Source organism: Lytechinus variegatus, chromosome 3 (assembly GCF_018143015.1).
Source record: "Lytechinus variegatus isolate NC3 chromosome 3, Lvar_3.0, whole genome shotgun sequence".
Classification (NCBI taxonomy): domain Eukaryota; kingdom Metazoa; phylum Echinodermata; class Echinoidea; order Temnopleuroida; family Toxopneustidae; genus Lytechinus; species Lytechinus variegatus.
The window spans coordinates 34,604,131-34,748,309 of record NC_054742.1 but is presented as its reverse complement, the minus strand read 5'-3'; the positions used below and the strand labels follow the sequence as shown (position 1 = coordinate 34,748,309).

The 144,179-nt window shown below is 35.5% G+C and overlaps 4 protein-coding genes and 3 non-coding genes across 9 annotated transcripts; 5 read left to right on the top strand and 2 right to left on the bottom strand.

Annotated features, from left to right (window-relative positions):
• Nucleotides 1-2,492: 2,492 nt before the first annotated feature.
• Nucleotides 2,493-12,811, top strand: LOC121410855 (60S ribosomal protein L4-B-like). The gene is made up of 8 exons (XM_041603201.1): nucleotides 2,493-2,597; nucleotides 5,639-5,816; nucleotides 6,795-7,040; nucleotides 7,432-7,556; nucleotides 8,896-9,025; nucleotides 10,190-10,346; nucleotides 11,092-11,338; nucleotides 12,592-12,811. The coding sequence occupies exons 1-8, from the start codon at nucleotides 2,595-2,597 to the stop codon at nucleotides 12,655-12,657; spliced, it is 1,152 nt and encodes a 383-aa protein (XP_041459135.1). The 5' UTR covers nucleotides 2,493-2,594; the 3' UTR covers nucleotides 12,658-12,811.
• Nucleotides 5,914-5,984, top strand: LOC121412307. Its single transcript, XR_005969602.1, has one exon. It is a non-coding gene; the product is annotated as a small nucleolar RNA SNORD18 (small nucleolar RNA).
• On the top strand, nucleotides 8,485-8,560 carry LOC121412302. The gene has a single exon (XR_005969598.1). It is a non-coding gene; the product is annotated as a small nucleolar RNA SNORD57 (small nucleolar RNA).
• Nucleotides 9,900-9,972, top strand: LOC121412308. The gene has a single exon (XR_005969603.1). It is a non-coding gene; the product is annotated as a small nucleolar RNA SNORD57 (small nucleolar RNA).
• Nucleotides 12,734-19,497, bottom strand: LOC121410856 (periostin-like). 2 transcript variants are annotated; one of them, XM_041603202.1, is made up of 5 exons: nucleotides 19,159-19,497; nucleotides 18,431-18,702; nucleotides 16,514-16,700; nucleotides 15,542-15,751; nucleotides 12,734-14,283 (listed from the first exon to the last, which is right to left on the bottom strand). In XM_041603202.1, the coding sequence occupies exons 1-5, from the start codon at nucleotides 19,364-19,366 to the stop codon at nucleotides 14,156-14,158; spliced, it is 1,005 nt and encodes a 334-aa protein (XP_041459136.1). In that variant the 5' UTR covers nucleotides 19,367-19,497; the 3' UTR covers nucleotides 12,734-14,155. The 2 variants fall into 2 exon arrangements, with proteins under 2 accessions (XP_041459136.1, XP_041459137.1); XM_041603203.1 differs by having other exon boundaries at nucleotides 18,476-18,702; nucleotides 19,159-19,496.
• Nucleotides 19,498-21,745: 2,248 nt separating this feature from the next.
• LOC121410854 (phe13-bombesin receptor-like) lies at nucleotides 21,746-24,831 on the top strand. The gene has a single exon (XM_041603200.1). The coding sequence runs from the start codon at nucleotides 22,260-22,262 to the stop codon at nucleotides 23,424-23,426; it is 1,167 nt and encodes a 388-aa protein (XP_041459134.1). The 5' UTR covers nucleotides 21,746-22,259; the 3' UTR covers nucleotides 23,427-24,831.
• Nucleotides 24,832-60,414: 35,583 nt separating this feature from the next.
• LOC121410853 lies at nucleotides 60,415-137,228 on the bottom strand. 2 transcript variants are annotated; one of them, XM_041603198.1, is made up of 19 exons: nucleotides 137,084-137,228; nucleotides 131,461-131,762; nucleotides 130,164-130,718; nucleotides 129,067-129,561; nucleotides 128,557-128,682; nucleotides 127,166-127,302; nucleotides 126,537-126,678; nucleotides 125,876-126,004; nucleotides 124,504-124,618; nucleotides 120,323-120,535; nucleotides 119,013-119,264; nucleotides 117,835-118,052; nucleotides 117,114-117,339; nucleotides 116,069-116,305; nucleotides 101,079-101,158; nucleotides 94,672-94,797; nucleotides 87,159-87,254; nucleotides 75,700-75,791; nucleotides 60,415-60,748 (listed from the first exon to the last, which is right to left on the bottom strand). In XM_041603198.1, exons 2-19 carry the CDS (start codon nucleotides 131,749-131,751, stop codon nucleotides 60,604-60,606), a joined length of 3,675 nt encoding a protein of 1,224 aa, XP_041459132.1. In that variant the 5' UTR covers nucleotides 131,752-131,762; nucleotides 137,084-137,228; the 3' UTR covers nucleotides 60,415-60,603. The 2 variants fall into 2 exon arrangements, with proteins under 2 accessions (XP_041459132.1, XP_041459133.1); XM_041603199.1 differs by having other exon boundaries at nucleotides 129,067-129,558.
• Nucleotides 137,229-144,179: the final 6,951 nt, after the last annotated feature.

The following is a 144,179-nucleotide window of genomic DNA, read 5'->3' as shown; positions in this document are numbered from 1 at the left end:
TACAACTTTTCTCTTAAATCTATAACCCGACTGGCAATATCTTTTTTCTTCTTAATGCATGATGATAAAAATGCAGATTCGGACCAATTAAGACTAGCACAAATTACAAACTGTGTGGCTTCATCGGGCTTACCGTCATTCCTTAGAATCTTGTCACCCTTTTACTTCCGTTTACCTTTCCACCCTTTCGAATTTATTGATTTATTAAAATCAATTTATTCACCACTGGTGGGATGGAACGCTCTATTAACAAAAGTTGTTTTTCGTTGGGGTCCCTTTATGTTATGTGTTAAAAAATATCATATGCATTTCATTCTTTTTTATCTTGAACCTCCACCCATCTGTTTAATAGTCCAGAAAAAAATTGTTTTTATTTAATAAAACAATATACACAAATTGCAAGGGAAACAAACTGATAGATGGCATACTATAATCATCATGATCAAACTTTTCATTTTTTCATCATCATTATTATAATTTTTCTACCCTAAATTATTGGAGGGATGATAATACAGTCCATCCCCCTCTTGAAATACTGGGGGGATATATCCCCCCATCCCCCCCCCCCGTGATCGACACCCATGGATCTGTAACAGTTTACCCATGAAGACGGGCATATATATTTCAATAATGCGAGCGCGAAGTGCGAGCAAATTTTTTTGACATTCCGCCCAGAAAAATGTCTTTCTATATAAGCACTTTTGTATTAATAAATGGGATAGGCATGTAACTAAAGAAATTATTGATGCGATCGTGAACGGTGAGCAGACATACTCTGATGTGAAGCTGCATGGATACACTTTTAAATAAAGAGCATACAGGCTATCGCGCATGTTTTAGATTTAGACCTAGAATCTGGGCATTCAGAATACATTTGTTTAATGGAACATTGTGGAATACACGTAGACAATAGGAACTTGGCAAATCAAACAATATATAATTATGACCACACAGCGTGAGCTTATGTAGATCATAAAACGGACATTTCACAGAGCACTTAAATTTGTAAATGAAAAAAATAATGAAAGCTCGATTTTCGAGCTAAAATATGTTTTGTATATTGATTTCAAAACTTGCTCCATATCAGCCTATTGAGCAAGATATGACTCTCATCGAACGGGCAATTCTGGCGCGAAGCGCAAGCAAAAACATGAAAGATTTTTTTTCAAGTTTTCCCCTCACATTATTTCGTTCACTCGTCTTCCTCCTCTTATTTTCCTCTTCTTTTTTTTCTTCTTTTTTCTTCTTCTTTCTCCTTTTTTTTTGCTCTGACAATTTTTTCGGGGGTGCACCTGCGGGGGGCACACCAAATCTCAGGGGGGCACGTGCCCCCAGCCCCCCCCCCCCGTAGCTACGCCACTGGGCTTCAGCCCCCCTCTTTTTTTTCCAAAACCATGTACAAAAACGTAACAAAGACCATTATTATGATTGTGACTTTTTGCATGGTCACGGGAACACTCCTTTCAATAATGATGTCAATTAATGATTATAGACTTGTTTGTTTGTTTGCTTGAAATTTATTTCTGCGTTCCACATGTTCAACATAATACAACATAATCAATTATTACATAGATTTTACATATATATACATTTTAGACACACGTATCATTTACGATCTCTTTCTGAATATAAAAAAGTATATGAAAAATATTATTTAACTAAATTTCAGAACGCAAGAGACCGTCGCCATGAGCGACCTGCTTGATGTTGACGCCGGCCTCAAGGTAAACTTCCACTTCCTCCTCACGGCGCCCAACGGAACTTTCTGCTCTAGAAATTATTTCATATTTCTGTTGTTTTATAAGAATAAAGCTAAGAAGTGACTGATCGGGGAAATAGGTGAAGATAGTTTCGGGCTCCTATTGGCGAAAGTCGGATCCGCCCTTGTGACACATGACAAAGAAAAAAAATGTTGCCCCCCTGAAAAAGCAAGGACCCCCAGTGCCCCCCCCCCAAAGAAAAAATCTTGGCTACGCCCCTGTGTATTTGCAATGCATTATAAATTTGTAAATTTTTCAAAATTATCGGGGGGGGGGGACACTAAATCAATAGGCGTATACTGTCCCCGACTGTTATGGGCGATTTAATATACCGGCCCCGTGGCGGTCCCCCGGATCGGACATTGATGTGTGTATGAGGGTGTGTAGGGGGCAGATGAAGGTTTGTGCATTTTTAGATGTGTATCAATATATAAGATTTGATTATTTGGGAACGAAAATAAAACTTCGTCATCACATGCAACTTTCCCCCATTTAACGCCAGTTAGGGCTCGAAACTTTAGGCCGCATTAGGTTGTAAAACACAAGGACGAACCGTCAAGTGAACTTCCGGCCGCGCATTAAATTAATTCGGCTATAAATTGATGAAAATCGAACATATCTCTTATTTGTCAAAATATTCGTAGAAATATTATTAGACAAATCAATTGTGTAAACTTTATAAGGCACGAAAATAGTAAAAAAAAATCGTATTCAGCTTTATCAAATAGTTCCGCCACTTCGCTCGATCACATGTGATCAATAGGAAGATCTTTTCGCCTGTGGTGGCTCTCGTGTTCTCACTTACATCGAAAGCTGCCGGCATATACAGTCAAAATGGTACACAATCGTCTCATTTTATCACGGAAAAGTGATTTTTAATGGAGATTATGAAATACTGCATGTTTTATAATAATAACTCAGGATTTAACATTTCATTAGTGAGAAATTTAGGCTCAGATTTATTGGTCATGTTGGAACGTTCTATTCTGCCACGCACGTCATGCACGTACCGTACGGTAGACGGTGGGTAGATCTGAGTGACGTTACCCACGTTATCATTGCCATTGCATTGGCCCATTTCCATGCATGTGGTCCGGGGCCGGGTGTCCAGACACTTTATATTTTTGAAGCCGTCTTTTTTGTCTTTGGATTACACTAAATACATAGGAATTCAATAGTTGTAATCATTTTCTATTTTGTTCTCTATATTTCCTAACATTTTGTTCTAAAAATAAAATATAGAGGCGCATGGCCAATAATATGCAGAGCTACCGTCCAACTAATAAAAGTTAAAGATCAGTGACAGTAGGCCTAGGCTATGCTATGCGTGAAACTCGAGCATTTTGGACTCTTGTTCATCCCCTCAAATCTCTGTCTCATGCAACTATCACAGCCTATCCCCAGATCCCCACATACATTGTACACAATGTCAGTGATCTCACTCCCAGATTCACAGAAAATCCCACGCATAGATCTAGCTGGTCTTTGCCTTGGTTTGAACTTGGCATCTCTGAATATGGGGGACTCCAGTCCAATTAGGGAGACAGTCTCGTGGGGGGGGGGGCACTTGGTATGTAGGCCCTAAATGCATAGTGGGTATGTGCTGCGGAGGGGACCCCATTATTACATTCAAATTTCGTTTGAAGGCATAGCATTTTTGTCTAATTGAAAAAAAGAACAAAGAAAGCCGCTCCAAGCCAGGCCTTGCAGGCATAGCATTTTCTTCTTATCGAGAAAAAGAATTCCGCTCCAAAGCTTCGCATATTTTTCGTTACGCTGTTCCGATCACATTAATCTGCTACAATAAGCAGCAATTTTGGTGAAAAGGGGTCGCAGAGCTCACCCGGCGGAGGCCGCGCTAGCTGCATCATGCACGCATGACCGTTCCATACGCACTCACACGCTGGCGATCTGTTCCAAGGACCCCCGTTTTCACAAACACTTGGAGTTCCGAAGCCCGTTCCGAGGATCCTCCTTTTTACAATAAGCCTGCTCCAAGGCCCTCGTTTTTTGTCTCGCCCGCGGCACACCCCCACCATTTTTTGGGTCGAGTGCGCCTCTCCTGAAAAAGTGATCAAACTTCGCTTGTAAATTTTCCAAATTAGGCCTACTTTCTAATCTAAGAGTCTTAAGAGTCCTACACACAACTATCCAGGAGGCCCCTAGAGAGTAAAATGATTTACTAACGACTTAACGTATGCTTAATCTCCACAGAGCCAGGGATCCATCCCATGATTCACCTGCGTGTATGGTACCTCCAAAAAACCTTACTTTCGCCCCCAAGATTTCTACTTCTAAAAAGAATCTAGGCCTAAATGGGATACTTCATTTCTGACAGTTCTATGGTATTGATTTAATTTTTAAACAAGAATTCATTTTAGAAAATGATAAATAATCATCTTGTTCCTCATTTTTCTTCGCCAACGTAGGCAAGGAATGATAAACAAGATGGCTGTGTAAACATCAAGCAATTTTCCCCCGTCTTTTCATAATATTTTTCTCATTTTTAAAAAATAATTCTTGTTTATAAATGAAGTCAATAGTGTAGAAATGAAGTTTTATCCCATTTACATGATTTAGGGCAAGGCCAGATCTAGATCTTTTAGAAGGAAAGTAGAATTCTCAGGGGCCGAAGTTTGAGGTTTTATCGCGGGACATGCAGATGAATGGGATGGAATCCCTGGCTCTGTGGAGAGTAAGCATACATTAGTAAATGATTTTTACTCTCCAGGAGCCTCCTGGCTACACACAACAAATGGGTATAGTGGTATACCTAGTCAGTGTACTGTAGTGTAGTGTACTATGTACCGTATTACCGAACACTTGTCATGAATTCAGTCGTATACCAAACACATTATTCTCATAAAATTCACCAAACTTTGACCATAAATAGGTCTACACAAGAACCTACATAATTAATAGAAATAGACCCTATGTCAAAATTTTGCCGTATTCTTTGTTTACGATATTTGCTTCCAATCTGACCCCTCTTCTCGAACTTGCATGTGCAATATTTTGGTCAATTGAAAAAGGTAGGATGGGGGGGGGTCGGGTTTCCGGGTACATTTTTGAAGGCTTCTTTTTTGTTTTCAGATTAGTATCAAGACCTAGACTACACTAAACATACTTTGTATTTAGATCTAGACCTAGTTGTAAATTTTTCCGAATGACTTTCTAAAATTGATCGTCCGGGCACACAACTTGGTACTGGTATATGGTATTACCAAAGTGTGTTTAGACTATGGGAAAAGTTGAGAAAACGGGGAAATCACTGACAAGCTATTTTGACCATATTTTATTAGTTTTAGAATATTAATACTTTGAAAATGTGTTTCAACCATTTTTCATCATCTTTCTATTCAAGTTCCCTTCGCTTTGGAAGGATGTTAAATTTTGAGTGTATGAAATTATTTTCTGATGCGTACGATGCGCACGTTCAATAATACAAGGCCAGTTGGTAATACAATCAAGTGTGGTCTTTTACTGAATTTTGGTGGCCTTTTACTGAATTTTGGTGGCCTGACTCATTTTTGGTTGCCCCGGGCTACTGCTAATGTTGAGCTCTGATTCAGGATTGGGGGTAGGGTGACTTTTGCAAAAGGAACTCTTTCCTTGACTACTCCATTGCAAATTGTTTTTCCATCATGATAGGCCACCACCCAAGATGCTATCTGAGATGTATAGTCTTTAATTTGATGAGATGAAAAGAAATGAGGCAAGTAAACTGATAAAAAGCGCAAAATACTTTTGAAATTCATGGAAGTGTTCTGTACAGTTTATAATCTCATATTGCTCATTATGATCATGCTCTCATTCTCAAGAATTTTCATTGAAATAAATGCTGATCTAAGACACCATGTTTCTTATGTTTTCTACAGGCTGTTGCAGCTGCAAGACCACTTGTTACAGTGTACAATGAGAAGAATGAAGTTACTGGAACCAATGTGACCCTACCAGCTGTCTTCAAGGCACCAATCAGGCCAGATGTGGTTAACTATGCCCACACCAACATGAGGAAGAACAGCCGTCAGCCCTACGCTGTCAAGAAAATTGCTGGTAAGTTATTTCAGTTACAGTTAGAGTGCTCTGTCAAGATTTTTGGGTGATTTATGGAGCTGTATCACCTACTTCTGTATCGTCCTTGCATCACCTATTGGTATGATGATTCTTCAACTTCAGGTCCGTGTTTTTGAATGACCTTGATAATATTGAAGTTCTGAACTAATCATTCTGTACTAAAGGTAATGTTCCCAAGAAAAGAACTGATTTTGCTCTGAGATCAGATATATTTAGAGAACTTTATTTTCCAGGAATCATCATCAGTGTGATGTATATTGGGGCCTGTCAAGGAGTCACTGTATCCTTGTCTCTCCCAAAAGCTTTGAGTGTGGAGTGCAAAAAAATTACATGCTCGCTACCTCAAAGTTTAAAGAGACAAGAATGAAACACTTGTGATTCTATTTGATATATAGCCTTCTTATATTACACCAAGGAAATTGAATCAGCTGTTGGATTGGGACATTGTTATTCTTCCTTTTCTTGTCTGGGTTCATTGCTATCTTCCATGTGTTCCGTGAACGTTGCCCTAGTCTGTGCTTTTTTAGCGATATCATTCAGCGGATAATTGTGTGACTTCATCCAATTCTGATTCGATGGATGACATGTCCATTTCAGGGTTTTCAAGGCTTCTTTTGCACAAGGCATAGGTGTCACTTCTGGATAGTAATGTGAGGAGTGCTGAAACTGTAACACTAAAGAATGGACCTTTAAGGAGAGCAGAACCAGAGACAATTTCCTGCTTGCAATGAGTTATTTGACAGAAGTCCATGTTAATCCTATATTATATTGATGAAGTTTTGATTCCTAGGGCTGAAATACTTGTAATCATCAGATCTTATGAATATTGAATTAAATCTGTCTTTGTATTTGGAAATTCGGATATGCTAAAAAAAAGTTTATTTTAGATTTTGTTAACAAGTTGATAAAAATATTAGATAAAGATTAATAAATGCTTGTTTGGCATCTATTCTGTAGGTCACCAGACCAGTGCTGAATCCTGGGGTACAGGACGTGCTGTTGCCCGTATCCCCCGTGTCCGAGGAGGTGGTACCCACCGCTCTGGTCAGGGAGCATTCGGCAACATGTGCCGTGGTGGACGCATGTTTGCCCCTACCAAGATCTGGCGACGCTGGCACACACGCACCAACATCAGCCAGAAGCGCTTTGCAATGTGCTCTGCACTCGCTGCCTCGGCAGTCCCAGCTCTCGTCATGTCCAAAGGTAATATTTCACTTCTTAGTGATGGCATGTAAAATGAAATTGTATACAAGTGTTAAGATTAGTGTAAGTGCAAAATAAGGTCCCTTTAAAAGACAAAGATTTGTCTTTATTCTATGAAGTAATTATTTGGGCATAAGAGAACCCAAATGTCAAATTCTAATATTTCTTGAAGAAAAATTAGATGATATGCAAAATAAAACAATTTTGGGCACTTAATTTGGTTAATTAGTAAACAGAACACCCATATGGACATTTATAGAAAATAAAACAAAACTTTTCAGACTTAATGATAAGTGAGACACAGAACCCCCCCCCCCCCCATAATTTTGTCTTGTTTGGGGGAAAGTAATGATCTTTTATTCTTAATGTGTGATTATATTGTCAATCACAGGTCACATGATCATGGGCACGCCAGAAGTACCCCTTGTAGTCAGCGACAAAGTCCAAGACTTCAAGAAGACCAAGGAAGCTGTCTACTTCCTCAAGCGTTTCAAGGCATGGGAAGACATCAAGAAGGTAAATTCAAAGAACTATGAAAGTAAACTACTGTAAAAGTGGAAATATTCGTGGTGTGAAAATTTTCGCGGTGTGAAAATTTTCGCGCATTTCGCGGCAAGATCGGCGAGCGCGAATTTAAAAACACGCAAATTTATGAGCATCTATTTTAATGCAAGTTTTGAACTGCGGTTCAATTGCGTGTATCGTTTTGGCAAAGAGATTGCACAATTTGATCTAAAGAGGGCGGCATTTACGCAAGCAAGCTTGAGCTCCAATATCATGTGCATCGCGAGAATTTGTTCTAAAAGCAATGCGATAATTTTTTAACAGTCGCAGATCGGTATTTAGATAATGATTTTGGTTGAAATATAAATTGGTTTTGCTGTTTGATTGGTGAGTGTTTAGATCTGTTTAGTTTTTGAAAAGACGTTGGGTCGATCGCCCGTGTTTGATTGATCCCATGCACTTCGAATAGCCGTAGTCCCCCCGATCCTTACCCGGTGCTCGGCCGTCTATACCAGGCCAGCAGCTAGCAGCGCCTCCGTTTTGCCTTTCCCAATGTCCGCCCCGCAAAGAAAAATTGCGCTAAATGTCTTAAAGCTCATGATTAGATCAAAACAATGTTGAATTATGCCGCCCTAGAGCTAAAATTATGATCAGAAAATACAATTTCGTTGCTGAAATTTTAATTAAAACCATTCTCAAATGGCAAGAAGGAAGTGACTTTGTGATTATGGAGTGTGCAGCGCGAATTTAAAAACCCGCGAATATGTTTGAAGCCGCCCAAGCGCGAAAAATTAATCCCGCGAAAATAACAGCGTTTACAGTAATAAATTTGCCATACCAGTGAAACGGTTTCCTTTGTATGCCTCGTGAATGGTAATTTAATCATCTCTTTTGATTATTCAGTCATTAAGTAAAAAAAAAAAACAACTTTATATCCCATCCCAGATGATGCTTACTTGAACCTGAATTCATTTGATATGGAGGATAAATAGAAACTGATTTAATGAGACTGATGGGACTGTTGGGAGTATCTTTCTCTAATACTATTTATTTCTGGGTGAACACAATGTGTGATTTCAGTTGTTTTCTTCTCCAAGAACAGTTGATTGAGGAGTACCTGAAACATTAACTATTTTGCTATATTTTATCCAAATTCATAATTCCTAATATATTTTACAAAACATAGCAAGATGCAACTAGATCACAGCCATTTATTGTGAATTTTTGGTTTTGGAGGAAAATCACAAAATATGAAGGTGATATAAGGGGCGGATTTTATAATCAGTATACAGTCTGTAAGGTAGCCTGCACTCTGCCGTCATTGAATATTGTATTGTACTTTGAACTGCAGGTGTACAAGTCTCGTCGCATGAGGGCAGGCAAGGGAAAGATGAGGAACAGGAGGTTTGTCAGACGTCTTGGTCCACTGGTTGTCTATGATCAAGACAACGGCATCACAAGGGCCTTCAGGAACATCCCAGGTCAGTGCAAAAGTGAAAGATCTTCCTAACTGATATAATTTCTCAACCTTTTTAAAAGATTAAAGGTATTTTTTAACTTTGTGAGTAGCCGATTTAAAAAAATTCTCAAACCATGATGAAACATGTGTACAAGTGCATGTATTAGAACCAATAAACCCTGAAAACAACCATTATTGAGAATGAAAAGCTAAAACTACAAGGCAAACCCCGATTTTGTAAATAGGCGTCTTATAGACACCTAAATAGTACACATAAGTGTATGGGATGAAATTAAGATGGTGTATCCGGTCACTTTATATTTCAATTTTTGAAGCACTAAATAATTATTTTCGAACGCAATTTTTTCTGGGCTTCATTTTTGTAACATATCACAGACACAGGTGACAAGTGTGACCTAGCTCAGATTTTTTAAAAGTTAAACCAATGTTAATCACTTTAAATAAAATGAAATAAAAGATGTCAGAGTACAGTTGTAATATGCGTGCCTGTGGAAAAGAGATATGTAATTAATCTTACAATCAATTGCAACCCTTTGGTGCCTGGGAAAATGTAGGTATGTTATCAATCTTACAATCACTTATAACCCTTAAGTATATGAATTACCTAAGATTTGTTGAAGATGAATTGTTTCACTTTACAAGGGACTGTCAGACATTTCTTTTACCTTGATTTACTCTGATGTTGGGCGTGAAGTTTACAAGTCATATTTGTATCTTAGAACTTGTCTTTGGCTGTTAGCAATGATTTTTTTCCCCCAATGCCTTTTGTGGGTTTGGATGTGTTGTAAGAATTCTGTGTCCAGGTGGAATCAGTTTTATGTGGTTAAACAGGCCTTATCTAGATATGATTTGAATGTTTTCAAAGTTCTCGGTATCCCAGATGATGTTGCATTCAACCTGAATTCATTGAATATGGAGGTTTCAAAACTGATTTAATGAGACTGATGGGATATTGTGAATGAAACTTGATGTTGTTCACCAGGTTCCAAAGCAGCCAAAGTTAATCACAAAATTAGGCCCTTTTTTCTAAGGGGAGGGACAAACCTATCAAGTGTAAATTCCATGTTTTCATATTTAGAAATGGAAAAAATATGAATTGTTTATTCAAGGCTAGAGAAAGAATATGACATAGTTTTCATTATTGTAATCTTCTCTGTGTTGTCAGGTGTGACCCTCCTCCAAGTCTCAAGACTGAACCTCTTGAGGCTAGCTCCTGGTGGACATGTTGGTAGGTTCTGCATCTGGACAGAGTCTGCATTCAACAAACTTGATGGCCTCTACGGAACGTGGAAGAAGCCTTCCTCAGAGAAGTCCAACTGGAAGTAAGTTCAATTATAGTTGGTATAGTGAGCATGAATCACAAATTTGTAACCTGATTGACATACCATGTTATGCAATACTGTTGAGAAAGCCTCATAATGCTTTCTACATTTTTGCTAATGTATGAGAATATTTGATCCATCTATCCTATTGGTATACAAGTAGTACACATCACCGAGATCATTAATAAGAAAAGCATGCCATACTGTACCTTTGGAGCTGTTTTAATTCCCCCGAGGTATAACTCAGAGCATTATGACTTCTAAGGTAACAAGTGTTCGATATTTGATAAACAAACTATATATCAAACAAAGACTGGTCTGTACAACATTTCATTATTACCAGTCAGCAGCAAGTTTTCCTGTTACCTGAAATAAATGATGGTGATGTGAAAAATTATAGATTTTTACCAATTATTTGATTAGGATCTAGATCACCATTTTGTAATACCATATATTATACTCGACTTCTATAAAAAGAAAAATTGCAGCAAACTTATTTGTATGAACATGGGTGATATGAATGATCTTAAAGTGAACATTGCGTGCATAAAATTGGTAATTTGTACCAAATGCTTACTTCAAGTAAGGAAAGTGTCCCTTGACATAAGAAATGGAGTCAGTTTACTAATTGATGTAAATGGTCAGTTTAAAGGTAGACGATAGTCAAGATGAGCATTGTGTTAAATTTATATCGTCTAATGCAGTTAACAAAAAACTTGATATCACCCTCTCTGCTTTTCCATAGCCTTCCCATGCCCAAGATGACCAACACTGACCTACGAAGGTTGCTTAGGAGTCAAGAGATCCGTCGCTCCCTCAGACCAGTCAACACAACGTCCACCAAGCGCAAGGTCCTCAAGAAGAATCCTCTGAAGAATGTTAGGGTCATGTTCAAGCTCAACCCCTATGCCAAGACACAGAAGCGCAACGCGAAGCTTGATGAGGAGAGGGCAAAGGCAAAGAGACAAGAGATCCTTGACAAGAAGAGGGGGGTATGTATTAATTCATATTGTACTTCATATACAACAATTTTGCATTCTCGAACTTGTTCAGTAGTAGTCAAATGACAAATTCAGATCAAATGGTACCAAAGAACTTTGCTTTAAGAAGTTTGCCTTATCAGAGTCACTGAAGGTGATAATGAAAGATAGCATCTGCAGTATTGAGGTGGCATTTCCACTTCTGCAAAGTTGACATAAAGGGGAATCCTACCTTCGTAAAGGAATAATTTGAGAGAAAGGGTGAAAACCCCAGAATGCTTCCAAGAAATAAGACAAGGAATGTACAGTTGTGTGCAAATCCCACCACAGAATACTCTCCTTTATGCTGAGTGTTGAATGTAGACAACACCACTACGATGTTCGGTGAGCATAGAGAAACGAACCTTATTGAATGTTGTATTTTAACATGGCAGAGCTTGAACATTGCAGAGCTACTTTAAAATACATTAAATTTTTGTTTTCCTCACTGGTGGGGTTCACTAACTTTTGAGCACTTGGAAAACTAAGATGACTTTTATATAAATCTTGAGTTTAAAATTTGATGAATAGATGGTGACCAATGTAGGGAATACACTTCCAAAGCTGCCAACTAATATGTTTTAATGATATTAGTATGTTTTTTTCATAATCAAAAGTGACAAAATATAATTTTTTTTTATTGCAAAATGTGTTTCTTGTTAAATTTGATTGGCATGCTTCATATTTGTAATTCATCAGGATGTTCCAAAATATGTGTTTTTCCTTCAAAATATGATTTTAATTATGGATCAGTATGTTTTCTGGTCAAACTACTTTCTATTTGTTTGGATCTCCTTAACTTAGGTTTGCCTGTATTTTTTAACTTTGATATTTGTATGATAGAGTATATGTACAGTAATTGATTACAAAACAGTATCTGTGGATTAAATATTAAAAGTCCATTAGATTGCATTCAACGTGTAAGACAATTGGAAGGCTGCTTGTAGAAACAAGTGTACTTTATCACAATTAGGAATGACAGGTAAATGATGATTTATGAATTCTTAGTTCTTATAGTGGATTCTAAGTATTATGAATCAAATTTAAAAGTGCCTTTTATTAGCCATTATTAACTTGTGATTACCATTATAAGGAAGTACATATTTTATAAAATATTCTTTTTTATGGTTTGTAATAAATACCTCCAAACATGATTGGTGATGTTGTTAAAATGTCTACTTACTTCCTGTTTTTTTTCTTATATCCATTGATTTGATTACCTACAGGTTACCAAGGAGGCACCAGCCAAGGGCAAAGGCAAAGCCAAGGCCAAAGGAAAAGGAAAGAAGTAGAACAACCAACCATCTATGATGATGGACATAGTGACTTTTATTATCCTCACTCTACACTGTGTCATGTGAGGCCTTGAATTAAGAAAATCCCAACACCACCAGGACTGTGATATGAGATCAGCAAATTCAATAAACAAGGCTTACAAAATGCAAACGTATGGTCAAGCATGTGTCTCATTTAGTGTGTATTACAGTTAAAATCAATGGTCTTTATGTGTGGGCTGTATATTAAAGGTGAGTTTTCTCAGGAATGAGAGTTCATTGTGAAAATTGAGAGTGAAAGAATATGTCAAAATCAGTCATTTGCATTTTATACTCCACAGTTTGTCAATTTTGTGTTGGGATTTGCAAGTGAAGCAAGTGTTTTTGTTTTGCGTATTAAAATTTAAAGAGTAAAATTAAATTTCTTGAAAGCATATGATTTTCCAAACAACCTAGGCACAAATTTTGCATGCACAATAATAATTGAATTGTTCGAACTAAATATTCCATGATTATTGAAATCATGAATTTGGTATCTTTCTAGACCTTTCAACACCATAGATGCAAATTGTGATTTTGCCATTTGTGACATAAGTATCCTATGCAAAACCATGTGCCTGTGAATATGCCCATTGGATCCGCATCTAATCTTATTTTGACTACAAGAAAACAATCATTCCAAGAAAAGAACTTAATTGGAAAAGCATTTAGTATATATATATATATATATATATATATATATAATGTATATATAAAACTTTTAATTCTGTAATGAATTGAAAAACATAATTGCCTGTAACAAAGTGATAGTGAAAACTATCTCTGTCTATCCTAATGCACTTTTATGGTGCTATCTAGGATGATTTGCCTATTGATTTTGACAATTTACTGTTCACATTTTTTCAGTTTTTTTTACTGTATCACTATATACTGTGCTGAGATATCAAAGTGTCACACAAATTTTAAATAAAAATGAGAGAGAATAAGAAGAGATAAGTTCACCAATAAAATTAAATGAAAAAAAGGGTATTTTTTAATCTAAAACTTTTGGGAAATCATTCAGTTTCAACCAGTTATCTTTCATATTCCATGTTTTGTTTTTTATTGAAACATTTACCCAACATGGTATTTACACCTCATGCTCAGTCTAAAACAATGTTTTTGAATAGGAACTGGAGAGATATTAGTATTCCCAAAAAAATCTTCCAAATTAACCTTTATGTGATTTTTGATAAAAATACAGGAGAGTACACAAGTCAACCTTTGGTGTAAGTCAAATATTTGATTAAGTGAGTTGCAGGATATTTTTGGGACTGAAGTAGGGGAATATTCAACGTGTTATTTACATCTTCACAGTCAAATTTTGTGCAAGAGGTAGTCTGGAGATTTCTGTGTTCCCAGGAGATTTTAAATGCTGATTCTGCTTTGAGTTGGGAGATACAATATACAAACTTGGATCCTATTCTAGTGAGATATCTAATATGAACGAATCTTTCATCTATCTCATAACAGTTTCTCAGGTGTACTTCCTCCAAATGATAGGTGGGATGAGCACCTTGTCAATGATATGCAATACACCATTGTAGATGTTGTAGTCCTGATAGACCACTCTGGCGTTGGTGTGTCCATTTACCCAAAGAGTATCTGATGAAAGAAAGAAAGAAGGAAGTGTGCAGTAATTTTAGAATAATTATTGGCAGGAATGTAACTAGAGAAAATCAGAAATGTGAGTGAATGTGATCAATGAATGGTTCAATAGTGATGAGAAGTGAACAAGAGTTGATGGCAAGACAATTTGCTTTAAATTGAATACATTGAATAAAATGGCATGGTGAACTGCTAATGCCACTCTAAGAACTTCCAAGAATAACTTGGACAATGTGTGCCCACCCCTGACATACGTGCAGAGATGCCAAGTAGTACTTAGTACTAGTAAAATAGAATACTGATGGTGTCACACAAATAACTGATATGTGAAAGATTCAGTTTAATTGTGTTGTCCTATGGTATTTCTGTGAAAATACTGATTTCCTCATCAAACTACTGATTTTCAATATTTGAAATATTCTTGTTCAGGTTGACAGCTTTTTAAAGAAGTTTGAGAGATTCAGAGAGGAGTATACCACTGTATTTAAATTAAAACCAACCAAAAACCGGTCTATGAAAAAGATTAGCAAAGGGAATTGTGGAGATGAATTGCAGATAATTTTGGAGAGCAGGTTTTGAACAAGAGAGAGAAGTATGGAGAGCAATAAAATTTACCGTATGAAGGGCAATCCCATAAAATCCTTGATCTTATTGTACATCAGACACAAATTTAAAAAAAATTTCTTCACTTAATAAAACTGCTCAAGCTGTGTTACTTTGAGAGCATTACAACTTTTTTCATGATTTCAGAAATTTTAACATAAAGGGGTCGGATTGCATACATGTACATATATTTTATGAAATTACCCCAAAGTCAATGGTTCATCCTGTAAGTAAGCTTTGGAAACCTGGAGCTCTGGTTCAGCTTCACTTTAGAAAATGTCTGGTGTTTCTTCCCCCTTTTTTGGTGGTGGGGATTGTTTGCAAGCTTCCTACTCAAATTGGGAGAAGTGCACAGCACTGTTTCATGTTTATTTTTTATTTTGTGTTGTGAGAGATTATCAGTATCTCCACCCCACTCTGATTGTTGTACTCTAACAATATAGACCCTTAATTCTTGGTATCATGATGGTAAGCACTTGGCTAAACCTCACAGCGTGTCTGTATGAACTACTTAAAGTTCATTTATATATATTTATAGGCTATAATGCTGAATTCTACAAAATCTACAATTTAATATTGTATTACATTTGACTGTAAAATCAATTCTTAATATGGGCCATACTATTGATCTCGATGCATTAATTCAACGTACCATACCATACAGTTAGATTGATTGATTCTCCCTGTATGGTGGCAAACACTTCTCCATCATAGCTCCCAGATGCATAGAGAGTCCAATCTAAGAGGTGGTAGAGTAATACTTCACGTAGTAATGTTGTGTTGTGCTCAAGTTTCTTCAACTCGTCACGTGACAGCTTGTCGATGCCATCGTTATTTGGAATGAAAAACGTGAATGGACCCTCTGCCAAAGAAGAAGCAGAGAAAATGATAATATAACGGAGGAATAAAGAAGAGGAAGGTGAGATTTAAAAAAAAGGAGAGGTAAGAACAACAATTTCTAACTAATGGGAAAGTACAAATACAACAGACACTCTTACAGTAGCATCTTGGTCATTTCTGGGAAGCGTTTTAAGAAGGGACTTGTGACGTTTTATACTACAACTACAATATCAGCCAGTCAGAACAAAAGAACGTTGACAGATCTAACAGCTTGTCAGACAACAAAATTGAAATGCTCCCCTGATTTTTGTTACATACGATGCCTAGTGGAAAGGGCATGGGGGGGGGGGCAATTACCCCCGCTACAAAAACTTGTGCGGGGTCACAATCAGTCCTTACACAGCGTTCAAATGGGAAAGGGGTAGTTGCTAGCCCCCACCACCCATAACATGAAATAATGAAAACTTTTCTGCTGAAAATGTTATGATGATTCATCAAATCCTTTGATTTCACTCATGAACATTAAAATGTTCCCTCGTCATAGCCTTGGTCGATTCACTCTCTTGTTTTCAAATTTCGTTTGAAAAGTATTACACTTCTCCCACAATGCTTGAACAAAAATGGATAGTGGCCTAGCAACCGACGAAAATTTGTGAAACGGGTCCCCTTCCACTAGAAGATAGCCCACTGCAATGTTTGCCCCCACCCTCTCAGGAAAAGCAAAAGTGTGTATCAGTATGGGGGGGGGGGAGGCAGCTCGTGTAACATTCGATATCACCCTTACCTTTCAGGTAATCTTGTAGTTTTGCCAGATAAATCAATTTCTTAAGCTTGGTGAATTGCTTATCATTGTTAACGACTTCCATTATATCACCTGGTGGAACTGGATGCATCACATTAGAAATTATGCGAACCTCACCATTGGTTGCGTTTCCACCGTCTATCACGGGTCCACCACACGCTGTTATCCTCTAGAAATGAATAAAAGTCAAATAATTACAGAGATATTAACAACCAGGTTATACTGATCATGACGTCATGATGCTGCTAAGACAATATTTTGCCCATCTTATTAACCCTAAACTTTGGCGAGCCGGGTTAAACCCCTCTCACATCCGGGGGGGGGGGTGGCTTCCACCCCCCCCCCCCCCTTCCCTCTGGGATCTCTGCGTTCGATCTCGCGAGCGCCACAAAAATTTGCACAGTAGTCGTGTGCGATAAAATCTACAAGGCTATATGGTTGATTTTTTTAATAAGAATATTTTATTTAATGAATTAATTATGTCAATTCATGCATGAAATAAAGCTCTAATCAACTATTCTACTGCCTCAATACTACCATTTTTTTTATTCACAGACTCTTTGTATGATCCCGATCAAATGTACTTCAACAAAAAATTGGTGTCGCAATTTTTTCTTATGAATTTTATTGTTTTTTTTTCGATGGAAATTGTTGCAGACATATTCTGATCATTAACAAGTCAAAAAGAATTAAGTTTAATCAGTAAAAATCAGAATTAATAATACATAAATTTTGGTTTAATACACAATTTGCTTTGGATCTGTACATGAATTCACGTTTTGGGGCAGTTTTAGATCTGACATGCACTTACATAATGTTGCGTAATTTCGTAGCTGCGTACCCGGACATCGCAAATTTGGTCTCTAAAGACAGGGGCAGCGGACCAGTTTTCAAAGTGGGGGGCTGAGCCAAGAGTGGGGGAGCTGACCATGCAAAAAATCACAATCATATGGTCATTTTTACGTGTTTGTACACGGTTTTGGAAAAAAGTGGGGGCTGAAGCCCCAGCCCCCGCTTCCGAGGCCCCTAAAAGATGTGCGAGATTTGAAAGTAAAAAGTCAGCGAGAGGCGGTTGAAAAAATTCGCGCGGCGGATTTATTGTGAAAAATTTACAGGGGGCGGAATCCGCCCTGCTGAGCCTTTTAAAGTTAAATGCTTAAACTTTTCCTCTACTCTGATCTTAAATCGACAAACGCAATTTGCATAAGCGGACAGGATTAGTCACCAAGGTCTACTTGAACAGCATGCCTTTTTCTTTCTTTCATTCTTTCTTTCTTTCTTTCTTCATTCCTTCTTTCTTTCTCTCTTTCTTTCTTTCTTTCTTTCTCTCCCTCTCTGGCCATGGCATTCTCTTTTCCCTTCTATGGGACCGTGTTCTCATTATAATCATATCTTTCTCCCCTTCTCTTTCTTCCTCTCGAACACTCTCTTAACCTTTTATTTTCTATTCCTATTTTGCATTTGGGTCCTTCCTTTTCTCCTTCATTAATAATCTCTTTATATCCATATTTTCTCACTTTCTTTTCTCTTGGCTGTGCCCGATGGGGGAGGGGGCCGGGCGGTCCCTGGTGCCAATAAGTAGTGAAAAAAATAAAAGAGAAGGACCCCCCTCCTGTGATGACTATATTGAACATAATTATTTTGTGTATTTTTTTCTCTCTTTTTTTTTGTTGTTGGGGGGGGGGCTTTACCGAATAATGTAATTTTCGCTAACGCTCTCACCCTTTATCCCGTACTTTCCTCTTTTATCAATGCCCTATTAATCTCTTCTCATCCACTCTGCCCCATCCTACTCCCTCATGCATCTATGATATCCCATTCATCCGAGACAAGAAGTGATAACGCATCTGTCTACCAATGGACCAACGGCATCCCACCACCAGATTGCCACCAACTCACACCGATTACCCCCTTCGCTTGCTCAGCTGCGCCACGCCCACCAACCATCATCTTGCCAATCTGGTAGATATTGAGTCGGATGTTCTTGTCGGGAAGCATTGTCTCGATGAGTTCGTCGTTGTATACGTCGTCGATGCTTCCAACGAGACGGGGTACGGTGTGGAAGAGGAGGAGCTCGCGGAGATAAGTGTTATTGGACATGAGCTTGTTCCAGATGTCATCAGGCAGGAAGCCGAATGCAAGGTCGTAAGGCGCGAAGAGGGTGAAAGGGCCTGGTAAAATAAAAGGTCGTTGTATTTCAATTAAATAAATGCGAAAGACTTATCTACAACTGGACGGATCTATAAACAGCAATTCGTCTTCTATTTAGGTGGTTTTCCCATTATAAGATCGACTGTATCTCACAAACCATACATAGTGCAGATAAGGATTTCGACAAGATGGGTTCCATTCTATAGAATGATGCGCATGTATACAAATTCCAGTCCCTCCTTCTCCGGGAATTCATAATTTACCAATTTTTGTTCCTCGTTCTTATTCAGCTAGTTATAGTCATACGAAGACTATCAAAATACGTAATTGCTCCTCTGTACATGTACATTGTTATTTGAGTCAAAGTAAAGTTCTCAAAATTGTCAATATGTGTATGGATATTCGTCACTTAAATAAGAGGCAGATGTCATCAATCTTCAGTAAAAAAAAAAAAAGAAAAGTAACTATTCTAGCACCTTTTTCACGGAACATGGGTCCAAGTCCAGCACGATCTATCATCTTGATCATAGTACAGGCATAGAGCTCTCGGGCTAGATCTACCACGGTAAAGTTGTCCTTTTGTCCACTGTCTGTAACTAAGGGGACTTCACATGGATCTGGCTGGCCAAGACAAGTAAAAATCATGGCAGCCACCAATGACCCCTTGAAGATAGAAAGCAGCATCCTCGCTTTCCTTCTACACTGGCAACCTTAGGCGAGCAATGTAAATCAGCAAAACGAATGCTAGCAAAGAATACTCTATGGGGTATTATGTTTTCGAGCTACACTAAAGCGGTGTAAATGGAGGGTGGAATTATTATTTATACAACAGATTATTAACGTGATCTGTTTATATCATACTCAAACAATTAAGGAGACTTTGCCCGAGTATGCAAAGACAATATCATAAAGGGTGTGAACGGTATCCTTCCTCATAAAACGTGTTAAGTAAAAAAAAAAAAAATACATAGAAATGACTTGTGGACTTGTGTTTCAACAAAGGGAAATTCAATAGAATATGTACGTCCGACGCAGTATTAATGGGACCTTCATAAAATTTTCCGTCTCTGATTTCTTAATCTTTTGACAGTCTGTAATTTCTCAAAGGAGCATGATTTCGTCAGTTTATGAAGTGAAGTAGAACTTGAAAAAAATGGGGGTCATTGTCAGACGTACGAAAAGGTTGATCATAAATTGCTCCAAATGTAAATGATTTAGAAAAAAATACAATAAAATGCATGCAATGCATATGTAACTATGAAAGTCTCATAATTGATACCCGGGGTTATAAATCTTATTCGTGAGTCCATTCCATTTTGATTAGAACTTTACCTTTAAAACAAGCTTTTAGCCCAATATGGGGTAACAAAAATATACCCAGCAAACATGCAAGTTACCCTCATATCCCATATTCGGTAAAAATTTTACTCTTTGATTTCCGATGGTATGTTCATTGACCCAAAATGACCTTCGACCTTGATCATGTGACCTAAGACTTGTGCAAAACAATTGATACTTGACTATGCTTCATGAAACAGCTCCATAAATGTTCAAAGTCATGATGGCAATTCAACAATACACCCAACATGCTGGCCAAATGTCTTTGACCCTAAATTACCTTTGACCGTGGTCGTGTGACCTGATACTTAGTGACACACCATTATACCTTTATGTCCAAAACTAGATCCATAAACTTTCAAATGTATTATGACGTTTGAAAAACTTAATCTTTGTCAAGATTTCGATATGGATTCCCCTACATGGTTTAAGTTCATTGCCCCTAAATGACCTTTGACCTTGGTCATGTGACCGGAAACTCGGACAAGATGTTCAGTAATACCTGTTTATACCCTAACGATCCAAGTTTCATGAACCATGCAGGTCCATACTTTCTAAGTTGTGATGAAATTTCAAACAAACACAATGTGTAAAGTCGATTCTCCCCGAAATAGTAAATAAAATATCAGAATCGATTAAAAAGGGCCGTCTGTCATTTTTGACAATTTAATTCTCGATCCGAAACACACTTGAGAGAAGCCCTTTTGAGGATTGCTCTTTTTATCGATATCACACCATTAATGTAATGGACCGTTCTATCTCACAGCAATGGCAAGTAGTTTCCGCCCTTGTCAAGACAACTCCAACTAGGAGTTGAATTTTAACTGACTTGGGGCACATCGGGTCATCAAATTTGCGTTGGTGAAGGATAAAGATAGAGGGAGATTGCGCATTGGAAAAACTATTTTTTACAACGATATAACAGGTCTTTTCTTTTGTCATTATTTTTCACCGTTAATTCTAAAAACACACGTCACATGATATATACGCATAATAATCCCGATCACTCTTTTATTTGGAGATGGTCAACTTCTAGTATTCAAAATCTTCGTTCTTCGAGAGCAATACCTGTTTTTTATTTGAATGAAAGAAAAAAGTGGGACAAATCTCTTTTGAAGTAAAGTCCTGTTGAAAGACACACCACTCACCCCCTCCCCCACACACATAGGCCTACACAAGATAGATATCAAGATGTGAGGATGAGGGCTTTAAATAATTAGATCTGCAAGAGCAATCACATTATTTATATGATTTTTTAAAATAAGATTATTGAAACACAGTTGTTTTCAATCACGATTCCAATGTCATATATATATATATATATATATATATATATATATATATATATATATATATATATATATATGTATGTATATGTATATAATTCCAAGAAATTTTTCAAGCATGATAATCCAAAATCGTGGAGAATTAAATAACTTGAGGTATCTTCTATACATTTGTATATCCCAAATCCGAAATAATCTTCAAGTAAATCAACGAATTAAAATACATGGATGCAATATCGTAAACATACAAACAAAGCAAATACCGCATGAACTTCAGAATATAAACAAGATATATGGTATTAGACATGGAAGAGGCGGAGCTTATCAAGAGTGAAATAATCTCATGTGAATGATGGCAGGCAGCCAATCAGACGACTCCCTTTCTCTTTTCGACGCCGAAAGCGGTAAACTCGCCGGGCGCAAGAGCAGCACTCACTAACGCAATCCACTTTGGTTATGGACATGCCTTTCGCAATCCACCGGTACCAGCGAAAGAGGATTTTGACCATCTCAATAATATTCATCAGTCTACATCACTAAGTATCACAGTGGAGATGAAGGGTGCATGAACACGAAGAACATTTGGCTGACTTCAAAGTTGAATTGTATTTCTGTTTTCAACAAAACTTTTGCAAAACATCAACAAGAATATATTTTTTTCGAATATTGATGGTTTTGGCAACCGATTTGGCTTAGTATATATACTACGTGTGTTGAACTTGAAATTATATTCGTAAATTTTGAGAGGACCGCTTTCTTAGATGAACGTTATTAATGATATCATCATCATTAGCATCATCATTTGAAACCGTTAAATGACTTAAGGCAGATCTGTTGTGCATCTTTCATTCTTCAACGAACACTATTTTCAATGCATCCAATGGTGTGAAGTAATCAGTTTACCAGAAGGATAACAAAACGATTTCCCACGATATACAAATGGACAAGAATACATGAAATCTATATCAACGATGGATACCACTTTGCCAACGACACAATCGGTAGGTCTGAATGATCAAGCTGACTATAATGACTCTTATTCTTTTTCTGGACTAATGTACGATTACAGCACATTCGACCCCGATGGAAGCTTCTGTCATTCTAAAGGGCCGAAATTCGCGCGGGATGCCACACTCCTGGGCATTTTCTTCCTGGTTGGTTTCCTAGGAAACTGTTGTCTGATGATGGTGATCTTGAGCAACCCGCGCTTACGAACATCAGCCAATATACTTCTGACGAACCTTGCAATGGGTGATTTGCTTTACGTGATGGTATCTGGACCTTTCTTTCTGGAACATGAACTACATTCATGTTGGCAGTATGGACTAGCCGGATGTAAACTGGTCAACTTCACCCAAGTAATGGTGCAAGGAGTTTGCGTCTACACCCTTACTGCTCTTAGTATTGAACGTTACTCGGTATTGGTCCGAGGTGGGACCATCAGACACGGCGGTCGTATGCGAAGAGGGATTCTCTCTGCCGTCACCGTTTGGTTCATTGCAGCAGTCGTGGCGTCACCGATCTTGGTCTACGCCTACGTATCTGGTGATGGTTCACCAGTATGTCATTACATACAGAACTTCACCCGAACGGCAAAGGTTTATGAGGTCGCCAGAGCAATGGTTATGTACCTCTTACCGTTGGTTATCATCACCTTCCTCTACACAGTTATTGCACAAACTCTCTTGAAAAGTGCAGGAGCGTTTGCCGGTGAAACCCAACCAGGAGCCAGACACTTCTCGGCGCGAAGACGACTAGCACTCACTGTCCTCATCCTAGCATTGTTCTTCGGTATTTTTTGGCTCCCGTACTACATCTTCATCGTTTGGTTCCAGCTTGATCACTCTTCGCTCGTCCACATGACCGGTGTTGCTGAATTTCGGAATATCTACTACTTTTCGGCTCTGGCTAACTCTTGCCTCAATCCGATTATTATATTTTCGATGAGCACGAGTCACAGGAAGGCTTTGTTGACATGTGTGAGGTGCAGGAAAGCAGAGGACACGACAACTACTGTGGCCCACACGCGGTCCTTGGCCAATGGAATTCCTGGAGAGAAAGTCAAGCAGCCTATCGATAGCAGATCGGGTTCCAGAAATACCAGGTGTACAGAACTATAGCTTCAAACACAGATAAGTTTATCAAAAAAAGAGAGCAGGACATTATACATTTAAAGTATCATTTACTTATATTTCAAAATTAATTTCATTCAAATGTGTACAATTTTCGTTTTCATTAATGCGTTCATGTTATTCGTATTGAATATCTGTCTGTTATTTTTCTGTCATCATCAATAGCTTTAACATTATTTTGGATATGAGCACAAAATACATTTTCTTTTCTTCGAGCTGATAAGAATTTACCTTTAAGAAAGAACTCGAGTCAAATTAGAAGAGCAGCATTCCTATTAGTTCAGTGACATAACTATAAATTTCATTCGTGAATTAGAAATAAGTCTAAATTTACTATTTCTGAATTATCTTCCTAAAGCGCGAATGTTTTTGTCCAAGATTTCTATTAACATTTTTTATTATGAATATTCTGTTGAGATCTAGAAGTTCAAATGAATATAATCATCAATGCATTTGCAGACAAATCGTTTTATTAACGCGTCATCATCGTCTACTTCAACTTCTTTTTTATTTTATCCATTCTCATTAAAGTGTATATACCCTGAATTTTTGAGGTAATAACAGATGCCAAGTATCAACAGTAAGTGAAATTTCATTCAGTCAGTTATATGAACATTTTTGCTTAATATAATTTGCAGGTCTACTCTTTGCCATTGGTTTTCCACTTAAACGAAAGATGTTATTGATTTTATTGTTTCAAGCTGACCGTATTTCTCGTTTACCAGGTGCTATCTGCGAAAATTGAACACTGATTATTATAGAGGATTTCTAATGTTACTTCACAATGATTCCACCCAATTGAGGATTGAAAATTTACAATCACATTGATTACTATTATATCAAACTTTCAACAGCAATGTTAATTTTTTTAATATATCTATTGTTTAATAGTTGAACATCTCTGTTCGAATAGAAAATTTAACAAAATTTTGAATGTCCTCGTGTATCAATCAGTTTTCGAGGGATCATGACGCAGATTGCGTTTTCGAAACCACCTTTATAGGTTGGAAGTTAACTCCGTTTCCACGGAACAAGATAACAGAATCACTTCCCCTAAAATCTGATGGAAAATATCGTTTTAATTTGAATAAAAAAGTAGACTAAGTGCTAATTGGTATAGCTCTTTTTGCAGCATTTTTTAAAAATCAAATGATTCAGAATAATCGTACGTCTGAATGCATAGACAGTCTATACTAAATCATCAAATGAACAATATCTTGTTGAATGTAAAGAAATTTTACATTGTGAAATGTGTAAATCGTGTTTTAAATATTCTCTTTCATTCGGAAATTGTTTGCATTATGAAATATTATTGTTAATATTTTATATTAAAGGGGAAACGTGCTACATTAACATAACCGATATTTTGGAATACAATTTTGAATGAAGAAGTGACAACAAGAATATAAAGAACTAAATAAATTTTCCCTCTTTACAATAATAATAATATTGGCAATGAGAAATGGGGGTGGAATGCGTCCTATTTTTATGCAGTTCCTTTTAAATTTTAAGTCATAATCAAAATGGGCCTACTAAAATAATATAATACTAAAAACCTGTAAGGTATTGACTGAACGGCTAAACGTGAACTAAATCGTGTTTTAGATTAGATTTGTTAGAAATTCATCTTTACGGTAATCAATACTGGTCAATATTGACCGATTACAAAAAATAATCTTCATATGTGGATATCTATTTCGTGTGTTCCCTTATTTTTTTAAAATTACGTTAAAGTGTATCACAAAAAAGTAATATTTCATTATTTCAGTAAATCACAACGATGCATAGGTCAATTTACCACAACGAACAGTATTTTCACATCAAAGAGCGATAAATATTCAAAATGTTGGAGAAAGAATAAGATCAGCCTGGGATATTGCATAAATATTTACAAGATGTTGCAATATAAATACCAATTTGACCAGATTCACGTTGCGAGGAAGTGGTCAACTTCAGGCGGTGAATCTGGAAATATATAGGCCTACTCACAAACAAAACCCCCCGAAAATTTGCATTTGTTGTTGCCTTTACGTTATTTTGTAATGCAAATTGTTAAAACCATAAAATCTAATATTTAAAGAAAATATTTATAAAAAAATCTATACATTAAACTTCTTTATTTCACACTACTGGACAAAATTAAAGATGCGAAAAAGTATTTCTGTATAATATACCCAACGCACATTAAAGGAGCGCATATAATCTTTAATATATTATTACCTAACTATAAATATGTTCGAAATCTATATCCGACTAGAGCTTATCGAGGAAAAATACAGGAATTATAAGATTTGATTGGATTATTTAATGAATCATTGACTGCTGATGGCTATTTCAAATTTCCATACTCTTGAGAAGACATCAAAATATTCTTTTAATGTCTTTCACACTCAAAATATAATCATCTCTACAAAAATGACTATTCTAGATTTTGAAAAAAAATCCAAATCTAATGAATGATTTAAAAAAATCTATGATGATGTAGACGTGTTTTAGAATTCTATTCTTCTGCGTATTTTACAGAAGGCAAAATTGATGTTGTGATTTTCATGGCATGCAAAATGAACTAATGTTAATTATTAGCATTTAATGAAGGTCTATCTTTTAATATCATTTTGGGGAAAACAAGTGAATAATCGATTGGTCCTGTTTCGCATAGAAACATCGTACAAGATCAGTTTACATAGTATTGTAGATTTAAATTAATTCCCCGTATTGCGCTCAAAAGATATACATTAAATTGAAAGGACAATATCAGGGAAAATCGTGGCTGGAATAAATGCATCAGAGGAATTGTAAAATCAAATTCAAATAGTAGAGACATTGGCCGCACGAACGTATTTTTTGAGGGGCATATAATTATTATTCAACCCTGCACCTTTCTTGTTGGGTATGTTTTGGGGTTGTCAGGCGAACAATGTAACCAATAAAATTTAGCCTTTTTGATGTAACACATTAATTTTTTCATGATGCTTTTATTGTTTTCGATGCTAAGCATCAAAGGAAAACGATTAAGGTGAAGTTACTTTGAGATTACTACCAACCTTTTTAAGGACGGTGGATCATGTAGAATTGGATTCATTGCTAAGATTTTATTATATGGAAAAGCATTACCGTGCTCATATGTCTGCCTCTTAAGTGAGTCTGCCAGTCTCTTTCATTATTTTGATCTATTTTGTACGTCAGTAAAGTACTGAATAATTTCGTTTGAGGCTCGAAAAACATCTTCTGGTTTTGTCCTAGCCTCAATAATGATAACGCTAATCAATTTGAGCATTTTATTAATCAGAACCGGATACTTTTTCCAAGACAACACTATATCGAGAAATTAATTCAAGAATTTCCTTTGATTATTAATTGATAGATATCTATTTTTTTAAGTTAAATAGTAAAATCCATCCTCAAATTGTAATTTGTTTTATTATATTTTGCTGTTCAGTGTTATTCGACAATGATTTAGATGCAATTTTTAAGAGTAACTATATAGATAGGGTTCCATGGTCGAATGGCATAAGCGCCATGACTAAATGAAAGTTCTGGGTTAAATCCCGGCACTTATACCTGAGAGCAAGACAGTTGTATTGAATTGAATGAATGAAAGTGCGTTCGCTAGTATACCATCAAGCAGAACAGGAAATACCATATATAAATCCAGTTTATATTGTCGTTATGATTATTGTATAGGATTAATAATCAAAACGTTATTCACTGTAAAAACCAGCGGTGTTAAGACTGACACCAATTGGTGTTAATAGAGGACCATACCCTGAGGTGTTAAAATTACACCCCAGAGATTAAACATAACACCAAAGAGTGTAAATGTAACAACAAAAGGTGTTGCAATAACACCTATAGGTGTAAAAATAACACCAGCAATTTAACACCGGTGTAAAATAACTGGTGTGGTCCTCTATGTACACCGGTTAACACCACAGTTTTTGCTGTGTAATATCGAGCTTAATATGGGTACGTATCACTACATTGTGTAATTATTTAACAAAAAGAGTTGCTTACCAATGTTCTGGTAAATTCACATTTCAATTTGTTATAATCTCTGAATATCCATCTAAATTTTGATTTACGTTCCTGTGGTATAGATTGTATGTGTGTGTGTGAGTTTAGATAACGAAATCATTTTATTATGCAATTTGATAAGGTATGTGAGTTAATCAGAGAGTTCAAATGATTTATCATCAATTCATTGAAACCAGATACTCCATACATGACTTGGTGAAAACTTTTCTTTGATTGCATTATACTGTAGCAAAATTCCGCCGAGATACGGATTACGGTTAGCATTATTGTTCAATAATATCTGTGTTTTTTTCTTCACATTTCCGAATAAAGTCTGACACTGCAATACTCACTGTGACAGTTCTCATGGTTTATAGTTTCCAATTAACCGCCCAAGTCTGTCTAAAACTTTGGTGAAGTGTCAATGAAGTGAGTAATATTTGATTATCACCTAATATCATACAAATGTGCAATTGCTTTATAATCTATTTTGGGCAGTTTATTCTGTATTAAATTTGCATTTTTATTTTTATTTTTTTCATATCACGCCCCTTTTCCTGTATTTTTCATGACCATTTGAACATTGATTTTTTTTTCAAAACAAATGAAATAAAACATGAGATCAGGTTTCATTTAAAAATTAGATAAAACAAATGGATATATTTTGATTTTGTTCATGCAGGTACGCGAGCAAAATAATTGTTCGTGTAAATACATCCACTATAACATGTTTTTATGGTATTTCATAATCATGATCCAAATACGCGTACAGATAATGTAAAGTGAAATATCATTCTTAATATGCTTTTAGGCTCTTTATCTGATTTTTCTAAATCATGATAAGTCCTAAACCTTTCTTTGACTAGGTTCAAGCAGATTTAATTGGATGCATCAGGTTCATTATCAATGAAAGCTGTATAATTTGTCTGTTTCCGATTATGAAGGTGTATACAGTAACTTTTATGACATAGCCGTTTAATTAGTGTACATAATGCCAAATATACATAGAGTGATATTTTTATTATATTCTTCTTCATGTAATATCCATTGAAGAGTAGAAATGTTGCACATGAATGTAAATACAGTGCGCTGAATTATGATGTATATTTATCAACTTCTCATATACAAAGCGAAGCGTATTCGGTGATATTATGTATCAAAATGTTATATAACTTACTAAGTGTGTGTTCATGCATAAGTTAAAATATTTTGGAAGAAAAAAATAATGATAAAAGTCTGTGATATTCCGTCATGCCAGCGCTATATTGGGTTTGATGTTAATGAGAAATGATGTATCATAGTCTAATCTCTAATGTATATATGATGATTAATTAATGACTTACACTCCGTCTAGTTTGATCAATTTAGCCTCAAAATCCAGATTTGGGCCCTATTAATGATAACTGAGTTATGAATAATTAATTGTGTATTTTTCCTTTGTATATGAACATGTTGTCATTAGGCGTAATGTGCAGTGATTATACACATTTATCCACTTTCGCTATGAATTTGATGAAAAGTTTTTGCAGACTAAAACCTATTCTTTTATTAATCGATCGTATGTAAACAAAATGGATATAATATGATTGCAGGACTCAATTGGCCTACGCTATTTCTTTGGCGCTCTTTTGTGCCATTAAATTGCAGTCTGTATAGAGACATTATTCTATGCTCAATTCGGAGGCCGTGTATAGCAACGCAATTTCAGACAGATTCCATGTGGATATACATAATGTAGCATTAATTGTGTAGACAGGAATAATTCATGACTGTGATTCACATAAAATTCCATGTTTACGGCAGAAATGTACTAAAATAAATTTGAGGTTCAATCATTTCGTTATCTAGGTGGTATTACTTTTGACATCATGGATTCAGAGAAGAGCCAACGAGAGAGGAAATATAAAACTGGGAAGTGAAAGGAAGAAGAAGGAAAGTGAGTTGGATGGAGAGGGGAGAGAGCGAGGAATGAGGGTAAAGAGAGTAGAAGAGATAGAGAGAAAAAAGAGAAAGGAGGAAGTGGAAAGGGGAGAGATGGGGAAGGGGAGTAAGATGGAAAGAGGATAGGAGGGAGGGAGAGGAAGGAAGGGAAAAGCAGTAGGAGGGAGAGAGTGAGAGAGAGAAAGGGGGGGGGCATGACCCTGGGAAGCGGGGGTGCTGCGTGTATTACTTTACATAGGCAGCACTCCCTGGAATTTTGGAAGATGTGAAAAAGTGGATACATGTAACAAAAATGACATTTATTTTGTACAGAAGATCCGCCCTTTTTGGTCAAATTTCTCGGGACCCAAATGACCTTGGGGGGTATTCTGAAAAGTCTCGTAAGTTTCCACTTAAATATCCTTTTAAGTTACCCATTTAATGGAGCGCTAATGTACCTCCAAATTCGTATTCTGAAAACTCTATTAGCGCTCAATTAAGTCCCTTTAGGCCACTCCCCTACTGAGCCGAATTAGCCAATCAAATGCGCTCTTACAACGTAAATTTTTCTCCTAGCGCGCAGTGTCTCTTCACTTTGCTGCCTTGCAGCGCAGCGCCCGGCTGCTGCAGGTGCACTGCACCACGATCTTGATACAAAGAATTTTTGCTGAAAAATAATGCTTAAGCATATTTGCATCGGAGATTAGAGGTTCGTTATGTTGTTAAAATCAACTGTTGTCTTTTCCCCTTCTCTCTCATTAATTGTACCTTTGTGCTTTTCTCTTTTTTCCAACGCGTTCTGATTTTCACAACCCGCTATCCGTTCTTTTTCTTTTTTTTTTTTACAATATTTTATTTGCCTCTGTCTCGGGGCCATGATAGGGGGGGGGTTCTTCTTTAACTTAATTCCTACTTATTCAAAAAAAAACTACATACTTTTCATTTGTATGAGAAATCTTCTCCAACAAAATTTGAATAAACATATTTTAAAAATCAAACAAGCATAATTTTAAAAAAGCCGAAATTTTATTGAAATTTGAAGTACAAACGTTATGACACAGGTTTTTATAGGTGGGGTAAACGATGGCATCACTATTTTTTTCTTTTGTATTTTATTCTATATTCGTTTAAATACTAAAGGGGTCTATGCTTACTTTTTTCATTGTCAGAAACAAGGTTTAATTCACCCCTGCACATTGCTGCATCTACCGTGATTTGGCAATTTCATTATTGTAAAAAAAAGTGTGCGAAAACAAAATAGTTTATGATGCTAATAATAAAAGAAAATATAGAAAATAATAGTCATGTTTTCCCTATACGTACACAAATATTTCTGTCTCCTTTTCCCCCCTTTTCTAATTTATACCAAATATAATCCCTAGGCCATTCCTTATTTTACTTGTTTATACACCACCTTTTCTCTCTTTAAGTTCTATTCCCTTTTTAGCTCTCTCCTTTATTCTCTTCCTTCCTCCTACTATTAAACCGATTTGATGATATTTATACGAAATGAAAGCCACATTTAGCAAGATATGATGAGACTTAATGGACCTCTTATCACCATTATCTTTCTCCACTGGAAAGTCCGTTAATTGAGCGCTATGAGACTTTTCAGAATACCAAAAGTCTCGTAACTACTCAATTAAGTCTTCGCGCGGTCATAACGCGTACTATTGCAAGTGCGCGCAACGCAACCCTGCCAAATAAGGAAAGGGGCACTTAAGTGACTTTTCAGAATACCAAAATGCTATTGAGCGCTAATTGACCGCTAATTGAGCTTTCAGAATACCGCCCCTTAATTTTGTAGTAAATTTTTTTTTTCGGTTGTCAAATTTCTCTGTCTGGACCAAAATAACTTTCATTTTGTAGTGAAACACTTTTTTTTTCTTGTAAAATTTACATCAGCACCCCCAGTCAAAAACAAAAATTGTTCCCAGTGCCCGGGTGGGGGGGGGTCGAGGGATGGCAAGAGAGAGAGGGAGATAGAAGAGATTGGAAAGTAATATTTGTTGAATTTACAATCCAAGACACTGAGAGGATGACCGAACATAAAAAAAATACAATGGAAGAGTAACCCCTTAAATATAAAGGAATTGCTAATAGAAAGAACAGAATAAATTAATGCAAAGGGCGTTAGTGGTACCCCAACCAATAGTCAACGATTCCCCGATGATATTGTTTTAATGTTGTAAATTGACCGACTTTGTAGGCCTATAGGCTTAAACTACGTCTTTTTGTCGGTCGGACACATATTCCCTTACAGATTGGTTACTTTGACCAATCCTTTTAAGAGTGTAGCCAGTCTTTAACGGGTACATTGGTAGACGCTAAACAAACTTTGGCGCATGAATATAAGCGTTGGATTTTTTCCCTATTCTGGGTAAAATATTGGAGATAGAATTTGACCTGGACATGATATGAAAAGAAATAACTCTGAATAAGGCAAACGAAGTATCTAAAGATGAATCAAAACGATGGCAGTCTGTTAAGGCAAATACCATCCGTTATCATCCGTTATCATACCATCTCGTTTGTACCCACTTCTCTTCGTCTCTTAAACTCAATGGCTTGAGTATACCTTTCCGCCTCCCCTTTCTTTTTCTTTCTTTCTTTCTTTCTTTCTTTTCCACCTTTTATCGTTCCATCTTTCTTTCCATTTTTGTCTTTCGTTCTTTCTTTCTTTCCCTCTCTCTCTTTCATTCATTCTTTCTTTGTTTCTTTCTTTCTTCTCTCCCTTTCCTTCCCTTTTCATTTCTCTCCCTCTCTTTCCTTTTCTGCCTCCCTCTTCCGATTTGATTATGGTCCATGTTAGCAAGTATACTTGAATACATTTCCCAACTACCTAAATAGTACTCACCTGAAATGTCAATTACATCTAACCAAGTTTTCCAAACTTTATTACAATTAAATCAATCCAATAATTGTCTTTTCATGATATTTCCCAATTGCAAATTTCAGTTAACTCTATAATGTATTTCATGTTATTTAAATACTCTGTTATGAATTATTATGTAAGATATATTATATTTATTGGCATGTTCAAAATGTAGATTCCATTGTTCATATTAGATTTATACAATTTGTTGTCTATCATTTTGCACGGCATGTAAACAGGAAGAATTTCCAATTATGGACAATAAATAAATACTAATACTTTTACTTATTCCACTTGTGCATTTTTGGCAATCAGCCAGCAACTTCTTCTCGCAGAAGACTACTTAAATGTATATATTTGTTTCAACTCTCCACAATATTGAAGTGGTGATGATACAAACGTTCGCTGGCCTCTTTAGTTGTAAAAAATATATATATACTCTTCTTGATGACGTATTAATTATTAGTGGCGCAACGGTGAACGAAAAATAGAGAAACCTGAGTTCTGATGGGTTGTAATATTTCGGATTATTAGGGATCAAATCGCCTAGACCCAAATTTCGAGAATTTTCAACATTTTGCCATAGTTTACGTGTAGGCATATATTGTTCATACCGTGATTATTTATTTAAAATACAATGTTTCTTTAGGTGTCCCCCTAGACCTCCTTCCCAGCACCACTACCCACAACCACCCCCCTCCCCTCCCCCCCAAAAAAAAATATGACCTACCAGTAAGCCAGTATTATTACGCCATGTGAGTAAACCAGTATGGGAGTGTGGATCCTGTCTATCCTTTATAGCATGCATAGTAACCTATACTAGTAGTTATTATTCTGTCGACTTTTTACTTAAATAAAACTTATATCGGCATCAATTTTTTAAAAACCGAAATAGGCATACTTTGGTCATATTGTCCATCGTTCTATTTCTGGTTATTCACCTTGTTTTAAAACGGTAGCAAGAGCTCACCGTAATTATTTACTAAGGTTTATTACATGGGAAAAACATCAAATCTGATGGGAAAACAGTCAGGAGTGTCGTGCAAATAAGTTCTAATATTTTGTCAATATTATCTTTTGCGTCCCTTGCACAAAGTACTAAATTCTTGTCGGAGATCGATATTAACAAAGAGCCAGCGTACTTTGTTTACACATTGATTGCCAGTCCTTGATGAATCGATATCCATGAGTTCGAAATGAAATATGATGGTCGATGTACTGCCATCTTTATAAATACATGAATGTATAAGAAAAGCCAGCTCACACCTGTTCTGCTAAGAGACATGAGATAACTCTGAGTGGGCCCTGCATTTACAAATTAGCATTCCATGCGTGACGCACGATTTACAATATAGAAATATCATTGAGAATGAAAAAGAAAAACACTGAAAATTATCATTCAGCGATTCCATTGTAATCAGCTGTTACTTGATACATTCGCAGTATCAAAATTCATTTTCACATCACTCAAGTTGACATTGCGAGGAGTGAACATGTAACAGGTTTTTATATCAAGGCAGGGATGTCGAAAACGAAGAGAGGGAGAAAGAAAAACTAATGATAAACGAAAGAAACGAACAAAATGAAACAAAGAAATCAAGAAAGGAAGGAAAAAGTGAAAGGTAGAAAAAGAAAGAAGGAACCTGAAGAAAAAAAGAAAGCAATTAAAGAAAGGGAAGGGAAGGCAGGTAGGCCTATTTACTGAGAGAGAAGCGATGTAAATCATGTATCTGTAGGCATATTGTGTAAACCAAATAATGATGTATATCAAATTGAATGAGAGATTGGGGGAGAAAGGAGAGCTAAGGTGGGTGGGTACATGAGCTGTTGCGACCCAGCATCAAACATGGCAGCCACTGGGTGGCAGCATGCATAAGATTAAGAAGTTCTCAATGTTCTAAATGCATTCTATGATTTGGTTTTCATCTGAAATATTGCAATCATTTCTTTCTATTCACACTCTCTGAACGAAACGCATATAAATGCACAATTTACAGACACCCCTCCTTGTTCTGAAAACGCTTCAATTATCTGAGGTGCATTATGTAACTTATCTTGATACCGTTGTTAATGCCGCGTTGATTCTTCATGACTACATGTGACTTCTAAAGGTGTTTTACGTGAAAGCAGAGACGGTCAAGTGATATCGTGATTATGGTCATTATCTTGCACCTTGGCTGAGATGAGTGGTGAAAGATGATAAGGCTCAGAGACGCTTCTCGGCTGCCGTCACCCCACCGCACCAGAGCCGAGGGAATCGGCAGCAACCACCGGACATCATCTCTGAAGGAGGACGAAGTTGCAGTAACAGAACAGTGGATCAAAGTGGGGAGGGATGTTGAGGAAGTTATTCCTACATGAAAATATTGCATCATTACTTTTTTAATTAAAGAATTATATTCTGCTTAAGCCCCTAAGATAAAAAAAATCCTCGAACCAACGAGTCAGTAGAAAGAATCTCTTGATACTTGTTACTCTAGTTAGGGTTTTTCTGTATCTGTAGTCATCCATTTGGAACTCTGCTCTTCGTGTAGAAGATTGGTTGACTAACATAATGTTTTGGACATACTTTGAAGTAGTGAGCAACAACGACAGTTTTTTTTAAGAACGAAAGTAAAACAATACCACGTTTTAAAGCAAACTTTCATTATCCAAGGTTGATATTTGAGTTCAATTGTCCTTCGGACATAATTTATAGTCGCTATCCATTTAACATGTTTTACCGTATGAATGAACCAGTCTTTATGCAGAAGGACGGTCCTTACAAACTAATTATTAATTTCTATCATTGTTACTTTTTCTAAATGGGGTGGTAGAACGAAGCAGTGATTTTCTATATAATATCTTACTCAGCGGCGTACCGTGGGTCACGGCATTGGGGGGGCACCAGCAAAAATTTTGAGTCACTTAGTGAGCGCGCGAAGCGCGCTCAGTTATCAGGTATACTGACCTAATAAAGACATTTTAAGGAAGCACTTGTAGTCATTGTAATCATAAATAAAATACACATCTCAGCAATCAAATAATGCGAGCGCGAAGCGCGAGCTGAAAATTTTTGATATTCAGACTTAAAAAGGGACATTATAATCGATTTTGTAATCATGATACGTACCTGTCTCACTAAACAATGCGAGCGCGAAGCGCGAGCCGAAATTTTTGTATATATTGACCCAAAACAGGGAGATCTTAAGGACTATATTTTAGGAATCCCTTAATAGTATACATATCTCACCATAGTCATCTAATGCGAGTGCCAAGCGCTTGCTGATTTTGTTAGAATTACATCTGAACACATGAAGCACTTTGTGTAGTCATTGTAATCATGATTACCATACGCATCTCACTAATCAAATATTGCGAGCGCGAAGCGCGAGCTGAAAATTTAGATAATTCAGACCTGAAGCGGGGCATTCTAAGGCTTGCTTGTAGGAATTCACTAAGACCATACGTATTTCACTAACCAAATTATGCGAGCGCGAAGCGCGAGCTGAAAATTTTTGATATTCAGATCAGAAAAAGGGACATTTTAAGGACTGATTTTAGGAATTCACGGAGAGCAGACAGGAAATGTTTTATATTAAGACTTTAACATGGGGCATTCATTTTAAGTAGTCATGTCACTGGTATATATTGACTTGAAACGGGAGTTTTTCGTACAACAGGTTTATATATCTCTCTAAACAGACAATGCGAGCACCAGGAACAATGACAACATAGGCCCTGAGCAAATTATGTTTCATAAAGTTATGATAAAAATGTTTCCTATGTAATATAACATGATCATAATGTAATATACCATTATAATGAATACTAATTTCTCCTTTCCTACTACGTTCCTCTTCCTTTCTCCCTCTTTTTCTCTTTTTCCCCGGTTTTTTTTTTTTTTTTTGGTCAGCCGATTGGGGGGGCACGTGCCCCCCCATGCCCCCCCGTAGTTACGCCACTGAATTCTTACTTCCATAAGAATCAAAGAGATTATAAGCGATCTCTGATACGTATTTATTCGTATACTTCTGCTTTCCCTCTTTGATGATTCGTTCAATGCACGTATTCTCAATCAGATTTGTTGTCAGACCCGCCAGGAATTCACTTGTTGGAAAAAGTTTCTCAAGTATATTCACACTTAAAGATATTTTGATACTTCAGATTACTGCTATATATTTTTGACTTCTCACTGGTCATAGATCAATCTACTTATTGCAAGCATCCATGACATGTGGGGACTTGAAATGAATCTCAATCAAGACAATTGTGTAAATGCAATGCGCTAGTAATGTCTTTCAAGATCGCAATTTTCATTCAAGTCATATAAAAAATTGAAATACATCAAATTTATTTCTAGCGACTAAAGGACCCTAAAAAGAAACAAAATTTCAAGTTTATTTTCCGATGTGCTTTTTACTGCATGCACCTCGTAGTTTGTATTTCAAACATGACAGAATTTCATTGATCTGTTTACATAATATAGTTTGAGTTTTCTAAAAACGTCTTAAACTTCATGAGCCCATTGGAAAATAAAGTCTTCCATGCATATCAGTGAAACGTATATTTTTTTTCTACACCACTGTTTACTCTAATTATGAGTTTCGCAGTATTTGTTAAACAACTTAACATCTGAAAGTGTTCGAAATCTCAACAAACAAAGTTTAAGTTTTAATATTTAAGCACGTTATTTTCTAAACTGTTAAACAACTATACTGTATCATGAACCTGGGAATCAGGGGTGCTGAAGTATCCCCATGATTTTTTATCAAGGGGGGTGCTGCGTGTGTTATTTGCCATAGGCAGCACCCCTTGGAAATCTGTATATGGTAGAGAGCTGTGAAAACCTTTATTTCATGTCTTTTTTTCAAATTTCTCTTAACCCAAATTCTTTTTTATTAATGAAAACCCTTTTTGTGGCTTTTCAAATTTCTCGTGACGAAAATTACCTTCAATTTTTCGTGAAACTTTTTTCCTGCTTATCAAATCTAGCCAGCACCCCTTGTTCAAAATTTGTTTCCAGTGCCCTATACTGTATGAAGTTCATATAGTAAACAGTGTTATGTAAAATCTTAACAGAGTTTATAAGAGACCGAAAGCAAATGCACGGGAGGGTAGTTGAACAGATAAGGGCACGGGGGGGGGATATTGGAGTTGGTCCTTGGTGATTCAAAATGCGTGTCATCTGGTGATGAATCTGAGGATAATATTCCTCTGATCGATTAGGTCAAGTTAATATTTGACATTCGACGGGAGCTGCGAATTTCGTCATGTTTGCTTTTAAGGTTCAAAGTAGGTGCCCCTCTCTACCATTCCCTGAGACTGCATAAAATTGTATCATATAATGTTGACCAGTTTACTTGTATATTCAATATTTATGAATATCTTCAAAGCAAAATTATTCTCGGGAACCTGCAGAGCCTACCAGAGGATGACTAGACATACTAACAAGTAACACATAAAAGGTGTATTGGAAGTACTTGAATCGATTTGAATCATGTACAGTTAATAACATAAGTGCATGTAAATTCACGTTTACTAGTCAGGTATCAAGAGGTAGCATCTACGAAAGTTAATCCAGAACATTATATTTCTAGCAGAGTAGATTGGATAAATATTTGTTAGCAACTCTTGACAGTGACTGCACAAATCAGATCAGACGTAACACATAGCAAAACATTTGCACGTATGTGTTCCTATTTCACATCATTATTGTTATCTATTATTGATATAATCTCTTTATTCATTTATTTCTATTCATTGTGTTTCTATAATATCCTATCTTTTTTATATTTTTATTTATTTATATGATTCATTTAATTTTTTTTATTTATTTGATTTCATTATGCTTATTTATGTTTTATTGTTTTTGGGAGTAGGCTATATACGGTGTGCATCCACGCTGTTTTATGGGCAATCCAATTACTACTTTCATCAACCTCTTTTCTTCGAGTATTTGTACTTATTAATCGAAACGTTATTATATATATATATTTTTTCAAGTATATTACAATCTTCCTTGTATTATTTCAATATTTTGCAATTTCTTTGATAATCTGACAACTTTTCTTTACCCGGTATTCTACCCCTACATTGAGAATGTTGCGACCTTTTCGATACAATAAAAATCAACTGATAGTTTAAGAAACTGCTGTGTTATCAGGACGGCAATGACAATTTTCATTATTTATTGAAGCTTTAGCACCTTCTTGCGATTAACATACTCGTTATGAATGCTTTGCTTGGACATAGCAGAATATCATCGGTTCATTCTATGTTGCCACGCTAATAAGGTTAAGAGGGATAAAGGGGTGATTAATTCAACTTTCCCTCCGGCTGCTTTGACCATACCATCCTCTGATGTCATAGAATGGTAAACTCACCATTCATCTTTGGATCTTCGCTTGAAGCGTCATTTTCTCTTGCTTCATGATAGCTTCATGTAATAATTCGGCGTATCATCTATGACATTCAAGTTACGGTATCAAAAAGAAAAGTGCTATCTTATCATTCATGATTTCGGGTATCAGAAAAGGTAAGAGCGGCGGGGCGTTTTTCGGAGTGGGGGCTCCTGCATTAAAGGGCAGATTGTGTAAAATGGGTATCAATATAGGAGTGAAATCAATATGAAGTCAATAATATAGCTTGCCAAGTAATAATTGTCGCACGTCAAGGTTAGACATTACTGAACTTAAAGAGGTTCCCGCGAAACAGTCCAAGCATTGAAGATATCTCTAGCTATATAAGGGATATAACTTGTAGACATGAACTTAGACCATGTTGGGAAAGTCAATATCGAAATCTTAACCTAAGCCTAAGGTTAAGTTTTTGAAATGTCATCATAGCTTAGAAAGTATAGTGACCTAGTTCATGAAACGTAAACATAAATTTATAAAGCAAAAGATTTGGTTTTTGCTTTATTACTTTATGTTTAAGTTTGTGGGGGTATCTAAATAATAATCATACTATTTGATGACCAATCTTCGTGGGATGCGTAGAAATATTGTTCTTCGGCTCGTACAATATTTCTACGCAACCCATTCAAGGCCTTTCAATTTGAAGAAAATATCCTGCCTCAGTTTCAAGTCACATGACCAAGGTCCCCCGAGATCACTTAGGGTCAATGAACTTTGGCTAAGTTGGGGGTCTTTTTTGAATTATCATGAAAACTTTGAAAGTTTATAGATCTGATTCATAAAACTTGGACTTAGGAGTAATCATGTCACTGAACATCCTGTGCGAGTTTCAGGTCACAGTACCCAGGCCAAAGGTCATCAAGGGTCAATTAACGTGGTATTGTATAATGAATGGTGTTTTTTGTGAATAATTATTTCATAGTAGTTTTCAAAGTCAGCACTGCTGCTTTATTGAATCGCGTATTACTACAGGTGAGACTGACAGAGGCTCTCCACTTGTTATTATTCATTTTTATTTTCTCTTACGTCTCTAACAGTGAGTTTTTAGATTTTTAAGGGTGATTTATGATACCTAAGAGAGATGAGTATACTTTCATTGATATAAGCCATTAATCTATATAAGATCCAATATAGGTAATTCGGCAAATTTTAAACAAACATTAAATTAAAAAACCTCTGAGATATTTTAGCTACGATATTGTCTGTGCATTGCCATTATGGTATATGTCATATAACAATCAAATAAATATTTATTGGATTGACATCACATGATACGTTTAGAATTTACAATCGTATATAGGACTTCCCAATCGTGAACATCTTCTGGCCAGCACACGATAGTTAAGTCCTAAAACCACTCTTGTTTCCACAGTGAAACACATTACGACAGTTTTCTATGTTAGAAGGCATGATGGCGCAAAGTGCAAACATGGGGTGTCCTATCCCCCGCCCCTGATGGGCCGGCTCCTTCTGTCCGCCCCCCTTCTGTATCCATTATACATTCACATATAAAACACAAACGCTTTCCATCTCACACTCATATAACATTAGAATCTCCCGCAATCAACAGTAATTGATATATCATGAATATTTCCTCCTAATTATTAGGAAACAGTCATGTTATCACTGTTCATGATAATCATTACTGTTGCTATCGTCCGATTTCGGACGAGAGAAGAAGACCCCAAACAGTATGACTAATATCTGAGGACGGTTGTTACTTTCTCTTTATGGTCCCACATATAATACAATACCCAGAAACACACCCACACCCACGCAATGCCACACACACGAACATGCAAATAAAATAAATCCACACCCACACAGTCATCATGAATACTCGGACTGCTGTGAATTGAGGGACGGGTAAAATGTATACAAATTGATTTTATGACATGCAAAATTCGAAAACTTTTGAAATTTGAACGAAATCGCTGGGAGGGATAATCCAACAAATTACAGAATTACTTTAATAATAAAGATTTATTACGATTTATTAATGATTAAAAGGGCAGATTCTCAATCAAATCTTAAAAATGGAAAGCATTGGTGAGTCATGCATTGGCATGAACAGGGAGAGCATTCCAAAACCTAGGAGCGTTACAGTTGAAATATTTAAACTTGTATCTTTAGTTACCTTACCATATTTCCTTGAGATTGACATTGATATAAATTAGGTTATTATCAATTTAATAGATAACATCCGAAGACATGATGCCCGCCCCCTAGACAGCATCCTATCTTTTCTCCGTGCCCCCATAGCATACTTGGAACACGTATATATCCATGTCCTCAACCAAACTACCATTATTCTTCATCGAGCAAAGATAATAAATCATCAATGTCTTCGTTTGGGATGTTTATAGGTGATTGGTTGTTCAGTATAAGACTATGATACATGACAGACCAGTGCATCAGTCAAAGAGTACGTCCATTTACCTGTGAATTTTCAAGTCAGAAAGTTCAATTCATAATCATCAATGTCAAAGTTCATAAAATGGACAGATTATATTTGATCATTTTGAATAGGCCCCAGAAAATGGATATATAAATATTGACTACAATTCGTTTTCAAAAGTATTTTGTATTTCAAATCTTTTTGTTTTGGAGGGAAATTCTGTTGAAATTAATTCACAAAATTATACAAATCTACAACGAATGAAATACATTCGTCTATCATTCTATTGGCGAACAAGTTTGCCGTTACCCGACCTGAATAAAGAATTTGCCGAGAAACTTAAATGTTAAATGTTAAAAGCGCTTCAGGATAAGTCAAAGAAATTAGGCATCTTTTTTATATATAATTTCAATGAATCACATGCAGAAGTTTCAACTTTTGCGCACTATTTTCCTTGTAATGAAGTTCAATAATGTTAGAAAATCAATTGAATTATAGCCGATGGGGTATTAGAGATATCTGCATTTGATGAAACTTCCGCCCTTTAAAGTTTCATTGCGCTGCGCGAGGAGGAATATCTTCCTCCTGGCACAAACACTTCTTCTCTGTTTTGCAAGTTAAAGATATGCACTGTGTCGCTAAATTGTTTGTAATCAAATCTGATCTTTGCAAGGGAAGTATTCAATATATCTTAGATAACAAAATAATTGATAAAACGCTTTAGCTTTCGCGCTTCGCGCGGGGTTATTACTATTTTGATTTCCTCCATTGTATTTCTTTTTTGTGCGTTCACAATCACTTTTGAAAACAAGGTTCAAAATCACAATATATTCAACTGAATTGGAGCTAATATAGGTACTAGAGACAAAGGAGACGGTTCCCTTTCATTTCAATTTATGAAACACCAAAAGCTTCGCGCTTCGTGCGGGAGGGGGAAACTCCCCCTCCCTGCACCCACCCCCTAGGGAGCGCGCTTCGCGCGCTCTGTAAGTGTTGGCACCAAAGGTTGGCACCTTTGGTTGGCACGCTTCGCGTGCATTTACCGCCCCCTCCAAAATAAAATCCTGGCTACGCGGTTGCCGACCCTTGATGTTAATTTTGCGCGTGCTGTCCCCACGCGAAGCTTTATGATAATGCAAGGGCACAAAGGCCTACATGAAAAAAAAGATGATAAAGAGACTTTGAGATTTACCATGAATTACCTCTGATGCGCTTATGTTGCGATGCTTTGCTTTTCTTCCAGTATTTACCTCCTGCGATTTTGTTAGGTTTGAGGTCTTACCAGGGTCTTGCCTTGGATGTGTTCATTTCAGACGTTATTACTCCGTGGTTTTACCTAGAGACTAACTGTAACCATGGTAGCTCGAATACCTTAAACTCAAATTGTCAAAGAGTCCATCAAAGTCGGTGTAATCTGATGTTGTTTTGGGTGTATCATTTTCTCGATGAGAGTAATGGTATGCCGAGGGTATTACAACGTTTCATTTTGGGAGCATCATTATTTCGCCCCGATGAATAGGGAGGCGTAAGAAATAACTAGTCCAAAGGGACTACACGTCAAATAGCGTAGCGATTCTGAGCACGAACTGACTGTTTGCCTTTCAATCAAAATATGTGCTCATACTCACCTTCAACATAAGGAGGGTTAATCGTCGAGGAAGGTAAAAGGGGTCACGGATATTGTATCATTCTTCTCTTTCCGACTATGTCAAAGAAACCATTCCCATTTTTTATTCTGAAACATTTTCAACCAAATTATTCGCAGGAAGTGATATCGGCCTACGATTCGATTTTTTCACCAAAAACCTATATGGCCCGACGCCCGAATGTTTTGTAGAGCAAGAATCACTGAGATATAGCTTTAGACCTAGGTTCTTACGCTCTCTGAACCCCTCTCCTAATCGTTTCCAAAGTATTTCATTTTAGACCAAGGATATTGTGTATGGATAAAGAAAATGTTTCATATGGTAGAAGCATTCATTACATTAAATAACATAATTATTGTAAAACACTGTGGAATGGTCAAGTAAATATTATCCCAACCTTATCTCATACGACAAATGATCTTTCTGGTCAAGGGAATGCGAATTTAATATTTTATTACTTTTGTAACATTTTAGGGGGCACCGTGCAAAATAATAGGGCCTATGAATTGGCACAGGACAATTTTGCAAGCGATTCTAGACCATCGTAGTTGACTACGGAATATACTTTCACACTTTGTACGAACATCGAGATTGAATTCGTACAAAGGTTTCATGGAATTTATACAACTGTCTAATCTCGATATAAATTTTGCGAGTAAGAGTACCGTAGTACAAGGTCTCAAAACATTAACCTCGTGTATGAACATTTACCGCGTGATTAGCGGGCGCGCGACCCCGACCCCAAAACGGTATCTTCATGGGATTTGCATTTACCGTACGATTAGCGCATGACCTCCATACGGTGTCCTTGTGGGGAACTAGCGCGCGACATCCATACGATCTCAGTTACAGATCTACGGGGGGAGGATTAGGAGGTTACCTCCCCCCTTGTGCTGCCAAGTAAAAAACAAAAGATAACAATGACCTTCATTTGGTAGTAAAACCTTTTTCTTTTTCGTTTGCTTGTCGAACTTTTTCTGTCAAACCTCGTCCTTGGATAAAAAGCTAGATCCGCCCTTGGATGTCCATGTGGAGAGGTGAATTTACCGTACGATTAGGGCACGACCTTTATGTCATACCCTCGTGGGGGAATATGCAATATTTTGCATGACAAGATGACATAATCGCAGAGGCTACAGTGCCCTACATGGCTTTACAAAGTCCTGACTGACGTCTGACGAAAAAACGAAACGTCGAATAAATGTCGCCCGAAAATCGTAAACCTGCCCCGTGTTTCTCCACGATGGTCGTTTTACGAGTCCCTGCAGGACCTAAAATAGATTATGACATGGATAAGAAAAAGTGGTTTTGCAAACAAATCGAGTACATATTGAGTGAGGAAAAACTTACTGAATGAAGGCTTATATATAGATCATTACAGTCCATCGAATCGATATTGCATTTAATGTGGATTATTGGTGGATCACTGGCAATTGATTTCATTGGTCAGATCAACCTCTCCAGCCGAACATTTCGCATGCGTTGATGTACACAGCATATGCAATACGTTTGAACTCGCGGGTTTCTTTTGTTTCTTTTGTTTACTCCTTCTACACAAACGATATGCCTCTAGCACACGATGTAATGAGCATTATGTTTTACTTTCCCCAGAAATGGGGGATTAGATTAAAATTCCGGGGACCACTTCCATTGATGAGTGGATACCAGACACGACCATGGGGTTTCGAAAAGTACCCTAAACAAGGGCAGCAATTCTTTTCCAGATTATGAAAATGCATCTCTTAACAAGTATTTGGCTTGTGAAACCCTAGAAGTATTGGATATAATATCCATTTTTCAGCATTTTAAACATCGTTTTGACACCCTTATAACGTTACATAGGCCTATATACATGACGAACTTGCCCACTCTGTCCCCTTTTACGCGTGGTCGCTCCTGGTATCCACTAATCAATGGAAGTGCCCCCCCCCCCCGGGCGGCCATTCGAGCTCTAGGAGGAGTCAAATATGGCTTTGGAAAGTCGTCCCCAATCGGATATATCGCTGTTACCATAGTAGCAACCAGAATTTAGCACACGAAACGCATATTGAATGTTTCCATCGCAGATGCGAAACGAAAAAAAATCTCATGTCACACAATTTGCATTGCAGGACAGAGTTTTACGACCATGATGACGGGCCCAAAAAGTCTCTTCCAAAATCAACTACCGTCGTAAATAAGCGTCCGCGTTCTCCAACGAAAGGTCGGGAATGAGTGCTTAGTCGAACGCAGCGGGGGGGGGGGGGGATTTGAAGACGTACAGAATTCACCAAAAGTTATATGCACAAAATCCTTTACAAAATGCAAAAGGGTTAATATGGCATGCTCGGTCTCTTCGCTCCCTCGCTTTCGATTTTCCCCTAAAAAGTCCTGCCCCCAGCAAAAAAATCTGGTACAGCCATGGAGGAGTATAAACAAGAACTGTTCTGTGTACGGAAAATACTCGATAATACTTTTTTTCGACTAAATTAAACATGGGTTTTAATTTGATTGAGATTATCATTGTTTAGGTGATGGGTAAACGAATTCGACAAGGTCCTTGAAAAAAGATATCCTTTAAAAAGACTATCCTTTAAAAAAGATAATCATAATTTCTCATAATTTTCTGGCCTTCTTTCAGATAAGTATGATTTTTGCAGTTTCCACACTATTATTTACAACAGTCGTGTTTGAATACTAAATTAAGTGAGAGATCTCCTTCAAACATAATGGGTGATTTTCTCTTTGAACGATGAGAACGCAATTCAATTCCCTCAGTAGGAGATCACCAATCTCATCTAGCGTGCTTAAATGATGTAGGGAGCAGCAAATCTGATTGCTCACAAATCATAAGTAGACCTGTTGGGAGGACTTTATAGGCTTCATAGCCGATGGTGTCTGGCATCTATGTTTGAGGCTTTAGGGTATGATTAGACGGAGGAGCGAAGTCTTGTCTTTCCTGTCCCTCAGGGTTAGCGCTTGATTCGCTCTCATTTCTCATTTTCCGCTTTTAAATCCGCGGAAATGCGATCACTTTCTTCTCCGACCAATAAACTTAACCGTATTTCAAAATGCTTCAACAATCGGATGGAGCTCCATTGTGATTTCTTGATTAACCATGAACTCTCTTTAGGCTTAAACACTCCTGTAAGATTGTTAGGATCAATTTCAGGACATGGTTTATAAAACTCGAGAGTTTATTGCTCAATTGTCGCTCGGTCAGGCACAAGAGATCTATAAGGTGCAAAAAGTTTCAGGATTAGATTGTTGATTATTTCATGGCTTTGAAAAAAAATATGTTCTGTTTTCTTCTTCTAGTTTTGTTATTTTTGTTTTACTTTTGTTATTTTTATATATCTATGTTTGTTAATACCTATGTTACTCAATTTTGTTTTACTATTTACTCTGCCATACTGAACAATAATGTTTCACTTCGTCAACCGGCAAGATTGGAAGTGAAAAAACAATCAACCAAACGAAATTACAGAATCAAAACATTAGGTAAAGTAAAAAAAATGTTTTAGCTAAAAAGTGTTTTCAGCAAAGTATGAGCAAAAAGCATTCAGATGCATAATGGAGAACATTTTTTTTCAAAGTATTTATAGTCATCTTAACCATGGACCTATATAATGTTTAGTGATTGATCAACTGATTTTAATGATTTATACGTGTAACCAATCGCTAAACTTTGTTTGAACTCCGCCATCTAGTCAATTTACCTCAACGCCTTGACATTTCTCATACACATCACGATAAGACGTGTCAACCTTTGTCATTGGTGGGTCCCAAGTGACCACGTGACCACGTTGCGACGCCTCATTCATACTGTACTAGAATTACAATAGGCATACCAGTGTACATAGATAACATTTAAAATAGTACTTACTTAAAACATGAGTTTGATGCTTATTATTCGTTAAGAAGAAACCGGTTGCTGCACTCTAAAAAATGAAGTGCTAATTCAGCTCTTAAAGAGCGTGTATAGTGACTGCACTTCGGAGTGCTGATTTTTCTCGTTCAAATTTGAACTAGACAAATCAGCACTCCGAAGTGCAGTCACTATACACGCTCTTTAAGAGCTCAATTAGCACTTCATTTTTTAGAGTGTGGCTTTGATGTCGAGAACATTATGTTAAGATTTTTTCCTCCTAATAATCCTTTATGGCGTAGGTTTTAAACAAATATTAAACACTTAAGTTTTAATCCGTACTTAATTTCACTTTAAATTGAAACGATTTCGGGAAATGATAAATTATTTATGGAAATTATGAAACATTTTACCTCGAACGAATCAGTCGCCCGATAACTCTCAATTACAAATGTTTTAATGTGCAACAGGCACTAGCGTACCTAAAGGGGGGGGGGGGGGGCAGGGTACGAAATCCTTTATTTGCGGTTGGTTGAAGACCTTTTTGTTTGCTTGTCAAATTTTTTCGCGAACGAAATATCCTCCAAAAAATTAGCACCCCTTTTAGAAAATCCTGAGTACGCCGCTGGCAACAGGGCATGGTATGCATATTTATAATGATATGATACATGACAATACATTATTCTAGAACGATTATGAACAAAATATGCTCCCGGTTCGCAAAGTGGTACTACCACACGCCTTGAATGACGGGAAACAGTCTTTTTTCAGTTCCGGTGAATTAGCTGGTTCCAGCGCTTTTGTCATCATCAAATTACCGGTAACAAAGAGCACGGTATTTTTTGATGCATTATTCGAAGGCTATAATTTGTCATTAACATGGTAATTGAGACATTTACATCAATGGTATTTGCTCATATACCACACCACTTTTCACGTTTACACAAAATAATATGTTTGGTTTCGATGGTGAATTTTGCGGTTATTATACTTTTGTGGTTTGTAAAAGTGTATGAAAATGTAATAAAGGCAATTAAAACGGAATATGACTCTATTAACAGTTTATTTATTTTATTTTTTTATTTTTTCTTTTACTTATCAGGCGTTTCCTGTATACTTATATTTCATTTTTCTTAAACTTTTAAATATTTCTTAAAAAGTTAAAGAATTAATAATCTTAAAACGGAGCGCAGATTAAATCATCATATCGACGTTTGAAGAATGAGGCAGTTAAAATACTTAGCCATCAGTCTCCTCAATTTGGATTTTAATCACGGCTTAACGCCTCAGAATCCTGGATATTCTAGAGAACAAGCCAAGTCTGATCTCTTTAGGGTTGTCAATACTCTTATCACGACCCCGTAATGCCATTACGAGGTTTGACTCTTATTTGAAATTGACTTGCGTAAAGTCAGCCCAGTGTGGGCTGGTTTGAGTATAGGTCAACAGGCTGAATCGATACGACACCTTCACTTGCCCATTTTCTCTTTTCCTTTGCGTTTTATCTTCCAGTTATATGTATCTATGGCCAACTAATGGATGTGGGTAGGACATAGCTATCAGAGAAAGGGTTAGTGAAGCGGCGGTGTCGGCGGAAAGCGGGGTAAAATATGCTCTGACATGCTTGTCCGACTACCAGGGAGGGAAAGGCAAGGGGAAGAGCGATATGTGGGGGTGTAAGAATGTGGAGTTTGTACTCTGGGCTCGGAGATGAAAGTGTATTCCCCTTTCAAGACACGTGACGTGCACATAATGATGCATCAACATTTGAATTGACTGGACTGATAAAAATAAAAATGAATATAAAACGCACTGGTCAACGATCTAATGGGCGTATAAATGGATGTCTCAAAGTCTGTGGCTTAAACAAATCGACCATCTCCGAAATACCTCCGCCCACCTCCAAACACGCACATACTCACTGACCACCACGCACACAGAAGTAAACCGAATATTCCAGTTTGGACATTTGAAATATATATTCATATGTTTTTTTCTGAGACAGTTTTCTGCGCAACAGAATAATAAAAAACGTTATTATTTCATATTTATCATGATGGAAAATAAAGTAAACCAAAAGAATGAGAGCTGGGAAGGAAATAAGAAAATGATCCATAATGAAATAGTATATTGAAGAGTGATGTAGGCATGGAATGGGGATGGCAGAGGGGAGGGATGATTTCCCCATTGCTCCCCTTCTAGTACATTGCGGTGTGTAACGAACATGTAGAACGGTTACAAAATCGAACTCCATCTCAAAAGCACTTGAGCATTTGAATCAAACTGACTTCTTTCCACCACCACTGCCTCTTTGTTTCGGGGTAAGAAGTGAAACGAGCCATAGCTCTGTCGAAAATGATGATTTACTTGTCGAGTTGACTAACATTTTGCAATTTTGCCCGATGCTCTAAATGTGTAATATTACTGCGTGCATTGTGAATTTATGGCTTGAACAAATACAATTACTAGTTTGGCTGACATGATATCGGATAATTTGTGCATCATTAATTTCCAAAACTTCCTTTAGACCAATCTCCCTCCCCAAAGGCTAATTGCTGCTAAGTATATTTAGAAATAATGCACAGCAAGAATAAGGACTGTTAACAGGAATAGCTTATTAATAAAATGAAAGCGATTCAGTTCTATTATCATACAAAGTGATGATTTGTGGTATTGTAACTATTTTTCTATGTGGAACAGGTAATCAAGGTGATATGACAAACACCCACAGCAAATAAAACATTGGTTGCTGTTAAGTTTTAACAAAATACCAATGAAAACCAAGGGAACCAACCTGTGAATGATGAAATATAACCTTATTTTACTGAAGAAGAGGAAATTATAAAAGTGCAGTTTGATTGAGCACTTTGCAATAGGTCTTTCACTTCATAGTGTGAGAGAGAGAGAGAGAAAAAATCTTTATTTGTTAGATGAATTTACACAGCGTGTCCCACAAGAAATGTTAATGGCATTTTAAATGGGTATAACAAAACAATTACATTATATGGTTTATGCCTTCACACCCGTACACTACAATTCATTTCTTAAGTGGGTAAGATTTTATGTGGTATGGTCCAATAATCATCAAAATATGAGCATTTTTTTTCACTATACATCAGGAAACCTCATGTTACTTCACACTGGCTTTCATGGATTGAACGTTAATCTATACCAGTTGTCAATAGTGAACTTAGATCTAAATCGTTACTATTGATATCTAAATCATTTTAGATTTAAATTATACCTTTTAGGCCCGCTTTGAAGTTGAGATTAATTTAAACTCTGGTCTACATGTAAAGATGTAGTTTGACTATATGGATATCCAATTTATTGACTCTCAAATCAGTCCATTTGACTCTCAAATCATTCTTGACACTTTATGGGAAGGATAAAAAAGGTAGTTCCCTATAAAACAATTAAAGAGCACAGTGAACATTAAGAGCATGCAATACAAACAAAATTTTGACATGTTTGGCTTCCCATAATATTTCAGTCCATGGTCTGAGTTAAATCATGGACCTATTACAATCATTTTCCATGGTTAAACCCGACTTCAGAATACGGGCCTTAGAGTTTAAACCTCATCTTGTAACTTGTCACTGTCAACATTCGATCTGAATTTATTCTAAATCAAGATGCAAGGTACTTCCGGTTGAGTATTTTCCCCATAATTTCTAAAATAGTCATGCTTTCCCTAAAACCCAGAATTGCAAACGAGTTTCTTCAGTCTCATTTGTTATGAAATCCAGATTTTTTTCTTGAATATAAATTATATATATATATATATATATTTGTGTGTGAGACTGAGGGTGTGTCCCGCCCGGGGGGGGGGGGGTGTGGTTCTCTGCATTCCAGTAGAACCAATTTGTGTTTGAAATGCACTAGATACTACAGATTATATACTGTAGATTAATACCACTCAGCTTTTGTGTAAGAGTTTGATGACAAAAAAGGGGAGTAAGAAAGAGAGAGAGAAATAAAATATAGAAAAATCTGTAGTTGGCTGGGAAATGAATAATGCAAACGTAATCTCGAGGAGATTTTTTTGCAGTCTTAAAAGGTTTTAATCAAGTCTCAGATGCACTATGTAAAATAATTTTCTACAAGCCATGCACTCAATATACTTTTTTTCCTTTTCACACTGAACATACTTCTTCTACGTCTTTTTCTTCCTCCTTTTTTCTTCTTATTCTTTGTTCTCCTCCTTTTCTTCTTCTTCTTCTTCTACTAATTCGACTCATCATATTATATTATAACTATTATTACCGGTGGGAGTATCAAAATCATTATTATCAGTAATATGAAATCATCGATATAGAAACATATATTCTTCATACTTTTTTCAAACTGAAAATTTGATATCTTCATAAGATCATGAAGTAATATATTTCGATTGCTTTATATTAAATAGATCCCTCTTATTTAACCTTTAGACTAGTAATAAACAAAAGAGAATGGTTACGTGTTGCATCACCATCGTTCTGCATTTCCGAGTGACAGATTTACTTTACAACTTTCACGCACGCCAAGAAAAAGACTCTTCAAAGAGTATCTCCTATCCTCAAATTACGTAAAGAGTGTCGTAAAGTCTGCATTATGGTACTACTTCAGCCCTCATCCCTGGTCGATTGTCTTTCAATTATTAAACGAGTATCGGCTTTCGCATTCGTGTTTCCGTTCAAACGGCCCGTTTATCTTAACCTGAAGTGGCATCCACGCTTGCTTTGCTCTGTCGCCTTTCTGCCACGACCAGTGATAAATCTGCCCAACTCTCCCCCTTCAAGTTGGCTATGCGATCGTGAATGTGTCACCCATTCTCGCGTTCTCGTTTATCGGTAAAAAAAAGGGAAGGGAGATATGAGCTGCGATGAATCTGGAAGTGTTTTGTTGTGAACAGGAGAGAGACAGAGAGAAAGAGAGGGGAGGAGGGATGGGGTAGGTATGTATGGTTACAAAACATGACGCCAATTAGAATGCATTCATAGTGAAGGGGTGATATCGTATTGAACTTAACTTCCGGTATAACAACAGTTATCGAACCGTTTTCTAACAAACTTCTAAACTTGGTCCTTATGTAAATAAAATTGTAAATTACTTACCCTGAGTGAAAGAAAACCTCATGAACTAAATAGTTATATCAAATGTTAGAATAATGATTCGCTGACCGCTTAAGCTTCGAAAATGTGAACTGAGTGGCCTATATTTTCTTATTATCTTTCAGTATTGTAGTTTATATCCGGAGAATTATTGAAAAAATATAAAAAGCGGAAATTAAGCCTATACTTTGGGTTACCATCATCATAAACGGTTTTTTTCTTTTTACTGAGTAGAATTGTACACATCCGAAAATGTCCACCATTTCATGATAACTTTTACCATCTTAAAACAGCTTGGTCAATGGTCATTTTAAACTTTTATCCTAGTAGGCAGCCATTCTGCACTAATCGAACCCTTGAATTTTGGACTAAATTTGTCGACTTCGATAGTCCGGTATGTTAGACTACGGGACCATGTTAATATACGGATCCGGGGCTGATAGGTTTCGCTCTTTATAAATTACGGTTATGCGCTTATCATATGGGTATAAATATGACAACACAAACGAAAGTATATACTAACATAATATAAAAATAATAAGCTTATTATAGGCCAGAAAATCCTCCTCATCATCATTGTCATCATCATCATACTACAACAACAACAACAACAACAACAACAACAACAACAACAACAACAACAACTACAACAACAACAACAACAACAACTACTACTACTACTACTACTACTACTACTACTACTACTACTACTACTACTACTACTACTACTACTACTACTACTACTACTACTACTACTACTACTACTACTACTACTATACTACTACTACTACTACTACTACTACTACTACTACTACTACTACTACTACTACTACTACTATATACTACTATACTACTACTACTACTACTACTAATTCTACTACTACTACTACTACTACTACTACTACTACTACTACTACTACTACTACTACTACTACTACTACTACTACTACTACTAATACTACTACTACTACTACGACTACTATACTACTATACTACTACTGCTACTTCTATTACTACTACTGCTACTATTACTAATACTACTACTGCTGCTATTTCTGCCAATACTGCTACTACTACTACTACTACTACTCCTGCTACTACTTCTACTATTACTGATGCGATATTACTACTTCTACTACTACCACCACTACTACTACTGCTGCTACTACTACTACTACTACTAATTCGACTACTACTACTACTACTACTACTACTACTACTACTACTATACTACTATACTACTATACTACTACTGCTACTTCTATTACTACTACTGCTTCTATTACTAATACTACTACTGCTGCTATTTCTGCCACTATACTGCTACTACTACTACTACTACTACTCCTAATACTACTACTACTACTACTACTATTACTGATGCGATATTACTACTACTACTACTACCACCACTACTACTACTGCTGCTACTACTACCACTACTACTGCTACTACTACTGCTACTACTTCTACTACTACTACTACTACTACTACTTTTACTGCTGCTATACTAGTGGGACATGTAGTATTGTTAACACCACAGCTCAATGAATATACTTTCATGTGTTGTGTTTAATGATCTCAGAAATATAAAGAGCACAATATTGATTGGTTTGAAGTCAGTCCCCTCATCTACGAATGGATGATTTCGGTTGACACCGGTTGATTCTTGAAATTTACTCGCGATTAGTCACTCAAGATTAGTGGAGTGGTGTTGGCTAATCACGTGGAAGAAAATGGCGTCTTTCTCTTCAAGCGTAACAAAGCATCAAATCAAAGTGACAAACGTGAAGAAGAATGGAAGAAAAAAGAAGAGAATGAGCGAGATAAGAAGGTCTAAGATTGTTATGATGCGTGCTGCCTTAATTTATTGGATATTCTGAACCATATATGACTAGGAAATGTAGAATAAGAAGTGCAGTATAAGACTTTATAAAAAGAGAATGTGCTCTCTTTATATTACAAATATATTATATATATATCACAAATATGTGAATGGTTTATGTGAGGGAAATATTATTATATCAGAATACCGACCACAATACTTGAAAATTGTAATTTTAAAGGTATAAGAATTAATGTTGGTGATAATGAAAACGAAATATTGGTATTCCAGACAAATTTGATTGATTTCAATTTTACATTTAGAACTGAAACTAACGCACATTAATGGTTCAAAATTGAATTATATCCTTCAGAAAATGAGTTAAGGTAACGAAGCGTATCTTCTTCTTGAAAAACAAGATCCCTTATCACTTTTCGATCATTTTTTTAAACGATAAATGGTTTCTCCTTGTTTTTTTAAATTTAGTAAATCCATTCTTTTAATCCGAACGACCTGGTGGTATCCATTCACCTGTATAGAAATGGAATTAATTGATTTATGATTGCTTTTTTTTACAAATAGGTTTTGAATTAAGATAATATTGTAGGAAATAACTGTACATAAGAAAATAGTTGAGCTTTTCCCCATACCGAATCGGAACAATATTTTGTACAGCTGTAGTTTCGTGTTTTAAACGTCTTCTTCCTATTTTGCTATGTTTACGTCACGTTCTCCTCTCTCGTTGTCAGCTTCATTAGAAAGACAGATTTATGACATATATCGACATGATGATCTTTAGTCGAAAATTTTGTGGTCATGGGGTGACGTGTCGGGAGACTTGGACTAATGGTCTCCTTATCAGCAACGAATGAAGAAAGGGAGAAGACATATGAGTTATTGTGCATAAAATGAGGCTGTTTCATAAACTGGTCGTAAACATCTACGTGGTTATGCGAACGACAGGTTTATAACATTTATGAATAATATAGATTAGGAGTGCGTGTATAAAGACATTTTTTCAAGTATGAATGGTTCTAAAAATCCGATTTTAGGCCAACAAAGGATATTTCCTCCGAATTGACGCAAATGCTCCGAGAATTTGAAAAAAAAAGAAAGATTGTTTTCTCATGTTCCAGTTGTTTGAAAAGTCTGGCCTGCCTTTTACAAACAGTTTTATGAAACAGACTCCGGAGAGTGGATGATAAGAGGACCATTAGACCTGATTTATTGGTTTTAGGATGGAGATGTATCGGTGTTATCAAGCATCTCTAGTTTGGTATGTTATCAGATATTATGTTGGCTTGTACAAGGTGAATTATGATTGTTGTGCCAATGGTAAAGTAACATGTAGCAAACTCGATTTACAGCCACTTCAGGTTCAACATCCACTAGTGGTGTATATCTTGGAAATGCAGCGCTGTTGTTAACTTTTAAAATTGCACCTAACCCCTCCAACATCTAAACACGGGGCAAGCGCCTTTCCAGGAGTAGAGTTAGCGTCGAAACCACACCCATTCAAAGCCAATGCCGGTTTGTCGTTTGGTCGTTCATGAGGTTAAACTGTCAAGGGTGTTTCCCCCTTTTATTTTATCTCCTTACTAATGCCTTATTTACGTCTTCTGTATTTACATCTTACATTTAGAGTATATTTTGAACATTACCATGATTCATATCAACATAATGGCCTGCTGAAAAAAAATCTGAAGAGTTACACATCATAGGGGGTGTCAGGATAGTGCCTTATCGTCGATTCCAACACTGAAGAAATTCCCATGGGGCTTTCATTACCAGTAAGTCCATTGTCACCAAACCGAAATGACCTTTGAGCATTGATTTACCGGAGAGTCAGAGAGAGACCTTTGGATGATAACTTGAGGCGGTGATACCTTTGATCTTAATGGATTAAGAAAGGTGATTCCAGGAGAGTTAAATCACCGTTGGATTTGATACGATGACATTTACGCTCTATATCTTATAGAGAGGTAATATAGCAACAGGGAGAGGGACAAATTTTGCAACCTGGAGCGAGAGGAGAGTATAGGTTGACACAACATTTTCTTAAAAAGATATTTATTCAGTTATTATGGTGTTAATCTGAGATTGACAGGATTAGCGTGGAATATTTGAAGGCAACCGCCGCATCTTTGCTAAAACGAGCTCCTCAGATGTCACGAGAATGATCACGTGAATCAATGGCAAAATGATAATAAAACAACCGACAGAATACTAAACAATGATTAATATATGCTTCCCATATTATGCTTGTGATAAGAAAAACCGGTGACCCCAACCCCAGGAAACACAGAGAGAAAATATGCGATCCCTTGCGTTGACGTCCGATTTCAAACAAAACTTTCCGAAACGAAGACGTGTGAAAATAAGCAGCCTTCCTTTTTAAAAATTAAAATGCAATATAATTCTGGAGTAAGTAAATAGTGTTATCAATGTGACTTGTGCATCCCCTCTCCCTTACAATAAGGAACATTCAAAGAAAAAAATATTTGTTTACCCTCAGTTGATGTGAATATAGAAAAGTGCAATGCACTTCATTACACAAGTAAAAATGAAAAATATCGGTTGGGTGCGATAAGGCACTAGTCTTTTAACTAAAATGCACCTTCAAATTTTCTTGTTTGTAAGAAAATCGGGATACTTCAGCTTTAAGAAAGACACAATAAGAGAGAGAGGGGTGAGAATTGGGGAGTTGGCGTAGATTAGAGAGAGAGAGAGAGGGGGGCAGGCCGACAGACAACGGCAAAGAGACGGAGGAGGGAGCCCGAACGGGCAAACACTTGATTAATCATTAGGCCTTTTCCGGATTTTGAGCGGGTAGCAAAAATCAATTTAAAATGTATCAAAATACAAAAGACTAACTGTATTTTAAAAAAATAAAGATCAACAGAATTTCGGAAGAACCCACTAATAATGGGTTCAAATTGAGGCAGGTCATCAATCCCTTAATGAGGGTGCTTCACTTAAGGCGAATTACACGAGCGAAAGGTTTGAAGGCTCTATATTTCATCAAGCATCTTGTCAGGATGTAGACAACTGTGCTTACCCCCCCCCCAAAAAAAAAGAAAAGCAGGTGTATAGTTTAGGAACATGACGTCCGATACCAAGCGCACGTAGGCAAAATTATCTAGCACAATAATGGCCATTGAGACCATTCTCGTAAAGGCACATGCGATACTCTTTAACCATATCATGGAAATATCAATGTCTTGGTCCATTTTAATAAACATACCCCTTTAAAATCAATGTTGACTATCAGAAAATGATAATGCGTTATTGATGTAACTTGAATTTTTATCATTGCGTTGGCAAAAATCGACGTCTCGTGAAAATCATTATTCGCAAAATTTGTCCGCCTTTTTAATGGAAAATATTTGAATCTAAAGATACTTTTACTTTATTTTACTTGACTTAACCCCCCAAGGATAGCCTGTTCAGTGATTGAAACACTTCAAGATCAAACTATAAGGCAGTACAAACGGGGGGGGGGGGGGGTGTGGTGTGGGGGTCAGTGTTCGTTCGAACCACTTCCTTAGTCTTGGAAAAGTAGTCATCATGCCGATTTAGGGAGTGAGAAATGTCCCTTTTCCCTTTCTTTCTCCATGGCCTTTGTGATATTTCGGGATGCAATTTGTATTTTTTTTTTGAAATTTTATATTGCTTGCTTGTCAGAATTCAGAGCAGGACAATTTCGACTCATTCTACCACCATGTTCGAACGATTAACCAGTGAGAGGCAACGTTTAAAGAAAATCTAAGGGTTTAAGTTGAAAATACTTTTAAGCACTTTTGTTTATACAGTTCAAATAACATTCAATACCCTCCCTGTACCATACACTGGAAATTTTATGAATTTAACATCAATCCAAATCGGCTGCGAATAATGGCCACTCGAACACTGGATTTGATTTAATTTGACAAGATTTCGATTCAAAGATTAATATTTAGGTTCAAACTAAATGTAAGAGTTTGACTGCATGGTCAAGCACTACTCACAGCCGATCTGGACTTATTTCAAATCAATGTAATTTGGAGAGTAGCTGAGCAATAACCACAGTGGGACTAACTTTATTGATCACACATAATACCATTGTAATCAATCGCAAAAATTACTTCTACAATCAGTCGCTTAACTTGCGGGCCCTGGATTTTCCTCATATCAATAATTCGAACACTGGATTTGATTTAAGTTGACAAGATTTCGGGCATGGTGGCTCAGCGGTAGAGCGTCCGCCTCATGAACGGGAGGTCGTGGGTTCGATCCTCGGCCGAGTCATACCAAAGACTTCTAAAAATGGGACCTTCTGCCTTCTTGCTAGGCGCTCAGCATTTAGATTGGAGAAGGGTAATAGTAACATGTTATGATATGCAGGGCCCGCTGTTAGAGCAGTTTCTTAACTGAAGTGGCTACCCTGGGTAAATAAAACGTTATTATTATTATCATCATAATTCAAAGTGTAATAACAGACGGCAAAGTTAAAAATAATCTCATAAAAGACACACAAGTATGGTAATTTAGTTTTATTTGTGCTATAATTATTTCGACGCTTTATTTACATTCAACCAACATTCAGCAACAAGGATGGTTAACAATTTTTGGCATTTTTTTGACACACACACACACACGCGCGCTCACTGGAAAGGTTATTTCCGAATACAATCTCGCAAACCAGCACATAGATTTTATTTCTGACAAAATATACAATATAAAATAATTTGTGCATAAGCTGTGTGGACGGAATCCGAAGCCTTTCAAAAATAATTTTGTGTCATCTGTTGTATAATACATAAAATAAAAAGAGCACACGAGAATAAAAAGAGAAAATGCAATTGAATATCATTATTACATTACATGATGTCACACTTTTCCTTTGACCTGATTTGAAAGGACAAGTATACCCCAACAAAAATATGATGCGAATACAAAGAGAAAAATACAGCAAGCATAACACTGAAAATTTCAACAAAATCAAATGTAATGTAAGGGGGTGTGATATTTGGCAAATTTCTCAGATAACATACAAAAATGAATGTTAAGTGCATGGCATAATTAGACTGTTTGGTATTTTTGTTTAAAGAACCTGCTACGCCCACTGGAAGACCCGAACGAAGAAAGTGTATCAATACTTGTCTTTGAAACAGATACCTCATTTCATTTGCAGGTACATTAACATTTTAATAAAGTATTCAAAGCAAAATATTAACTTCACCTCAAAGGCCAATATTGAATATCATATGCCGTCATAACATACAAATATCGTATCAAGGCAGTTAACATTTTCCCAGCATCGGTTAGGTCGTTCTTGTGTCATACAGCGTGTGAATTACGACCTTCTACCAATGAATAACATCATTATCATCACCGGAACATCGCGGTTGAAAAGTGGCGCATCATCGCCATTCAACTGCACTGCAACTAGCTAGAGTGAAGGAGATTATTATCATTAAGAAGGGGATAATGGACGATGGCTCATTTGGCGCACAGCATTTAAACAACTAGTGAGTAATCAGTTCCACATGATAGCAAACGAACCATCCATAATGGATCCTTCTATGTTAGACATGATTGTCAACACATCTGGCCCTACCGACGTGACAGTTTCAATTATAGTCGAGGTGTCATGTGACTGAACACGTGATTGATACGTTGATCAATCATAGGTGAAGTTTCCAACGATGTCGTAATATTCTTTACGATTGTTATGATAGCTGACCTGGTTTTTGCTATTGTCTCTTCACATACCAGGGAAACAAGTCGCAAGTGACAAACTTCAAAAGAACACGTGATAAAACAAAAATAAATCTGCGAGAACACTATTTTCATGCTCCCACATTTACCATTATCAGTAATAAAAGTTTAATAGAAAAAAAATCCATCAGTACGGCGATTAGCCAATATTTGAACAGAGATGAAATGCCTAAAGCGAAGTCGAAACTGCAGGAACAGTAGTTTGCAATATTGCTCATTGCGGTAAAATTACCGGAAAATGACTCTAAATACATGACTCGATTACTTACATCATTACATGTGTTATTTATCTATTATCTTTTTTTTTCAGATTTAAGATTGAAAAAAAATCAAACCAAAACGTATTGACAAAATGAAAACAAAACAAACCAAATAAACAATTCACAAATTAATAATTGTAAAGGATGCCTTCTAAAAGTATAATACTTCATGAGCGATATAGGAAAACTTAACCAGGTTAATACAACACGCTTATTCGTAAGCAATATAAATTTGAAAGTGAAGAATGGCCTTTTACCTCTGAAAGAAACTACCAAGTTTTGAAAACTTATCATTCGACATCCTATAACCCTTTCGCGGAGAACGCTTTGCATAAATATTATAAACAAATATTTGATAAGTCTTTTCCTCAAATGCTATTTCAAATAATTACATTCAAATGCATCTTAATATTGAATAGAAAACATTCGAATGGAAGATGATACAACTATTATGGACAAATACTGTATTAGCTTACAAATTCATATTTCTTTAAAAAAATAAAATATGGCCTTAAAAATGACACAACACGAGATTCCCTGTTATTTTTAATACTAAAAAAAGAAGATTTTATTTTTTTAATGTCTTAATCACAACAGATGCAAAAGTGCGATAAAATGCGGAAGAACAATATAATATGGTGTGCAGCATTCAAGAAATGTCTTAAATTATGTGTTAACAATAGTATAATATACATAATAATTAACATATATACAAATATCATACTTACACAGCAGAAAGCTTTTTGTACCATAGATTGTTGAAATAATGATAGTAAAGAACATTAAATAAAGTAAAAATATGTACAGCATATACGTCATTTCTGTTTCACAAATTATAACGGGGAATCCAGTGATTCCATTCTAGAAAAACAATATAAAATATCTTTAAAAGCAATAAGAGGTTGATGTTTTACATGCTGTATATATATATATATATATATATATATATATATATATATATATATGCTGTATAAACAGATATACATTATTTTCTTTTAAAGAAGACAAAAAGCAGGGTTTTAAATTCATCAGATTAGGGTGAAAATCCGTTTGCCTCGCATTTCATGCATAATTCACCGACTGATGGTGACTCGTGTAGAAAGTGGACCGGTTTTAGCAGTTCTTTTTAGAATATCCTGCCGTCTGCGTAGGCCGGGTGAGCTTTGGCATATTCGTGGCGTGCTCGAGACGCAGCGAAGCTCGTCTCCAATAGCTCCTGATGCTTAGCCGCTTCCGCTACACGTTCCCTCTCTCTCCGTGCCATCTCCTCACTGAAAGGAAAAAAAAGAGTAAGATATGTAAAAACGGACATGGTCAACTATATAAAAGGAACTAGAACTTACCAAAGATAGAAGGTTTTTCCAGGAGAAATGTGCCCGGTCACCTTATCGATTTGGGCGAGGGAAAATACACAAACAGTCCCCCATGACGCAGACTACAAGATGTGCGTTGGCGTAGGAAAAGGTTAAACGGGTAGGGTGAAATAACATTTTTTTTCTGCTGTACATTTTTTTTTATATTTAAATACTATAGATATTAAAAAAATGAAATAAACTATTGAAAATGATTAGAAATTAATATCATAAGACAATAGTATTGCATTACTTACAATCAGCCGTCATTATCTATTTTATTTTACAACTATTTAACCATTGCCCGTTTTTTATAGCAACAAAGAATAATCAAGATTTTACATTTTACTCTATAGGCAAATTAGTAAATATGTAAGAAATGTTTAAAATTCTACAAAATAATGAAGATAGTTCCTGTTAGAAGTGTATTTGATTTTTTTTACTGATCAAACCTGTTGCTGAATATCGAAGCACGCGGGATATAAAACATCCACACACCAAACACTATATCATCAACGTGTGTGTGTTCACAAAACTCATAAAATAATTACACAAGAATAAAAATAAGCTTCATGCATTAACGATTACGCTAATACCTCAGAAGGGATAAAAGTCACTGTGACTAACGTGACGTTGCAGATCATTTTCAATGGTTTACTTAAACATTTTAGAACATTCATAATACCGAGGCTATTGACTCCACTGCAAGAGCAAAATTTACCGTTTACGCCAAATAAGAACTGCGCAAGATTTGATTAAACACTACACCAACTTTTATTGTACTCCGCACCTCCAGGCCGCTTTGGATTCAGTAAACGTATGGAAGCTTCAAAGTGCCACCGAGATGTTGAGATAATTATCTCGGGAAGTCGACATCTTGATAGCAAAATATAAGATGACGAGATCCTGGATCTCATCATGTTGACATCTTTTAGAAGAGATGATGAGATGACGAGATCCTGGATCTCATCATGTCAACATCTTTTAGAAGAGATGTTGAGATGACGAGATCCTGGATCTCATCATGTCAACATCTTTTAGAAGAGATGTTGAGATGACGAGATCCTGGATCTCATCATGTCGACATCTTTTAGAACAGATGATGAGATGACAAGATCCTGGATCTCATCATGTCAACATCTTTTAGAACAGATGATGAGATGACAAGATCCCGGATCTCATCATGTCAACATCTTTTAGAAGAGATGTTGAGATGACAAGATCCCGGATCTCATCATGTTGACATCTTGCAGAAAAGATGATGAGATGTTTGTATTTCCATAATATTTCCAGTTTTCTTGTTAAACATTAAATGCACAAGATCATGAAGCAGAATTACCATAAAAATAAACGTTAAATGAGTAGTTAATGATTAAGTAGTGTCATTGAAATAAGGCATCGTTCGTTTATACTGTAAGTAGCAGAAACACCCCCTCCGTGCACCCCCCCCCTAGAGAGACGTTTCGTGCGCGCAGTACGTGTTTCGCACGATTCGCGTGCTCACCATCCCCCACTAAAATGAAATCCAAGCAACGCCACTGATTCTATTTAGTTACCGGGAATTATTTGACCCCCCCCCTTCCCGATAACAGGCACCTGTTACGCCGCTGCAACGAGGCGTCTTAAACCACTCGACCGCGGCAACCGATGAAGGGAAAAAGTCGGTCTCTCGGACCCTCGGTCTCGCGGACACTCGGTCTACCATCGGTCTCGCAGACCCTCGGTCTAGCGGACCCTCGGTCTCGCGGACCTTCGGTCAAGTGGTCGGACCCCGTCGAATTCACCAATGGGTAATACTTTCGTGCAACATTTCTCAATGGATTTCTTTAAATTCGGTATGAAGGTTTAATAAATAAACAACTATAGTTTTGCTGATGCTTCCACCATCAGCAATCCGTCTTTTATAGGGCCAAAATTAATGTCATATTTTTACGAATGGGTTGCATGCACACCGTCCCGACACCGTGGACGGCCTTTCATCTTTGATATCTGTATACTGAGGTATATTTTGGTACGATCTCCGAAGTCCAAACCACTGACCTCTCATAAAGGTCAGTGCTAAAAACATTTTACCTTTTGTGATATTGAACCTGTGTTTCGACTTTAATAGGTTCACATGCCATATCATCAAAGGCAAAGGCGGATCCAGGGGGGGGGGGGGCACATCCGAACGTGCCTCCCCCTTGAGAGCCATAGCCAATATTTTAATGGTGTTTTATGTAGAGTGATATCGTCATAATCATCAAATAGCTGCATTCCTCAACCATAACTCGCCGAGAGTCAATCAAAGTCCTACACTAGTTCCCTCTAATACATTATGAAGATACATTTTCCCCAATCACTTTTTGTCTCGACTAAACGAAATTCGGCAGAGACCAATCACTTTTCCTGTTGGTCTGTTTATAATCTGTTACAAAAATGTTAAAACGTTTTGTTTAATTTGCTATAATTTCTTTATATTTGCATCAGTTATGTTCATTCTTGGTACAGATGATCATTGAATAAAATACCACATCTAAACTCACGAGAATGAAGGGGTCAAAGGTCAAATGATATTAGGTTTTTCCATCTTTTTTAAAGTTTTGGCTCAACTTGCTTTCATTACTTTATTTTGTTATCAATTTTGATCACACTTGGTTCAAACGATCCTAGGGTAGTAGGCCTACTTTATGTGTGTTGTTGAGAGTGATGGGGTCAAATGATATGAGGTCATGTCCATCCTTTTTTTCAAGCTTTCAAATTGCTCTCATTTCTTTATTTCTGCTGCATCAATTGTGTTTACACTTGGTACAAATAATCACTTAGTAATACGTGTGTTCATGAGGATGATAAGGTCAAAGGTCATCTACGGGGTCAAAAGATCATATTGCCTATTGCGAAATCGGGCGTGACTCATGGTTCGTTAACCTCCTTGTTTTCTTTCCTGCTTTCTCGTTTTGTCGATGGCAACCATGTCAACGACAGAGCGTCTTCGGATGAACATTATTTGTCTTTGCTTTTTTATAAGCGAACCCTATTTTGTGGATCACCCTCACCCCCAGCTGTGAACAGAATGTGGCCAATACAGGGTGTTAATTTGAAATGTGATGATTTTGGCATTCTAGTATTGCTATCTGCATTAGATATGAAAATGTTGAATCTGAATTGACGCGCTTTTTGCACAATTTTCTTTCTTTTTCTCTCTCACACTCTCTCACTCCCTCTCTCTCCCCTCTCTGTCAATATATACTCACTCTCTATATATTCCCTTTTTAATTTTTTTTTCGGGGGGGGGGCTATTCATTAATGACCCTTTTAAACCTATTAGTTGAAAATCAAAAGAAAGAAATAATTAGTATATATATTATAGTTAATCTTATAGTGGAACTTAATGAAACTCCTTTTCCGATATAAGCTTACAATACGTGAATTGACATGCCGTTAGATTACGCCTCGCCCTTTCATTTCTTATTGCTATCTAATATAAGTTTGTAGTTATTGATTTTCTGCGAGAATTGATATCGATCGGTAATTATCAGTTGTCAAATAATAAAAGGAACGAATTGTGATGAGTTACGGATAGACCTGACAAGAGATTGCAGTATGTAATGAATTGATGATGAATCTAGTGATTCCTGTCAAACAGGGGTAGGATGAGCCCATGTTATTAATTAATCCGAGACAATGAATATGTCAGAGAGCGAAAAGGAGCTCATTGTCCTCTCAACATGCAATAATCCTTTTGTTTTTGACACACTTTCTGATGATTGATCTATCACAAAACTCCCACAATCAGACATGACAAGGCTACCTTATTGTGTTTACTGACACGATACTACACTTCCCAATTAACACCGATAACTGGAAATACTGAAGAAAATCAAACACAAAAATGAAATCTGTATATTCTTATTATTGCACCGAGTCGCAATTACAGGTTTAATATGATAGAATAAGATATTGCCAATTTTGTTTCTTATCTCTAGCCTACTTTCAAAATTATTGATGAATATGTACTGTACAAATATGAAAGATAGAGTGAATAACAAGGATACTCCCATTACGTAATGCTGAAAAGGAGAAAAACAAGTTTTCTGCACTTATTTCTTGACTAAGCTTTTTTTCTCAGGATTCTCAAGATTTTTTTCAAATTTCTTTATTAAAGGTTTTGATGTGAAACGTTTATTTTGATCACTTTAGTTTTTAAAGATTTAAAGCTTTGATTAACGTAGAAAATCGAACATCCGTGAAGCAACAAATGGATCGAAACCAGAAAACTGTATTGCTTACTACACAGTATTAATGCCCCCCCCCCACCTTGCATGTGCTTTCAATTACGATAAACTCTACGAACACACACTATAAACTATGATTGACTCTATAACCCTATATTGTATATACAGCTTTCTAGTGGTAAAATCATAAAAAGTAATATTTTTATTCAAAACAAAAACTCTAGTAGAAATTGGTTGAGATATAGCTAATATCAGCACAAATATTCTCTTTAGAAGAATTTTACTGCAACTTTCAGGGGGGGGCACACTTGTGTATATGAACGACATACTTCCTTTAAACCCTCACCTATAGGTGAGCGGAGAGAGGCCAAACTTTGGGACTTTATTAGCTATTATATCAACGCTCTGTTTCTGTCGTCTCTTGCTAATTTCGACTGTTGTCTTTTTCTCCACTACTCGTGTGTAAGCACTTACGCCTTTCTCGTTCTATCAGAGCTCGAACTTATGTATAGTTATTAACAGGAATGCAAGGTCAGACTATCGTATACGCAAGGGATCAATTTAACGCAATCATAAGTTACGACCCAGTATTAATTGCTGCCTTGTCTACTATTTTATTAAGATAAGTTTCCAGGAATCAGTCACGACTTAGAATGAACGAAACTATTTGAGAATTTCTTTCTCACTTTGTGTGTGTGTGTGGGTGTGTGTGTGGGGGTCATTTAAAAAAGATTTATCACTCTTAGACATGGTCTTTGTAAGATTAATGTAAAAGAATATAGGCAAAATATCTTGTTCAGAGATCGGACACCCCAACTCACACAGTCCAAGTGTGAAAGAATGTTTCGCTGTAATGGCGATGTTAAGGGAATGCTACGTGACCGTGACCACGGACCAAGCTCCGAGAGGGGACAAAAACAATATAAAGAACGTAAATAAACGGTCAAGAAGAAGGGAGAACGGATCGACACAACGGCCCATCGTAGAAATCGCGAGTAACAAACAAGATAGCAAGAAGAAATTGATTAGGAAACCGTTAAGATTAGAAGAAAAAGATTGGCATTATTCTTTTTTGTTTTAGTATATTAGCATATCAATGCATTTATGGGCTTGCACCTTGACAGACATGGTATCAATGCTAGAAATTACAACTCCTTAAACGCAGTCTTGCCAAAACCCATAAAGGAAAATTTTAAACTCTCGTCTAAATATGCTGCTTTAAAAGTCTGGAACTCTTTGCCGACATCTTTTAAACGTGTATATAAAGCTGCCTTTTTTTAAAACTAATGTCATTCTTATTCTTTTATCATTTGTTTTCTCACCTCCTGTATATTAATTCTGTCTGATTTCTACTTTTAGTGAATTATTAATATATACTTTGTTTTAACTTGTAATTCATTTAGATCACTATTTTATTTTTTCGTAGCTTTCCATCATGAAATCCCCAGTCATTTTGTTAAATAGAATCGTATTTGTTATTTCTTAATCTATTTGATGATTTTTTTATGTATTCAAATTTTTAACCTGTTGTATCAGGACTACGATGTAAAACAGCTGTGCTGATCATGTTTTTATCCTGTATAAATAAATTCAAATAAATAAACTGAAGATAGATCACTGAGAGGGATAGATAAGAGTAAGGAGTGTAAAATCTATGACAATTACAATATACATTGCTCTGACAAAATGAATGGAGCGTAAGTTCTCGTCACTTTTTTTGGTGAATGCCCTTTTCCCCTCTGATTGAAAAAAATATAAAAAACGATCTCGAACGTCATACCGAATGTACTTGTAATTAGCTGTTAGACCGATCCATTTATTGTTTCACGGATGAAGTTCAGTAGAATACCAGCCCTAAAGAAAGGGCAATGATCTATCGTCGTTCTGCCAAATTAGCCCCGAATTTCATACACCGTGCCTGACGCTCTGTTTAACTGTCAAAACCATTAGTGAACCCATTGACTGGAACTTGTTCATTTAATGAAATGATTAGCTCAGCGTTTAATCACTGCCTTGCGGCTAACATATTCCAGAGTACCACTGCAGCACATGCAGTGTGGAGTCTTTGTACACTTTCAAGCTGGTAATAGTAGATGGTCTCATGTCATGTATGTGTGAAAATCTAAATTTTCTTTTTTTACGAACGTCGCTCTGCATCATTAAGTCAATTCAGTTTAATCAGAAATTGTTCATTTTGCCACTCTTCAATTAAGCTTTAAGAGCATGTAAGAAATGACCCATATAATTGTTTAATGAATTCATCAATTACGTGGTGTTGCCCTCCTCGAAAGTTGGTGGATAAAAATGATAGGTCAAAGCTCATAATTTCCCCCGTCTGTGGCTAATTGTGAGTGCAAGAATGGCACATTTCGATAATTGGTTGGAAAATATGTAAGGAGTACAAGGGAAAATTCCTGTGAAAAATAGAGAACAAAATAACAAGGAAATACGTTGTATCAAAGCTTCTTTCAAGCTTTTGTTACCCCCCCATCACATGTCACTAAAACAGTAACCATAATTATGGCTGCCTCGATGTTCGTTAATCCGAAAACGAAATGAGGTTCGTAATTCCAAAGGTTCGTTAATCCGAAAACGAAATGAGGTTCGTAATTCCGAAGGTTCGTTAGTCCGAAAACGAAATGAACAACGAACCTCATTTCGTTTTCGGATAAACGAACCTCATTTCCTTTTCGGATAAACGAACCTTCGGAACAACGAACCTTATTTCGTTTTCGGATTAACGAACCTTCGGAACAACGAACCTCATTTCGTTTTCCGATTGTCGAACCTTCGGAACAACGAACCTTATTTCGTTTTCGGATTAACGAACCTTCGGAACAACGAACCTCATTTCGTTTTCGGATTGTCGAACCTTCGGAACAACGAACCTTATTTCGCTTTCGGATTAACGAACCTTCGGAAAAACGAAGCTTCGGAATTACGAATGTATACGAGATAGAGAGGGGGTGGGGTGAGGGGAGACATGGACATGACATTAAGAGGAGGTATATAAGGGCGGGAGAGAAAGCAAGTCTTTGTCCTTGCACTTGTTGACCTACTACGTGCCAAAGGTACGTCACAAAATGAATCTAAGTATGAAGGATAGTGGCATACCATATAGACAGATATTAAATTAAATTATCAGGATAATGCATTTCTCTTTGTATGTGATTGTATTCATCTTATAAACGTCAATATCAGATTCACGAAAAAGGATAAGTTTGAGCAAACGCCGAAGCTTACATTAGACGTCTATAACCGTAAGACACTAAAACCTGCCTTAAGAATCGGAAGGTACAAACTAAAAAGATGAAAAGCCATTAATTTTCAAGCCGTATCTGGAGGCTCTATTCAATTATTTCAAGAATAAAATAAGATTGAGACATTTGTTTGGGAGATAGAGAGTGGGGGAGGATGGATAAACCGAGATTAAAATATATAAAATGAGAAACACACACACATAGGAAAAAGGTGGTAGAAAAAAATAATAAACGTGTATAATTTCTTCAGAGGCTGATAAGCAATAGCGGTCTTTATAAAATCATTAAGCATAAAAGAAGAGTGTCATCTCAATGTAAAAATATACAAGGTCTAGACATTTTCTTTAAGCTTGCCTTGGATTTTTTTTTCTCTGATTATAATAAAAATGGCAACACTATTGAACGATAAGTAATAGAATGCATGGTCGGGTACATTACAGTAATTTGACCGTATTTTGATATCCCAATGAAGAAAAATGTTTTAAGGGGAGTAACTCTATAACTTACTAAGAAATCATATCTACACCTTTAGAATGATATTTCCTTTTTTCATTTTACCCTTCTCTTCCGTATATCAAATGATCATCACGGTCACATTATTATAATCATATTTAGTGCGTTCACACCAACCTAATAACAAAAATCTGGAGACTGTTTAAAAATCTGTTTTTAAGTTCAGCAAATTAAGACAATTATACGCAGCACTGACTCTTTGTACTAAATGACTTACAATTTTGAACAAGTTGGAGTAGTTTTGTATAACCTTAATCAAACTTTGTTACAGGCACACAAGGTACATTTAGATGCTTGGTAACTACAAGAGTTTTAATTTACAAAGTCGAGAATCTAAATTAGCATCCAATAACGTATTCAAATCGTGCATATTAGTCAGGTGTAACTTGTGAAAAGATTTATAAAAGACCATCCTGGTATTTAGCCAGTATGAAAGCAAAGTAATTGTAATATTTCTTGAAGCAAACACATCAGTCAATAATAGGGATGATGCAAAAGTTTGAGAATTTTGGCAACCATTTCTTCAAGATCATGGAAATATTCCTGCTGTGTGAAAGAAAAAATCCAAAAACTTTTGAAGTGAGGCAAGAAATTTGTGCATCGTTTCAAAGAGTCTTTTTGCTGGCTCACAAGTATGGTAAATTTGGGGGCTGAACACGTTTTTGTGAACAGGAAGATCGGAAACTCTAATTTATATCCTTACCATGTTAACTATGTCAGCATTATATCAAAACATGAAAAATCAGTATATTCTATAGATCCCCAAAAGCCTGGAATCAGATATCTAACAACAACAACAACAAAATCATAAAATGTTACTTTTTAAGACTGTATTTCAAAAAACAAGAGAAGGAACTTGTAATGTCTAATATTTCATATCAGATTTCAGAAAAATCATTTCCTTTTTATTTATGGAACTAAAGTGCGCCTGGATGGATGATGTATCATGATGAAAATTTTCACATAACACGAGCAAAGACATTCAATGTGTTCATTCTTAAAGACCAAAGTAGATCAAACACAATGTGTATTTTTAGCCTAGTTGCTAGAAAAAAAGCATCATTCATACTGTGCATTTTTAAGTATTAATCCATTATCTAGTCAAAGAATTGTCAAATATTTGATGGGCATGGTTTTATACATCCCCATACTAACCATCACGATCAGTGGTGACAAATCCTTGTCAAACGCTAATCAATACTAGCATATCTGTAGATCATTATATGGATATTGGAATACTAATTACAAGAACTCCATCCATATACATGTACATGTAGTTAAAACTTGTGCATGATGAAAAAAAAATACAACATTTGAGAAATAAGATAAGAATAGACCTTAAGCTACAGCTCTGTCAGTTGGCCAAATAGGACTAGAACTCTCATATTTGTTTATCTTCAGAAAACATAACAAAATACAAATACCCTTTCTTAAAAATAAAAGCACTAAAATCAAATAGAATGCAAGGATTCTGAATCAATGGGTGGATTTTTGTTGGAGGAGGTAAAACTGTTGACGCATCAACTCAGGATTCAGAGTGAAGTAGATATTGCTAATGAAGTGTGCAAGAAAATCCACTTGTTATGCAATCAATTTCTGTCCCTTTATATTATGGATCTTGGATGTGTGAAAATGGCAACGATGATGAAAGTGATGATGATGATGATGGTGATGATGATGGTAATGATGATGAGGCGGAGGAGAAGGTAGAGGAGATTAAATGACTTTGTGCCAGACACCTCCTGTTTCAGACAAAGTGCTGCTCACTTCCAAACTGTCAAGCTTTGAACACGATCGATAAACGGCAATGATTTCCCCTCAAGTGACAAATGGAGTCTCTCTAGAGAGGCTTATTTTATGTCTAACTGCTTTATCTCTTGACTTTTATGTGGCTGGCCCTTCCCATGTGATGCAGAATAGAAAATATTCCACGGCATGCAGTGTAAACCAATCATGTGGTGATGATGAGAGAATTAGCATGGGAATAATTTCACGGAAATCTTGAAAGATTTTCTTGATGATTTTTAAGGTGTAGGTTTACAGAGAAAAGCACAATGCCACTGTGATCTACAACTTGAAATGAGAGAATATATCTTTTTTAATCTACAGGTAGAGTAACAGTGGGATTATCCTATGGTACCATGTATGATCTCTTCTGCCGATATCAATAGCATAATATATTCTATGATGTGACCACATCATTATTCACACTTTGCTATTTTATCAACAAGACAGAAAATAATATGAATGATTTCATGTTGTCACTGCTTTTTCTTCTTATGTGAAACTGGAGATATTACAAGATTAGGGGAAAAAATGAAGTGATGTACACTGAATTTCTAGTGTCAAATATATACTTTTTTTTATCCGGTAATATCCAATTGAATTTCAGTTGATAGTCTTAAGTAGATGCCAAAAAGGCAAATAAATCAAGATGGAACATGGAAACAGAAGTATTTCTTTCAGGAACACTTTGCAATCTGCACGTGTGGTTGCATAATTGGTAAATATCAGACTACATTCAATAACAGGAGGTGGTGCTCTGTATTTTGCTAAATTTTTGAAGTTAATTGTTCTTTAATAGAATTACAACATTACCTTGAGTTTTGCATGGAATGTAAGTATGATACGTTGTGTACCACCCATAAGCATACTTATAAGCTAAAAAAGGTATCCTTTATCCACATGTAAGAAAAGCAAATACAGGAGCACAAACTTGATTGACTAACATGACATTTCCATCTTCAAATATAAAGCAAATAAATTATATGCTGTCTGTCCCCCTAATCTTTCTCTCTATTTTCTCTCCCTATATAGTGTGAGGGTGGGTGTGTGCTCACCGGGATTCATGTCTTGTTAATGTACATATAATTTGTTTATATAATGTCAATGTTAATTTCATATTGTATGTTGGGACCATGCTTACAAGCAATTTGCTCATATGTGGAATCCCTCCACTTTTAACTTTATCTCTACTATATTGACAACATGTTATATCTAAAATGTAAGCTGGAATCTACAGATGGAATAACATAAAATTGAATTGAACTGAATTAAATAATAATAATACTCAATATTTATAACGCGCTTTTCCCAAATGGCCCAAAGCGCTCACAATTTCAATTAACATATAAAAGATACAAACAAAAATCAGAATGACATATTAAATGAAGGCAATTGCCTAGAACAAGAGAGTTTTAAGTGACTTCTTAAAAGACTTGATTGTTGGGGATTGTCTTATTGCAAGAGGGAGCTTGTTCCATTCCATAGAGGATGCAACAGTGAATGTTCTATCTCCAGTCTGTTTTCTTTTTGTTGGATATGTTAATTTAAGTGGGTCTTCAGAGGATCTAGTTCTTCTACCTGGGACATAAATTTCTAAACAATCAGACAAGTATTTTGGAGCTTGGTTATAGAGTGATTTGTATACAAGGAGTAGTAACTTAAAAATAATATGTTGTCTAATCGGGAGCCAGTGTAAATTATATAACAGGGGTTCAGGAGGTGTGTCATGGCGGACTTCGAAGATAATACGGGCAGCCCAATTCTGAAGGTGCTGGAGACGATTAATGTGAGACAATGGTATTGAAGACAGAAGACCATTACAAAAATCAAGACGAGAAAGGATAAGGGAGCGTATGGCATGGTTAGCAGTTGACTGATCAATAAACCTACGAATTCTAGTTATGTTCCTCAAATGATATGTGACAATACAACATACAGTGGAAATATGATCATTCATAGTCATATGTTTATCAAAATATACTCCTAGGTTCTTAATTTTGTCCGAAGGAGTAAAGCGAAGATCACCGATTTCAAGTTGAATATCAGGTAATTTCTTCAAATTGTGTGGGGAGGTAGCTATGAAAAATTTAGTTTTTGTGTCGTTCAGCTTTAATTTGTTTACGGTCATCCACTGTTTGATGACAATTAAATATTAATATTATCTTGTCAATTTTGCTTTGAAAAGAAATCTTAATTGACTTTGAAGTGATAGCTTGCCTTCATCAATGGCAGTTATTTGCTCAATTACATTCCTTCTGGTAAAGGCAACCAGAATTTTTGCCAGCTTTATGTTGACAAATATAATGTCAGGCGTAGGTTACAGGTAAGGTGATCATATTATAAGACCAACGTTGCACATTTTCTTGTTTCTGTTAGTCGCATTATATCAAGCCAAAGTCAATGATTCAGTTGGTCAATATTGCAACAGTATGGGTGAGTTTATATGATCAAAGATAAACTGGCACTATTCTGCATTTAGATATCCAAATGAAAACACATATATCAATCAAACATCACAAAATCTGTAAAAGGGCAAACATGATTTTGAATCCTTGAGGGAGTTCCATGTTTGAAATTAAGTATAATCTCTTTGATTTCAAAGACTAGATGGATTCTCAACTGCATGCAGGTGACATTTATGCTTCTACAATTACACCCAACATCAAAATTTTTAAAGTGACCTCTGTGACTTTTGACCTTTGTGCTTATGACCCCCAAATCATCATCATCGTCATCATCATCGTTACTCACATGAGCATACCTGTCCAAAGTTGAAAATGGGTCCTCAAATAGGTCTTAGGTTACAAGATATTTTCAGGAAAACAACAACCTTTGTTTAAACAGATCATTGCTCCTCCAATTTGCATGCATGAACCAAGTTTGATGTTGATTCCTCAAACCGTTCTTGAGTAATCACACAAATGAAAATGGAATGAACAGATTGATGACCTGAAAATGAAATGGCTCCAGGAGCCACCTACAGATACGTATATACATGCAAATATATAGAACGAGAATCTTCCACTCTCATCGATTTCTTTGCTTGTGTTTCTAGTGAAATCATGTAATGAGCTCTTCTACACCCGGCCATCAATCTGTTGAATGTGACAAAGGGACAGATAAGACAAACCTTCCCAATGAGAATTGATAACTTGTCTAAAACTCATTATCAACATTAAATTTGGCTTATTTTGTATGCATGTCATTTCATCAGGATAGGTTTCATTCAGTTGTTCATGAGGGACACGCAACTTTACACATGACAAGTGATCCTGTCTTGTACTTGATCAGATTTTCAATAATCTGAAATCAAATCCTTTTAGGTTAAAGTTTTTGCTGTAAACAAGCTTTTGATTTGAAAGATTGCTTTTGATTGTAATTTGATGAGAATTATATAAACTTCACTCCCATTTCTTTGTGACAGCTTATTAGTCATTCATGCCTTAAGTCATCTATTACTTCCAAATGGTTTTATAAAACTACCCTGATGTCGTATGATGTTTCAGTAGTTTCATGATGTGACAACATGGATCAGCATTATGTTAATGTTTTTCCATACAATAGAAAGAGAGCACTTCTCCTCAATGACAATAGCCAATTGATTTCCCTCTTAATATGATGTTTATCATCAATCCACAGGGAAACTCCTGACACCACACTGACTCCATAAGAACATTACTTTAATGAAGTATATACATGTGATTGTTTATAAGCAATGTAGAAGATGGTCGTTCTAGCCTACTTCTGGAAATCCATGTTCACATCCAGGGGGAACAAACGAAGACATTAAAGTGATCCGGAATTGTTTGTCATGTACAAGACTGAATGAGCAAAATGTAAACAAACTTCAAAACACAACTGATAGGAATGACATTAAGCGAATCCTACATCTTTTCAGTGTAAGACAACCTGAATTTGCTTTAATAGCTTAAAGGGATTTGATATTCTCTTATTCACCCTCTAGTGTTTTTTGTATGAAAATGAAAATCATTTATGTTATTTATCCTTTAAGATCTTAAAAGCATTCTAGTGGAAGTTTGGTGAACGGGCAAAGAATACAAAATGATAAATGTTTAAATCCTAAATTTGCTAAATGTACATTATATTTAAAGACCTTTTTCTTCTTCTAGACCTTTAAAAAATCAAGCATCTCACTAGTATGAAAGAATGTTGCTCATTTTTCATTCAACTTTAAATGATTGCATTCCTCACCATTTTCTGTCATACTTTCTCTTGAATTCTTCTGAGTACCTTTTTATTTTGCTTTTGATATAAAGTAAAATGAGCTCAATTTTTTATTATCTTCAAAGTTAAGCATTCTTTCCTTCTGTAGGGCTTACATGTTTACTTCCATGAACATATAGAACTTAAGTTAATAATATGGACTATAATAACTTATTTATTTCATTTGCATTTTCTATTTATTTCACTATTCATCCATTTATTCATAATTTTTTCTTATTACATTTCTTACAGGTATCATACATTCATTTTTCACTTGAAAATTTTAATAACTTATCTTTGACCTATTTATCTATTTCACTGATTTATAATATTATCAATGAAGTATTTAAAGAATACATGTATCTATCTGCTAATTGATCAATAAATGTTTTCATTCATTCCTTTACTGAATTTTATTTACTTATTTATTTTTCAAGTTTACTTATTTATTCATATATTTATTTGATTGATTGGTTAACAAATTGATATATCGATTTACTCATTTATCATTTTCATTTATTATTATTTTTATTCACTTCTTTTATTCATTTAATCATCATTTTTTATTTATTGATTCATTCATGCATTGATTCATTGATTGATTGATTCATTGATTCATTCATTCTTTCATTCACTCACTCACCCACCCACCCACCCATCTAACCATCCATCCATCAATCCATCCATCCAATCATCCATTCATCCATTTATTCATTCATTCTTTCATTCACTCACTCACCCACCCATCCATCCATCCATCCATCCAATCATCCATCCATTCATTCATTCATCTATTTTTTGAAGAAATTGTATTTGAGGGGAGGGAGGGGTCTGAAACTATTCTTAAATCAATACACACAAAGATCTAACTTACCTGACTTGGTCTTCTGTAACATTATCTGTGCTTAGATCTGGTAGCTTGAGAGAAACAGTGGATATGATATAAGGTTGGCTGAACATCAGAGCCTGTATAGAATGAGAGGTGGAAAAGAACAATGGAATGGGGGGAGAGAGAGAGAGTGATATACACATGAATGGATTATGAATGAAAAAACAACAACATATGAACTCTAACATTAATAAAACTGAGCCAGAATCAGCATTATTTTTCATTAATGGATTCAATCCATTCAAAATTTTATAAATTTTAAAGCAATCATTGGTATTATAAAACAGGAAAACATTCTGTAGTCTGAATAGAGAACTTCTGTTTTTCCCCTTTGACATATCCAAATTCATTTAAAACCAAGACTATCCAGAAGGTACTATTAAATTGTTCACTTGGTCAAATCATCTCCACCTTTGTCATTACTTTGTTCATGGACACCTCATCCATCAGCTAAACAGTCATAATAGGGAGGGTGGGGGGGGGGGGCAGATACAAGAAATTCAGTGGTATTGTTAAACTTTAAATTTTTACACCAAATTCCAATTAGGAGTGGACTTGCCACAGACCCATTCCTAAATAAAACCAGGCATTACTGAAGAAATAAATTCAGAGAAGGTGCAGGACAAAAACAATAGCTCACTGCTGGGGGCGGGACTGACACACTTTTCATGGATCAAACCGTTCTACGCCTAATCCAAATGAATCAGGCTAGGGGATTTACCCTTGATGACAAGTCTAACATGGTTGGAATGGCCTAACAAATATTCCACTTTCAAGGGGGTGTGTTCAAATGTGCATGTCAGAAGAGATACAGTGTATTGATAGTGACAAGGTTGCCTGAGTTATTGGCACGCACTGTAATAGAGGCACACTGAGGTAACTACATGTAGCTTCTAAAACAAAGTTCTGTAAACATTCTCAGTGATTGTATAGTAGATATCACATTAATTAAAACTTAAATGAAATTAAAGGTATGCATATTTTCAATTTTTAATCGTTATAAAAATATAGTATTCAAGTATTGTACATCAAATTAAAATTAAAGTTAATTCATCAGCTAGAGTTTCTTTAACATTTAGAAGCAAGTTTGTCTGTCCTCTTTTTTGTTATAAGATTGTGCCGCTTTTGACATACATAGGATGCTAATAAAATTCATCTGAATTTCAAGTAAATTAGTATTTTTATTTATCAACCTGTATCTGACTGATAACATCTACAATCCTTTGAATGTGTTACATATCTTATTTGATGGTGTCTTTAAAGGTATTTGATACACTCCATGATATCCCTTTCTGTACCATTTTCACATTATTTTAGAAAACAGTCTGTGTTGACAGTTTCAAGAAAAAAAATACAGTGCCAATCTTTCCAAACTTAGTACCCGGATAAACTTCCACAAAACACTTAAAACAATGCTTAATTTTTCATCTGATTCTCTATTTCAGATTTTAATACATGTATCAGGTGGTGGGTGACACAAATGCTCCTGCGATCTCAGAGAGCATGGGTTTAGAGTTAGGACTGTAATAGAGTTTTTAGTTCAGAAGAATGTAAAGATAAGGATTATGGCTTATTTAGTTCAAATTAAAGGATAAGTTTAAGTTAGAATTGGCTTAACATGCAGATTTTCCGTTGGAGCAATTGTCAACGGAGCAAATGTCATGGAACCTGCAGTTGAATATACAGTGTGTCCCAGAAAAAAGGAACCACTGATTCAGTGTAAATTTCTTGATCATAAATTTGCTTCATAAAATGCACATGAATGGAAAGATATACTTCTCTTCTTTCATTTGAGACCCATCTCAATGCTAATAATGCATGCATGACTGAGTTAGAACATTGAAAAGTGGTGGTAACAAATTTCCATTTGCACGAACAAATTACGATTTTGAGTGAGTTTTGCTGGCTTTTACTATTGGGAAAACAAATTTTATATATCCATCTTTTCCTATTCCATATGAGACCTTAGGTGTAAAATATGAATGACGCATGGCCAAAAAAAAGTTGCATGAAAATATGCTTGATTTCTATCTATTTGACTGAATGTTGAAAAACAACCACTTCGTTTTCCCCAACAAAGCAGCAGACAACAGGCTAACAGTGAATACTGTTCGGACTGGGTAAGGAAAGCCCTTTGTTGTGGACTGGAGTCTACGGCTGTGAGAATTCAATGTTACAATGGTAAAAAGTTTTATCTCAAATTTCTCTTATTTGTTTCATTCATCGTTTCATTTCACAGAGGGGGTCACCCCCCCATTCAACATTCCACCGCCCCTGCCTTGTCTCATCATTTCAAGCCATTTTTTAATACAAGTTTTACAAAATGAATTCATACATAACATTCAGGCCAACCATAAAATCACACTCACCACACATTCACTGTCTGTTGCTTTGTTGAAAATACTTGTTTCAATGATCTGTCCAATAATTTGGAAATCAAGCATGTTTTCATGCAACTGTTTCTTGACACTGCATCAATATTATTTTATGCACGAGGTGTCATATGAAAGATGAAAATATGAATATTAAAGTTATGAACTTTGTTTTCCGAATACATAGCAGTAAAAGCCAGAAAACTCACCCAAATTCATAATTTGCTACAGCAAATTGAAATTTGTTAGCACCACTTTGAATTGTTCTAGCTCAGTCATGCATGCATTATGAACGTTAAGATGGGCTTCAAATAAAAGAGGGAAAGTGTATCTTTTCATTGATGTACATCTCATGAAGACAAATTTATAATTATGATGGTAAAAAATTACATTTAATTCCGGTTTCCTTTTTTCTGGGATGCACTGTACAGGCATAATATAAATGAAGTGGTTAACTTACTTGTCTTTCAAAAGTGAGGATTGTCGACCAATTTCTGCGAAGTCACTTGCGACCTTGAGCAAGTCATGAACATTGCTCTTTTAACATACTTGTGTGAGAATAATCCATGAAAGAGTATTTACAAACTGAGAACAAACATGTTACTTATAAAGTGAAAAGGGCCTTTATTACAGTATAAAAATGATTTTGTACATATATGTGTCTCTGATGAACATACTTCAAAAGATGTACCCTTGTCCATGTATGTGTCACAGGTGAACACACAAACATGTTAGTATGGGACCCCTTTGCATTTAAGTACATGTATGAACACAGTTTAGTATGTGCTGCAGGTCACATGATTATAGTGCAGAAGTCCATTTACTTTGAAGTTTGAACACAACTATCTATCGCAGATGAACATACAAACACATAGGCCTACCCTGTACACGAGTCCTTTTACTTTGAAGTATGAACACAGCTTAGTATGTGTCACAGGTGAACACACAAACATGTTAATATGGGACCCCTTTGCATTTAAGTACATGTATGAACACAGTTTAGTATGTGCTGCGGGTCACATGATTAACAAGTGCAGAAGTCCTTTTTCTTTGAAGTTTGAACACAACTATCTATCGCAGATGAACATACAAACACATAGACCTACCCTGTACACAAGTCCTTTTACTTTGAAGTATGAACACAGCTTAGTATGTGTCGCAGGTGAACATACAAACACATCACTAATAAGTGAGACATCCTTGCCACTTTGCGGAATGTGAACGATTGTTGGGTTTGACGAGCAGAGGAGTACGATTACAAGATTAAATCTTTTGAGATTGGTCTGGATTAGATCAGCTAATGAGGTGTCATACCATTCATTTAAAGGATTTGATGAATCCAATCAACAATGTTTCCACCATGCAATCCCACTCCCCCTCACTCTCCTCTTCTTTCTCTCTCTCTCTCTCTGTAATTCTGTGCATCTCACTTTCTCTTGTTTCTGTCTTGGTCTTTCTGTCTCTGACTGTCTGTTTTCTGTAAGTCTCTCTCTATCCTCAGTCTCTGTCTCTTTTTTCTATGCAACATCTCCTTCTCCTATTAAAAGTTTATTTCTTTTCTGAGTTTTTCTCCATATATTAAACAAAATGTAATCATGACCTGTCAATATATGCTGAATATCATGAAATAGAAAGTATTTTTATGCTAAAATATTGGCTTTTACATAATATGTTGCTATCTATATATTTTTTTTCATTTAATCACAAACTCTCTTTATATCCTGTCTATTCTGCTTATCCTCTCATTCATTCCCATTCATTCCAAACATTTCTTTAAATAAATTTCTGATGTTTTCAAACTTTACAAAATTCACCATCATTCTCTCATTCATCCTATTTTCATTTTCTGTACCCTCAAAACGTGTTGGTACTCTTCGTAATTATTTTTAATCTATTCAACCATGTACTTATCTAATTAGCAGAATCCAACATGATCCAATAACAAGTCTTGGTTTGTCTTTTTCAAAATTCAATGCCAACAAATATAACTCCTTTTTTTTTATCTAATACTAACTTCATATCTACCAAAGATCTAAACTTTACAGGAACATCTTTTAACTGATAAATTCCTGAAATATCATTTGCACACATCGAACATTTGAGTGAAACACTTTCTCTCACAGCCTGTACAAACAGGCATCTTCTCATATAGGGTTAGTTTACTAGCAACAAGCATCCAACACCACACCTGGTGTCTTGAGTCAACGAATACGTGTTGCTGCGTCTCCCACTGAGGGACTCTATTTGATACCTGTGATTCTGCAATCTTCTCTTCTTTAAACACATCGACCCTATTCCAAGTATCTATTTCACATTTTGTCTTTATCCCTGGATTGTACACTTCACATGCATTTACACTGGGAGCAAACATCTTGCAGTTAATTTTTGTTTTGAAACTATTTCTTAGAAATCAAAGATGGCTAATAAACCCCATTTCATCACAAGGGAGATTCAAATATTTTGACCCCCTCCCTGACTTTATGTCATCTACAAGAAGGTAGTTTAAAAATTATTGTCTCTCATATCGTTCTTTATTGCACCGATTACTAGTCTATTTTTCTCTTTATTCTATTGTATGCACCAGAAATGGGGTAATGATTTCTAATCCAAACAGGGCCCATTGTGATTACCTGATATGACTCACTATTCTCAATGGAATGCAGAAGGAGATCCCAGGATAAAGCAGGTATATCAATATCACAGAATGTAAATCTAGGCATTAATGCAACAATTACCAAGCTATCTTTGCCAAAGCACTCCAAAATGGCACAAACATATCTGAGGAGATTATTGTGCATTCACCATTATTTGGGGAAAAACGATGGTGACATCTTCACTGTTATTTACATGTACTTACACATGATTGAAATTGATTCATGTGGCTGTATATAAATATATCATGATATCAAAGTGACATGATACTTTTCATTTACAGCTCAGCACTAGACTATAAATCAAATGATAAATGGATATCAATAAAACAATAGTGAAAAATAATACCCACCATGGCAGGCATTTGTGAAAATTAAACACAAGCGGAACCTTTGGAACCATTCTAAAATACAACACAAGAGGCCTGGTGAAAAATTTATGTAATTATTCTACTGCTAAGCAAATGATGGGTATTATATGTCTTTATATGAAAGATATCAATGTGTGTCATTCTGTCATTGTATTTGATAAACCAATCCTGATCTCAAAACCATACATGGATTCATATGTAATAAAAGAACTAGCCATTAGTACTAATTATTAGCCCTGTTAGCTGAAATAAAATGACTAGTTATTTTTTATGAGGATCCATATCACCCTCTAATGATAAACTATATCCCCCTCTTTCAAGACAGTCCTATTTCAAAAACATATATAAATATAATCCAAATAATGCAATACCCAACAACATTATCAATGTGTCTTGCACTACTTCACTCCAGGACTACACTCTTAATTCTAAGGATTTGAAATAAATCCAGATCTGCTGAGAATAGTGACCAGCCGAATTTTGAATTTATTTTAATTCTTAAGGATTAACTTTCAAATCTCATAAGATTTATATTCTAATCTTTTAGATTTATATTTAAATCATCAAGGTTTGAATCTAAATCTAATATTTGGCTGGTCACTATTCACAGCCGATCTGGATTAATTTTAAATCCTTGTAATTTAGAGTGTATGTTCTGTGTCCAGTCTGATGAGCATTGGGTGAAAACTGAGGAAGTACTTTGCTCAGCTCTTTAATTTATTGACATAAATATGCCATTACAATTGCAATGCAGTATGCGATGCAAGTCTTCACCCCAATACCAATATTCTTACTCAGTTTTATGAGTGTTAGTGGAATCTATTTATTCTTATTCCATCAGCAAGACTTGAAAGCAGCCAATCAGCTGAAACAATGATTCCTTGTTTAGCTAAGATATAAGAAATGCTTAATTATTTGTTTAATGAGTCTAAATCAATGTAAAGGTTGTATAACGATAAATGACTATTTTTGTTCTAAATGATTACTGCTCACATATATGTATGTAAATCTGGTAACTTACTCCCCTCAAACTACCCCCATTGATTCAGATGAAGGGAGAATTAAAGAATTAAAAAAGGCATCATAATTGATTAGCATTGATCTGTGAACTGTATACAAATGTTTTTTGTTTTGGCTAAGATCTTCACCATCTTCCAAACACAAAATGTATATGAATGCCTTAATAATAATTTGTTTTCAGCACTTTCAAATATCAATGTTTGCAAAATCAATTGCAAACAGTGCACTGCATTCTTCTAAAATATCATGTGTACATCACACAAATAATAAAATGACTACTTTATGCATTTTGCAATATTTTTTTCAGCCAACTGATCATTTCTTAAAAAAAGTCTAAATGTTTCACACTAAGCCCTTGTTCTTAAATATGCAGATGATACTTCACATGTGAACAAGGCTTTCAGCTAGTGCAAGGGGTGTGGGATGGTGGGTGTATATTCCACACCCACAACACCCAGAAAGCATATGAATTTCACCAGGTATTGATACAGACTGTGTTTTAATCTGAGGGGAATAAAACAGACAGTGTAGATGGATCGGTTAAGGTGACAAAGTACTTTGAACTGTGATTGCCAACTCAGACAAAGTAAAACTAATCATTTGACACAACTAAATTAGAGAGCAATAGACTGTGAGAGAGAAAAACAGAAGCGTTGATGACTAACAATGTTTATCATTAAAATGGTTGTGTCTTTGGGTTCCATGTCATTTGCTCTAGTGACAATTGCTCTGATGTAAAATCTGCATGTTAAGCCAAGCATAAACCCTAACCTCCCAAACTAAATAAACCCTAATCATTATTGTTACATTATTTCTGAACAAAAAACTGTATTACAATCCTAACTCTGACCCTGTGCCTTCTGAGATAAGACAGGAGCAAATATTGGAGGAGCATCATGTTGTGTCTTTGAGGTTATGTTTTCAGTGAAGTGGCGGACACACTAGGCCATAGAAAGTGGAGCTCACAATAATTAAAAGAAGTGATATAAAATAATGTTCAAGATTTCAAGACTGGAGAAAATACCAGTAAACTGGAACAAAACCAGAATACATCAAGCTGCACTAGTGCAGTTGAAAATACATTGACTCCATGGAACTTTTAAACAAAGGCTATATAAAAGGTCAACCATTATCTTTTCCTTGCTAATCACTGCAGCCATAGGGAGCAGTTGTGTAGTTTAATAATTTATCTATGCTACTGCATCCAGGACATCCCTTGTCAGAATGAGATAAACACTCATTCATTAGCAATCCATTCACACTATTAATGTTTCCTTTTCATAAACCAACATGTGCTTTCCTAAATTAACATTTATATTAAATGATGAATAGAGATACAATATGTAAAGCATGTTTAAGCATAGATCTTTAATGAAAAGTATCAGAATCTGGAATATGCTTGAAACTAACATGAATTCTGGCTTAGTGAGCGCATGCTGATGGTTGGTTAGCCTGAATGTCAACTTACCTTTCAAGAACCAATTTCCTTCCATTTTTCTACAGACAATATTGTTTTTGGAGTAAATATTCCCCTTTTAATTTTCCATCATTTTGTTTTACTCATAGTCTGAAGAGACTATAATACTAAGGTTACTTATGGCTACTCTAATTATGACAAGAGACAGTGGGCAAGGCTTTTAACATTAGCAACCCCTTGATATTAAACCAATCTGCTAATCACTACATACCAATTGTTCAAACTTGTAAACAAGCTGCAATTGAAATGTCTGATTGAATTAACTGTTATTCTATTGAAGTCATCTAATGACTTTAACAAGAGATAATTACTTTTTCAGGAAACTATTTAGATAAGACAAATTTCTGTGTTCTTTTTATCTAGCAAGTAGCGCATCCATGGTGGTATGGACTCCATTATGCATTTCCAAATAGCAGTAACGTTCTAGAACCTGGAAATTTGGCTTTCTAAATTGTGATGTTATAGTTCATGGTGCACAATATATATATATGAAAATATAGTTGGTAAATTTATGGTAAAATTTCAAAATATTAACATTATATTGAATATCATAAAATATTACTTACTTGAAAAAAACAAACATGACCATGACTTTGTGACCTAATGATTTGTGATATCTGATACTCATAGTTTGTGTTTCATATATAGTTTCAAAATATGACTTTTAATGTTTTGGATGTTGACACCTACCTGATTGACCTAATTTAAATTTTGAACTACTTTTGGACTTGAAATTCATGTTACACAATTCTATAATTCAATTGCCCTTTTCACAACAGTTTTGAAATTAGAGAAAAATACTAATAACTTAACGTTAAATTTAGTCTTTTATGTTTATGACACAATCAGAAAATGACACCTGTCATAGTTCCAAATCTTACACTTGCTATGCTGATGATATATTTCTGCATGCATATCATCCAATCTATTAATTAGTGGCTTATAAAGTTGAATTATAGAATTAAACAGTAACATAAAAGACAGGATTAAATAAATCAACTTGATTGTAAGTAAATAAAATTGAAATTGTTTAATATTTCATGAAAAAAATGGAAGGTGGTAAAAATAAAACAATGAAAAACATATTGTTTTATACTGCCAAATCACAATTGCATATAATATCAATACATGTGTGTGGAATGGATTTAGTGTTGAACATACAAACCTATAATAATTGCAGTCAACGTACCAGCATAACCAGGGGCTATCATAACTTCCTCTTCTCTACTAGATACACTTGTTATACTACCCTGGCCGACCTACATCCAGTAATTATTCCTCAGGTTTAGTCTACCAGATGTCCACCTTCTACCATAAGAATATTTATGATTTGTTATGTCATGTGTCATTCCTCTTGCACTCCTACCTCCCCTTCTCTCTCTCTCTCTCTCTCTTCCCTTCTGACATGAGAGAAGGGGAATTCCTTGCATCTAGTAAAGTCTTGTAAGTTGAACATTCATGGTCACAAAGGTCTTGTGGCTGTCTCAAAATATGGAGAAGAGACCGACTTTGACTGTGCATTGATGGAACACAGCTGTTTTCATCAAGTCAGGCAGTGGAAAGATGATTCTCTTCCAAAGACGACCCAGGGTTATAAACCTCTTGTATTCCTAGGAATTTCACCATCTGTTGATGCACATATATTGTTGTAATATTTCTCTCACCCACTTAATCTACTCATTGTTTGTCTGTCTACCCACCTAACCCTCTTCTTCATGTCCTTAAAACCATTATCCCATCACTGCAGAAATCTATTAGCATTCAGCCTTCATTTACCTACTTCTCTCTTCTCCTTTCCCTTCCTCCTTCTCCTCCTCAATCTCCTTCTTCTTCTTCTATTTCATCTTCTTCTTCTCCTTCTTCTTCTTCTTCTTCTCCTCTTCTCCTTGTTCTCCTTCTCCTCATTCTCCTCCTTTATCAACTCCTCTTCTACCTCCTTCATCTCCTTCTTCTTTTACACCCAACCCTCTCTTTCTCCCACTCCTCCTTTTCTTTCTCTCTCCATTTCCCTATTTTTTTATCACTAATTCCAATACTCTTGTCTCTATTTACTCCCCCTCTTTCTTTCTTGCTCTTCTTTCTCCGTTTGGTTCTGTCTTTCTCTATACCAATCTTCCTTTTCCACTCTCAAGATCATCCCCCCATGACATTACATCATGTCATCGATATCTGTAAACTGCCCGTGACGAAAGCACACTCTATAATGCATGACTGATCGCATTTATAATTTCAGACTGGATGGCATGACAAAATATCCTCTCCAGAATGAGGTGACATTTCCATTGGCTATTCGGCATAAATGGGTACTTAATTAGGATAGAAACAAATGATATATCTTTACAATTTATACCGAAGATTAGAGTAGCTACACAGATTTGTTCCAAGAATAGAATATGGTGATAACTAATGTGGATTTGATTAATTTTATTGAAGTAACAGGAAAATGTAATAGAAGTAGGACAAGAGTAGAGAAAATTCTGATTAAAGCAATATAACTAGGTAATACAATTTCAGATAAATCATGACACAAGTTGGAATGTAAAATTGTATGCTGTAGCCAACATTTAGGGCACCCTAAAATAACTGCAACAACTGCCAAGCTACTGCTGTTCCTCTTCATGTTGACTCCTCCCCCATGGCTCATATAGTTTGTTTTAACAATTCTAGATGATCTATAGTTATGCATGCATTACAACAGAGTTTGGGTGCCCCTGGACCAGTCCTGGGCTACTACTTGGGTCACCCTAATGACAGGCATGCTTGGTGCCCCCCCCCCAAAAAAAAAAAAAAATAAGTGGAGTGCCAGAAGGAGTGCTGATTTTCAAAACTACTACAGAATAATCATTCACAAAAAACACCATTCATATGATGATAAAATACATTGTTCATCGACTCGAAATGACATTTGACCTTAATTGTGTGACTAAAGATTTGTGCAAGATGATCAGTGATACTCGATTACCCTTATGTCCACATTTCATGAACTAGATCCACAATTTTCAAAGTTATGATGGGAATTCAATAAAACCCCTCCAACTTGGCCAAAGTTCATTGACCCTAAATGACATTTCGAAAACTTGACCTTTGGTTAAGATTTTGATATTGATTCCGCCAACATATAATTCAAGTTCATTGACCCTAAATGACCTTTGAGCTTGGTCATTTGACCTAAAACTCTGGCAGGAGGTTTAGTAATACTTGATAACCATGTCCAAGCTTCTTGAACTAGGTCAATATACTTTATGATGACATTTAAAAAAAAATTAACCATCAATTTTGACGCCGCTGCCATTGGAAAAGCAGCACCTTTAGTCTCGCTAAGCTACGCAGGCGAGACAAAAAAATATTCTCACCAATAGAAGTTGGGATCTAACTTAAAGAATAATTTTCTGCTCAGATCTTATTTTCTGGGCTTGTGGTCTTAGATTAAATAGTCTAGCATCCAACAAGTCCATTTTGTGCACTATCAATTTGGTCTGAATGAACTAGAGGCTAGTCATGTATTTCATGGGAGCCAACATCCTTATTACTCTGATCTAATCATATATCATACCTGGCCTGAATAATAGAAATCCATGGCTCTTTTCACCGATTCCTGATCTGCCATAAGCACCCAGGCATATCCATTGGGTTTTCTCTGAATAGGATCCTGTAAAAAAAAGACATGCAACTGAATAATGAAGGAAATAAAAAAGCTTGAGGGATTCTGTCTCTGATAAACTTAGTACAGAAATTACTTTCAACCAAATGTAAGCATATCACTGCCAACCTCGTGATTTGGAAAAAAAATCAATTAAAGGAGAATGAAACATTTGGAACAAGATAGCTTGTGTGAAAACAGAAAAATCAAAGGAACGGATCAACAAAAAATTGATAAAATCTGACAAATAATGAGAAAGTTATGAGCATTTGAATATTACAATCACTAATGCTACGGAGATCCTCATATTGGCAATGCGACAAAGATGTGTGATGTCACTTGTGAACAACTCTCCCCATTACTTTAGTATATATTTCACTTAAAATACCTCTTTTATCACATCTAACAGTAGATCATGTGTTATTTCTATAGGAGTGCATGTAATACATATTTTTAAAGAATACATCATGGATGAAGAGTTTGTATCACCATTAGAAAAAGCAAAAAGAGACATTTTGGGGGTATTTTAAAGTCCATCAAAGGGAAAGTTGTTCACATGTGACATCACACATAATAATAATAATATGCAACATTTATATAGCGCTTAATACAAATGTTTCTAAGCGCTGCATACTATTACCCTGGCTTTAGCACGGCTACCCTGATCGGGCGCATCGAGCATTCAAGGAATTTCTTCCTACCGGGTACCCATTTACTACACCTGGGTTGAGAGTGGTAAATGTAGATAAACGCCTTGCCAAAGGACGCTAGTGCTGCAGTGGGATTTGAACCCCGGTCCTTGTGGTTCATAGTCCGGAGACTTATCCACTGAGCCACGACACATCCTTGTCGCATTGCCAATAGGAGGATCTCCATGGCATTAACGATTGCAAGATTCAAATGCTCATAACTTTCTCATTATTTGTCTGAATTTTCTCAAACTTTCTTTGTTCTTTTTCTTTGATTTTTCTGTTTTGACACAACCCTACTTGTTCCAAGGTTTCATTCCCCTTTAATGAGTTTGAAACCATGAATAAGATTGAAACATCTATTGCCCATACATTATTAGTACTGGGTTTCATTTGATGAGCTTCTACAGTTTAAGAAATCATTGGGGGATTAAATTAAATCCTCTTTGTAGATTGATTCAAGCCTCTTAGAAATATATATTTGAAATACGAAATACAAACAATAAATCGAAAATACTGGAGCATGATTTAGGTCACCTGAGCTCTACTTAGCAACCCACTGACAACTGAATCCATAATCACAGTCGACTCAGACAGAGGCCATCAGGGACTGACAGTCAATGGGTTAATAAGAAATGCAATTATATTGATACATTAGAAAAAGACAATCTTTGTTCAATAGTACCAGCTCAGTAAACATAATCCTCTTCCACTAAAATTGATTACCGGTACCCTAATATGCCAAAGTCTATATTGGGAATAGTAGGATTATTCTAAAATGTTGTTCGTGTGTGCATGTCTTGAAACAGACGCGTTGGTTTACCAGGTTCCATCATACATTTGATACTTTAGAAATATTCCTCTGTGCCATGTCCTCATTTTAACTAGAATTGATTTGAATTCAGAGCATTTCTTCTTGCTGTATCAATTTATGAAGAAATGCCCTCATGATAATTCATGCTTTCTGAATACTGATAGAAATGATTTTCACATCAATTGCCTTCTACCCCCTTCTCACTCCCTTTCTCTGTTCCTCTCTTTTAAACTTAGTCTGTCTCTCACTCCCCTCCTCAAGGTTTAATGCCCACTGAATATAATATACATGTAGCTTTCTTAATTTTTTCTCTCTACTTGGGCTTGCAACTATTTTTGTGACTTGTTTGTGACTCCAGATGTGGCTAGTTTTTAGATATCTCAATTTCTGAGACACCTTTTCCAGGCTTCACAATGCCAGAATGCCTCCATCAGTCAGAGAGACATCACATAGACTTAATTAGTTACATCCCAAACTGCTGAGAAAGCTCTGTGATCTCTCTGCTGAGAAAGTTTCAAAAACCTCAGAGACACTGCAGAGAACCGCAGGAGATCACAAAGGCCGATGAAAGGTAGTAAAAAGTTATAATATAAAAGTTTCTTTGTTCTAGAGTAATCTCCAGACAAAGTGACAGGCACTTTGCCTGAAAGTCATAGGGATGTTGCTAAAAAGCCTCCAAGAAGTCACCACAACGTCTTGGAAACATCACCGAGCAGTCGCTGCAACTAAGTAAAGTGTCCAAGATGTTGCAGTGACTACTTGGAGACTTAGCACCAACAACTCTGTGATTTTTAAGTGCTTGTGTACTTATCTAGAGATGTGGCAGAGACATCTCCTTTGTTAGATCAAAGAAACTTTCCACGTTGGAGACATCTTGGCAACTATATGCTATATATGCCTTTTTTGTATTTATACTCCTCTCTTTATTTTCTCTTTCCCTCTCTTGTTCCTTAAGTTTCTGTCTTTTCTTTTTTTTAATTTCCTCCACTCCCTTTATCAGATCTTTTTAAGGTAAACTTTGTGTTTGTATTTACATGCAGGTCTATGTCTAACAAATTCTCTTCATCTTTTGTTTCGATGTCCATCTTTTTCTCTTCTTTATCTTTAAATTTGTTCCTCCTTTCTTTCCATTTCTCTGTTACATTTATGTCTTTAATCTCTTTTTGCCTCTACATGTATCTCTATTATCTTATTCCTTTTCCCTCTCTTCTTCTTCTGTCTCCCCCCCATCCATTAAATTCCATGACTGCCTTTATCTTAACATTCATCTTTCTTTATCTTCTACATAGTACTCCTCACCCCTCTTTTTCTTTCTTTCTTTCTTTCTTTCTTTCTTTGAATCTCTTCTGAAAGGTAAAAGACCCCAGATGCAGCACCCTAGATTTAACCACCCAACCATCTAGCTATCAGCCTCTCATCCTCCCCCTCCCCCTACACAGACATCGCCCATTGACACATTGATAGCCTAATGAGGAAAGGAGAGAGTCGCATCTATCATTCATAGAGTGGAGCTAAATGTGTGTGTTGCCAAGGTGTTCAAACACCGACCCCGGATGATGAGGGATGACGGTGACATCTCACGACTCCTTGAGCAGCTCTCACTAGTCACAGCTGCAATTGATTTCGACCAAGCTGCATAAATAACCCAACTATCGCAATTGTACCTCGTTTCCATCTCGCTTTTCTGTCCCAGGGTAGGGAGAGGGAGGACAACGGATGAAAGTTTGAAACCTGAATTGACTCAGGGCATTGAGCACTTCTTGGAAATATCTTGTTTGAAACTCTTTATTTTTCTTAAATTCTAATACCCCTTTATAATTGTTAAAAGAAGAATGAACAACAATCCTTAGTGTTACCTTCTTCAATAGCTATTAAATATCATGTTTGGTTTCATAAAGACTTATTACAGATTAACTACATTTTTACTCTGTATTCAATATAGGCTGAATATTTTTATACACTATTATGTTCACATTTATTATGTTTGTACATCTTTTGTAAATATGTTTCTATGTTTGTACTCTCATACCCCGAGAGGGGGTCGAATAGAGTCAATAAATCCTGTCTTATCTTAGAACTTTCACAGGATGATCAGGAGTTTGCTAAATTGGGGAAAAAGAAAGATGATGGCCTTGGAAGTTAAGTTGGTAAAAGAAGTAGGGTTTTTGTTTTTCTTGTTTTTTTTTCTTTGCTCAGTGGCCTGGGTATCTTGATACCCTATTCATAAACCCATCCTCCAATTAGCCGCCTAAGAGTAATGCCGATAATTCAATAAAAATTGCGTTCACAAACTCCGAAAATAATCCGCACTATTTTTAAGAGCGCCCGTCCTGAAAAAGGCGGATAATCGTCATGACAACTGCACACGCCCCCTCCGATGCGGTTGTGTTGGAAAAGGGTGACCTTGTGACCGCACCATGGCAATTATCCGCATTATTTGGAAATGCATTCATAAAGTCAAAATCTGGTCCCTATGCTGCTATTATGCGGATAAAAGCAGCATAAAAATAATGCGGATAACTCTGGTCATCCTCCGAATTTACGACCAAATTATGCTGCTATTAGCCGCATAATTGGGTTTATGAAAGGGGTATAAGTCAACTTGCTCATGCCACTTAATAAAAGCCATACTTCACTCTTTTAGAATTGCACAGACTATCTAACAACTTTCAATTGGGTACTTTTTGCACTATAGGGGCTAAATTATCCAAACCTCTTGAGTATTCTTTCCTGAATTAGAATGATTTAGGTAAAGACAATCCTCCACAGTCTTGCCTCAATTCCTGAAAAAAGTTCACATTTAATCTAAATATGATCATACATGTACTCATTTACATTATCTTTCCCATCGTTTGATTTTTTTCTTAAATAAAACTTAAGAAATTTGAATTTCACCTCATGTCATAATAGTAGAGAGCATCAATCTCCAACACCTGCAAATGATAAGACAGATGTGAAGAAAATCTTCCTCCTAAGCAGACACAGCATTCTACTTACTTGCAGATGACTCCTGCTGGAGAGAGTAACTCAATGCACTATTAAAAACAATTGGCTGCTGGCTGCTCAACATCACAATCAACTGACAAATAGATGTCAGCGAAATTTGCATTAATAACTACACCCCCTACTCTCGGAGTATATTTTGCTTCTTTATATGGATAGCTAAAACAGTGCAGAACACAATATTTTGTAAATTGAGATGTGTCTGCATTACTAAAAATATAAATAACCTTTAGAAATGCATTGATATACACACTGGATACAGGATACATGTATAAATGCATCCTTCATGAGTTATCTGAGAGAATGATGTTAAAACAAATTTACAACAAATAAAAGAAGTTATCAAATTATTTGAGAGTGAAACTTTCTACAACTTTTGCTGTTTCTTCCCATTTACAAAAAATAATTTCTCAGTTTTCACAGCATAAATTGTCAACATCTACATATATTTGCTTTACAAATGAACTTGCACAAAGTGCTTGTCTTACTTGGAAATTTTTCTTAAAGGACAAGTCCACCCCAACAAAAACTTGATTTGAATAAATAGAGAAAATTTAACAGGCATAACACTGAAAATTTCATCAAAATCAGATTTAAAATAAGAAAGTTATGGCATTTTAAAGTTTCGCTTCATTTCACAAAACAGTTATATGCACATCTCGTTAGGTATGCAAATGAGGTACTGATGACATCACTCACTCACTATTTCTTTTGTATTTTATTATATGAAATATGAAATATTTTTATTTTATCGTCATTGCCATGTGAAATGAAGTTTCATTCCTCCCTGAACATGTGGAATTCCATTATTATAACATTCTGTGCTTCAGGCAAGGAGGTCCTAATCGTCAAATTTGTAAAAATTGAAATATTGTATAATTAAAACAATAAAAAACAAAAGAAATAGTGAGTGAGTGACATCATCGACTCTCTCATTTGGGTGTAACTGGCTCATTCATATAACTATTTTGTTAAAAATAAGCGAAACTTTGAAATGTCATAACTTTCTTATTTTACATCCAATTTTGATGAAATTTTCAGCATTGTGCTTGTCTGATTTTTCTCTATTGATTCAAATCAACATTTTTCTGAGGTGGACTTGACCTTTAACTAATTAGTTAGGATATGAGCACTAGAAGATGCAAGACAATATGAAATTTCAAGCAAAAAACAATGAGCTTTTTTTTTCATAATGGCCTGTTGGCTCATAAAACATGAGGTGAAGCTTTTCGAGGTTAATTTCATCTGTTACATACACATATTGTTCACTTCCATGTTAGAATGAAGAGTATACCCATCAAGGAGTTGACAAATCACTAAAATTCTGGGGTAATGGATACTCTCCCTGATATTATGCATTCAATCCTTTCCACTTCACTCCATCTTTTACATTTTCATACTCAATAATTCAATTCTGAGTCATGATACTTTCATGTGAGTTGTCATACTTCATTTCTTCCTCTTCCCTCTTCACAAGTTGTTTGCCTAGGTTTATTTATCCGATTGAATTCCATCGCTCTTTAATATATTAATGAAATTGATCTGATTCTTGGCAATGGTATTAATATGAGAGATCCTGACTACCCATATCTAAATTCTCTAATTAGCATGGCACTCAAATAGCAATCAATGGGAATTTGTACAGAGTCTAATCACTGTATCTCTAGTCTTATATTACAAGTCAGTTTTTGATTTGGCAAGATCTACTTTTCTTGGTAAAACCATTTTGCTTCTTTTTTTTAAAAGACCAATCTCCACATGGATTCTCTTCTTTGCAAGATTGAGTTAATTTTTACCCATTTATGCCTGCCAAAACATTTTTACAGGAATACTGAAGTGGGTGTAAATGTGTATGGCAATTTTGGGTGGCTCAAGATGCAAAAGACACAAATTGTAGATTTAATTTGATTTAAAAAAAGATTGCAAGGTTCCCAAATGTCCTAGCTTACCCCCTACATAAAATATATTGTTTCCATGACATTTGCTCTGGTGACAATTGCTACAATGGAAAATCTGCGCAATAAACATAAAATCTGCCCTCTGAGATATTAAGACCATAGCAATTGTTGCAGGAGCAAATGTTGTGTCACCAATGTTTGAAGGGACAAGGAACTTAAATCCATCTGGGTGCATGGGGAGGCAAAAGGGAACTAGCTTTGGGTGCTGTTTTAACCACGCATTCCATTGTTTCTCCTTTCCACTATAATTTTTTCCTGCACCCTGCTTTATCTCTCTATATTTTACCAATTTATAATACAAGTTTTATTTCTTCCTCTTCCTTTCCTAGGTCAAACATGGAGTATTGCCCTTGGCTTGGCCAGCTTTGTGTTCTCATGATGACTCTCAAAGTTTTATAATAAACACAACACGTGCAAGGATAACAATGCTGTTTTGCAGGGTCACAAAGTCCCATACTACTGGTGGGGTGGCCCACTTTGAAAAAAAATGTGAGAAAAGAAAGTGAACTAAGTTTGATCCTACACTACAGGTGGGGCTAACTTGCCATTTAGTCCTACCTATAGCATGGTTTAAGGGCAATTTAACACATGAGAAATGGTACTTCTCTGCCTTTGAGTGTTTTCTCTCATTCCTTAGACATACAAAAAACATTGGGGCACAAGAGAGAACGTTAAAGAATTGAAAAAAAAGGTAGTTGAATGGTGAAACCCAGGAAATAATAAGGATAAATTAGTAGCACTTTAGATGCATGGAAAACTCCACTGGTCAAATGGAGTTTTTATTCTCTTTGAAAGAGAAACACTGTAATGAATGCAAGATGTTGAGTACATAGCATAGCAGTTAATCAATCTCTCATGATTAACATGGAGGGCCCAATTTGTGCACAAGAAGGAATTGCAACCTTATTCTTTTCTATGTCTCTTCTCTCCTCTCTCATTACGCCTCCCTTTTCTTATCTTACCTTCATGATGCAAACCTCCTTGACATTGCAGTCTGCTTCAGCATCTAGATCCCCTTCCAATTTACTGGCCGACACATTGCTGCTCAGATTACTAATGTACACAGCACAGTCTCGCAAGCTTTCCACCTGTACATGGAAAGTCAATAAAATGAAAATCTTCTATGGTTACATGATTCTGAAAATTGTTGGAAACATATATAACGTAAGTGATACCTCTGAGAGCTGTGATAAACTTTTTTCTTATTCTTCCATACCAGGATAAACCAAGGTGTCTATCTCCATATATGAAAATATAATTATGATCCCATTTTCCATATTTTGAAGGAAAAAAATGACACACAGGCTTCTTCATTGAATCTGTTTATGTTGGAAATACCAGTATGCATGGTCTCATGAGGAGTTTCCAGTACTGGTAACTCCTTGGGTCTAATGATTTTACATTTTGAAAACCCAACTTTATATTGTCCACTGGGTTAAGGCTTTCTGTTGCAAAAAGAGAGAGAATTCATATACCATTCATACCCACCAACATGAATCAATTCAGCAATAATGCACCGCACCCTTATTCAAATTACAGCTTGATCTCGTGAAACATATAGTTGCATATAAAAACAATGGGAAAAGTGAGTTGAAATTTAAGGATTCCTGTATGGAAGATTTTGCCCTAATTTTGGGTAAGGTTCCTTAGAAACTATTGGTTCATATCTACCATAGATGTAACAGAACATTCAAGATGTGACGCATGAAGAGGCAAAATTGTTTCATAACTTTAAGGAGAGAGAAGCACTAGGCGTATGATAAAACAGAGAGGTAACTTATAATCTTGATATCTATATTTCTTCTTTTCATATCATAGTGACTTAGAGAGAAGTATTTAAAAACAGAAAAGAGCATGACTGAGAATAACAAATCAAGAATCAATAGGACAGAGTGGGGAGGTAAAGAGATGAAATAAAAGAAGAGATGAGAGGGTGAAACCAGGGATTAGAGAGGATGAAGGAAATTAAAGAGAGAGAGGGGGAGGGAAAAGGAATAACAGTGTGTGTGTGTGTCAGAAAGAGATAGAGAAAGAGAAATAAAAGTGGGGGACAGAATGAAGACAACCATGCAGACCAGGTAGCGTATGTAAACACTGTTGTAGAAGAAAAAAGAAAGACTGACTGTTATCATTGTAAACATGGTTACAATCAAGGTTGATTTTTTCTTTTATAATTAATGAATTACCCCTGTCTAATTCCTTTCTCAAATCAGCCCCCTGTCTCTAGATAATTAATCATAACCATACTTCATTGGATTAACTTACCCTCTGGATAACAATTAACCTCAAACAAAATAGTATACTTTTGGGAGTCATATATTTTTTAATACATTACCATCTTATCCATGCTAAGACAATCAATCGAGGGAAAATCAATTGATATTGAGTTCCCAGCACCATCTCTTCACTGGGATTATTAGCACTGCTTTCTACTTGCCAAATTAAGTTAAAGGTATACTTTAATGAACATGTTTAATATGCCTTTACATTACAATACATTTTAAGGTATTATTTTCTGTGTGGTCTGAATGTACAACTGCATTTATAGGTGAATTCCAGACAGTGTATTGTCTAACTGTTTTATTCTTGCTAAGTATTGATTGATTGAATTCATGAACTTGCAAGTAACTGAAATATTCCTTTTTTAATACAAAACCATAAGTTTACTTTATCATTTATTAGCTGGCTTATTACTATTTATTAGCTGGCTTATCGTAAGTCAACAAAGCCGGCGCAAATTAATTTTTCCAACTATTATGGAAATCCTATAAATATTTCAATCAAAATTAGATATCTAGGGCACATATACCTTGCAAAGAATTGAAGGATTACCCATGTTCTTTGTGTTAATGGTATAAAGTCTTAAAACTTGGATACTGTGTATGTGGGGTGATTGCGAAGGAGGAATAAATCTTTGTATTGTTTGCTATCATGTAACCAAGTTCTATTCAGTGACTACTGTAATATAGAATTTTGTTCTACCACTGAAGTGATGTCCCATTTTACTGAATGTAAGATTCAACTTTCAGCATGTTTAAATCAATGCAAATTCCATTTCTCTAATTTAGAAGCTCTGACTGACTCAATAAAGCAATGTCAACCCCTTCAACTGTATTAAAAGAAAAGATCAATTTGTCAGTAGCATTGGGGTTTCATTACCTTTTTATCAAAACATTGTTCACCCTGTCTTAATCCATCCCCAGTCTAATTGAGTTGTGGTAACTGATCACATGTTGTGCACCCAGTATAAACTCTTTCACAAGTATGTGTAACTATCATTCCTCCTACTTCCAACCAATTTTCTCTCTTCCTTATTTCTATCACGGATCGTCACATACTAGTTACATGTATTTCTATGCAAAACATATTCTTCCTCACTACATAAAAATTCTTTGGCAAAATAAATTCAAATAACTTGGGATTTAATGTGTATTGCTTGAACTCTTATTTCTTCTTTTGTTTCATTCATTAATATTGTTTTTATCAAAATTATGAAAAAAGAAATCTCTACAAATGTTGTTAAATATGAAAAAAAAATCTCATACCATTGATAATTTCAATATTTTTTTATACATTATTCTTTTATTAAAAACTGTCAGTTGTGACAGAGATGTATAAACATGATCATATTTGTGAATAGATTTTCTTTCACTTACACAAGTTAAATCATTATTAGACTTGGACTACACCACATACTAATATTACAAATTAGGTTAATTGGTTTTCAACATATTTCAACAAACAACAACCAACAGACTGCAAAGAAAAAAACAAAAGAAAACTGAAAGTAGAACCCCAAGTGACAGAAAAAGGAACAAGTGGAGCACCTCTGGCAGTCTCACCTGCATCACGCGATTCAATATAGCAGCAGTGCTGACTTTGAAAACTACTATAAAATAAATTATTCCAAAAAACACCATTCATATAATGATACAATACTATGTTCATTGACAATAAATGACATTTGATCTTGATCATGCAACCTAAGGCTTGTCATTGATACTTGATTATCCCTATATCCACATTTTATAAAATAAACTATAAACTTTTAAAGTTATATTAACAGCAATCTAATAATTACCTTAAATGACCTCTGACTTTGGTCATGTGACCTGAAACTCACATGAGATGTTCAATGATACTTGATTTAGTTGATTACTCTATGTCCAAGTTTTATGAACTAGATCCATACACAGCAGAGTTATGATGGTTATTCAACAAATACCCCCAACATGGCCAAAGTCCATTGACCTTTGACCTTGGTCATGTGACCTGAAATTTGCATAGGATGTTCATTGATACTATTACTCTTACGTCCAAGCTGTATGAACTAGACCAATAAACTTTCAAAGTTATGATAGTAATTCAACAAATGCCCCCAACTTGGCCAAAGTTCATTGACCTTAAATTACCTTTGACCTTGATCACGTGACCTGAAACTCGCACAGGATGTGTAGTAGTACTTGAATACTACTATGTCCAAGTTTCATGAATCAGATCCATAACTTTTAAAGTGATAATGGTAATTCAACAAATACCCCCAATTCGGCCAAAGTTCATCGACCCTAAATGACCTTTGACCTTGGTCATGTGACTCAAAACTCAGGCAGGATATTTAGTAATACTTGATTAACCTTATGTCCAAGTTTCATGAACTAGGTCCATATATTTCCTAAGTTATGCTTTCATTTCAAAAACTTAACCTTCCGTTAAGATTTGGTATTGACGCCGCCGTCGGAAAAGCGGCACCAATAGTCTCACTCTGCTTCGCAGGTGAGACAAAAATTGAGTTTTCCTACGAGGACAAACCCTCTGAATAGCAGAATCTAAATATCCTTGGATCACAAGATAATACATACACAGAAATAATAAAGCGAGAGCTATCAAAACTCTAAACCGACTGTCATTCTATTTGAAGCATCTTACAATGGGATAACTGAGAGGAAATTAAGGATCAAGAGCTTACAACAAGACTTTTTTTCTCTTGCAACTAGCAACTAGCCGCAAGTACTCACTGAAAATAGCAATCAGAACAAAGAATTCACTGATGCACAAAACAGAAAATTCTATTTCAAGAGAGTAGTAATGATAAGAACACAGTATCGCTTTTGTAGTACAGGGGTGGTATTCTGAAAATTGTGTTAACTTTCGTGTTAAATATCATGATATCTTTCTGATTTAACACGCCCCTTACATACCCTAAAATTGGTATTCTGAAAACCGTGTTATCTGCGTATTATCTCATTTCGTGTTATCTTAAGCTCCTCCCACTCTGCATCTATTTAATCCAATCAAATGTGCTGTTAAAGAAACAAATCGTGCAAAATTTTCAGGGAAAGGGGGGGTGCGTGCATGGTGACACGAAGCCTGCAATGTGACATCATTTTTATAACGTCTTTGCATGCAACTAAATAAAAGTTAAAGCTTGATAGAGACATGGGAGGGGTGATTATGACAATTAAGAATGGATTATTTCAGACAGAATGGATACAAAATTATAACAGGAGACAGGGGCTTTGATCGATTGTGGAGCGGGCAGGGGTTGATCGCCTTTAAAATATGGGGGCAAGCATAATTTATACATGCCCCCCATAATTTTGAGAACTTGAAAAAATAAATATGCAAATTTTGAAAAGCATGAATAGCATCTTAAGAAAAATAAAACCTGACATAGAAATATCAAACATACAAAATTGGAGTTTTCTTTCTTTATTATAATTTGATGCGTAGAGCGATCAGCCCCCCCAAAAAAAATCACTTTTGCCTGCCTCCCATCTCATCCGAAGCATATAAATAGACTGGCGGAAAGATAGATAATGGATAACCTACATGTAGAAGGACTGCAGAGTTAAAAAATGTAATCATTAAACTATATAACCATTAAAATAGGGTAAAAAAATTGTGAATATTATAGAAGAGTTCCCCTATCAGTAATTTCATTCTTTTTACTTTCTATTTGTGTTTTTATTTAGACGTTTTAAATTTTCTTCCTCTCCTTTTGTCTTTTTTATATTATGGCAAAATATAACCGAATGAATAACTCATAAGCGTATATGATAATAATATTAATTAATCCAAATTAAAGATGCATATGAAGTGTATTTTCACAGGAAAGTCCAAAGAAATTGTTGTAGTAGAGAGAAAGGTAGATGAAAAATAAAGCTGGAAAAAGGAAAGAAAATTACAGTAAATTCTGCCAGATGAAAGCTATATGCCCATATATGATCTTTTTTATGTTTGCGTCTGCTAGAAAAAGTGCAGCCATTGTCATTCCCACCTTAACCTCTACTTAACGCAGTGTTAAATGTTCCTTTTATCTTTGAACAAAATTTTAGCTAACACCATTCTTAGAAATCCAAATTCTGTGTTATCTTCCTCCCTAACACCATGTATGGGGGTTGCGCACTGCGTATTTCATGACCTGCGCGGTATTTTCAGAATACCAACTGTGTTAGCTAACACCGTTTTTGTTAGCTAACACGGTTTTCAGAATACCGCCCCAGGAGTAAAATATAAGGCATGGATACAAGACCCTGAGATTTTCTAATTTTAGAAAGCTAAAGACAAATATTTGTCCTGAAATTTTTTAGCCCATTCTATGCTTTAGAAGAGGTTTTATATAAACAAGGCAAAAATCAGAATCAAGAGTGCATCAAATCTGTTATGGGCATCTTATCTCAGATCTCAGTATCTCACACGGCTTATTTAGTTTTTATATTTCTTTTCAACATATAATACTGCATACTATTTTAAAACATTACTCTTACAATATGTCATACCACTTTCCATTACTGTACACAACACTTATAGATTATGATTTTTTTTAGAGGCTCTCTCTTTCTCTTGGCATCTGGGTTAGACAAAGATAAGTCTAATCAATAGATGATTTGAGATAAGTTGCATCACCTTATACTTTAGTATCAAGAAATGTTGCATATAGTTTGAATTACTTGATTAGGCTGGCATGCTGTATTTCTATATACTAAAGGCAAGTTCTATGCTAATTGATTTTACAGATGTGATAATTAAAAAGTAATTCCTGTATCAAAATACCCAATTAGAATTTAGTAAGAAAACTAGGATTTACTTGATGGAATGGAAACTTGAAGCTTCATACATCAAAATACTCAGAAAAGGTGATAATGAAATCTTCATCACCTAACTCATTTGGATACTGCCCATGCTAATATACTGTATATATTATAAAGTAATGCAAAACCTTAGGATGCATTACCTCTGTATTTCCAAATGAATTTTATTAACTTTTCAGTCATGATCGTTTGATTCTATTTCAATTAATCAAATGATGAACGCAATATTTTGGTAGATTTGTCTTTAAGAATGCTTATACTGTGGATGTGATAAATACCTTAAGCCAAGATGGGACAGATGGATCCTTCTTAATACCAATGATCGCTTCCCAAGAGCCTGCAGATAGTTCAGGTTGACCTGCGGATGAAAATCCCAAATCAAGCAATGAATAATTCAGAGAATACAATATCCATATACTTCATCACAAACCAATCTCTGCCACATAGGACATAAATCTATCTAACTCAACCTCTCCTCTGGCTGGCAATTCAATGTTAGTCGCCATCATTAAAGATAAATTTCTATAATCGCTTTCTTTCACTACAATCTTCTTGTACATAACGCATATTTTCCTATACTATCAAAAATGCTGTTCTTAACTTGGTTTATTTCTGATTCCCTCCCTCTTTTTCATTCTTCCTCTCTGTCTCTTTGTCTGCCTGTCTGTTCTATCTCCATTCTTCTTGGTTGTTGAGAAAAACGTCCTCATGCAAAATGGAAATTGCTGAATCACTCACTACGGTGCCATTTATATCTGATATGTTCTATGGCAGTGAATCCAAAGAAATTGAGTTAACATATCTAAAAGAAGATTGATCTACACCTCAAAGTGAGATTGTACAAGAAAACTTGAAGACTGTAATAAGAAAAGAAGACTCCCATTTATTGATTTCCCTGCTATCATTTGGGTAAGATTCAAGGGGCAATCCTAAAAATATTCTCGAACTCTCAACATGTATGCAAATCCATGATGCTAACCTCCCCCCCCCCAAAAAAAAAATATATAATATATATTCAAATAAAAAAAGTGATAAAGAGCCACTTCTCAAAAATGGAATCTACTAAAGTCACAGGGCTTTTTTTTTTTGGGGGGGGGGGACTTTCTGAGATACAGTAAGATAAATGTTCTATACCCATCTACTTGTTAAAATTTGAAACTTGCTTGTAATTTGTATCGTCACCAAGATGCCATCAATGACTTTTGCTGAAGAACACCCCAACTTCCCCCAAGCATTTTTGAAAAGTCCTAAATCTGTAATTTGAATGGATTATTGGGAACTCCTGAATGATTTCCCCATCTTATAAAATCCCCAAACTAGTATCACATCCTCAATCAACTGGACATTTGATCCTCTTTGAAAACCAAAACAAAAAAGAAAAAGGAATGAATTCCCTTGGTCTTGGAGACACTCAACAAGTATCCAACGCCCCATCGACCAAAGTAATGGTACTCCTCTCCACCCACCTTCTATCCCATGATGGTAATAGGGTTATATGCATGCAGAGCACGACAGCTGCCATATCTATAACCATGTGGGTTTTATGGACTGCTCGGGATATATCATTCCTCATCCAGAGGTATCTCATGGATCTGTGAGGTGAATACTAGATCCTCAAGCCAAGGATTATTGAAATACACAGGAGAGATTCGGGACATTCAAACAAAGAGAGCAAAACAGATTGAGGAAGTGGAGAGAGAACAAGGAGACAGGCTGACAGACCATAAAAAAGATGAGAGAAATAGAGAAAGAGGGAGGGAAGGGAGAGAGAAGAGAGATGGGAATCATGGGCCGATTCCACAAAAGGGTCTTTGCAAGGACCGTCTTTCGTGACACCCATCTTTTATGATGGGCCATGTGAAACGCATTTTAAATAAATCATCTGCAAACATATTTAATTCGTCCGTTAAAATAAAAAAAAATTTGTTTATAAAATGTGATATATCATGAAATTGTATAAAATTTCATTTAAAAGCAAGCTAACTAATCTTATTCTTTATCATAAATTTCAGAAATACCCCGCTTATATATCGTATCATAAAAGATGGGTGACACAAAAGACGGTCCTTGGAAAGACCATTTCGTGCAATCTGCCCCATGACATTTTCTCTGATGAAAAATCTGCACTTAAGCCTAACATGAAATATAATCTCCAAAACTACATAAACCATAATACTTATCTTTACATTATTCTGAACAAAAAACTTTATCACAATCCTAACTATACCCCTATGGTGGAGAAAATGTTGTATCACCTGGAGTGGAAGGAATGGCCATAAACAAGGGAAAAAGTGACTGATGAAGGACAAATATAATGCATTAACAAAAATAATAATTCATTTCTCACAATATTTTAAGGTAGAATGAACATTTTTTATGGAAACATTTTTATGGAACATAAAAATAGCAAGCTTTAAGTTTTACACTTGCTACACCTTCCTGTTACTTTCAATTTTTATTTCCTCTCTATTTGTTTTTCTTTCCCACTACCCTACCCCCACCCCCAACACCCAGAAAGTAATAACATACAAAAATCTAACTGGAACTTCACTGAGGATAAGCAAAAGAAATATAGGAAAATCACATGATGCAAATAAAAAAAGTCAATGCAAAAGTCTACCATAGTAAAAGCACTAAAATTGTGCATTCTAGTCCCTTTCAATACTCCCACTTTTAATGTAACATTTATTACTTCATGCGGGAGTGTTCATTTCAAATGTGTTCCTACACTCCCTGGAAAATGATCTATGTGACAAACACATCCGCTAGTCTACTGATTGGAAAAAGGCACCTGTCCAGTAGGCACATTTGTTTCTATTTAATCGGAACAATGCCAAAACGGCACTGACTAATACAAGTTAATATACCTAAAGCCCTTATGGCCATCAAACGGCTGATTTCACCCTTATTTGCCAGATAAAGCTGTTAAGTAAAGAGAAAGAAAAATAAGAGAGGAAAAGATGTGCCTCCTTTGAATTTAATAGCGAAACATTTATTAGTACTGGTAGAGTTTACACTTAAAATCTTTCTCAAATTTAGTCTTTTCAAGAGAAATAGCTTTTAATTAATGAAAAAGATTGTTGCAAGTAGTAAGAGGTTAAAAAGGTTTCCCTTTCTTCACAAATTTAAGTAAATGGCAAAAAGTAACAGCTCTAGATCCCTACTAATTTGTCAGATGACATTTCATAATCTATAACCAATTATAGTTTTTAGGACAATAAGACACCTGTGTAGTAAAAGTGGATAATTCCTTTGGAATGATATGCAAGCAAATCTAATAATCAAAGTAAGGTCAATTGTAAGGAAGTTAATTGTAAGTAAACTAAACTGAAATTAAGTATTCAAATATAATATTAAAAAACTACCCCAGGCATGGTTCTTCTGAAAACAATGAAGAGTTCTTGATTTATAATGTAGTCAAATGATCATGTTTGACATTCTAAGAAACTTGTTCTTTTGAAGGAACGACATACTGAATATAATGCTATCAAAGTGATGTTGACATATTCGGGTAACAACCATGAAGTGCACGTATTCCATTGTGTCAGTTTGATGTTTGCTTTAATAAAAATGTCAGGCTTATACTCTCAGTAGGCCTGCCTGCTCATGTTCATTCATGTATGTATACATTCACACAAACTCATTACAAGACACTAGAGGTGTCATTGTCAAGAGGTTTGAGCACTTGACTTAATAAGAGGAGGCATAGGTTCAAACCTTTGTATGTCACAAATGTATTTCTTTTTCTGACATACTTCCTTCTAATTAAGTGTTCAAAGGAGCATGGGATGCCAAAATGAGGTGTGTTTTTTCAGTGTCATCCATCTCAATATGATAATCAGTTAGAATGCTACTGGGTGAAACAAAATTCATTAAAACCCACCCAAGGATTTGGTAAAGGGTCAGTAATGTAAATTATACTCGATTTTCACCTAATATTCCAATATTACAAAAGTGTAACAGTCATTATCATACTGGGGTTTTTTAATTATTAGAATTCAAATTTGGCATCTAGCATCCTCCCTCTGTAATTTTTTCATTTATATTAAATAACTATTTGAGCACCCACTTTAAAAATATTAATTAAATATTAGAAAACTACAGACAAAGATTTGTCTTGAAATTTTCTGCCCATTCTATGCTTAAGAAGGGGTTTTATATAAACAAGGCAAAAATGTGGCCTAAATGTCTGATCAAATTAAATTTTGATGTAATTGTAAGATCTGTAAATTCATCCCATGAAACACATGATACCTGTTTTAGGGGATGCACATTCACACAATTTAGTAATGAATTAAAATAGGGACAAGCAGGCTTGAACCGTCAGTGAATAACTTTCTAAATTGTACAGCTTGTGCTTGCCTATATTTTATGTGTAATAATAATTCATCTTTCATTGTTCTTCCTATTATATTCCAACCACCACCATCAAAATTAACATTGTCAGTACAATCACCAATATCATCATCGTCGTCATCAGCCTCATCGCTGTTAGTGTTACTGTTGCTAATATCAATCTTAGTACTGGTAAGATACTAAGTTGATCAGGTGCAGATGTATATTCTCCTATTCTCATTAAAAAAATAAATAACTACTAGGTCTTAAATTTAATTTTCTGAATCAAAATCAGCTGCAAATTTATAACTTCAGTCATACAGAATCCTGAAAACATGGTTTAAGGTCTATCTTTAGATTTTCAAATAAGTGTTCTAATGCTCTCAGGCAGTTTCTCTTCCATGTTTCAATTGAACTGTCATCATATTTCAAAGCTCAAAGACAAAGTTTACATGGAGATCATGGTTCCAAAAACATATTTGAGATATGTACATCTTTACTTCTTTTGCACTTCATGTAGTCAAGAAGGATTTCCTCTTATCTCTCAGATCTTCAAATCCATCACTGCATTTAAATACACACAATATTTGGAAGAAAGGATTACAAACATCATGCCTCTATTGAAAAATTCTGTGTAATGGAGGGGGGGTTCAGTTTATTATAATATGCATGATAATATGACGGGCCTCATAAATGCATTACAAAGCAAAGAGTTCTAACTTTGTTAGTTACATCATTGTATTGACCAATGAAAATTTGTATTTCCTTGTACAAGAAAAGTATCTTTCCCTTTTCTACAATGATACTGACAGGAGGAAAACAAGGAATTTTGTACTGAGCCTGTTGTTTCTTTTTTTAAATCATTATCAAGTAAACCACTATATTGACTGTATTCATATCTACTTTAGCTTTCACCGGTTATTGCCTGATTAGGTTAATCTCTTTCTGGGGATTCTTTATTCAGAGGCATTATTACTCCATAAAAGAGAATTTTCATAACTAATGTGTCGGTGATTATCTTGAGATTCAAGAATCAGAGGAACTGCACAGCATATAAATGAGAGAGTCAAAACAGGGTTTGAATTTTTATTTTCTAATAACTCTTGAAATCCAATCCATATCCAATTTTTGCTTTGCTACATATTTCTATTTTAGGAATTAGTGAATTTCTATGAGTGAAAGAAAATGAGGATCATGTCCATCACGGCTTTAAAAATAAGAGATTAGTGTAATGTTTTGGAAAAAGAAAATTTTCTTTGCAAAAGGTCCTTTCTGATTTTTTTTTAATGATTAAAAGAAAAATTATTAGAAGAAATGATAACAATTAAGTTGATGATGGTGATTATTATTATTATTATTTGTTTGGTGTCACCTGTGCCTGGGAGGCGAAAAGCGAACTGAATCACTATGACCCGCAGGTCTCTCCTCCTAATATAACTGATTGGGGGGAATGCAGGTGGACCACTACACCAGGGTTTCCCCCTACTCTTATACGAATAGTGCAGTGGGTTCTTAACATGCAAAGGTGGTTACTCTCCTCTACATGGGGCCTCCATTTAACGTCCTATCCGAGGGACAGAGTATTTTCCATTGTAACATAGCCTGCATCTATGAAACATGGGAGAGACGTTTACACACAACCCACTGGCTTCAGTCATCCACCCTGGGTGGACTCGAACCCACGATCTTTGGTTCGACGGGCAGACGCGTTACCGACTGAGCTAACACCGCTCTCGATGATGATGATTATGCTGGTACTGATGACAGTATGATTCTCCACATTCGAAACAAATGATAAGCTGAAATATTCCATAAATACATGTATGTACTATAAATATATTTGGAAATTATTCATACTTATCATTGCTTTACTCACTTTTGAATAATCAAAGTAAAATTGAACTTATTGTACTTATATAAAGACTATGTTCCGTAAATGACCCATCAAACTGTCACTCAGTAAACGTCACTTCATTAGAAAACTCTTTAACAGTGTATTTCTCTAGGATCATCATTCAAACGTCATTACGTTTAAAGAATCATTCAACTCAATCACCTTCTCAATCATCATGAGATCCATTTAATACATCACTCTAGTGAACCCTACATATTAAAGGCATGTTACTATCAGCCTACTTCACACCATCAACATTTTCCAATCAGCAGGCCAATTCAGATCCAAAGAAATAAATCTAATCTTAGTAAACATTATACAGGCATGATATTCCCCTCTGGAAAAAAAATATATGAAAAATAGCCAAGGGTCGCTAAGTCACCGCCAAAGTCCGAGGCACCCCGTTCGGGGTTACAAGCTCTTGCATAGCAACGAAATCGAAAGTGATTTTTCACGGCGAATCTGCATTATTGTTTTATCATTTGACTTTAAAAAGCAGTAAAAACAGCGTGAGAATGTTCTTGGGCAAATGATTTCACATGAAAAGAAAAAAAATCTGGAAAAAAAATTATCAAATAAATAAGAATTCTGATTTTAATCAGGAGAATATCATTCCTGAATATATGGTTGATATTCTGGCATGAGATCTTACTATTTATGTATAATCAATGTATGTAATATCTGAAGGATAATTCTTAAGATAAAATGTTTATTCCAGGAGTGTCATATATTAAAACGATGAGAATCATGTTTATCGTAACAATTGCTATATATACATAATAATTATCATTTTGTTTTCTTTACGTTTTTTGCATCCTCCATCATAAATCAACAGATTTCAATTTGTAATTCACATCAATCCTATTTGATAAGGATGATCACAAATAAATACATTTCTGAAACTGCTCCCTCAGAGAGCCCAGCTTTACCTGAAGTACAGATCTAAATTATATAAAAACATGAATTAAAAAAAAATACGTTAAAAGCACTTTTAACTAAACTTTAAATCTTGGCACAATCTTTTTAACACTCAATAAAAATGCCCCTTACAAACCGTATGAAGAATACTGAGATTTGATTAATTGGTTTGGCCAAATCATTGATTCAAAAGGCTTGGTTTAAAATGTAAATTTCAAACTGTGACGTGAGAAAATGTCATGGGGCACTTATCCAGTTCATGGAAATGCTGCTAAAGTAACTCTAGTCATTTACTTGAAGGATAGATAAGTCACATGAGGAAGGAGTTCAAGAGGAATTTAATTTGTGCTGGCATGCATCACTGATCCAGTCCTAGATACATGTACAATCTACAACATGTACATCCGGGGGGGGGGGGGGGTTCATATACAAGTAGCTGATTACAAAGTTACTTTTTTTTTACTTTACTCACTACTGGAAAATGAAGTTTTGAATTTAAGTCAAAGATTGTTCATCACATACTAACAATTTCCTTTGCAATAATTAATTGAAGAGTACTGTGCATTGCCATATGCATACTCTCTAACTTCAGCTAATGTGATTGAGACAAATAAAAAGTAATTGACTGTTTGCATTATGTTCCTGCCATCCATTAGGTCATGCACAAGTTCACAAACAATTTTGTGAAACAGCTCAGAGGAAGCTTTAATTCTACATCCAAGATTATTAATTTCTGCTTCCTCCTAATCTTGTTGACATTTTCAGATCCTAACTCAAATGAATTATTAAAAATTCCTATCTTCCAAAGATTTTGCATATCATATTTCTTCTGTTCATCTTCTTCGCTTCTGTGACAAATCCAGTAGATACTTGAAAGTATGTGCATCCCAATAAAATTGATAGCATGTATTAAACCCTGTACACAGAATGAAATTTCCACTCTTTTTATTACAAATTATAATGCCCTATCTTCATATTCTGAGTATGTTCTATAAAAGACAAAATTATTTTCTTTGACAATGTTCCAACTTGATCAATTTCTCTTCTTTCAGAGGAAAAGGGTATTTGTGCTATGTGATTCTTGCCTCCTCAATTTTCATTTCTGAAACTCCTCTATAAAACGGTTAAATGACATGTCTGTTTTGAATACCTGTAAGAAAGTACAGCATGATCAAGGCATTATGGTGTGTCATTGGTTTTGGCAGTAGGATAAAGCTACAGGATGGTGATGGGGATTGTAATATCAGTCAGCCCAATTCTTAACACATACCTGGCATTCTGCTATTATACATTCAGTAATACTAAGCATAAAGCAGTGCAGATCTGTGACTGCATTTCTTCTTTCATTTTATTCTCCCACCCCGAGTGCAGCTGAAAAAACAGCTAAAGACATCCAGAGATCTGGAACGCTAGAGGGTCCAAGAGCTTCCTACAATGTTCTCTGCCTGTAAACGTCACTTGCAGTGTATGTTTAAATATTGAGTACGACAGAAAATCCTTTCTTTCAGAGAAAAGGGGCAATTCAATTAATTGCTCAAGGAGTGAAATTTCTACATTCAGTCTGAAAAATTCATTAATTTGTTTTTACATTCTGCAATGACAGCAGAACTTCCGCAAACTGTTATCACTGAATTAATAAATCTATTTGAAAAATAGATCATCTTCCCATACCTAGCTAAAAGAGAGTACTAGTATATTATCCTACTTGGTGCTGAAAAGAAGTTGAAGAAAATGTGTACTAAGGATTTATTTTGGAACTTGTGCTTTTTATATTTTTCAAAAGCATGTAAAGAGAAATCCAAATATCTTTATGTCATCAATTTCTTTAAACTTAATCTGTGTAAAGCAATGTAAAGATTCAAAGGGCATGCAAAGAAGTAACGGTTGAATGGATTGCTTTAATACGCTGTCAAAGTTTGTAACTTCATCACGCAAAATTGCATGAAGATTGCTTTCAACATTTCAATTCATTAATTCCAGGAGAGAAATTGTCACTGAATTAATCAACCCCATGCCCGACGAAAAGATCGCAGGAAGAGAGACATTTTAGAGCGGTGTCAGTATCACTCCCCGCTGTGCCGAAGCGCAAATCAAGGTCAGAGCAGTCATAGGGTAGGAGACCGCCACGAATGCACCCTTAATCAAATTTCTGCCCCATTAAGCAGTAAACTCTTGGAAAGAATTGGTCAGATCTTTCCAACTCATCCCTGTAAATGATTGTGATGAAGTGTGAAGGTTATTGTAAGGGTTATGGATAAGTTATTTTCATTAATATTCTCTTCCTAGGGTATTATTTCACGATGAAATTTTCAAGTTAAAAAATTTGCAACAATGAAACTACAGAATGTTTATGTACATGTACGATAAAGAATCATTTATCATTTAAAGAAACATTTATTTGAGTCTCTTATTATTTTCTCATTCGTAAGCTGACTACTAAGTAGCTAAAGAGAGCATATAACAACCCCATTCTATCTTCTTTTAAAAAACCTCTTGCCCTTTTCCCTTCCTATGCACATTCTCTCTCTCTCTATTTCCCCACTGTCTCCTTCTCAATCTATGTCTGCCGGTCTCTCTGATTTTTTTCTTTCTCTCTCTTCATTTACATCATTGTTCTTCCACCATCCAACTGCTCTCTTTAAGTACATAGAAAAGCCTTGCCCGTTTCAAAGAAAGAGCATGGCTTTTACACAAAAAAGAAGTCACGCCATCTTAGGGTAGTTGTATGGAAGTAATGTGAATCTCCATAATGGGATGAGATAAATGGAATTCATAGTGCAAAGAGGTGTGAGAGTGATCCTTGACATCTCCATTATTAGGCATGGGACGATATAGACTAGGGAAATAAAGGATGCTCTAATATGAACAGAGGTTTAAGTTTAAGCCAAGGATGGCACAAATATGACTAGCCAAAAATGTCAAAACTGGAATCACCTTTATTAATGAGATAATGGGATTCATACCTTCATAGAGTGATTTAAAGTACAGAGGGGTGTGAAAGTAATCCTTGTCATTAGGCATGACAATCAACCACCTAACTAAATTCATAATCCAATACAAGACTTTCGGAACACAGAAATAAATCTTTGAAATAAAGACTTTAAATCAGTGGGTTAAATGTTGGTAAACAATCTGGAAATGTTGAATTGAGATACTTTGAAACAAATTTCGAATTGAACCATGGTTTAAGACCTGGGTTGCCAAAATGGCAAAATTTGAATCTCCTTTAATCAGATGAGATAACAGGTTTCTAATTACAAAGCAATTTAAAAGTGATATTTTTTATAATCTCCTTTACAATGTTCTTAGTCACAGGATGACAACAAGAACACATGGTAATCTTAACAGAGTAAACTTAAACCATAGGGGTACTGTTCTTGGCATTGTGTTTCTCTTTTCTGTCATTTGATTCTAACGTTATATAGTGTTTTGCAATGAAGAGACCACCTTGTCTAAAGATGAAACAAATAGATAAATAAATATAAATGTATAAATGAATACATAAATATTTCGATAAATGAACAAATAAATAGATTAATAATGAAATAATTAAACAAATATGAATATAAATATGAAAATAAACAAATAAATAAATAAGAAATAAGTATTTGAATAAATACATAAATAAAAAAAAAAAAAAAAATGGATAAATAAATTAATGAATAAATAAATAAATGGATAAGTAAATAAATAGATAAATAAATAAATTCATAAATAAACCATTTTATTGTTCCTAGATTTAAAAAATGGTACAGGTCAACAATTAATTCACGTTATTCTTATCACAGTCTCTCTGGAACTAGGACCTGACAGCATACACTGTACATAGACTCCCTACGTCCATTTCTCTATTTTCCGTTATAAACATATCGAGATAATTCTGACAATTGTACACCCAACTCTTGTTCACGATTAAATGAATATGCTAATTAAAAACCACACAATCAACTAAACACATTCTGCAAGCACGCAATCATGCTGGAAATTGCTAAAGGATAGAATGGAATCTGAATGTGTGGGGCAGTGACCACTCGCGTGTCCCTTGTAAAGTCATCTGTCATGGTATTCACCTGTCAAGTGTGCACAGTGTTATGATCTATTATGTATGCATGGGGGTGGAAAAGAAAGGTACATTGGCAGGTCTTTATTACAGAGTTGATTGACAAAGAAAGGGTGATGGTGAGGATAGTGAGATGATGGTGATGTTAAGGGAGACAGAGAGAGTAAGGGAGAGAGAAAGGGAGAGAGAGAGGGGGGTGGGGAGAGGGGAGAGGGTAAGAAGGGAGGAAGGGGGGGGAGAGGGGAAGAGGGGATGGATAGATGAAGTGAGAGTGAGTGAAGTGAATACAATAAAAAATGACAACCATTGACAGATGGATGGATAAAGAAGATAAAATGACACCACAGATATCAAAGGAAAAATAAATGGATTAAAAGATAGATTGGCTGAAAGATAGACAGATGGATAGATATATATAGAGAAACGAAGGCAGCAATAAGGGACAAATATTGCAAAATCAAGGAATATATATACCCTGTAGGGTAATTTGCCCTGGTAAAAAAAATTAAAGCCAAATGATTTGAACCACTGACTATTCTGGTCTTATCAATACAATTAGGATGCATTTTCTTTTATAGAGTTGATTGGATTTTTTTCTTTTTCTTATCAATAACACTAAATGAAGATTTGTGAAAGATAACCTAATAAATATGATTCTTTGAGATCATTCATGTCAAGTAATGTTATTCATTCTTTTTTCTCGGTAACCTAATGTAGGGCACTGTAATCTGGGATATATAATTACATGTATTTCTTCTGGTATATTGCTTTATGCAATGGTATATCACTTTACACAAAGGAAATCATTACACAAAATTTGTTTAGTACTACATCATGTATTAAAGAGAAATTCCAGTAGTTGCAGTAAACACTGATTTCATGAGAAAGTCTGTAAAACAAGGCTTAATTGTCAGTATATCATCGAGGATCTAGATCTGGTACAGTTACATTAACTGAACTTTGTGAAATCTTGAAATCTACTCTGAAAAATGTTCACACCAAAGATCCCCGACACAGATAACCACACGTGAATAATGTATAATTATTGCTTAGAGCGTCGGGCCCGACGCTCTACCCGAATCCTGTGCTTATTTGCTGATTTCTCAGCAATTACACAATTTCTTCCAGAATCCTTTGGCACATGCATTTTATTCATACAGACACTTTAGTGGTCATTTCATTGGATTCTGTACGAACTCATTTTGAAATCGTTACCAAAACTAACATTTACCTTTAATATACGGTACTCAATTGTGCCAAATACCACCAAATCCCTGTACTGGTGATGGGCTGTGCAAAATAAAATCCTGTTGATTCCAACTGAAAAGAGCTCCACCCACCCCCCATTTGAGTTGTATATCAGGTTTTGTAAACTTAATATAACATGAGCAAATACAGTTGAATTAAAAATGCTACATCCTTTAAAAATCTCATTGAGATTGGATGACAAAATAATAAAGTTCATGATAGTTTCGTATTTTAAGTTGTAAGTCTGTAATCTTTTGGTGATTATGTCAAATACCCACCTTTTTTCCCTTTTCTCTTTTATTTGATACATAAAAATTGTAATCATTCTAATTTACTGCATCAAGAATATAATGACAGATTGTGCAAATAATAATTGAAAAATTAACCAATTGCAATTTCATGTAAAGGGTGTGGATGTATCATATCAACTCACTCATTTAAGGCATTATGCTTACAAATGCATCAATTCTACAACCCATCTGATTAAAAAAAAAACATACTCTAATCAATTCATACAATTCAATACTCAATGGAATACCTATTTAATTACCCTATTTTGTGGGGTTATGATTACAGACAATTGTGATAGTTTAAGTTGAGAATAACTTGGGGATACTTGTAAGAGATATTCCCAACCATCTAGATGTAGTTGAAGATGGAGCAAACATCAAACATCCTGAAGTCTACAGAGGGAGCCCTAAACCTATCTGGGATTCAATCATTTGATTACTTCAGTCATGACTTTGGGTGCAGCCAGATAATACTTGAAATTTGTATATTTCACCTAAATATTGGATAGTGTTTAATAGCATAATTGCTGTACCATGGTTGCTGTATTTGTTTTTCTCATCTCTCATTCCCCCCCCTCACTCTCAATAGCTTTCTCTAGTCTTGTTTCAGCCACTCTTGCTTTACAATCCACATCTTTTTATAAGAAAATAAATGACACAATTCTTAATGAGGTTTCCATACATTAAAGAATCATTCATTAAAAATTTGCAGTGACTGTTCTACACACAAACGGAGAAATAATGTAAAATTATTCATGCCTTTTTTTTAATTCTTACAAAGACCCAGTTGCTGAGTTTCCAAATTGAACGAAATGCCCCACCTAACCTATCAAATTCATGCATTTCATAATACAATGCATCACCAATATAAATTATCATGAAAGGCTTGTGAGTCAACCACATTTTCCTAAAACAAACAAAATAGCAGCAACTGCAAGAGAAAATTAGAAATTCTGAATAATGAATCCTAAGCACAAGAAAAAATTGGTAGAACTACAACTGTGATTCCAGGGAAGTGTAGTTTATGCTTAAAGGGGAATCCAGCCTTGGCCATAAAAAGTTGTGTTGGGAAGGCGAAAAATAAATTAAATAGAATGGCGAAAGTTTGAAAGAAATCGGACAAGCAATAAGAAAGTTATAGCTGCTTTAAAATTGAGATCACTAATAGAATGTAGATTTCAAATTGGCAACTGGGTAAGTAAATTATGACAAGGGGCAAGGACAACTTTCCCATAGGCCATGTACTTTATCATCAGGGATTTGTGGTTTTCTCCTACGTACCCATTCCCCTGGGGCAGTAATCTAAATATAATCCAGGCAGTATATTGTTTTATGTCCTCATGAACGAAAAATACAATCTAAAATGAAACTTTTTGGAAAAATGACATTTTAGCCATAATATGTATTGGAGTACAATGAAGAGTAGTCCTTGCCTTACATCACTATGACATCCCATATGCGGCCAATTTGAAGTTCCATGGGTATAGTGATTACCAATATTTACAACATTTAAAAATTCATAATTTTTTTGTTGTTTGTCCAATATTGATCAAACTTTCACCTATCGCCTTGTCTGATTTTTCTTTTTCTTATAAAAGCAAGTTTTTATTTGGGTTGGATTCCCCTTTAAATGAGTTTTGTAATTATTTTTGACAGAGAAACACACTTTATTTGACCGATATCTCAGATTTAATGCGGAATAACATAACAATATATGCGCGACTTCAGGGCATGAAATAAGAATGCATGAATCGGTACAGTTATTGAATTTCAACATTGCAGACATTGTTCTTTTTTTAATAAAATGAAAATATTATTTAGCATGAAAGCAACATTCAGAATGAAAGACTACATAGTAAATTATATCTGCAATATCTTAATGTTTTTGAATAAATAAAAAAAAAACAATGGCAATAATCTGGATGAGAGACTTTGTAAAGTTCTTCTCTTATGATATCAAAATAAAACAATCTAGAATCATTAGGTAAATCTACCCAACAGGCCAGTGGAGATTTTTTGTAATATCAAGCAAATGTATAAATATAAGAAAATCAAGCTCAAATTCCATAACAAGTCTCAAGGCAAGTTTCTATGTAATGAGCCAAATACCTAAAGTAAATTGGGTTTTCATGAGTTTTTTTTAAATTGGCTGATCTTAAATAGAAACTCTTTTATATTTCCTGCCAAACCAAAGTACAAAATTCAATCTTTTTTTCAGAATTTTTCAGAATTTACATTTTGCTATTTTATTATTTTGGTACAAACTTTTGTCCTTTCCAAACATGAATTTGTAATGAATTGGATCACCAGAGAAGAATTTAGGATCAACAGACAGGCACACGTGCCTTTTCCATTGTGGGGCTAAATTTAAGTAAACAATATTAAAGTTGAATAGTTCAAGTGAGATCAATAACTTTAAAACTCATGATCTCTGAACTACAATACTAGACAAAAATCTAATCAGAAATTGCCTGCTTTATCAGGGAATTTGAGCTGGACTGTCAAAGAAAATTTATCACTTACTCATGGGATCTTGGGCAGTCATCCAAGCCCCTAGATGTAAGGCATGTTGAAGACTAAGGGGGAGAGGATGCTTTACACCATGGTCAGTCTTGACCATTGCACTGTCCAGTGACCTACCAACAGGTCCAAGGTCAGCTCCAAGACCAGTCAACAAGATGGACAGGTCAGATGATCTGGATGGAAGAGGGCCGCGTCCAGCCTCGATACCACCATATTCATCTTCATGTATAGTGTATCCTTGGATAAGAAAGAATGAAAAATTAGGAATTGAATTTTATAACAGTCAAATTTCCTTTGAATTTGGTCACATTAGTTACTTATTTTGATATTCATCTTCCAATTCCACAAATATTCTTTTGTAATGGCTGATACATTCAGAAAATTAAAATCATTGATATGCTTAACGACAATTGACCCACGATCAATTTTTATAATTTCCACAAGATTTCTATAAATTTCCTTTCTTAGCATCTTCAAAATCTTACTAAAAATCTTGTTATTCAGAAAGCGTTCCAGTAAGAGGAGCTCTATTCCCTGTTCACAATGTTTTTATTTCCTGCCAATACTGCGTCATGAACATCTACACATGACTGATACAGGGACATTAGGATTGTTTATATTATTATCACTATTAGTATTTTATAAATTGTCCTGCAAATAGGAGTTGTAGCAGGACTAACCAGCGATGTAATCTGTGAAGAGATAAAAATATGCATAACAGATGCCAATTTTTTAGACAATTACAAAAACAGTAAATCAAAAGAGAAAAAAAAATTAATGTAGTTTTGTCTAAGAAGACCAAGATATAAACTTTGTCTATAACTAGTTAAAACTTTTCTTTCTCCCAATCTCCATTTATAGGGAAAGAAGTATCCCTGCCATATAGCATGAACAGAATCTTATAAAACTATATGTTCCCACAAGATGATTACAGAAAGAAATTGGGTTTTCTTGTCAAATATTGTTAATTTGACTTTATCACTGGAACACAATATGTTTTATAATATCTTTGATATACCCCACTAGTCAATGGTTATAGTCTTACCTAGTTCACCTGATAACTTCTTCATGATTTCTTCCATGTCTTCTTCATCTAAAGGACTCTCTTGATTTCTCAGATCAAGCAGCTTTAGACTCTCTGCCAGGTGTAATGAATTTATTATTGCTGATAAAGTCTGACAACCAAGGCTATTTCTATTGAAAGATAATGTATGCAGCTTCTTCGCCTTGGTAAGGAGACAAGTCAGCACATCTTGACAGTCATCTGAAAGCTGGATGATGTAAATGTAAGTAAGAAAAAATAAAGATTTTTTTTCAAATTGAGAGCCTGTAAGCGTGCAATTCTTATAGAATTTGATAAAATCAATCAACATTCAACCCTTAGAATTTCCGAATACATCATGTATACAACCACATCAAATAGTCTTCTGTACAATGAATCCTTGTTCATTCTCATTCAATAGTATAGTAAACTCTCAAAATAACAAGCTTCCTACATAGTTGTATGATCATCACTACAATCAGCAAATATTGCTTTTCATATGGTTTCACATTATTTACTTCAAAAGATGCTGATTCAGAATGCTGGAATTGTGAGTTACGATAATATTTCCGTCATATTGACAAAATGAATTAAAACAACAAATATTTAAGATGCTGTATATGAACTGGATATCAACTCTTTGTTTTTCTTCTCTCCCTTTCATGCAGAAGGATGATATTACAGGGAACAGAAGAAGGAAAACCTTCATTTTTTTTTTAATTACCTGATTTGAGTTGAGATTCAGAGATTCAATGCATGGTTCTTCGGAACTTGTCAAGGCTTCCAGTAGGGGATTGACCCCTGACCCTGTCAATCTGTTGTTGGCTAAGGTCAATGAGGTCACACACCATCCAGCAGAAAGTGCAGAGGTCAGAGGTTGAAGGTCAGAGTCTTTGAGGGCACAACCAGCTAAGGAAAGACTCTTCAAGCTCAGATTGACAGCTGTAACCACAACAAAGCAGACAATTAAACATTACTTTTTAGTGCATCTTTGTGAATGTTATTCTATGAACTTGACTTTAAAAGCAAATGAACTAATATCTAATAACTTATCAAAGAGAATGTGAAATATTCTATGATCAGTTTTAATTCTATTAATTGGCAAAATGTAATTATTCTTTCATTGCTATATTTCCCTGTTTAATGTTTATGTATAAAATATTAAATGGTACTTGATAAAGAGTAACTATAGAAATGAGATATTTGCTAATTTTCAAGAGAAAACAGTGATTCATTTGTTCCGTATCACATTTAGTGATTATTTTCTCTTCAAAATGATTAGCACTGAGCAAGATAACAATCCAACAAAATTGGCACAGTAGAATACAATATTTTATTTTTTCTAATATATTTTGTATGAATTTTAGTGTTATGAATCAAAAGTAATGGAGTTATACCAGAAAATGAGGTTACTTTGTTCTAAATGGGATTTACTCATATGATGTGCAATGCCAACATATCTACGTTTCCCATGAACAGTACACATCTTTCAATATCATATTCCTTTCAACATTTATGCATTTCATAATTTAAGTTATGCCCTTATTGTGACGTCGCTCCTTTGTGCTGTTCCTGAAATACTGGTCAACAAACAGTGTACTCAACACCATGCATTAATCACTATATCTCTTCCAAAGTGATTAGAAACCTCATTTAAATAATACAATTTTCCTTAGACCTCACTTGTAGTTCTACTGATTAATCCCTATTCTTCCCTGCAATTGGGAGTCATTTATCTGAGAAATACATCTTTAATTTTCAAGTTCTAACTCCCTCAGAGTGCAATGTCGGAAAAGCTGACCCATAAAGAAAAGTACATGAATGTCTCTCATAATGACTTGTTGGTGCATGTACTATGAAATGCATGAATCAAGGGATGCGTCATATTATCGATCCCCTCACCTGGCTCAAAGAGCTGTTCCAATGCTTCTGTCTCTGACAGCTTGAGTCCACTCAAACAGAGCTCTGTGAGACCGCCTGGTCCCTGTAGTAGATGAGATAGTCTACCCAGACTAGCTGGTGATATCTTGGCCTTGCATAGACTCAGCATGGTAAGGCTAGGGAAGGATGGGTTGTTCAGAAGATGATCAGGAAGATCTTCCATAGACTGCTGATCAAGGTGAAGATGAGTCAAACCTGATGATATGGAGGAATCTGAAGTTAAGACAGAAAACATATTTGAACAAATTAGTTTCATTAATTTAACTCTGTTAAATTTAAGCTTGCAGACAGAAAACCTGACACAACGGAACATATTATATAGTGGTCTGAATTGAATTGATATTGCGAGAAAATTCATTCAAGACTAGTGAAGCATACTGAAGTACCAATTAGGGTTGGTGCCTGCAAAATACTTCAAATCAGTTTTGTATTCTAAATTAATCAGTATAAGTTAAGTGGCACTGACAAATATCTTTTTCAGACTGTAATTCCATCAAATAGGCTATTGGTAATGAGTTACAGGAGAATACACTATTAGCACAGATTAAATATTTAGAATTACTTATCAAGAATAAACACTTATCTAGCCCAAAGGAGAAGATTTTAATCATTTGGTCTAATATCGATGGTGTCATTCCCAACGCTATGGCTAATAGGACCATGTGAAAACAATGCTTAGCAATTGATTGTAAAACTGATTTGAATGCTTGATTGTGCAGTAATCAAATTATCAATTCTATAATCACTTGTTAGGATTTATGTTACAGGAACATAGTGTAACCTGGGTCAAGCCAAAACTTAGTTAATTCTAATGTCAGATATTCATATTATGGTATTTGAAAAATCCAATTGTCATTCTATCTTAATGTTTCCATATTTTGTGTTATATCAATTTTTTCATCTTTTCATTTTGCCAATCACTTTGATGGGTGTAGGCTCTTTGGAGATTTGTTTAAAAGGCATGATCTAACCAGTTATCAGATGGAATAGAATAGTAAATTGAATAAGTCACAAGTTCTAGACTAGAGGGTCATCCAATGCGATCTATTTCATTCATATTTTTTTGAGTAATGTACTTGACCTCCTGATAAAAACATACAGTATGTCAACAATATATTTAGCTACATGTATATAAGATGGTATGAAATTAATCTCTTTGTTTGATTTATTCAAACAAGGGTAAAATAACTTGCTCTGAACCATAATGTGGTTTTTAGTGCAAAGTATAAAGTACAAAGTATTTTCTGTAAAACCCAATTTTGGCTACCTACCTGAACCTTCTGTCAATGCAGTCAGCTGAGCAACATACTGAAGCGAGACTGTTCTCATCTCAGAGTTTCCTGATAAACTCAATTCAGTAACATGTGGTAAGCATGCAGGAAGCTGATTGGCCAGTACTTTCATGATGTCATCAGTTATGGAGCAGTTCGCTAAATTCAACATTTTCAGGCTGCTTTTCCTTTTTTCACTTATGGATGCTGGATCTACGTGTTTACGAGTGAGAGAAAACAGGAGAAGAAAGGCCTTGCTAATTAAATGAATACGAGAAGGACAGGATATTGCGACAAGAAATATGACCAATTAAAGACTAATACTGCCTCATACTAGGTTCTTAAAGGAGAATGAAACCATTGGAACAAGATAGCTTGTGTGAAAACAGAAAAATCAAAGAAACAGATCAACAAAAGTTTGAGAAAAATCAGACAAATAATGAGAAAGTTATGAGCATTTGAATATTGCAATCACTAATTCTATGGAGATAGCAAATTGGCAATGCGTCAAAGATGTGTGATGTCACTTGTGAACAACTCTCCCCATTACTTTAGTATATATTTCACTTAAATAAGCCTCTTTTATCACATCTATCCATAGATCATGTGTTCTTTCTACATGAGGGCATGTAATACATATTTTTTAAGAATACATCATGGATAGAGAGTTTGTATCATCATAAGAAAAAGCAAAAAGAGACATTTTGAGGGTATTTTATAGTCCACCAAAGGGAAAGTTGTTCATCTGTGACATCACACATCCTTGTCGCATTGCCAATGGGAGGATCTCCATAGCATTAGTGATTGCAATATTTAAATGCTCATAACTTTCTCATTATTTGTCCGATTTTTCTCAAACTTTCTTTCTTCTTATTCTTTGATTTTTCTGTTTCTACACAAGCATATTTGTTCCAAAGGTTTCATTCCTCTTTAATTTTTTTTAATTTTTGCTTTTGTTGATAAGATACACTGAGAAAAATGTTTGCCAAGAAGTTGATGAAAAACCTGAAATCCTTAACCCTAAAAAGACTGGGGGGGGCTGATTCAGCCCCCCCCTCGACATTTTTCGCGATAATTCCGCTGCGTGAATTTTTTTGACCGCGTCGCTCACTGACATTTTACTTTCAAGTCTTGCGCAACTTTTGAGACCAAAATTGTGACTCCCGGGTACGCGGTTTCAAAATTACGCAACATTTCGTAAGTGCATGCAGACCCAAAATTACTCAAAAACGTGAATTTGTGTACAAATCCAATGCAAATAGTGTTCTTAGCCAAAATTCATAAATGTATCATTATTTTTCCTTTTACTGCTTAAAATCAATCAATTTTATCTTTTTTATGGTCAAAATAAATTCCCCGACAATTTCCATTGAAAAAACAATAAAAAACAAAAAGTCAAAAAACAAAGAAATACATAAGAAATTTAGAAAACAATAGAATACATAAGAAAATAAATGTGATTTTGAAATTTTTTAAAATCAATTTGATCAGATGTCTATCTAGAGTATGTGAAACAAAAATTAGCATTTCAGGGGCATTATTTTATTAATTAGAGCAAACTTATGATTTTATGCATAAATTAGCATAATTAATGAGACATGAGATTTTTGGAAGAATTTGATGTTATGGTTTTGTAGATAATGCCATGGGTAACGCGTGTGCCAATTTTCGTCGCGATCGCGCGATCGACGGCCGAGATCATAAGGGGGGGCTGAATCAGCCCCCCCCCCAGTCTTCTTAGGCGTCGAAATAGCCCAGTCTATTTAGGGTTAAACGGGGGCAGATATGGCTCTGAAAGGTTGAGTATAACAACGAATCTCTTCTGGTATCATTCACATTCATAAAAAGCTCTCCTGATTCATAATGCTAACCTACTTGATTGCCAGTCACATTGACTCTGGAATCATTCGTAGTCATAAAAAAGCTCTCTTGATTAATAATGCTAATCTACCAATGTCTTGATTGCCAGTCACATTGAACTTGGAATCATTCACATTCATAAAAAGCTCTCCTGATTCATAATGCTAACCTACTTGATTGCCAGTCACATCGACTCTGGAATCATTCGTAGTCATAAAAAAAAGCTCTCTTGATTAATAATGCTAATCTACCAATGTCTTGATTGCCAGTCACATTGACCTTGGAATCATTCACATTCATAAAAAGCTCTCCTGATTCATAATGCTAACCTACTTGATTGCCAGTCACATTGACTCTGGAATCATTCACATTCATAAAAAGCTCTCCTGATTCATAATGCTAATCTACCAATGTCTTGATTGCCAGTCACATTGACCCTGGTATCATTCACATTCATAAAAAGCTCTCCTGAGTCATAATGCTAACCTACTTGATTGCCAGTCACATTGACTCTGGAATCATTCGTAGTCATAGAAAGAGGTCTCTTGATTAATAATGCTAATCTACCAATATTTTGATTGCCAGTCACATTGACCCTGGTATCATTCACATTCATAAAAAGCTCTCCTGATTCATAATGTAACCTACTTGATTGCCAGTCACATTGACTCTGGTATCATTCACATTCATAAAAAAAAGCTCTCCTGATTCATAATGCTAACCTACTTGATTGCCAGTCACATTGACCCTGGTATCATTCACATTCATAAAAGCTCTCCTGATTCATAATGCTAACCTACTTGATTGCCAGTCACATGACTCTGGAATCATTCACATTCATAAAAAGCTCTCCTGATTCATAATGCTAACCTACTTGATTGCCAGTCACATTGACCCTGGTATCATTCACATTCATAAAAGCTCTCCTGATTCATAATGTAACCTACTTGATTGCCAGTCACATTGACTCTGGAATCATTCACATTCATAAAAAGCTCTCCTGATTCATAATGCTAACCTACTTGATTGCCAGACACATTGACCCTGGTATCATTCACATTCATAAAAGCTCTCCAGATTCATAATGCTAACCTACTTGATTGCCAGTCACATTGATTCTGGAATCATTCACATTCATAAAAAGCTCTCCTGATTCATAATGCTAACCTACTTGATTGCCAGTCACATTGACCATGGTATCATTCACGTTCATAAAAAGCTCTCCTGATTCATAATGCTAACCTACTTGATTGCCAGTCACATTGACCATGGTATCATTCACATTCATAAAAAGCTCTCCTGATTCATAATGCTAACCTACTTGATTGCCAGTCACATTGACTCTGGAATCATTCACATTCATAAAAAGCTCTCCTGATTCATAATGCTAACCTACTTGATTGCCAGTCACATTGACCATGGTATCATTCACATTCATAAAAAGCTCTCCTGATTCATAATGCTAACCTACTTGATTGCCAGTCACATTGATGCTAGTATCATTCACATTCATAAAAAGCTCTCCTGATTCATAATGCTAACCTACTTGATTGCCAGTCACATTGACTTTGGAATCATTCGTAGTCATTAAAAAAGCTCTCTTGATTAATAATGCTAATGGTATAACCTACCAATGTCTTGATTGCCAGTCACATTGACTTTGGAATCATTCATAGTCATAAAAAGCTCTCCTGATTCATAATGCTAACCTACTTGATTGCCAGTCACATTGACTCTGGAATCATTCACATTCATAAAAAGCTCTCCTGATTCATAATGCTAACCTACTTGATTGCCAGTCACATTGACTCTGGAATCATTCACATTCATAAAAAGCTCTCCTGATTCATAATGCTAACCTACTTGATTGCCAGTCACATTGACTCTGGAATCATTCACATTCATAAAAAGCTCTCCTGATTCATAATGCTAACCTACTTGATTGCCAGTCACATTGACTCTGGAATCATTCACATTCATAAAAAGCTCTCCTGATTCATAATGCTAACCTACTTGATTGCCAGTCACATTGACCCTGGTATCATTCACATTCATAAAAAGCTCTCCTGATTCATAATGCTAACCTACTTGATTGCCAGTCACATTGACCCTGGTATCATTCACATTCATAAAAAGCTCTCCTTATTCATAATGCTAACCTACTTGATTGCCAGTCACATTGACTTTGGAATCATTCATAGTCATAAAAAGCTCTCCTGATTCATAATGCTAACCTACTTGATTGCCAGTCACATTGACTTTGGAATCATTCATAGTCATAAAAAGCTCTCCTGATTAGTAATGCTAATGGTATAACCTACCGATGTCTTGATTGCCAGTTTCACTGATTCTGGTATCATTCATATTCAGAGTTTCTAAGGAAGGATGCTGGAGAGAAGTCAGCAATACCTCCACAAAAACGTTTGCATCAGAAACCTGCGAAAACAAACACAGAATTTTCTTTTATTGAAGTTTGCATGTATTCTTAGATTATACAGTGCTTCTCAGAAAAAAAAACAACCACAACACTAACTAATGACAAATACTATAGACAATGACCTATCAATGTAAAGCTTAGAGTCTCCTCTTTCATCTGATGTAACTTGCATGTAGATGATTGAAACTCAGATACCGTCTGCCAAGTGGTATCCATTTTTTTTTCAAATTGTTTCTACTCACTCATGTATGAATGAAAAATCATACCAGAGAGGACAAGGATAGGTCAATTGTCTACTATTTAAAAAAAAATAATAATTTATGATTAATCATTGATAATTCTTGGTTTCTTTTGTTGCAGAATACACTGTATAGTACATTTTTCAGAGGGATAACATTTGGTAATTCAATTAATTAATGTTACACAGAAAACCAAGTTAAGCATATTAGGAAAGATCTCTACTAGTAAAAGTAAAAGATTGATATGTAACAACACAGTGGTGTACGCAAGACCCCCCTGCGTATGCCACTGTTACAATATCATTAATACTATAGACCATCAATACATACTCTTCAGAAACTGAGAATAATTCATTATGTGTTTATATTACTGACATGACATGCCCTAAGCAAGTGCTATGATTTAAGTTATAAAAAAAAGTATTATTAGTGCTTTTATTATCATGTGCCCTCTTTGCATCTACTTATTTGTAATTGAGTGCTGATTAATATAAATACCATTAACATATTTATCTAAGATGCCCTAAAAATACATGCAGGTTCTCTTTAAATAAGTATAGCCAGAAACTAGAATTGAAACCTGATATGATTATGCTAATGAAATAATTGTTAAGTATTTATCCACTTGAACTACTGTTATATTACATGACAAGGATCGGCTGTACTAATACATTAAGACTGACAGTAATATGTAATCTGTATAAGAAAAAGCTGTTTAGATATCAAGTCTTTGGCACCTTAAAAATAACAGATTTATCCTGCACGGACAGGGATTATATAAATATTACACATTCAACTGATGAATGTCTGTGTACATGGATTGTCCTTGTATATCTTGCAAGCTTAGGTTGTACAGTCATTTATATTTCATAAATAATTCAAATATCAATATTTTGCACGCACATGGCCGATAATTTCTTCAACAACACTTTATTATGTACTTTCGCTCCTAACCATTCCACTCCTGACAAACATATACACTTTCAGAACAAGAAAATATAATCACATGGAGCTTACATCATTGCCTCCTGCATGGAATGTGATGAGGGAGGAATTCTCCTTGACCCCCTCTCCCAGGACCTGGAGCCCTGTACCCTGGATCCCACAGTTACGAACATTCAGCTCCTTTATTGCACATGAGGAATTCTGGGAAGGAACAAGGAAATGACACCATGAAATACCAACATGACCTTTCAAATTCAAATGATGTTTTTCAAGAATCTTGTTTCTGTAACAGGAGCTCATTATCTTCATCAAACAGACATTAAAATGGTTGATATTTTAATTCAAAGTAAAGCACATGTAGCAATATAAATTCAAGTGAAAACTGATTTAAAATTATGAAGGGGCTACAGCAATCTCAGGGTTAAACAATTTCATTAAGTGAATTCTGCCGTGCTTTTACAAACATAGGTTAAAAAGTGTGCAGTTTTGTCAATACAATCCAGCAATCGTTCAAATTGGAAGTTCTTGAATGATTTTGTTTGCAAAAGTGAATATTTTCTAAAACTTAGATATAAAAAAATCATAGATTGGACAATTTATCACAAATATAAAATCACTGTAATTATTAGTCCTAGTAATTATCTCATTCCAAATACATTTGATCAGCCATTATTCAATGGGTATGACAAGTTCAAAATAAGCTTGTGCATATGAAAGGTTTCTATATACTTACTTTTAATATTACACTAAGGGAAGTGACAAATGAATTGCTATTTGACAACTGATTGTGGCTGACATCAAGATTACTAAGGATTGTGTTTTCTTGAAGGCCCTCCATGAGAGCAGAAAGGTCTGTAGCTCCACAACTTGACATGCTTTATGGTAAAAAATAAGAAAGGATAAAATATGGAGATAGGAAATCTTCATTTTCAATACAAATACAAATTAAATGGACAATCAATGATACAATTGTTTCATATTAATGGCACAGATTGAAAATAAGAGAAGTACATTTTTCAGTGGTTAGCAGCCACAGAGTTCCAACTCTAAATAGACAATCTGGTTCACCCTGAAAAAAAAGCATTAATGCATTTAAAGTAGCTGCAGAGGCACAATGGATTGGATGGGCAAGCCAATGTATGTTGATTACACTAATCATTTGTTTGCTCACTCAACCGATTTACAGAAATCAAATCAAACTATTCTGAAATTGATCTCAAATGCTGTAAGAGTTCAGAATGTAGATCAATCTCAACTTGAATTTAATTTGTATTTTACAACTCAGTGTAAAACAGAGACAAAAGCTTCCTTCTGTATCACTGTCTTCGGCATGCTCAATATGCATTCAAATCAAAGACTTACTTGAGGGTTGTAAGAGAAGTGTTTGTCTTGAGAGCAGGTCCAATGCATCTTGATAGATAATCCTTCCCTAATTGATTACTTGAGAGATCCAAGCTCTTCAATGTCTGGTTAGTCATAACCATCAATCCTATACTCTCCTGCAAGAGATACAAAACATCCAAATAATTTGGAGGGAGGGGAATACAAGGAACCATTAATTCCAGACTGGCAGATGTCAAAATGCAGAAATCATGACGTGAAAGATGTCTGGGGCCTTTATGGTCTGATTCCTGCTGAAAGATGCAGTAGAGACTTTCGTTATAAAGCTGCTTTGAGAGAACTTTATCAAAAAAGTAACTGTCCCTTCTGGAAACATCTTTCAAAGAGCAGTGTCTATTGTCCTTTGAAATGTATTTCTTGACCAGCTAGGAGCATCAACAGCTTACATAGAGCCTTGTAATCTTGGTTATTTTTAAGGCTATTTTTTTATATTGCTGGCTATGATAAAGCAGTTTATGATAGTACATGGGAGTGGAGGGGTGTGCGGGGCTACAATTGAAAGTGACTCAAAATTAAATTTTTATTTCCTGTCACAAGTAGTAAATAACACAACACTACATCACTCATATCACAGAACACATACAACCAAGGAATTTATCAATCAGATGATATCATTTTATATGTGACATGATATAATCTCATTTATATGAGATTGTTTATAAAGATGCATTATTGTAGGTATGTTATCATTGACAGGTTAAATAATTATCTAATATACAGTATATCTAATAGATATGTTTGTCATTATTAGATGTATATTTTTTGCTATTAGGGCATGTATATAATTCCACACACATTTGTAATATAATTTCTTTAATAAGGTTTTTCCCGAAAACATGTAAACAATACAAATTTTGATTTTATGGACAAATAAATGAATACATAATTATGTGTATGTTGGTGCTTACTGCTTAAACATTACTTCAGAGTTAAACAGCCACCACCCCCCTCTGAAACAGATTATTATGCAACAGAGAACTGTTTTCATTAAAGCGATCTTCACAGATGGTTCCCATTGTAACACAGCTATTTACCAAATCAAAACCAAATGATCTGCTAGTATTTTCAGAGAATGGCAACATTCAGGACAAAGTGCCCAATACCCATTTTATACTACTATTATTACTAGGTAACTTTTTTCATCCAATGGGAATTAAAATGGTGGAATTGCCAAACAACCAACCAAATGCAATGATTTCATGAAAATAACCTTGCCATTTATGGTTATTTTCATGAAATCATTGAATTTGATTGTTTGTTTGGCAATTCCACCATTTTAATTCCCATTGGATGAAAAAAGTTAAATAGCAAATTATCTGCAACAGGGGCTTGGATAAACAAATGCTACTCACTGCTGTATCTGTGTCTGTTTTGTTGTTGGAGAGTACAGCTGATTTGATAGAAGTGTTGGCTGACAGTGCCATCATGATCACTCGGAATGCTTGAGGTCCCATCTCATTCTTTCCAAAATCTAATTCCTGTCATGTATTGAATCATTTGAATGAAATTTCCATGTTACTTCTAGAAGAATGCAAACTTATAATGATATAAGGTTCTGGACTTTTATTGAAGCTTTTGAGTAAGAGAGTTGAATAATATTGTGTACACATGTACAAGAATGTTTTATCAAATTCTGCAAAAAAACATAGTCCCATTTTGATGACAAGAATTAAACTATTTCTGTGCTTTCATTGTTTCTGCATTTTTTTTTCAAAAACTTTTAAAAAAAAGTTATGAAATTCTTACTCCAAACAGGAAGACATGATTGCATCAAGGTTATACATGTGGATTTAATAACAAATTGAAAGTAAAACCAATAAATCAGGAAAGAAAGAATTTCAAATACAAAAATAGGAATATACCTCTACATCAGTCATCTTAGTGAGAAGTTGGGTAAAAGAACTATCTGCCTTGAGAGGAGCATGGTCCAGATGCAAGTTGCCAATGCCAGGAGCTACTACATCCAGCATGTGCTTAGGATCTACAAGTGGGCAAAATGCACGGACAGCACGATCAAAGGCTTCCTGGGCCTTTGGGTGTAGTTCTTTGCTGACATTTCGGCAAGTATTCTCAGAGGTACTTGAAGCCGGTGCAGGAACACTATCAGTGGCATCTGAAGGAACAGCTTCAGTCTCTTGACTTTGGGCATCTGCTGCTTCAGGAGCAGTATCTCCTGGATCAGTAGGTGGATGATCAACTCCATTCATCTCATCATGGATGACGGGCGCTTCCTCTGGCGGTGAATCAAGTTGCCCTTCTCCATCACTATTTGAATTTGCATTGACGTTTTCATTTTGAGTAGATAGATTAAGTGTGTCTTTTTGCTCTTGCTGAGAATTTGAATCATCTAAAACCTGCTGAGATTAATCAAACAGAGAAGAAATGAAAAAAAAGGTAACTTAAAGTGAAGAAGTACATTGAAAAAAAAAAGAAATTTGAAAAAAAAAAATCAAATCACAAATACCAAATAATATAACAGACAATGAATATAAGGGATAGAATATGGAATTTGACTCTCGAGTTTATATTTTTATGAAGGATGTAAGCAGTATAAGGAGCACTATTACTGAATATTTCAGAAATGTCATATTGGGAAATTGGGAAATTGAAAAAGGAAGGAAGGAAGAAAGAAAGAAATTAGGTAACTAACTTAAAGTGAAGAAATACATTGAAAAAAAAGAAATTTGAAATTTGGAGAAAAAAAAAGAAATTCAATTAACAAATGCCTAATAATAAAACAGACAATGAATAATAAGGGATAGAATATGGAATTTGACTCTCGAGTTTATATTTTTGTGAAGGATGTAAACATTATAAGGAGCACTATTACTGAATATTTTAGAAATGTCATATTGGGAAATTGGGAAATTGAAAAAGGAAGGAAGGAAGAAAGGAAGAAAGAAAGAAAGAAAAAAGAAAGAAAGAAATTTCTAGACAGGAAAGACTTGGAAGTACAAACCTCTGGCTCAGTTTTATTATCAACTGTTCCTGAAGAAGCATTATTAGTATCTTTGTTGGGTTCTGGTGCTTGGTCTTCTGAAGCTTTACTCAAATCCTTCCCAGGTTCAGGTTCATGATCTTTGAGGGAATCATCAAAGTTCAAAGTTGGAACAGTATCAACAATAATGGTAAGGTTAGAGGCATCTTCAACTTGGGGTACATCCTCAATAAAAGTTTTGTCCTCGACTTCATTCTGATTTTCCACATTTTCAGTGAGAGATGCTGAATTTGCAGAGTCTTCTTTCAGGCCAGCCGCTGCCTTAGTAATGGTTGCATCTACAAGGGCACGAACTGCGACACTATCTACTGAGGAGGTCACACTTGAAGGTCGTACATCACCGTGGACCAGCTTATTTTTGTGTGAAGAGACATCAGCAGCGGCCTTATTAATTGTATGGCTAACTAACGCACGCACAGCAACACTGTCTACAGAAATGGCACTAGTTGGCCTTACACTGCTGGATCTTTCAGTCTGTACACCCGAGTTGTCACCTTCTGCCTTCTCATTCCGATCCTGAAGAAAGATAAATAGATGATATTTGCTCAGATCTATTCTTGTTAAATCTTGAAAACAAGCTTGCATTGGCCTACTTTAGGACTATGGAGTACCTCCTCTGCAGCTAAAACTTAGTGTCTGCTCATTCCATTAATTCCTATCATGCTACCGTATGATTTTTATGTAGAATCAATAACTGACATTGTCCATTTTGCCCTTTACTTCTTTTAAGTGTGCTTGACAGGTTCATACTCTTTCAATTATCTCTGCAATAAAGCTGGGTACAAAGATATTGTTTGCCTGGATGGTCATAATAATTACTCTTTGATACTGAGTCCTGACTACACCTTATCTTGATGCTGTATTAATTCAGTCTGCACCATCTGGTCTTGGCAGAATGAACATCACTGTCTATCCCTTGGTTTCATTGTATTGCTTCATCTGTTCATGCTCAATTGCTGTTCTGTCCATAATGTTAATCTCCTTGAATAGTTCAAGAACAGACCATCAGAACCATCAGGCTTCTTGCATCACTCATCACCACCTTCATGTAAATGTTCACAGCCTGCAACTCATGTGACCGCCAAATTTTCAAACTCTCGATTATAATAAAAAAATTGTTATTTTAGTTGGCAATTCTTTCATCACATATCATATTGCCTTAAATATCCTTACTCCCAAGATCTATTTCCCTTCACAGAAGTACTAAACACTAATTACCTTTTGATAACACAATGAATATTGTTTATCTGCTACTTACTTCATTCTTTTCATCCCTTAGAAGTTTATCAGAATGGTCATCTTCTGAACAGGAAAATTTCTCCACAGCAGTTTGCTCAATGCACCCACCATTGGGTCTACTGGCAGATTCCTGGTCTGCATTTCCTGTGTTCGTGTTAGGCGCAGGTGATAAAAGAGGCTGAGAGGCTTGTAAATTTTGACCTCGTATATCCTCAACTGGTGTCTCAGAAGGAAGGTCAGCAGGTATTTGATTGGGCCTTACAGATGGGGTTGATTCAGTAGCAGTTGTTTTAGAATTCCCACATCCCATATTTTCTGCATCTGTAATGAATGATAAAGAAGAAGGAGGAAGGATAAGAGTCAGAAAAACTGTATTATGAAAAAGAATTGTGACATATTTCTTGGAAAGTTCTTGAAATTGTTGTTTAGTCTGTAAAAAAGCCATGTGGAAACTGGGTATAAATAATTGTGTTGTGTATTAATCATTGTTTTACCATATAAGTGAGGTCCTCAACATACATCCATTGTAAATTGGTCTAGTTATACTGTAAAAAATGGAATTCATCAAACATCTTTTAATTTTAAAAGTAGAAATCCATTATGAAGTTTTTCAGTATTTTTAGCAGGGTACAATGAAAGTCTCACAATTTCTTATATGGACCTTAGTTTAGTAAAAATAATAATAGTGATATGTTGGCTGGAGTTTCATTGTCTCCAATGTCTGCACAGTTCCCCTTGTCTGTACATCTGCACAATTCTAATCAAAGAAGAATGCATGCAAAGACTACAAAATTCATATAGGCCTAGGCCTATATGCGTTATATTCATTAAAATTTCGAAGTGAAGATGGTGACAAATATTAAATATATATCTTATGCAATGGTTTCAAAATGTGACCTGCCATCCCCAAACCAACAATAAGTCACCACAGAGTGTTCTTTGTAAATTGCTTAAATATCAATTTGTCTTCATGAAGTAGAAATTAGAAAATTCTGTAATTGAAAGAGTAAAACTTTTTATTCCCACTGTCCAAATTTCAATTTTATTATTAAACATTTATAAGTTTTACAATTGAAAGATTGTGCACACCTCTACATGTACCAGCGACCAACTTAAGTTAGACCACCGCTATAACACTCCTAGTACCAATGAGGTCCAAACATTAACATGTATGGACCTCATAGGCGACATTACCCAAAAATATGGGTTAGACAATGCTGTTCTGATTTCCAACCCAAGACTTTGGTAAATGTACGCCTTAATACAAATTGGAGTTAAGTGATATGACTTTCATTTGGTGGGGAGACATTAAAAGTATTAAGTAGTTCAAATTAAAATAGATTATCATTAAACTTACATTTCAGGCCCTTTTTGTTGATTTTCGGTGAGCGTTCCACACAGCTGCGACGAGTGATCAACTCCGAAGTGATACGCGAACTGGTCAGCTGATCGGTCAGGTGATCGGTAGATTATCTTTTTGTCAGACGTTCATAATTTATGTAAAGCGTATCAATCTTCAGTATCTTGATTCCAAAGTATCAGTATTGCAGATAAATGTCATTATTGATTGGAATCAGTGGCGGATCGGGGGGGTGGGGGTGGGGGTGAGCATTTCTGGCGGATCGGGGGGGTGGGGGTGAGCATTTCTGCGCGATCCCCCATTGAGATTTGTAGTAAATATTTTGGAATTAAATACGTTGTTCATACTAGTTATGCGACCCTCCCTTACGATGATCACAGCATTATTTGTAATGGGGATATTTCGTTAATAATTATTCTTGTCTCTTCTTTCTCTTTTTCAGCCTTTTTTTGCTTGTTAAAACCTTTTTTCCTTTTTTTTTTGGGGGGGGGGGCTCGCCAAATTTTACGTGGGTCAAAATTACCTTCATTTTTTTAGTGACAATCTTTTTTTCATTTGTCCAGTTCTACGCGAGACAAAATTACCTTCGATCATTATTATAGTTAAAAACTTTTTTTATTTTTTATTTATTTATTTATTTTTTTTTTGGGGGGGAGGTTGCCAAATATCACGCGAACGTTTTTCAGCTTTTACTGTTTTATTCGACTTATAATCAAATATTAAATGGGGCTTACCACAGTTTTTTTTAAAGTCAATTCATAAGAATATTCCTCCTCGGGATTTGAGCTTTCTTTCATGAAATATCAATTTTTTTCATGATTACCAAAAATACTTTTTTATCGGTGTATGCCTATAAAGCTTTAGCTCATGCGTTGCGCCTGCCATATTTTAATGCTGATCAACTTTATGCTTTTAATGAATTCCTAAAAACAATAAATTCTCAGATCATCAATTTTGTCGCAATCGAATAATTCGATTGCGTCTCTCTATCAGTTTTGAATATTCATAAAAAATATCAGCTCGTGCTTTTTGCTCATAATATTTTGATTAGTAAATTCTTCTCTTATATAATCGAGTCGGATAGATAGATAGATAACTAGAGAGAGAGAGTTGGGGGGGGGGGTCCCTCAGCTACTTGTCCTCGCTTATTTGTTATTATTTGTTATTATGCTCATGTTGTGAGAGCTTTGTGTTTTCACATTTTTTCTTTTTCAACCTTTTTATTGTCTCGGAGCTTCCCTCTATTTCTTTACACTATATAATGTAGTCCTTTTTACCTCATTGTTTCAATCATTGGCGGCGGAAGCCCCAAATTTTAGGAGGGGACAACCTAAAAAATTTTGACAAGCAAAAAAAAAAGGCTCTCAACCCAAACATTTTAGGGGGGACGTAGGAAAATAAATTGACAAGCAAAAAAAAAAAAAGGTCAACAACAAATTTAGGGGGGAACGTCCCCGCTTCCGCCGCCTATGGTTTCAATTCTTTTTTTGTTCTCATTTCAATGAAAACATCATTATTAAACTGACGTAGAAGACTTTATTACGAAATTTTGACATTGTTTTGTTTCATTTGTTTGGCTTTCTTTTTTTCTTCTCCTCATCTTCTTTTTCTCATTCTTACTTTTTCCCTTTCCTTATTTTCTCTTCAGTATTTCATTCAGGTATCCGCCAATTTATACAACACCAAGCATATAGAGGCGGATAATCAGTGAGGGAGCATGACGGTGTGCCGCTCTAAAAAAAAGGAGGAATATTGGAAGAAAAAAAAAGAAGAAGGGATGGGGAAAAAATAAAGAAAAAAAAAGATGATGATGGCAATGACGATGATGAAAATTATCTTGGTGATGATGATGGTTGTGGTGACGGTTGTGGTGATGATGATGGTGATGCTAATGATAGTGGTGATGATGATGATGACGAGATGTAATTTTGTTATTTTGTCTTTGAAAAAATTAAGTAGTGCAAAGTTGAATTCATTTAAAGTTTATTATGAAAATAGCAGAAAAAAAATTGGTATGCGTTCGAGGAAAATCCATCCCCCACCAATCTTTTTCAAAGATTTTTTTTTTGCCCGGGGGGGGGGCCACTTCCATTCACGAGTGGATACCATGCGCGACCATGGGGTCTCGAAAAGCACCCTAAACACGTAATTTCCATATTCTGAAAATGCACCCCTTCACAAGTATTGGCGTGTGAAACCCTACCCTTAACAAGTATTGGAAACAAAACGATACTCTTGGCAAATCATATAGTTCCCTGAAATGAACCCCTAAACAAGTACAGGAATGTTTTATTGTTACGGGTCCTTCGGTCGTCGGCTTTACCTTATTTGGTTTAGTACGACCCCACCTTCTACACCTCGCGCAAATCGGACTCTAAACACGAAGTGTTGGAGCAAAAAGGACATCCTTTATAAAACATTTTGATTTTGTTTTATCATCCCCGCAAATTAGACCCTAAACACGACGGTTTTCCTAGCGAATTAATAGATACCCTTTTTTCGTTATTTTTGTGTTTTTGACACCCTTATCACGTTACGTAGGTAACGTGCCCTATCGTGAAAAGGACATCCTTTTTACGTTTTTTTTTGGTCGCGCATGGTATCCACTCGTCAATGTAAGTGGCCCCCCCCCCCGGGTTTTTTGTGACGGCGTAGGCCTTTGCAAGCAGCTATTATTATGGTAAAAAAGTAAATGAAATGTCAAGAAATACATGATGATTTTTATGGTACATTTTAGTAGGCCTATATCAATTCATACTTGTTATCAAAAAGAAAAAAGTGGGTCGTTACGGACCATTAAAAATGGGAAATTTGGGCATTTTATATTTAGGATAGAGCAACTGCTCGTTATAGACGTCACAATAAATCAAGCATTCTAAATTCTATCAACTCCATTTTTTGTCAAATAACACCTTCATCGATATTTTGAAATGATTTTTCTCATATTTTCATCATCTTTTTATCAGGGTGAAATTCCCCTTTAATTTACAAAACAGATTCGCAAACAATATCAAGAGTAGTGGGAGGCAAGGGTGGAAATCTAAGGTAGGGGACCAGGGGCTGGAAAACAGGCAAAAAAAAAAAAAAAAACTAACAAAAAAAAAAAAAGGAAGGTTTATCACCCCCAAAAGAAGGTCGTCTCGTCCAAAATACATGTTTTACTTCGATCTAAATGATGTAGGCCTATTTCTTTCCATCATATATAAAAGAACAAAAATAGTAGGGGGACATTTGATAATGTGCCCCTACTATTTTGGGTTAGGGGGAAGTGTCCCCCTGGGATTTGCGCCCATGTGGGTGGGGGGTGTTGCACCTCCTTTCGGAATCATTATGGAACAGTGTGAATAGTCGCTGTGATTTCGATCTCATACCTATAAAAAAAATAGAACAGAAGAACGCCTTGACCACAGGCCAAAATGCCTAACAATTTTTCCGCGGCATTAGCGACTCTCGTAAGGGGCGCTCCATTTATAAATAAAGTTGCATGTGTAGCTGTCTATGGCAACAGAATCTATCGCAGAATTGAAGCCAGAAGCGTGGGAATTTTCAAGAAAATTCAAGAAAAGAACCGGTGAGTACCGATTTAACAGTACTAATCTAATTAGTTACATGTATTGAATTATAAGAATATTCAATTTTTCGTGAAACAAAGCTTAGTTCTAAGCTAGGGCGGCCCAAATGCGCGTGAGTGGAGTCCCAGTTTCTTAACACGGGTAAGTATTGCGTTGTCGCCTAGAGTGCCGCTATAATGGCTATGACTTTAAACCTCCGCTATACTACTTCCCCCATCTTAGATTTGTACATTGGATGAGTGACCACCAAAGAATCTACTACAATAAGTCTACAGGCTACCAGTTATGTTTTTGTCTGTTTTCTTATCCCATTCCCCCCCCCCCCCCACGGTCTCAGACTCAGCTTAATTAAGTTTAAAGCTCTTAATTTCATTAAGTATATTCGGCTGTTATTGTATTCATACTCTTCAGATTATACAAAAAGCAATATCACATAAAGCTTAGGATTTTTCAAAGACATGTTTAAACGTTGATCCATTTTAGGTGCACCGATATGTCACACCCCCCCCCCCCCTTTAATCAATCAAGACTCCCTTTAGTCTAACTTACATGGATAGCTAAGAGTGGGACTGTACAAATCAAATGATCCCGCATAAAGATATTTCTATTTTTATAAACTATCTAGCCATATTTCAAGTTTTTGTCACAATTACTTAGTTGTACTTTTAAACCAAAATTATACGGCAATATGCAACTAATTTTTAACTTACTCCGGCATCAATATTCGTAAAATCTGCTACCAGGATCGGTTTTCCTTTCCCGATTCAGTCATTTCAAGATCCCGAGAGCGAGAGGCGAGGCAGGTGTCGAGCCGAGATACCGGTACTCGTTGCTAGGATCGCGAACGCTTCAATGGAAATGTTCAATCAATCAATCCCGTTGGTGGATCCATTTATTGAGTCGAATAATGTCTGCAGCTCGCAGGGGATATGTTTGTATGCCGGGTTTGTATTATATTCCCGATTATATTGTACAGTGTTGAGTGGGGATGAGGTAGCAGTGGGCCTACTTGTTGGGGATGGGGGGGGGGGGGGGGGTTGATATATGAACTGTTGGTTTTGAACATGGCCCATATCGTGTGACATAGTGAAAATTATAGTGTTTGAAAATAAGGTAATTTTATCAATTTTGTATTTGTTCTAAGAATTTGAATGAAAAAAATCCACGTAGGCCCCCTAATTCCTTTATCTCTCTTTATAATTGGTATTGATAATCACAGACAAAATAACATAAAAACAATATACTATAGCCTACATCTCCTTGAAAAGCATTGTCAAATCACAGTGTGCAACATTTCCATCTCGGGGGGGGGGGGGGGCTCAATCCCAAGCAAGGTTAATCAAGTTTGTTTACCATTACATACCACCTAAGATTCTTACATATATATTCCTTCATTTGGTTGCATATGGAACCCCTTCGTCAGAAACAATATTCACTTCTTCAAGTGGCTGGAAAATTGTCCTCTTTTCTGAGCAATTAAATATTCAAATATTTCCATGCAATTAACAGGAGCTGATAAGTGTTAAAAAATCTAAATCCTATCCCTTGGATCTATATTTATATAAATGTACATGTATATGGAATTTTAAGTACAAAAACCAAGAAATTAATACATAGGTTAAGTGACTAAATGTCTGTACCAAATAACATTTCAAAAGCGCACTTTCTTTGATTCCAGATTGATTAGTTCAAATAATTTGACACCGTAGTTTCAGCGATGGTTGTAAGGTGTTTTGTAACTTAATTTAAGTTTCAAGAGGAATAAATATAATACAATTTATAACTAAATAACATAGCCGAAGTCCCGCCGAAGTGGATTATTTCACGGTAAAGGCCCTTCTACCCCCAGCAGTGTTGCCAGGTGGAGCTGAAGAGAATCTCCATGTGCGTTGATGAATTATCTGACTTTGTGATTTGGTTCTCTGATTTTGCAGCCTGGTAGCTTCTTTTGGTGATTCTGTTTCTTTGTCAGTAAGTCTATTCAGGGGTTCAGGCTTACTTGGTATGAATGTTTAGGGGGACTATAACAGTAAAGCGATACGTGGTTAATATTACATAGGCCTATAAAGAATCAAAAGAACAAAAAAAAGGTTCAAACTTCAAATTATTTTTTTTAGAGAAACACATTATGTATCCTGGAGAGTGAACAAAGTGACCAAACACTAGCTTTCTGTAGATCACCAGTCTTCAACAAGTAGTGACTTGGTTGAATCACGTGCAAGGGCGATTCAGCTTTGGTCTGCAAATAATACCGCCCACTTGTTATTAATATTAGCATCGGAGCTATTTAGAATATATATATATATATATATATATATATATATATATATATATATATATATATATATATATATATATATATATATATATATATATATATATATATATATATATAATTTGTATTCAGATTTTATATATAATTTGTATTTCAGATTTTTTATATACAGCAGTGTTGCATGTATGTCTATTTTGGTTTTACTCTGTAACAATATTGAGTTAAAATTTTACCACCACGAGGGTAATTACGACTTTGTGCCCAACCACTTTGGCACTATTTTACCCAATGCGGGAAGCATGTTGTCCAATAAGGTTAACAAAATAAGCACCAATTACTCTAGAACGGCCAAAATTCACTGTCTTCATACTGGATAGATAAAAATGCATGCCCCCAAAGAAATGCCCAATGTTGGTTGGACACATAATTACCCTCATGGAGCACTTTTACCCAATATTTTCTACAGTGTACATCTTGACTCATTTGTTAGCTCGAGCTCTTGAATGTTCATTTTCTTTCATTTCGTAATAAAGATGAGAACAAAGCTGATAGAATTTCGGGAAGGGGGAGGGGGACGGCGTAAGAGGGGTCGGTAGCCAGGGGGTGGGGCAAGAGCCAAAAAATTCCCGGTCATATCATGTTATGAACAGGCGTAATGGTGTAATGAGACGACGATTTTGAGAGGGCCAGATATTGCGTATCGGGCAGAATTGACATTTTTTTATACAAAAATCAATTTTTGTAATAGATTTTACATGATATCCAAAGAATAAAATATTTCACTCTTCTCTCTTTCCATTCCTTTTTTGTGGTCTGTACGCCACTGTGAACAGGATTCTTTGTGCTAGTAGCGTGAAGAGTAAAAAAAAACCCGAAGGACGCAGTATGGCGCATGTGCTAAAAAGCTGCTTGATAAGTCCCGAGCGAGAGAGAAAAAAAATCACCTTTTTATGAGAATCTAATTTTGAGATATTTTTTGACATTATATTCAGTAAAAAAAATCATATCCTATACTTTTCCTTTGCTTTTCTTTCCTCCTTTATTTTTTGGTTCTTGGTTGCAGAACTTTTGGGGCCATGGCCCAACCCTTTCATACTCATAAAAGGCAGTATATGCGGTCGGGGTCCGGGGTGGAGCCGCCTGAACTTCTTGATATCATTGCCACTAAACATTCGCATGCAGGTTGCCGCTATTTTTAATCAAATCGCGGATATATACAGAATATAGCTAACGCAGTAGGGGCTCTTCTTCTATAACCTTCAAATGGCTCTATAACACCCCTATAGGGACCCTTTCTATATTTAGCTTTACGTTCAATCACTGGCGTACAGGCGGGGGGGGGGGGAGTCTTGGTTCCACACCCAAGAGGAGGTAAAAGAAATAGGAGACAACGTATAATGAAATGAATGGAAACAATGAAATGTGTTTTTTGCTGAATATATTGGAAAAATATATCACATAATTAGAATTTAATTTCAATAAGCATTTTTTCAGCTCGCTTTGCTTGCTGGCGATTTCTTTTCTTTCTTTTACAACTTTTGCTTTGCCGCCTCAAAATATTTAGTTCATTACGCAACTGGGTTGAATAATTGTCTTGTGTAAGGTTATAGAAGAAGAGCCCCTACTGCGTTGGGTCTGGGGCAAAGCCCCGGTAGCTTATTTTCATATAAAATTTAGCAAGCTTATAGCACAATGTTGTATGTTCTTCATCTTTCTTCCCGCTCTTTATTTAATTCAATCTTCGGCAGCCCGGCCGTGTCATTAAGTTTTTTTTCTTGTCCATTTTCTTTGTTTTCCAATTCAGCTTTCGACATATTCCATTCTACCTTCGTTTCCCGCTATTTTTTGCCACTTTGTCTTTTTTAAATTTATTTCCCATCAGGCTATTGCATTACATAGGCCTATTTCGGAATGATTTGTTCTTTCTCAAATTTTCTTCTATCGTTCCTTTTCCCGCTTTCTTTCCTTTTCCTTTAAAGAATACTTTTTTCGTTAAATTTTTACTTTTCCCTTTCATTTTCCTCCTTTCCTTCAACCTTCCCTTTCTTTATATCTCCCTCCTTTTCTCTTTTTCCTTTTTTTATTTTCCCGGTGAATTCCGCCAAAGGGGGGGGGGGTCGGCCTCACTGTACTCAGTAATTAAGTCAGCGTGCAATTTTGGTCATTGTGTTATTTTAAATGACTCAATTCTATGCTCCCATTAAATGATATTGAATATACACCCCCTAATTCCAAGGGACAACTTCCACTATGTGTGACCATGGATAAAATATCATTATCAGTGGAGGATCTATTTGATGAATAATCACTTGGCTTTCATTTTGGAAGGTTCTAGCAGACTTCTATACATTGGCTTGTTTTTATTCATAAATATTTAACTAAAATATACATTGTACACATTTTGGGGGCCTGAATTATGAAGTATTTTTTCGTTTGTTTTGGGGGGTTAGTTCTTGGTTATGAGCTATCCATTGTATGAAAAGCATTACCCTCTCCGAATTGTAATTAAAGAAGTGTTGCATGTATTAAAATAATTTCGAATTTAAGGAGCCAGAAAAAAATGAACTACCCCTGAATCAAAATGAATTTAAAGTTTACTGAATAATATCGTTCGAAATCGAACCGTATTATGGTCGTGTGTGTTTTAGGCAAGATGGGGATGAGGGCGGTATCAAAAGTCAGAAGCATCGGCGGCGGAAGCGGGGGGGGGGGGGGCGGGGTACCTAAATTTTTGTTGATAACCTTTTTTTTTTACGTAATTACTTTTTTTTACTTATACGTAAATAATTCAAATAAACACCAACAGATCTACTGCCAGAAAAAATATTGTTGATTGTATAAAGACAATTTTGCATTTTGATAGCGAGTACATGGGCGCATGTGCAAAAAAATCACGCACTTGATAAAGTCTTTTATGTGCTTTGAAAACCATGCCTGTGATGATTATGCTCATTCGTGCATTATTCAATGGTTCCATTTCGTATTCTTTTCAAAGTTATTCATATATTGGAGGTACATTTCTACAATTTATTTTGGTAAAAAACTTTCAGCTAAAATTGAAAAAAGTTATAATCATTATGATTTATGGGGAACTTACTTTTATGCTATGTTTAGAAGACGATATTGATCCTAAAGCATTAGAAATATGCCGCTTTAAGCACGCGTTTGATTGAAGGACTCACCATTTCAAAATAAAATATTTGGGTACTAAACAATTCATATTGTCGATGGGTCACGAACATATTTCTCGACGACTACACTCCTCACGTAACCCTTCCTAAACTGGCATAGATATCATTACGTTCGTATTCGTTCATAACTTATTTCGATAATTAACCGTCTACAGCTATAGAAACAGGTTGCTCCTCCGAATTTTAATAGTTTCTAACATATATCTTTTGTAAGGCTCTCCCGCTCTCTCCCCCTCTCTCTCTTTATTCCTTCACCCTAGGCTCTCTTTCTGTATCTCATTCTCTCTCATATCCCTCTCTGTTTTCCCCTATACTTCCTCTATTCTGATAAAAATACAGAAAAAACTAAAATGAATAGCCATGCACCATATAGATTCTTGTTTGCTTCCAGCCGAGATATTCAATTCAATTCAAATAAACATTTATTTTCCTCCATTTTACAAAGTTACATTCATTATTGTTCACAAGAATACACTTCAAATCAATTTCTATAAAGAATATAAATATAAACAACTTATGTGTAAAGAGGAAGGCGTATGTCCCTAGAAGCATAATGCTTGTGGCGGGATACGCCTGTGGACAAATATATACAATACACAAAATACAATACAAAGATAAGAAGGGCGAGGAAAGGAGAAGAGAAGTAGAAAAGAAAACGGGAAGAAAACGAGAGAGGGAGAAGTGAGCAGGAAGGCGGGCGGGCATGAGTTACCGAGTACCGAGCAAGTAGAGCGTACAACAATGTATGATGGAGAGAGGGAGAGATAAAAATAATAATGCCGCAACATTTGCACATTATTCATGTTAACTTAAGATCAAAAGGAATGTAAGGTATTATGATATTCAAGCATAGGATGATAAAATTTATTTTTTAATCTTAAATTTTAAGCTAGTTGCTGACAAGGATTTTTTTATGTAGTCTGGAAGATCATTCCATATTTTGGGCCAGAATAACGGATGTTGTGTTGAAAGATAATCTTTTTGTGTTTAGGAATATATATTTGGTTATTTGTTCGGGTATCAAAATGATGTATATTTGATACATGCGTAAAGAAATCACGAAAATTTTCTGGAATTTGAGAATTTAAACACCTGTACATAAAATTACATTGCTGAAGTTTATTGATGTCGTTAAATTTCAGCAGTTTCTGGGAATGAAATAAAGATTTCGTGTCTGTTGGTGGTATGATGTCGTTCACAGAAATTATACGCACAATTTTATTTTGAAGGGAACATAATTTTTTAAGATGGGTTTGGTATGTGTTAGCCCAGACCAAATTACAATAATAAAAATATGGCAAGATTAGAGAGCAATATAATGTACGTAGGACCGGTTTTGGAAGATAAAAGCTTAGGCGATATATAATTCCGATATTTTTCGCTACCTTGTTTTCAATTTCATTTATGTGATGTGACCATGTTAAATTACTGTCAATGATAATACCAAGAAATTTTGTATTTTCAACTCTGGGAATAATTTGGTTATTAAGCCTAACTTCAACATGATTAAAATCTATATGCCTTGTAGAGTTACGGAAAATAATGTAATTGCATTTTTTGTAATTGATTGTGAGTTTGTTTGCACTGAACCATTTACAGACATTACTCAATTCGGTATTAACAGTTTCACACAAGTGGTAAAGATTTTTATCAGAATAAACTATGTTTGTATCGTCAGCGTACATGATAAAGGAAAGAAGGTTTGATGAACGATATATGTCATTGATAAATAAAATGAATAAGAGCGGGCCTAGTAATGACCCTTGTGGAACTCCACATGTAATTGTCCTATATTCGGATTGAACAGAGTTATATAAAGTACATTGCTTACGATTTAAGAGGTAGCTAGAGAAAAGATCAAGGGCAGTTCCCACGAATACCATAGTTATTTAGTTTAGTTAAAAGTATAGTATGATCAATCGTGTCAAACGCTTTTGACAGGTCAATAAATATTCCAATCGCGAATGAATCGCGTTCAAAAGAGTCAATGATTTTATTTGTTAATTCAAGGACAGCCAGTTCTGTTGAATGGTCACTACGGAAACCGTATTGAGATTTAAAAAGACAATTATTTTTTTCAAGAAAATTATAGGTCCTTTTATAAGTAACCTTTTCCAATATTTTGGAAAAAATAGAAAGGACTGATATGGGCCTGTAATTATTAACCTGTTCTCTATTACCGGTTTTGAAAATTGGAGAAATTCTTGCAGTTTTCATTTTATCTGGAAATATCCCAGACGCAAGTGATAGATTAAATATATGACACAAAGGTTCGCTTATTAATTCGATTACAAGTTTGACAATCTTAGGAGAGCAATCGTCTAGACCCGGGGCCTTGTT

What these genes read in the sequence shown, in the direction of transcription:
- LOC121410855 (XM_041603201.1), top strand. An exon ending in CGCTGTCAAGAAAATTGCTG is followed by an intron (nt 5,817 to 6,794) that starts GTAAGTTATTTC and finishes TCTATTCTGTAG; the next exon opens with GTCACCAGACCAGTGCTGAA. An exon ending in GGCCTTCAGGAACATCCCAG is followed by an intron (nt 9,026 to 10,189) that starts GTCAGTGCAAAA and finishes CTGTGTTGTCAG; the next exon opens with GTGTGACCCTCCTCCAAGTC.
- LOC121410856 (XM_041603202.1), bottom strand. Translation starts at nt 19,366, where the DNA reads ATGCTGCTTTCTATCTTCAAGGGGTCATTGGTGGCTGCCATGATTTTT. An exon ending in ACCCATGTTCCGTGAAAAAG is followed by an intron (nt 18,703 to 19,158) that starts GTGCTAGAATAG and finishes TTATTTTACCAG; the next exon opens with GCCCTTTCACCCTCTTCGCG. An exon ending in CAATCTAACTGTATGGTATG is followed by an intron (nt 14,284 to 15,541) that starts GTACGTTGAATT and finishes TTCTTTCATCAG; the next exon opens with ATACTCTTTGGGTAAATGGA.
- LOC121410854 (XM_041603200.1), top strand. Translation starts at nt 22,260, where the DNA reads ATGAAATCTATATCAACGATGGATACCACTTTGCCAACGACACAATCG.
- LOC121410853 (XM_041603198.1), bottom strand. Translation starts at nt 131,751, where the DNA reads ATGGGATGTGGGAATTCTAAAACAACTGCTACTGAATCAACCCCATCT. An exon ending in CTAAGATGACTGATGTAGAG is followed by an intron (nt 128,683 to 129,066) that starts GTATATTCCTAT and finishes AATACATGACAG; the next exon opens with GAATTAGATTTTGGAAAGAA. An exon ending in TCCATGCAGGAGGCAATGAT is followed by an intron (nt 124,619 to 125,875) that starts GTAAGCTCCATG and finishes TTGTTTTCGCAG; the next exon opens with GTTTCTGATGCAAACGTTTT.